At 42.4% G+C, this 144179-nt stretch overlaps 4 protein-coding genes across 5 annotated transcripts; 2 read left to right on the plus strand and 2 right to left on the minus strand.

Moving 5' to 3' along the window:
- Positions 1-8789: 8789 nt before the first annotated feature.
- Positions 8790-16395, minus strand: ppp4r2b (protein phosphatase 4, regulatory subunit 2b). Its single transcript, XM_085353772.1, has 9 exons — positions 16280-16395; positions 15559-15640; positions 13587-13757; positions 12533-12626; positions 12414-12451; positions 12227-12301; positions 11997-12137; positions 11611-11912; positions 8790-10023 (listed from the first exon to the last, which is right to left on the minus strand). Exons 1-9 carry the CDS (start codon positions 16311-16313, stop codon positions 9650-9652), a joined length of 1311 nt encoding a protein of 436 aa, XP_085209898.1. The 5' UTR covers positions 16314-16395; the 3' UTR covers positions 8790-9649.
- Positions 16396-20122: 3727 nt separating this feature from the next.
- gxylt2 (glucoside xylosyltransferase 2) lies at positions 20123-35821 on the minus strand. The gene is made up of 7 exons (XM_085353773.1): positions 35432-35821; positions 27230-27428; positions 26114-26245; positions 23624-23875; positions 23172-23295; positions 22181-22353; positions 20123-20515 (listed from the first exon to the last, which is right to left on the minus strand). Exons 1-7 carry the CDS (start codon positions 35716-35718, stop codon positions 20339-20341), a joined length of 1344 nt encoding a protein of 447 aa, XP_085209899.1. The 5' UTR covers positions 35719-35821; the 3' UTR covers positions 20123-20338.
- A 978-nt stretch (positions 35822-36799) lies between these two features.
- Positions 36800-83632, plus strand: shq1 (SHQ1, H/ACA ribonucleoprotein assembly factor). Of its 2 annotated transcripts, none has more exons than XM_085353009.1 (12): positions 36800-36864; positions 37767-37933; positions 38068-38132; positions 42658-42786; positions 42903-43063; positions 43138-43250; positions 43339-43436; positions 52472-52629; positions 53128-53181; positions 64693-64816; positions 72801-72921; positions 82830-83629. In XM_085353009.1, the coding sequence occupies exons 2-12, from the start codon at positions 37791-37793 to the stop codon at positions 83467-83469; spliced, it is 1806 nt and encodes a 601-aa protein (XP_085209135.1). In that variant the 5' UTR covers positions 36800-36864; positions 37767-37790; the 3' UTR covers positions 83470-83629. The 2 variants fall into 2 exon arrangements, with proteins under 2 accessions (XP_085209135.1, XP_085209134.1); XM_085353008.1 differs by lacking the exon at positions 36800-36864 and adding an exon at positions 52723-52809 and having other exon boundaries at positions 37758-37933; positions 82830-83632.
- A 29120-nt stretch (positions 83633-112752) lies between these two features.
- On the plus strand, positions 112753-129475 carry rybpb (RING1 and YY1 binding protein b). The gene is made up of 5 exons (XM_085353774.1): positions 112753-112876; positions 113488-113613; positions 127457-127762; positions 127851-127949; positions 128282-129475. Exons 1-5 carry the CDS (start codon positions 112851-112853, stop codon positions 128529-128531), a joined length of 807 nt encoding a protein of 268 aa, XP_085209900.1. The 5' UTR covers positions 112753-112850; the 3' UTR covers positions 128532-129475.
- The last annotated feature ends 14704 nt before the right edge of the window (positions 129476-144179 follow it).

Consider the following 144179-nt stretch of genomic DNA (forward strand, 5'->3'; position numbering starts at 1 on the left):
GTCAACAGGATGGCGGCAAAAGAGCAAGGATCAAGAGAAAGAACGGGAAAGACGAGCTGTCCACCACATTACCCACTGGATCCGAAGGACTCATCTCACCCCTGAGCAGGGCCTGATGTTTGCAGGCTCAGCCAGTGAGGTTTTGGCTTTGGAAGGAATCAGAGCTTTTGATCATTGCCTGAGTCATACTTGTTAGAGAATCTCTACTTGTGTTTTTCTTCTACCACCCACTAACATTACTGATATCATCTTCATGCACATTGTAGTAACAAATGCAAGATCATTCATCAGCAGCTCCGGGGTTCTTCATGACCCTGGAGCTTCTTCAGTGGTTCTTGATGTTATATGGGGGACAAGCGGGTATAATGTCCAGTGACTAAAGTGTTAATGCTCCCCACTCCATTCTAGATGTTCAAAAAACTTTGTGTGATAGTTAGGAAGTTAGGAATAGTTATATTTGCAATAGAGAAATGTTGACATTTTTGCCATTTTCGCCATCAGGTGGTGAACACCTGATTAGCCCTGAATGATAAGAAAAAAAGGAAGAACGTGCAAATTAGTGAGGTTTAGAGATGCCAGTAAGTGTATTTTTTTTTAACTTGACCTAGCTAATTAGCCTCAGTTCCACCTCCCTGCAGTTCTGTACTTGACACCGAGGCTTTAAAGTTTCATCTAACCCTAATAAACCCAAAAAAACAACTAAAAGCATTTATCAAAAGTCAGCAAACTCTTTTTCATTTTTGTCAATTTTCCTTAAAACCAAATTTAATTTAAACAGCTATTCTTGAGCACTATAAAGCTTCAGATACGACCCTCCTAAAATTCTACAAAGAACTAATATTCTTTGCAGTGCTACGGCCCCTGAAATAGAAATTAGCAAATCTGATTCATGAAACTAGCTAAGCTAACAGCTATTCATGAAGCTAGCTAAGCTAACAGCTATTCATGAAGCTAGCTAAGCTAGCTGCCCTCATATTACTCCTGGGTCGAGCAGTTTGATGCAGGTTACAGGTGGAGGTTTGTCTAAACGTTTGTCCCTGTACAAACTATTGCTCAGCAGGGTAGGTATCGATGTGTAACCACTTCACTGTCTATTGTACTAAAAAGTAGAAAAGTAGACCCCCAATACTCCAGTGTCACAGTCTTGCCACTGTAGTCTGTAGAGGCTGTTAGCAAGCCTTTAGAATTTCAGTCTTGTTATGTCAAATAACATTGTTTGATCAGGTCAGTTCAGAAAGTGCACTTTGAAGGAGTCCACAGATACAGTAATTTTGTCTTGCCAAAAGACAATTTAGTCACAAGTACCATACAGCTTTGAAAAAACAAAGCCTTAAATATTCCAAACTCCCAAAATGATTGATGAAATAATGATGGAATTAAAATCCACCCCACTCTCCATCGTTAAACACTGTTGTTTTTGTTCTCTTAGGAACTATGCTAGCATTTGGCTTTGATTCTGCACATCTGCGAGCTAAACCAACAGCGCCACTGTACTAAATGAAATGGCGGGAAAAAATAAAATTAATCTGTTCTTCATTTTCAAAGCATTTCCCCTCCCACATTAAGAAGCACTGCAGTAAAACAAGTAAGAATTTCAGCATGGTACGAGTGGTTATTGAGAGACGAGACATCACTTTAAATTCAGACTGTTGAGTTTACATTTTAAATTCAACCTCAAACAGAAAATAAGCTAAAAAGAGAAAAGTGTGTGTGTGTGTGTGTGTGTGTGTGTGTGTGTGTGTGTGTGTGTGTGGTTTGCTTATATAGGCCGTTAGCTTTTATTAATCTCCTCTGAAAGCATGAGGTAAACCTGAAGTTCACATCTTTAGAAAGGTTTGATTCTTTTAATATTTGCACCCTCCATCTTGTGCATTCATTTATAATGTATATGCCATGTCTCAGTAATTCATGTCCCGTACACGTTAGAATGCAGCTCTCTAGACCTTTCCAGCAAGCTCAGTGAGTCCTGCCTGTTGATTTAAAATAGTGACAGGAGATCTATTCTTGTGTTGAAAGCACGCTGCTTGTGGCACGGGATTTTTGTTTTTTTCTGGCCTCCCACAGCAGCAGTTTTCAGCCATGCATAGCATGTTCTCTCAAGCTACATTTCAACTTTATGTTCTTCCAGCTGAAGCTTAAATCAATAAAGCTTAAGTGGCCACAACAGAGGAGCTTGTGTTATTTAGCTGTTTTTGAAGGCTTCAGACAGAGAAATGCTGAATGTATTTATTTTTCAGAGCTGAAGTGAAGCGCGCACTCAGTTTGTTGCTTATTTTTGCTTTTGGCCATTAGAATAATTACTATATGTCTGTTTTTTTGCATGGACAGGTATCTCAGGCAGATCCTCTCCCATGTGCCTCTTCACTGTGGCCAAACAATCCATTATCATCCTCATAAAGCATCCAGGCAACCTGCCTCCTCAGCCACAGGACGCACACATGCACAGACCCACTCAGAGGCAGTATCACCGCATACACACACACAATCGCTATAATTGCACCTTTATTAGTCTCCCATTCACACTTTTTACAACCCGGCGCAAAGAGCAGGTCGCATTTCTGGAAATGGCCTCTAAAAGCACGGGACTGTTATAAACAAGACCCTCCAGTGCCATTAGGCTGAGTGCCTCAGGGAAGCAGGCAGGCCCTATGCTGCCAGCATGGTGAGTAAAGTCAGTAAGTGTACTTCATAGGAGTGTCACATGCAGAAAGGCTATCAAGGAAACTTTTTTCTATTACACTGGATGGCCCGTGATGCTTTTTTAAGGTAAAGAACTGGATGTCAGCTGGTGGCATCTTAGCTGAAGTGCTACAGATTGGACCGAGAACCCATCAGGGTCATAAGAAAATCATAAAATTCTATCTATGTCCATCTAACCAGGATGTAGCACATCCTAGATGATGATTTTAATTGTGGGCAGACCTCCACTTCTATAAACATGCATATAAGACATGGGTGCCCCATAGCAAATATGGTGGTTGCACGGAAGCAAATTATAGATTTGTAGTTATGGCGCTAACAAAATACAGCCTGGTTGCAAGTGAAGGAAAACTTTGAAAACATCCACTCTGAATGAGGAAAAAACGTCATGCTGGATATATATACTGATATACAGACTAAGTAATGTGTTAGGAACAAACAAATAGAAAATAAAATGATCGACCTACAGAGGGCAGAATTCAAAGACATGTCAGTGGCCTTCACTTGTAAAACCACTCCTGTTTTGGGGGTTGCCCCCTCTATGTAGACTTCTCGTGAGCTTGCAGTGTACGACCAACGTTTTTCCCATGAAAGGTTTACCATCCATACATCACACCATGTTTCTGTCTTTTTGTGGGGTTGTGCCACTCCAGGGCGCCCTTTAGTTAAACAAGTGGCCCAAGTTTTCTTCAACAAATTGTTTTCAGTTTTGTTTCTATGACTTTTTGCCAGTAACACCCCATGTGACCTTACTCTGCAGTGCCTCTCTGGACTGCTTATCAAATATTGTAGAAGACAGCTCAGGTCGTCAGGCACAGGCCTTCAGACTGTTTCAAGTGTTACATAAAAGATTTGCGAAGCTGCATCATTGTTGCTCAATATTTCTCAATATTGCAGTGTCTATGGGACTAAGACGCACAGCTTTCAAACATAAGGTTAAGCGCTTCAGTACGAGTCAAATCGACAATCTCTTTTTTAACACTGACCTGATTTTCCCCAGCCAGGCTCACTGCCAGCATTTTATCACCAGCCATAAATGTCACCACTTCACATAATGTGTAATGTCCTACAATTTCCTGCCTTGGCGTTCTTGACAGAACTTGAAGCCAATCAGAAGGATGATGCTGAAAGGCGCTGACACAAATAGACTGGCTAGATCAAAGCATTAACCCCATATACTGTCGCTTTGTGATGATGCCATTCTGACAGCAAAGTGGAAATTCAAACAGCAGCCACCTGAGGATGGTGCCCTCAGAGTGCACCGCCTCCACGAGGAGTTGCATAAAACTCCACTCCGCAAAAACCCCCAGTCTGGGCATCAATCCCTACCTTTTTCAGCACACCCATTCAGGACATTACATAGTATTTCTCAGTGTCCGCACTTTGCTAAGCGCTTCTTGTGAAGTCTGTCTGGAGGCCTCCTGTGGTTGAACCAAATCCATTTTTAGATACGCCTCGTGTTCTTGAAATACGGAGAGACTTTATGTTTTTTTTCCCCAGCGACTTGTCTAGTCTGCCAACACACTGAACAGAGTCCCACCACTGCTGCTGCATGCCGTTTTGACAGAGGGGTTCAGAATGTTAAACCCTGCTGTGCATCAAATAATGCAACCTGACATTGACACCAACCTGCAGACCAGAAAATCTACACTAACTGTTTACAGAAAGTCAAAAAGACACCGAACTAGCTACAAGCAGCATATTCAAATAAAATATTTGAATATGCTGCTATCAACACATGGGAGTTGATCTGATGCGGTTCTCAAACAGGCGTGATAAATGCATCGGTAGAAGGAGGCAGCAAACACGCTGTCTGGCTGTTAGACGGTGAAGAAAAAGACAGCTGTGTCATCTTCATTCACAAGCAATCGCAGACTGAGCACCCACAGAAAGAAAATTAGACGGGCGAGGGTTCATTGTGCGGACAGCACTGGATGGAACTGAAAGGGGTCATGATGATTCAAGGCAGTGTATTAGGAGGCATACTGACTATGTCACCATGAGCAGCAGCAGCGAGAGGACGAGGGGGAGGAGGGGGAGAAAGAAAACCTGGGCTGCATTCTGATCTTAGAGGAGGATATAAGCATGTTTGGTCTGCCTGCGAAAATAAACAGTACCCTCTATTGGATGAGACGGAGATTGCGTCTGCCGGTCTCTTACTGGTCAGGAAGGACGTAGTGATGCTGACACTGCTGCTGCTCCATCTGTGAACTTTCAATCCTATTGAGCCACTCGCATGCTCCAATCTGTTATAATGACTTTCAAAAGACTCGGTATATTTCTTCTTTTAATCCTGTCTCTGTCGCTGACTGTATCCAACGCTGAACTCCTTCCACTTAACATGACGACTCAAGGGAACGATTATGATTTGACAAAAACTTCCAAAGACACCCCCAATCCCCAGTGGGGTGCAGAGTGGGTTGGATTTTAATTTCATAGTTATTTTACTGAGGAGTTTGATCAAAGGCTCCACTTTATTCGCTCCACCTATCACTCCAACCTCTACATAAACTCTTATAATTACTTGCTAACAACAAGTCTGCCGGCAGTGAGACAATTTACACCATGCGAAGGGTTTCGAAATATATATTTTTTATCTGAAAGGTGTTTTCTTTTCTTTTATTCCAGCAGTTTAAATAATGCTAACACTAATGGTAATACTACTACTATTGTTGTTATTATGACTATTGTTGCTGATTATGTGAGACAAAGTTTTTACAGGGGCTTTGTGATTCATATAAAATGAATCAATAGCCTGTAGAAGCACTAGTATTTGAGAGTAAGGGCTGGACTGCTATACCTTCATTCATCGTTTTTTGGCCTCACATTTGACTTGAATACTTTGTTATACAGAGGAGTTCTTGTTTGAGTCGATGACTGCAAGTCGCCCAAGTAAATGAACCCAAATCATCAGGCCTCTGCCACCGTGCAGGACAGTTGGTATGAGGTCTTTGTGTTGATATGCTTTTGCTTTATCCTAAATGTGATGCTGTTCATTATGACCAAACAGCTTCACTTCAGTCTCAACGGTCGGACAGTATTGTTCCAGAGGTCTTGTGGCTTGTTCAGATGCAAGTTTGCAAGCTTAAACCATGCGACCAAATTCTCTGGAGAGAAGACGCTTCCTGCTGGCAACCCTTGGCAGCCGTACTTGTTTTGTATTTTTCTGTACTGTCATGAAATTTAACATGGTAACTGATTCCTTTAATATCTGAGCTCAAGGGCAGGTTGCCATTTGGGGTGAGTAAAGTTCAAGTATTTTATTAGTGTGTTGCTTAACATTAATTACCAGATAAATACTGATGCAATTTGCTAATACCAGCATTTGCTAACAATAAAAGGCTCCAGTCTCACTTTTAGCTCCAAAACTCATAACGGCAGATCTTAAAATGCTGACATTGATGTTTCAAACTGTCAACAACCAATGGGTTACATGACGGTGGCTATTCCAACATTTATATACAGTCTATGAGAATAACATATGCACTAAAGAGTAGTTATGAAAACCACAAAACCTATGAAAACTGCCATCTTCCTCTGTGGACAGCACCTGCCATTCATGAATCTCGGGTCAGATTAAAAATCATCTTGGGTCAAAGCTGTGTTTAATATCCCTCCGGATCTGGCATTTGTCTCCCTGGAGACTAGTCTTCAAAGCCCACCGTTTAATCAGAGCTGCACAGATTAATGCAGTCCGCTCTTTATTTCCTCTGTGAGCCTGGGTAAATTTCAGCAGTGAAGGCAGCGGCAAAAGATGATAATATGGACATACAGGCAGAAGCATCTCTTATTCTTATGGGTTTACCGAAGAAAGAGAGGTGAAAGGTCATCTTTATTTAAAAGTCAAAGGTTTACTCCTTTTTATATTTCCATTGTAGCCATAGGCCCAGAAATGCTTGTGAGCTTTAACAGAAAACATGTCTTTAATATCTCCAAAGTCAAACAGATCATGTTTTTTTCCTCTTTTATGTAAAATGAAAAATTCCATCCATTTTTTAACATCATTATCCAATTCAGCGTTACAGTGGGGGCAGGAGTCTGTCCCTGCTCTCACAGGGCAAAGAGGAAGGGTACACCTGTGAACAGAAAACATGATTCTTGTACTTGGCCTATGAGGAACCTAACAGAACTACAAACTACACTTCGTACACCATGTGCGCATGATGGCATCAAAGCTGGACATTAAAGTCGACCGCTGCGCATGTAACGGAGGAATAAACCTAACAAAGCAACTGCTGGAGGAACAGAACAGCTGCATTTCATTACAGGCTGTTGTCATGCAGGCTACGTGGCACGTTTTACCTCGGCTCATAAAAGGATTAGAAGCTCTGTTAAAGTTCTTAGCACCAGCTGTTTTTCATGATCCCAGCATGTTATTGCATGTGCAGCCTGTGTTGAGGCTGAATTGCATCAGTCAACATGCAATAATGGGAACAGAGTTGTGTCACAATGCAGGGTAAACAACAATTTTGATTTTTTCTTCTCGTTTGTTCTGATGAATTTACATAAGTTATCATTACATGACTATCTTTAATACTAAGTAGTGCTGTGTAATACTTTAGTTAGTATTGATCTGATACAAAGTAAATACAGGGCCAGTATTGCAGCTTATGTAGAGAGTGTGTGCTGTGATTTATGAATTTGACTTTCCTCAATAATTAGTTAACGCAACAAAACACACCTTTCAGCTTTCCACATATTTTGAAAACTGGGTTCTGATCCAAAGCAGTTTGGATCATTGTGTTGTTTAAATGTGATATAGGCTATAAATAAAATAAGAGGACAGAACGAAAGTATCGATCTGATACAAATACCACCGTTGGAACCAACTATCAACATCTGGACTGATCCACCTACCTTTAGTGTTAGAACTATGGTATGCCATTGTGTGTGTGATGCAGAATTAGAGTACAGCAGAACTTTGTATGGCTAGGAAAAACCAGGGTACAAAAATTATTTCCAAATCAGAAACTACTGTAAAACCAGGCATCCATGTGCATCACTCATTTTAGTTCGAGGGCCACACGTCTGATCAAGTGTTTTTATATTATGTATAAAAACAATTGTTTTGTTTTTTGATCTTAAGTATAAACACATTCTGAACAACAATTGCCTCAAGGCACTTTATATTGTAGGGAAAAGACCCTACAGCAGGGGTGGGGGAGCTCCAGGCCTCAAGGGCCGGTGTCCTGCAGAGTTTAGATCTCACCATGGATCAAGACACCGGAATCAGATGATTAGCTCATTACCAGGCTTATGGTGAACTTCAAAACATGTTGAAGAGTTAATTTAGCCATTTAAATCTGCTGTGTTGGATCAGGGACATATCTAAAACCTGCAGGACACCGGCCCTTGAGGCCCGAGTTCCCCCACCCCTGACCTACAGTATTGGAAAGGAAAATCAGCAATCACATGACTACACTTGGTGACAGTGGGAAGGAAAAACTCCCTTTTACCAGGAAGAAATGTCCAGTAAAACTAGGCTTGGGAAAAAAAAAAAAAAAAAAAAAAAAAAAAAAAAACCCAAGTGGAAATGTGCCAGGATTTGCTTAACCAACTTATCACCAACACTCTGTGGCAATCTAAGCCATAGGTAGCAACTTCATTATTAAAAGGGCTGTAAAGCCGACAAGGATTCAGACAGAAATAATATACGGACAGTGTTAAGTCCAAATATTACACAACCATTTAGTGGGCTGGACTTCCTGCTCATTCACAAATGAGCACGCACACACACCCAAACTGGACCCTGGAAAGAACTCGCCCCTAAATTAACTAAAGCCATCAAATATATGCTTGTTGTTCACATCATCTACATATTCCTAAATAATTAATGCACAACATGAATGGTTAAGTGAGCAAGACCACCAACCATAAAAATGTTAACATTTATTGCTGTTTCTGAATACCCCATTGAAAGCAAAAGCATTCAGAGTATACACAGAAATTGTACAATTAGATATGGTTTCACAAAGGCAGTGAACACATACTGTATTACAATCTACAAAAAAATCTACTTTACAGAAATTTAAAATTCTAAATATCAAAAAGTACAGCTGCAGAAACAAGTGTAGAACTGGAACCAGAAAACTGCTCTGGATATCGGTTGGTGAAACAACATGGTGACATCACAATACAAAGAAAGCATCTGATCTTTGTACTTACAGCTGGTATTTGGAAACTACAACTGGCAGACGAAACTAAACAAAAAACAAATATACGTCAAAATAACTCATTGAAATGATCATAAATTATGTTGGTTTTATGCATCCGAAATATCATTTTACAAAGGACGCCTCTACAAGGTAGACCGTCATAGTACTGTTCAGTAGGATTGGTAGTGTATCAATGTGGGGTGGGTTAAACAGGACACGGGGGGGGGGGGGGGGGGGATCTCACATCTCTGGTGGAACACACGTTGGTTAGTTGGTTGCCATAGTTTAGGTCAGGAACAGATTTGCTGGTTTGTTTAGCTTACATGTGAAATTCTTAAATAATGAAGATCTGATGCAGCTCTGTTCTGACCCTGGCAGTGTGCTACACTACGGTTAAAGACTACCAATCCTGTAATAATGTCAAAATGGCTGGAGTGAGTGGCATTAAACAACCAGACCACCACAGAACTCAAACAACCCCAGTGAAAGAGACAAAAACCAAAACACAGCTGCAGAAACCAACCCCTTTTAGGGGAAACTTAAAAGCAAACTTAAAAACAGAAGAGAGGAAGATCAATAAAATATTCCAGTTAAAAAGAAGGAAAAGAAAAAAAAAATTTTGGGATGCCCACATCAGTGCCAGGTAGCCATTTTGGAGGAGTGTCCAAAGCGTAACGAGGCGTTCTTCTTGTGTTTGAGGTGCTGTCCTCGTTCCCAGTGACAGTCAAGCTGGAGTCAAGGACAAGCTGGTTTATGGTCACACATGGCTGCAAAGGGAGGGGGAGGCTCTCAGTCTAGTCCTGCTCCATAGGCTCCTCGGTGTTCCCAGTGTTTAAGATGGCACTTCCCATATCGCCCTCTGTAGGAGGTTCACTTGTACTGCTGGAGGGAGTGAGAGCTACATCTTCACTGGCCGCTTCTGCTCTCTCCTCTATGCTACAGCTGCTATCGCTGCTGCTACTGCTGCTGCTGATGACTGGGTCACTGTTGCTCTCCTCACTGTCTCTGCTGGTCTCGGGGCTTTCCAGGTCGCCTGTGGGTGCCTGCTGCTCTGTCTGATCCATGTCACTGCCCTCGTCCTCTGAGCCACACGGCACTTCCCTCTCGGCCTGCTCGGCCTCCTGGCCCGAGTCTGCACATGCATCGGCCGCCGTGCTGCTAGTTGGTTCTGTAAAAAGTGAAAAAGAGCAGAGGAAAAACTAAATCAAAAGTAGCTCCAGAGGGGGAGGGATTCACGCGATCCCAACATTACACTGGCGAGTACAGTATGAAGATATTTACAGAAAGAAAATTATATATTCTTGAGAATTCACTCTCACCTCCAATAATGCTTCTGCATTATAATAAATGAAATGTTACCTTTTGTATCAGTAAATGAACTCTTTATGTGGTTTACATCATTTAAAACTATCCTTTCGTGCCTACAAATAATTCCTTTTTACTTTACTTAACCATCTGTTCAGGTCTTGCTCTACGAGTACACATGCAGAGGTATTTGTAGGCCACTCTGGTCTAAACTACGTAATGCAAGAACCACAGCCACCACATTGTCATTGCAGTAAAAGGTACTGACAGCATCTTCAGGTATCAGCAGACCTGGCCTCTTAAACCTGGATTATATTGTGCTGAGAATACAGCTGGAGACCCAACGGCCAAGTGGTCATTCGTATTATACTCGTTTGATATCTGCTTGAAGTCCGATGCCTGGATTGTAATGCAAGTTCACCACAAAAAAAAACAACAACAACAACAACAGGCACAGAGACGTCTGCATGAATCCTTTTGCTAACTGCGTAATGACGACATTTACACCAGTGGAACTCGCAGACTTGCGGGTGCAGAGTAATCCCTGCTTCATCGTTAACAAATCCAGCACCACTCGGCCCTCAGCTCGGCTGTCCCTCTCTTCTGCCAGCTGCCCAAATTACACACACTGTGCATCAAATTATATGGTATTAATAGGACATGGGGTCAGTTTTATTTTCAACGCTATTCCTTAGTTAACTAGTTAAACTACAGCTTACATCAATGTAGCGACAATTTGTGAAACTGGACTGGAAACTGGTTACAATCTATATCAATTCCTCAGTCATGATGTTGAATATTGGGCAGTAAAGTCACACTTTACACAGAAAGTACTGCTTGAATTGTTCAACAACCAACAAGAGACACCAAAACATGTGTTTGTGAAAAGTACCCTTGAAAATCTAAAAGCCACAAGTTGTCCCTTTATTGAGATCAAAGAAAAAGTACCAGATGTTCACACCTTACGTGTTATAGTTATATATGTCAGAGTTTAAGCCAACTCTGACTTTGATGCTTCATGTTGCAGTGTAAAGTCAGAGCAAGCATGTCATTTGTAAGAAAGTGAGTAGTCTCGCTTTTCTTTTCTTAAAACATAAAAACAATTACTTTTTAACCAAAATAGTGACAAGCTGTTTTGCCGTACCACGACTTGTTCTCCAGGTTCCCTATGGTAAAGTTCTGAAGCATGTTTTTGAACAAGGTAAACTATCACAAAGCATCTGAGCTGTTTCTGTTTTTAAACTCTGCAATCTGATTGTTAACTGGGGTTGGTTAAGTACGCTAGAAACCTGAACAGCCAATGAAGCCAGCACATTTGCACAATCGCTTGTATTTTTCATTATCTACGTTTGTAGAGTCAGCTCGACTTTGTAGCCTCAAACTGCTCAGTACTAAATTTATTGCCTTAACGTCCACAACCAATGAACAAACAGCACTGAAGAACACCTACCTTGGTCTTCAGTGGCAGCAGCACTGCTAGAGGCTTCATCCTCCTTATATGCAACCTTTTCTTCTTCTTCCTCTTCTTGGACCATGGCTTCTGCTTCTTTTGAGTGGCAGGTGGCATCTGAAGGCCTCAATGCATCCACCCCATGCTCCTCCTCTTCATCCTCCTCCTCATCTTCTTCCTCTTCATCCTTGCTGAACTTAAGTCTCTTCACCTCTTGCTGTTCAGCTTCCATGTCCTCTTCTGTTTCATCGTGTTTGTTCTTTACCGAGCTTCCCGGGGATCCGCCTGATGCCGAAACCTCACTAAAAATGAAATAAGAAACCAGAGATACACGTGAGACCAGCAGCTTTGATTGCGCTCCTGGTGTGTTAAGAATTCGGACATACCTGGAATCTTTGTCGCCATCTGGGTCCGTGTCAGTGTCTTTGTTGTCTGTGCTGTCTGGCAGACCATTAGCTGTTAGTGAGCTGGCCAGAGAAACTTTCGGTCTGTTCAGTGGTCGTGGAGTTCCTGGACCATTCACTTTCCTATCACAAAAGCAAACCAAAACAAATAAATAAATGAAAATACATATTTATTTTTTTAAATCAGGTCAATAATCTGTCCTCAACACAACCTCTCTGTAAACGCAGATGTGCTTCCAGGAGGCATTACTCCATTCATTCTATTCACAGCACTGCATCCATTTTTTCTGCAAAAGCATGAAAGAGAAAAAAATATTAATGCATTATTAAAACCCTCTGCATGGACACTGAATGCAGATAAATATTCTATTAAACTCTAAACTTGAACACATCACTTACTCTGAGATTGGATGGACACAGCTTACCACCATTACGTTCTAGAGGGAAATAAAAATTTCTAAAGTTAATCACAGACATTATTAGTTGAAAAATACCTAACTTTTCTGTTCACGTCTTACCTTCTCCACCCCCCGAAGAAACTTATCTGTTCCTGTATAGTTCCTCTTAGGTTCTGTAAGTAGCTCACACAGGCGCTGGATCGTGAACGGGATTCTACAAATGGAAGCAGAGCAACAGATTCACCATACAGTGACCAGGACAAGTGTCCTTCAGAAGGTCCATGAATCTATTTTATGTGGTTCGTAAGTGGGAAGTCACCAGTTATAAAAATCAACAGGGAAGGACAGATAATATTGAGAAACACTGTTCTGAGCTCTAATAGTCTCCCTTTAAGAAATGAGATTCAACTCGGTGTTGATTGATATACCCCCAAATCACAACAGTCACCTCAAGGTGCTTCATACTGTAGAGTAAAGACCCTACACTAATACAGAGAAAACCCCAGCAATCAGGCAACCCCTTACGAGCAAGTTTTATGGCAACAGCGGGAAGGAAAAGCTCCCTTTAAACAGGAAGAAACCTGTGGCAGAACCAGGCTAAGAGAGGGTCCAGTTGGGCAACCAGTTGAAGAGGAGATGAAGAGAAACAAACTTAGTTGGGTACAACTCTAGTTGAATCAGGTTTTGAACAATCTTTGTACTCTGCTAATTTAATCTAGTTTTACAGCATGGTTTTTCATCTAGAACTGGTCTTATGTGGTCTAGATGGTGCTGAAGGGTTGGAGGTGGGCTAAATCCCAACTCTGAAAGTAGGTTATAAGTAGTAGCATGGTTCCTTTAACTATAGGTTTAACAGCAAAATTGTGCAAATAACTGAACTAGTTGCTCAGTACACTCATTTATTTAAAGCTGCCAACCACAAATTAACTTGAAATGTATCCAAAATTGATGAATAAAAGTACTGTTGACACACATTATGCAAAATTCTGAAAGAAAGTGCAAACTGACTGGCCTGAAAAGACTTGGGCAATAGGAAATGCTTTCACAACAAGCAAAAAAACACGAAAGAAAGAAAAAGTGTATATGTGCACATATAACACACAGGGTAACCTTGCTTGGCTTCTCTATTGATACCACTTCTGCCTCACGTGTTCCACTTCAGCTCAGTACCCACCCATTGTATCCCTTCACAATCTTTAGAATTCTCTCTTTCATATCTTCAAATGGAACTGACTCCACATTGGGATTTGCAGGACCTCTTTGCTCAGGTGCTGAGGCTCTGAAGTCATCCATCACTTTCTCCAATTTAAACAGGAAGTAGTTCTTAAATTGAGACCATTGAACCCTAAAGGAAATACAGTGAATAATTAGAAACAGGTCAACACACTGGCAGAAGACATGTTAGAAGCTTAAAACAAGTCAAAGTTCAACATTTCCACCACTGTGACAAATGGCAGATAAATTAGAAACTGCAATGTTGTTAAAGTTAACAGACCTATGCTATATGAAAGAAATGGACCCTTCCACTGTATTTTTACAGTCTGAAATCTACCCCACACTTTTGTATTTTTGCGATTATCTAATAAGACCAGGTAATGTCAGATACCACAAATCATTTTGGAAATCAAATGCAATATTAAAAAAAGGGTCATCCATCCATCCATCCATCCATTCGCTTCCGCTTATCCTTTTTCAGGGTCGCAGGGGGTGCTGGAGCCTATCCCAGCTGTCATAGGGCGAAAGGCGGGGTACACCCTGGACAGGTCGCCAGTCTGTCGCAGGGCTAACACATAGGGACAGACAACCATTCACACTCACATTCACACCTAGTGGCAATTTGGATTATCCAATTAACCTATCCCCACAAGCTGCATGTCTTTGGACAGTGGGAGGAAGCCGGAGTACCCGGAGAGAACCCACGCAAACACGGGGAGAACATGCAAACTCCACACAGAAAGACCCCGGCCTGATGGTGGAATTGAACTCAGGACCTTCTTGCTGTGAGGCAACAGTGCTAACCACCGTGCCACCGTGCTGCCCAAAAAAGGCAAAAAAAGGTCCAAAAAAAAAAAAAAAAGGGTCAAATAAACAATTTTTAAAAATGTTAAAAAAAAAAAAAAAACTTTATTGATTACTCTGTGAAAAGAGTAATTTTAACATGGCCTTAAAAACATGTCACCCCTAGACTGAATATGTGTTTATGTGTGTAGTACAATTTTTCCAAGGTTAGGTCTAGCTGCAAAAAAAAAAAAAAAAAAAAAAAAAAAAGGCATTAGGCAAACACTGTGGTTGATGTTTATCTGTTGTGTCAAATCAGTTTGTACTAACTATAAATGTATGAAAGTTAGATACTCCAAAACATCTTTAGCTTGACACCAAAACTACAACCACACACACTGACTAGCTGCTTCAAATCCCTGCAGAGGGCCCTGGACATCTGACACCTCCGTTTGAAAAAGCTCTTACAACACTTACAAAAAGAAAGCTAGTGGTCATTTTGTGTACACCTCTTGTCATTTGCCACCGTTTCCTCCTGCTGGCTTGAGGGGCTGCTGTCTGCACCAGCATGTGGAATTTCTGGTAGCAGGTCAATGCTGACCCACCACAAACAAACTCACTTCCTATCCCCAAAATACAGGTGAATTCCCATCATAGGTCTTTGTTAGTACCTTAAACTTTTCTCATTACAATATTTTAATAATTGTTCTGTTTACCATTTCCTTTTTAATCACCCAACCCCACGTGTTTATTTGGCCCATTTTCTTTAATCTTATGCCTTATGTAAGAATAACTCACTTAGATTTCAACAGTACTTACTACAGGATACTGCAGTAAGAAACCCTTATGATTTTAAATGATCCAATTATAAAAACACATGTTAACTAATATAACAGCAAATTGAAATTACTTATAGTCATGAAAGCTTTGAGCCACACATACTTTAGGCTGTTATCTCAAGTCCAAAAAGTCTATAAAATGTCATCATACAGGGCCTATTTAAAATGATAACACTTGTGTATTTGTGTGTGTGTGCGTGTGTGTGTGTGTGTGAGAGAGAGAGAGAGAGAGAGAGAGAGAGAGAGAGAGAGAGAGAGTAAGAGAGAGAGCAAAGGGATACAATAAATAGGTCTGTAGTTTTCACCTACATGGCATCGCCAGTTTTGGCGATATGGCATAGAAACTGTTCCAGTAGAGGAGATGGCTCCTTCTTTCCTTTCTTGTCGAAATCTGTTAAGATGAAAAATAAAATAAAAAACCCTGAGTGGCTTAACATGACCATTTAACTAGTGGAGGTGCACAGGCTTTGATTTACCTCAGCTTTCCCAACGGTTTTGATAACTCTGCCAATAAACCTGGATATTTTGTTTACTTTCAGTTATAATCTACTCTAGCCGACACGTAAAAAGCTGGTACCAGATCCCCGAGGAGTCACCCTATCTCGTTAAAGTTATCTATTTACATAACCAGTGTTGCTAATTCGCTGGCTAGCCTAAGTTTAGCATGTTAAGTTAGCCAGAAGACCATAGCCGGCAAATAACTGTACAAAAAGCCGGTGACAGTCGTCATATACTTAATACATATCTGTGAGAATATTATCAGTTACTGAGGGCAAATACATAAGAACTTTACAGTAAATCCAAAGGAATAAGTTGTATTTTCTCGTCGTTCTTTCATGACTAAACCATTTCCGTGAAACCGCTTATAATGCTAGCCTTAGCTAACGCTAGCCTCGAGTATCAGCTAGCTAGCGCCATTAGCGTGAGAGATACAATCCGATCATTTGTTACAAAAGAGTAATCTGGGCCGGACACAAATATCGTGTGGTCTCGGCCGATGAAAGAACAAGAGGAATAAACTGAGTATAACCTCTGAGAGCTTCTTGAAGCGAATCAATTTCCATCACGTCGTTGCCCTCTGTCAGTCTTGTAGATGTAAAAAAAAAAAGCAGACTGGCGGCTAGCTGCGGCTGCTAAGCTACAACCTCACAGACAGGCAAAGAGGAGGAAGCATTTTAATATGGCGCCGTGAGGTCACTGCCTGTTCGCTGAAACACACGGGGGGAGACAAGCGCTCCACTTATGAATGGAGGTGGATTTACACAAACAGACGGAGAAAATGAGACAATGTTTTAAGGGGCGATATTCTTTTAACACAATATCGACTTAAAACAGAATTTATACCAAAACAAATTCATCTTAAACATAAAAAAGTATATCAGAAAAATGTGAACCAAACTTGTAATTTAAATGTCTTTATCAGCACAAGTTTTGGATTTATGCTATCCAATACAATGCATGTGCATTTCTTTTTATTCGTGAAAAAAGGCATGGTTGGCTGAATGCCAATCTATTTGCGTTATGTAACATTATGATATACACATTTAGACGTGGGAAATTCAAGCTCAGCTGTATAATTTTTTAATAACAAGTGAATCAGAATGATTTCTATAAAAGTACACTGAACATAAAAAGATGCTGCATGTGAAATATCGATACATTAAGATGCTATGCACAGATACAATCTGGGACTGAGAGGCACTCATCACCATTTGCATACAGAGAATATTTACAAAGATATTTTTCTGAATCATTAGTTATGATACCTGACAATTTAAAATGTCGATTCTAAATATAGATTTTGTATCTTAAGTTAAATTTAGACTAAATTTAGGAGGGGTGTCAAATTTAGGTTTACCCACTGTGAAGCTGTGAACACATGGACCAGATGTGTATATGTGAGTTTGACAGCTGACATTCTTTAATTAACACCATCCCTGCCAATGACAATATATTCCAGCAATATGTTTTGCATATTCTGGGAGGTCTTGGATGATTACTGATTCATAAGTCACTGGAAGGTTTGAAACAATACTCTGACTGAGAAAAAGTCCATAATTTAAGAAATCCTTGATAATATTGTTTATTGTCTCATATATTCTTCCTACATCCAATTGGTCTATGCACACAATGGCCTCTGTAAATAATTTTCAACATATTGCTTACCATTATATGATTTATTCAAGAATACCAGTTACCATTTACAAAGTATGGGAGGTAAAGAAATATATCCTCATGTAAAAACAAAATAATCTTTATTTCTTTACATATTTGTTAAGGGCCCAGACATGGCATCTCAACTCTTAAGAGAAACTGCCTTTTAAAAAAGAAAAGAAAAAAGATATTTCATCGTGTAGACGCTTGTTTACATATTCAATATAGCCTTCAAGTGTGAAAAAAGGCACATGATAAGCAACAAATCACAATCTACTTTTTTCAGGTTTCTGGAGCCCTGATAAGTGGGTTAAAAGGTCTCCGGGCCTTGAGTTTGACAGACACGATAGAGAGTTAGGTGAGTGTTAGCTTCACTTTCAAATCGCTAAGATTGGGCTGTATTATCATATTTGGATCAAAATATACTGACATCAGATACTTACTGATCTTGTTGAAACAAATCTTCAGTAACCATCGTCTGTACTCTCTCTGTCACCATTTAAAGAATATAATTCATCCCCGTTTATTGTTTCAAACATATTAAAACACAATTGATTATTATGCAGTCATGGTGAAAACAAACAAACACACACAAAAAAGCAACAACAAACATTTGTATTAGGACATAATTAAAACTATCTGGTCTTTAATAGGTCTTAAAATGAGATGAACAACAACACATGACATATTATTATACCGTGTTATTAACAAAAATAAGGCCAAAATGTAGACGCACTGTATAAAAACTAAGGACACCCTTACTGCTTTCTAGTGGCCAGGTGCTGCTAATGAAATGCATTTGATCATTGATCATCAGCAACCTATATATAAGTTTTGGCAGTTTGCTGGTCTGAGATCAGCAATGTTCTTATAGTAGCAATTGGTGCTCTCCATCAGTCTTGGAAGGGGCCATTTACAAATAATTGTAAGAAAGATTATTTACCAGTGGAAAACATTCATTACAAATACCAGTCTTCCACTGAGTGCACATCCCAAATTCACCCCAAAACAGAATGTGCAATGCTTGGAGAAAGTTAAAAAAACCCAAGCTGTATCTCTACAGGCCTCAGTTAGCATGTTAAATACTAAAGCTCATTGCAGTACAATTAGAAAAAAACACTTGTTTAGTTTTTTTTTCTAATTTTTCTGCAATGAGTTTGTTTGGAATGATTGGCAGGAGAAAGTCTCCTCTCCATAATAAAAACCCCAAAGAAAAACAAGGCAGCACAGCTGATGTTTGGAAGATTGTATCTGAACAAACTATAAGACTTCTGGAACACTGTCTCTTAGACAGATGAGACCAAAGTGGAGGTTTTTGACCACAAGGTACAGCAAACACCAAACAAAGCACCTAATACCAGCTCTCAAGCATGGTGTTGGAGGGGTGATGATTTGGGGTTGTTTTGAAGTCCCAGTCATTGAGCAGACTGTTAACTCCTCTGCATACCAAAGTATTACAGAGTCAAGACCATCTCCAACAACTGAAGCTTAGCCTAAACTGGATCCTGGAACAGGATCAGAGAATGGCTGAAAGAGAAAATAATCAAGGTGTTTTAAATGCCAAGTCAAAGTTCAGACCTGAAACGTACTGAAATTAACAGAAGTGTGCAAACCTCTGAACTGAAGCAACACTGTAATGAAAACTGGGCCATAAGTCCTCCACAACGATGTCGGAAGTTATTACTGCTACTCAATTTTTTCCACACACGGCTTCTGCCTTTTGGCTTCATTTTTGTTAAATAAACAACACAGAGTGATATGTCACATGTTCCTGTCCTTACTTTAAGACCTGCTCAGAATTAGATACTTTTTTTTCCTTTTATGATGTTGTGATGTGTAAAAACCTCAGAACTGACAGATGCGGTACGTTCTTTTCACCAAGTCTATATGAGCATAAATGAGGCTAAGGTAAACTCAGGACATTGCATTGTTTTATTAAGAAACACACGCTGAGTGTACAGCTATTCAGTTTCCAGGTTGAATGATTTGATACATTTGGCGCTTTATACCCCTTTAAAAGCAACTTTAAAATATACAGCCCATGCGTTCATCATTGATCACATGGTACGTACACCACACATCAGATTACAGGCTCGGAGACTCTCAAACACACAAATCTACAGCACTTATTTTCTTCTGCCAGGAAAGAAAACGTCAGACATGAATATTCATACGGTACATGATCTGCTGTGGTTTGACACCTTTTTTTTTTTTCTTCCTTTTTTTCCAAAATCTAGCACTTTTGGTTTTGATTTCAGTCGAGTCGTGTTGTATCTAATGGAGACATATGTGCAACAACAACAACCTTCCAGTCCTAATGTCAAAGTGCATTGTGACATTCAGTATTCAACACAAAAGTCTACATTTCTTCTGCTGTGCTGTGTGTAATACTGTCAGCGGCATTTGGCAACTGCAAAACAGACCACAAACTCATTTACACAGATTCACACTTCAAGTTATTTGCTGATAAAACATTCACAATTTTAGAGGAGTGGTTTATAAATCTACTACTTCAAGGTAGTAACGCTGTCCAAAGTTGACTCTGTGTAGCACATACACATCTCCCTAATGGTTAGGAGGAGAACTTCAAATGCTTGAGAAGAAAAGTAAAAAAAGACAAGACACCTTTGTACAAATCTTGACAAAAACACGGCTTAAATTTGTCTTACACACTTGAGATGAGCTGATACTTTCTAGTTTTCCAACATTCTTATACGTTACATCACTTGTGATGTCAAAATAAAGACGGTTATAAGGCAAACTTATTCGGCGACGTCACTGACCAGCACTGTATGCATAGGGTGATTACTAATTACCAGAGGCTCATAATGTTCATGAGACCCTTATTCCAGAAAGTGTCATGCGCTGAACACTGCAAATGCAGAGCCACCAGTTTCATCTGAGAATCCACAGGGACACCCACTTTCTCCATCAGTTATTTATGTGGCCTGACGTGGCGGACCACTTTGTCCTCAAACACCTTCCTCATTGTCTTTTCGATCTGCTTGAGGAAGACTTGGGGAATCCGACCACAGAGCGTGTTGACCGTCTCCAGGAACTTGGTCTGGATGGGGTAGAAGAGCGACTGGAACATGTTGTCCTCAAAGGGAAACTGCAGAGACGGAGACATCGGCCCATGTCAGTTCCAAACCCAAAGTTTTGTGCGTTTGCGCAGGTTTTTTTTGTTTGATCTAGAACATATCATAGGCTAAATGATATTTACACATTCGGTTGGCAGGGGTGGGGCGGGCCTCGGTATTAATCATAAATTACGACCCTGCTCGTCTTTAAGAGGCTTATCTCAGCAGAGCAGGGGGGGGAACCGACTCTGCTGCCGGAGAAAACAAATTCTAATTTTAAACTGACCCAGATTGTTTCATGAGTGCAAGGGGAGAGAATTTGAAATCACAAAATAAATAGTCATAGCTGTTCTTTTTTTCTGAGCTAAACAATGCTGCTACAGAAACAGGTCTACACACACTTATATGTAGAATTGCTCCTTTAGCAGCTTGTTGGGACACATTTTCATTTGCATGACTTCCATTCTGTATTTTAGCAGCTTTATCAGAGCTAAGCAAGTATTCCTCCGATCATGACGCCAAGCTATGCTACAGCTTTCAGGCCTTATTGCAGCACAATGGAAATTTGTACTGAGCAAGTGCATCTACCTGAATGTGTGTTTTGCTCCAATGAATTTGAGGTATTTTCCAACAACTACCCACATGAGCCTGTGGTGGAAGTGCTATGACCTGTCATTGCTTCAGATCAGATTCAGCAACATTATGTGCCCCAAAAATGAGGTCAGCTGATTGCCTGCACATATTGACGGATCATGTGGTTAGCACCGTTGCCTCACAGCAAGAAGGTCCTGAGTTCAATTCCACCATCAGGCCGGGGTGGAGTTTGCATGGGTTCTTTCCTGGTACTCTGGCTTCCTCTCACAGTCCAAAGACATGTAGTTAGTGGGGATAGGTTAATTGGAAAGTGTAAATTGCCCAAAGGTGTAAATGTGAGTGCGAATGGTTGTCTGTGTCTATGTGTTAGCCCTGCGATTCACTATGTCCAGTTACTACTGGACATAGTGTTCCAACAGAGGGCACTGTGCATCACTGCCATACTGAGTCAGTAAAGCTTGATTTATATGTGTGAAATCAACATCCTAACTAATGTAGGAACTGGAAACTCCTTTTAATCCCCACACCACAACCTTCCATGCTATTCAAACCATTGTGGTATGCTGCAACCTGATGTGTAGCTACATTTCTCAGGAGGTGCACGTCAGGTTCCTTCAAAACACCAACATGTCCCAGTCCTACAAGACTGCTAAAAATTTTTTTTATTAGTTATCAGTTATTTATTAGTTATTAATCATCTCTGGCTCTCTTCCACAGTGTGTCTTTATTCCATTCCTCCCCTCACCCCAACCGGGCGCGGCAGATGGCCGCTCCTTCCTTAGCCAAATTCTGCTGGAGGTGTCTTCCTGTTAAAAGGGAGTTTTTTCTTCCCACTGTTGCTAAAGCTCTTGCTCACAGGGGGTCATTGTTGTTGTTGTTGATTGTTGTTTTTTATTTTTCTGGTTTTCTTTGTATTATTGTAGGGTGTTTACTGTATAATATAAAGCACCTTGAGGCAACTGCTGTTGCGATTTGGCACTATGTAAATAAAACTGAACTGATAACGTTACGTAAGAGGTTGTGGCGTAGGGATAAATGTAATTTAAGATTTCCCTCAGAAGCATAAGTCACACATAACTTTCAGATCCTCCTGGGATACTCACATCATGGATTGCATCATAGACTACTTTAAACGCTGGCTGCTTGTCATCATGATATACGCCACGGTTGCCATGGAGGATGGACACGCCTTCCTCTTCAGCCCCTTTGCAGTTACTACCGTACATACAGTGGTCAGGTCTGTAGTTCCACTGGCATGGAAAGATGAATAGACGCTCTGGAGGGGGGAAACGATGAAATGGTTTATTTCTTAATCAGGTAATTGCATCAATGTGTTTCTTGAAGGGAAAACTAAATATGCATCCAGACATACCAGAAGATTATAGAATAAACAGAGTTGGGAAAATAGATCGTTTTAATGTCAGCACAAAGAACAAAAAACCTGCTTCTGCTGTAATAGAGGAGCTGATCATTGAATTGCATGATAAAAATCAATAGAAAAAGAAACACAAATATTGATTGACTTATTTGTTCTGAACCCTCAATAGTGGTGCATTAGCTTAAAGAACATGAGGTCCTTGATTGGTATGTACGCTACTACCAGGAGAAAAAGTTTCCTCACCAAGAAAAACACAGATCAGAAAAACGCTGATGGACCAACATGAATATATGAATATACTCAGACAGCAGAGAACACAAAGCGCTTAATATACAAAAACAAGACACTCCATTTGGCTCTGAGCAAATGCGAATGATGCCAGCTCTGCTGACGGCTCTGAGCATTTGATGCCTACATCTGGCGGCTGCAGCTGGATCTCAGTCTGCTTTCGCCTGCAGCCACAGCCTTGGTGTTTACACAGCCAGATTCATGAAGCAGACTTTAGCAAAAGTGAAAATAAGATGCAATTTTTGGAAACATGTTGATGGTGAGAAGCTGTTGTTTGGGCTGTCTGCAGACTGGTATTTCAAAGTGCACTCATATGCATGGATAAGCAGTTTGGATTAGGCCTTAAACATAACGTAACATAGTGCAATTAATGCATTTCTTATGTATACAGACAAACACACACACACACTTGAAAAAGGAGCTTGTACCTGGGTTGTAGTGGAAGATGATATTGAGGAGGTCCTGATCTCCCCAGGTGATATGGTTCTTGTATTTCTGGTAGAGTGGATGAAGAAGATCCTCCCAAGACAGGCCAGTAGGGATCATACTGTTCTGAAATACAAGGATTAATAAAAAGAACAGCTTAAGAGGAGCATTAAAAAAAATAAATAAAAAAATCATCAAAGGCGGAGCACATTTACATTCCCGCTTCCATGTGCAATCTGCTGCCAGTATTAGAGCTGTTAAATTGAGTTCTGAGGGCAGAAGTCTGTGATGCTGTCATGGTAATCTGGAAAGCTTTAATCACAGCCCACTCATAGCACTCTGCCTGTCACTTGAGCTCAAGGAAACAGCCCTTCAGAATGCAAATAGGAAGTTGCAGCCCACTTTAGCTTTCTACCGATCAGAGTGTGGGGAAATAGTACTGTTTTGACCTTACTTTGAACAGCGTGCTGCGGATCCGTGTGAGATTCATCAGCATGACACCAGAGTTGACGCCCGTGACTCCGTAGAAAGGGTGGCGGGCAAACCGGCTGTACCAGCCAATCTTGGGTACCTCGTGCTCTGGGGCCATCGCTGCCAGCTGCGTCCTGTTGAAGGACTTCAGTAGATTCCAGATATCATCCATAGGGCGCAGAAACAGCACATCAGTGTCCACATAGAGTAAAGAGTCCACGTCCTTCAAGATGACCTGGAAGTACAATTTTAGACGTAAATACAATATTTATGCCAGCGGTCCCCAACCTTTTTTGCACCAACGGACCAGTTTATGTTCGACAATATTTTCATGGACCGGCCTTTAAGGTGTCGCGGATAAATACAACAAAATAAAACCGAAAAAAAGATTTATTCATAACACACGGGAAAAGACCCAGGGAAACCGAGTTAACGATAAAAACGACGGAAAATTACAATAAAAACTGATAAAAACCCTGAAAACCATAAATGTCACACCTGAGCCTCAACTCTCGCGGCCCAGTACCAAACGACTCATGGACCAGTACCAGTCCATGGCCCAGGGGTTGAGGACCGCTGGTTTATGCCACACATTATCAATATGTACTAAAAAAGAATACAGGGAAAATTAACCCCCAAATTCAATTAAATTTTATTTATATAGTACCAAATGCTAACAGCAGTTGCCTCAAAGCACTTTATATTTTAAGTTACAGACCCTACAATAATACAGTTTGTTCGTTTGTCCAGTTGGGCTGGAGGAAAATTACTGTTAGAGCGGTTGCAAAAAGACTTCGGGTCCTTACAGGTACTCCGGTGCAGTGGTTTGTATCATGTATATCTAATAGTCTCCAATTTGTTTATGTAAATGGAGAGTCCTCTTCAAACACTGAAGTTAACTATGGAGTACCACAGGGTTCTGTGCTAGGACCACTTCTGTTTACATTATACAGGCTTCTCTTAGGCAGTATCATCAGACGGCACAGCACATATAAATGAATGTCAGTATTAATGAACCCCAACTATCCCAACCAACACGTGAAGATAGCTATTTCCTTCAAAACATACTGTAGTATCTGCTCTGTAGCAGCAAAACAGACTACTGCTTTATTTTTTCCTGGCTCAGCTGACAGGAAGATGCAGAGGAAGAACGCTAAAGAACAAAGTGGAGGATGCAGTGCACAAGTTTTAGTTCTTCAAGAGGAAATCTGGGTTTCATTACACTGCTACAGGAATGTTGCGAAGTCAAGCAACGTTACTTGGAAAAACAATTAAACCAGCACCAATCCAATCTGTACAAACTAGAGTTTACATGGAAGGATAAATGAAACAAAACACAGAACCTGTAAATATTTTTTTTCCTTTAAATACCTCATCCATTTGGATACTGGTAAAGATATGTAGCTGCTTTGACTGACACATGTGCTTAAAGAAGATGCTGTAGTTGTGGTTAGACTTGAACCAGAGCTCTCCACAATGTGTTTTATGTTGCTGCCTTTTGAACCTTTTTGCACGGCGACCCTGAGCGGTCAAACGGACTGCAACTTAAGAAAATGTCCATAAAGAGAAAGATGCTAAAAAACTTCATCTTTTTCTCCCCAACAACATCAGTGAGTCCCCTGCTTATTCTAAGCATGTCACAGTGCCATCCTTCGTATGCCAAAATTGCTTCAATTGTGAGGTTTTTATATTGAACTTCCACTGTGCTTTTGAGTCCTTTTTTGCAGCCTTTTCTATTTGTTTTAATGCATTTGACCTCTCAGGGCCACTGTACATTTGAGCAGAATTAATTGACAAATAGTACAGTTTGCTGTGTGTTCCAGCAAACTCTACTAGAGGATTATACAGTGTTGGTGGGTGAAGTCCAGATATGGCAAGTTACGCCTTAACCCCCCCCAAACCTCCCAAAATACAGGAGACATGATGCGGTTATGTCCATACAGTCTGACTCTAGTAATGAGGGAGTTCTACAGCATTAACTGTAACATATATGGAAATATGTGATAACACTGAATCAAGAGGCATGTTCTATTTAATTCAGATTATTGACGAGGCAATAGAAAGGTGCTCAGTAGGTGTTCCTAATAAAGTGAATAGTAAATGTCTATTGATTGCCTTGCAGCAAGACAAAAAAAAAACACCTATTGATCTGCCACATGTTCATTACATGGTAAGAACGCTGACTGTTACTGCAATGAACCGTGTCAGAAAAAGGAAATCAATAGGCGGCATGAGCCTCACTTAATGGAATTACTGGATTTGTTCTCTGGGGAATTCTTATTTGTTACATAATTGCTGCTGAGAAGGTATGAAATCATCAATAAACAAGCCAGTATCTAGCTGTAATCATCCAGTGAAGAGGGTAATAAGATTGTTTAAGTAGAAAAGAGATGGATTAACATTTTTTCTTAACACCGGCTAATGACATTAAGCATGGTGGGGATATTAGGTGAGATAAGTGTGGCAGGCTTACGGGGAGGAAGAGTCTCTGAGCAGCGCAGGGCTTGAAGAGCTTCTTCCACTCGTCAGCGTTTCCCACCGAGAAGGAGATGGAGTAGATTCTGTACTGGAACTTGGCTGCGACAGAGCGAGGCCACTGGTTCAGCTGAAAGTAAAGCAACATGCGGTGTGTTACGCCAAAAAAAGCGTCTAACTGACTTTGAGTAAGGCAGGCTGCGTGAGAAAGAGTCAGGATAAACAACAATTAGACTGAAAGCTAATCTCCCTTTTGCTTTTTTCACAGACTTATCAGCTTGTGCAGGTGGCCATTTCAAACAATGAAGTCACGTCTCCGGCTGCTGATTGGCTCTTTTTGGTACGCGTGCAGCAACCAGCTGCTATTTTATTAAAACGCAATAATCTAAACAAGGGAAGGCACCATCTTAAAGCATGGCGAGGTTTGCTGAAGCTCGCGTTATCTGACCAGTTAGGCGTTAAATCTCTCCATAATCACCAGTTCAACAGTTTGGCCCTGGGAAGAGCGAGAGAGACAGAGAGAGCGCCACAAGCAGGAGGAGCATAAGAGATCAAGGGAGGTGAGACTAACCTTTCCTGTGGCTCCTTTCTGGCATATGTGTCACATTATTACAGGCCTCAGCTACCACGACTCCCCCCTCATGGGAATTTTCAACACATGGCAGTGATTCACCGCACACAGGAACGCTGGCTCACGGGGCTTTTAGGATTAAGATTTAAAGCTGTTTAAAGGTACTTCTGCTGATATTTGTGGCCCATCAATTGAAGCAATGTTAAAAGGCTGTTAGTTACAGTATCAGTGGAACTAATCAAAGTCACGCCAACGCACCTCCGTAAAGGTGACTTTGAGGCGGGGGGAGGCGGAATAACGCAGCGTGTCTCGGTGATATATTACGCCCCGGCCTTGAGATAAAAGGGTACAAGAGTGAGTCTAAGAGAGGCTCCGAGTTACAACTGCTGTGATCTCGGTGTCATCTATTACAAAGAAAGGAGGAGTGTTTAACATGTGCTGTGGTAGCTCAAAAATCAGAGTAAGATCCTGAACAGCAAAGCAGACAGCAAGGTGCATTGAAAATACAGGTTTTTGGCTCAAAACACATTACAGGGTTCTTACCCTTTCTTTAAACTGCAGGGCCAAGGGGTCCTCAGCAAAAATGTGAAACTTGATCTTCTTTAAGCTGAACAGGAGGGCTGACTTTACCATGGTGAGGGTCTCGTTCAGACGGTTCCCACAAGCCACCACGGCCAAATGCATGACGTCCTCCGCCTTGGTGCGCCTGGTTACAGGTCGGGCTACATTACTCCGTGGTTTACTAGAAAAGAGTAAATGTAGAAGATGAAGCACTGGCAGTCTTGTATAAAAGAAAAACAATAACACCTCAGTATAATGAAATTACTATATCGAGATCAAAAGCTGGCAGTAATTGCAACAAAAGATGTGCCGGATGTCGAGTTTTTCCTCCACCTAGCTGTCCGTTTTAGATTTCAATGGGCCAAGGCCACACGTTTGGGCGGGGTGGGGGTGTATGTGCTGACAATCACAAACCTTGTTCCCCTCACTCATCGCCAGCAAATTGGCCTGCAAGCTGCAGAGCCTGTGAAGAGCAATTTGTGCTCAACAGATGGACCACAGCACAGTGGAACCAAAACATACACAGAAAAATGAAATTACTGAAACAGACGCCATAATTTCAGACTTCCACAAGAGCTCCAACCCATATGGTCTTTGGAAAGCTGACACCTATATTTATATTTCTTGTAAGCCAACATAAACTGATGGCTTTTGGTTATAACTACACATATATCCCCATGAACACCATTTATGAAAATACCCCAAAATAATATTATACTTAAGCATGACACTTTTTACTTTTTACTTGGTGGGGAAGCCCATAAGTGAATAAACAGATAATAATTATTAAGATAATTCTACGTTTTTTTAACCTTATAAACCCTACGTAATTGTACTGCTAGAACATAGTTCATCACAAGACAATTTGATGCTAGGTTTTTGTTCAGCAAGATAATATTCACATTTATGCCTTAAAGCAAACGTTGTTGTGATTTGGTGCTGTATAAATTAAAGTAAAAATGTTAAATTTTCAATGAAATATGCAAATGCCAGAAATAAAATGCTAACCTCGAGCTTTAGCGTCACCTCCACTTAGCTCCAGTGTTTAGCATGAAGGCTGCTTCAGCAGTTTGATTTAGCCACACTGGGCATTTAAAAATGTCCTTTATGTTATAGAAAAAAGCATTTTTTAAAATGTCTAAATATTCAGGGCACAATAGGGTCTGTTAACAACAGAGTGGTTTTCTAATATTTCACAAAGAAGATTTGCAAAACCCGACTTTAAAACAAATTAAAAAAAAACAACAACAACAAAACACTGCATATGTAAAATATCAACCCAATTTGAGATTTTTAGATTCATTCTGTCATTTATTTAGTCAGCGAAAGGTTTTTACTAAAGATATTACCGTTTATTTTCTACCAGACTCAATGGCTACCAAGCTAGCTGCACACAAACCACACCAAAAAAAAAAAACTTGAGAGACCCACAGTCAAGTGAAAAACAGCGTTTTCAAAAGATGTACTGTGTAGTCCTGTTATAAAGAAAACTAAGTATACCCTCACTGCTTACATAGGAGTTGTTTACATTTGATTAGCAGGTGCTGCTAATCAAATACATAGCGCGGTGAGCGCCTCTATAAAAGCACAAGTTTTGACAGTTTGCTGGGAGCAAACATTCAGATGTGTGTTAAAACAATGGCACAACCTTTCCAGGAGTCCACACTTCAGCAAATTCATCCCAGGCTCAGAGAAAATACAAAAAACCCCAACAAAAAAAACCCAAATTCAGACACTAAAGGCCTTGGTTAACATGTTAGCACATTTATCAAAAGACTGAACAAATCAAGGCAAATGTGAGGCCAACTATCTGACAGCTAAAGCTTGACTGAAATTGGGTCATGCAGTAGGCCGGTGACCCCAAGCACAGCAGCAAATCTACAACTGGCTGAAAAAGAAAAGAATCAAAGTGTTGCAATGTCCCAGTTAAAGTCCAGAGCTCAACCTGACAGACCTAGACTTTAAGAGAGCTGTGCATGAATTAATACCCACAAACTGAACTGAATCAATAATCAAAGCTTTAAAAAAGAAGCTAAGCAATAACATCACACCATATAACGTTTAAGCAAGGTTAGGTTCAGGTGAATGATGCAAGCGTATTGAGTAAAAGGTTGTGATTCCACTTTCCCTTCATTACAGCGTGTTTTGTTTCTATTCCTGCTGTTATCTTTTTAAAGTCGGTGCAAATCGTCTGGGTGATACTGGGAATAATTATATCTGTTAAAAAACAAATGCATTCAGCCTTAAGCTCTTTTTGCCACTTGTATGGATGTCAGTATTAATAGTACCGGCTTCTTACTTCAACAACAAAAACATCATTTGGGATTTATATGGATGACAACAGGAGGAAGTGAAGAATTTAAAAAAAATAACAAGCAGCCATCCTCCTATCGAAATGAAAGGTCAACTATTTTTCTCAGTCATGTTACATGTGCGCCTCAGTATATCATTTAACAAACACCTTCACACACGACTACCTCTGCGACTGGACTTTGCTCTTCCATGTTCAAAGGGAAGGGGGTTCTTTATCGGGTTTAAGCGCTCTCTCTGCAGAGCAGCGCGGCCTAGCCTGCTCTATGATAGGGAAACATTTATGTAATGGGGCAGCCTAAAGTTAAGGTCAACATCATCTATTTTTCTTTTGTGTAAGCACTACATGGGGCCGCTTGTGATAACAATACCATCAACATGAATGTTGACCTAGCCAAAGAGGAAAAAGTCTGGCACGAATAAAAGAACAAAGAACCTTTTGTTTCAACATATAGCTTTTTTTGCTTGTTTTTTTCTTTGAGGAGGAGAGCTGGGGAAGGCAAAATGGAGAAGACAGTTGTAGAAGACATGCATTTCCTCTGCGTCTGAAACAAGCGGGAGCCTAGCATAAAATGGATAGGAAGGGAGAAGAGTGAAACTCGACAGGTGGGTTGCGGGGCAGTCCTCAAGCGTGACACTTCGTTTTCTGCATGGGTGCGGGACAATGATGAACTGCAGATTAGGATGAACGAGAAGGTGCTGAGAAATCTGTCCGCCACGCTTCAGGGGCTGATGTTCTGTCAAGGTTGTTGAACACACAACCCATTTCCCCACAGAAAAATGCAATCCCTATCCCCTGCAAGGATGCAATCGCGTTGCACTTAGTCATGCAAAATAAATAAAGGCTTTTTTGCATAAACCTGAATGACAAGACAAAAAAAACCCCACATAAAAAATACGTTAATAATGTGTTTGCCACATTAAGCATGGGCTGCTCACATAATGGTTTGTGTCATGGCACCGCTCCTCACATCTGGAAGCAGTCAAAAAGCACAGACGAGGTACAAAAGGACTTGAATTCCTTATCGGCTGCATAGCAGGCACAAGAGGAACCCTTCGCCTACAAAAGCACCACCACCGACCCTTTCAAAGCACGCAAGGAGAGGAAAAAGGCAGCGCCTCTAGAGATAAAAGAAAAATGTACAAGCGATGTCCCAGAGAACACCTTGAAGACATTTAATTAATCCGAATGTAACTCTGTTTGGTGGACTTCTGACCGATGTGTTCGCATTGGTTTGAAGAAGCCCGTCTCAAGTGGTTAAACAGAATTCAGCTGATTAAAGTTGAGACTATACGACAGAGAGTGCCAGAGCTACTTCTCGGGGCTGATCCGCTGGATTCTTTGCTTGAATGTTATTCAGCTGGGGCACAAGAGAAAACAGAAGAAAACCTCAGATCGCATGTGACCACTCATGAACAATCACTGACGCAGCTGCCACAAGAATCTGGTTTTATGTGTTCATTTCAGCTGCCCTCTCAGAACATTTGCATTCATCAGCATGCTGAGCCGAACGTGCTAAAATAAACATGCAACGTGTCAGCGCAGTTCTTAAACGACCAAAACGCGCTGACTCAGGCCGGAGATATTCACTTTCACAAACTCTAAAACCCAGTAAGAGATTCATCAGAGATGCAAAGAAACCCGAACAGAGAGCGGCACGCACGCACTGCTGCCATCATCATATCCTCTTTTCTGTGTCCACCACAAACCTTGACCAAGTTCTCTAAAGTTAAATTGCAAATGCAAATCAAAGTATTATACAGCAGTAGGATGCACTGGTACTAAATATGGACATTTCTAATAGATTAAAAAAAAAAGTGGGGACATTGGGACTGTGATGTGATTCCCACACATAGACGGTTAAAAAGAAGGAAACGGCTTCTGGGTCTGAAAACTGAAGCCACCTCACAAATGTCTAATAACCAAAATGGCAAGATGGTTGCAAAAGGTGGTTGAAAAAGGACTTGGGGTCCTCGGATTGATGTCTGTAAACAGTAAGTTGCTTATTTCATGCCATACTGAATCTTCTTCTTCATATTTTATGAACCACGTGTTTGATATAGCTAAGATTTTATGCCAAATGCACTCCATGACACAACCCTCTCCATTTATCTCTGCTTTGGACTGGTACTAAAAGTACACTGCCATTCTGCCTAATCATGTTTTATATACGCGCCTATATGCAGGTCAAATGCGTAGAACACCAAAGGCGGAAGAGAGCAGAACTTGTAGGCGTTTGTGTGCATGGAGGCAAGTTTTAATGCAAGCCTGCACCTTCAGACTCAAGATACGAAGGATCATACCAATGGTTTATCATCTGAAAATCAAAATGCAAAGGACAGAAACAACATGGCTGGCATCTGGATAAAACGTCACGCTCTTCCTCCTCACCTCAAGCCTCATCTCCTGAACTGAAGTCGGGGCTCTAACACACGAAAACGACAGTTATTGTCAGCAGATTGGACATGTGACCGTTCCATCTCCGAGCAGCTGACGTTAAGTCGGCTAAATAACAAAAACAGCTTGATTACAACTGTTTGATTACATTCTCATACTGTGTGAGTTCTTGAAGTTTCCAAGTCCAGCAATGTTAGACCCACTAACGCCAGCTAACAGCAGCTAACACTGACAAAAACACCAGCGCTTACTGACAGAAAACGTTGAGGATATCCTCAACATCAGTATATCTGTCAGTGCACAGAAGCGAGCTTCGCTGACTCCTCGACTCCTTTTACCTCCTCCAGACTAAAAGGGCTCACTAAAGAGTAATGGTGATCCTACTGTAGCTACGACTACGCTCTGTAATCTATGGACGTCTAATGGTGAGATTTTCCACACTGCACTAAACGTTGGAAATACACATCTTGTCCCTGGCCTATAGCTTCAGGAGATGAGGTGGTAGTGATAGATATGTCATGGGTATGCTGCTGCTTCCTTCAGCAGAGTGATACGGCTGATGGATGTTAGTGGAGAGTTTAGCAAATGAGTGTTTGGTGAGATCTTTACAGCAGGTATCTCCATCTCATATCAGAACATCCCAGATCTTTAAGCATATATGAAATGTTTATTTAACTTTTACCAGTAAGAGAAACCAGTGGTATATAAGAACCAAAAAAGCACCACGCAAACACCTCTTTTACAGTGATAACAACCATCAAACACCAGCATGGTAAGTTCCTATGCCATGACTGCCTGTGTATCATACACCCCTGCAGCTCAAAGACACTTTGGAAATGAAGTGAAAGTGGGAACTACCACAAAAATCCATTTTTCTAACTTTGGCATGTGTAAATGCGATTAACAGCGTAGTCAGTCATGAAAATAAATGCAAATGCGGGGTTGACGTTAAAAGATAAAGGACTTTCTGTGAAAGCTGGAATGTGCACACGAAAACTTCCAAAAATGAGTTGAATACACCAATCACCACCTCCCTGAGCCCAAAGTGACATCTTCAAATAGCTTTATTGAGTTGTGTAAAGGTATAAAAGATTTTTTTCCCTATAATGTCAAGCTGCCAGAAACGAATACAAAGCAAACATCTGGCATCAGAGTCCTACTCATCCCAGTAGATCAAAGTTTTTGCAGCTTGGCTGATCAATGAATCAGCTTAGTGCTCAGTAAATGCTTCTATTATTAATCATTTATTATCTTTATTTTTGTTGTTGTTGTCAAGTTCAAAGCTATGACTTTCAAACCCAGCTCTTTACAGATGAGGGATTTTACCCAGCCCCACGCTATCTTTCTGCCTCAGAATGACTCATTTACTGGCAATTTAAAAGTGAGTTAGCCAAACTAAAAGAGAAGCAAAACTCCCTCCGATGAGGCTCACACAAGCACCCTCTCCAGCCACGTCGGCTGCACAGGCAAGCAGGGAGATTTCAAAAACCACTCCGAGCTGAGTGAGTGCTCAGTCATGCAAGATGACATTTTTATAGCTATGCATAATGCCACCGCGAGGCAGTGACTTCTTTACTGGGAAGAATGCTGCTTAGCTATATCTGAAGTGACAGGGCAGGGGATTTGTTTCGACACAGAGTATCAACACCAGTCTCACCCTGCAGATTCACGCTTTAACGCAGTGCAACAAAGCATCTGGAACACACGCTGACGGTAATGAAGACGTCAGAGTGACGGAACGGGAAAGTTACAGGTAAGGATCGTAAGTCACAGAGCCTGGACCTAAACCCTAATTCTGTTTTTAATTAAGCTGAGGGTGGGGAGCACATTAACCAATCACGCTCTGTTTAAAAAATCGTAAAAAAAAAAAAGGAAAAACACTTCACATTTTGGGTGTGTGGACCTCGCAAGCGTTGGGCGTTTGAAGTGATAAAGACAACAACGCATTATAGCCTCCAGTACGTGTGGGTTGGGGCGACATAGAGGACGTTCTTCGCTATTTTTGGCCACAGGAAACGGTGTGATGTGTCAAGAGGAAATTATATGATTAGGAAAAAAAAAGGCATGTTTGTCTAATAAGAAAGCTGCACAGGAAATCTGTTCAGCGGTTCAGACTCGCAAACAAAGGGAGAGATACAAGTTATGAAGCATGGATTGAACAGACAGTTGTAATAAAAGAGAGTGTTAACTTAACTCTCCGTTTGTGTCGTTATGATTCACTATCAGAGCTTTACAGTCTGCAAAGTGTGTCTGCAGACCTGAAAACGACTCCCAATTGTTCCCAGTCCTCTGGTCTGATACTCTCAGCTTGAGCAATGAGACAAAACAAAGTTGTTTTTTTAGAGGTTCTGGCAAAGATGCTCAGTGCTCTTCCCCTAATCGCAGCAGTCAGTCTTGAGCATTTTCCAACCTGTTCGTGTTTGTTTAATGGCCACCGGTGACCCCTTCCACCCCATCTTCCTTATCAGCGTGCAGCACACATGGAGGAGCGTGGTTTCTGCAAAGACGCAAAGGTCCTTTCACGGCGTAACGCCTTGATGGCGTTTATCTGCCGAACAGTGTCCCCAACCTTGAGTACGGCTATGGAGTGGAATACATATTACAGCAGCCTGCCAGCGTGGGTAATCTCCACGGCCACATAGTGGCCATTATGGCACAGCTGGCATGCAAGACAGGAGGAAATGCAAGGCTGAAATTAGAAAGCTGGAAGACAAAATGCCCTCAATCTTAAACACAAATAGCAGCTGCCGATATCTGAGATACTGCCACGGTGCTGATTTATTCAGGTCATCTGTCTTTGTGGCAGCTTCTTTGTAACGAACAAAAATAAAAATCACACCCGATAAGCTTTTCTGTAAATAGTTCTAGCAGACTACTTCCCATAATGTCTGACTCATGTTCAAGTGAAACCAAATGGGAGCCCGAGCTGCTCCGTACACAGTAGCAGCCTTTATGAAGTGCACTTTGTGTCTTTCAAGGTGACCTTTTACCCCCTTTAACACCAACAGAGGACTGAGACCATGCCCTGCTTTCACACATAATAAGGCACAAATGATCGAGATGTTGAGCTCACGTGACAATTCATCACCCTGTTGTGCTTTGTGTTTGATCTCCTCTTTGCAAATACTGACAACACTTCCACCTAACCACATCAGTCAAGCTCTCTGGCCATATTTCAGCCACATACTTGAGAAACTCATGTTTGCAACAGCGAAAAGCAGCCCAGCAGATGCATGATGGGGTGTCCCTTAAAAGATCTGGCTTTTGTGAAGCCTGCGTCCTTGAGCACAACGTAGGCAGTTTGATAGATGAAGATAAGGCTCACTCAAAGCACGATTATAACCCGACACCCTCACTTTGAAACTTCCCAGAGGCTAGGAAAGATGGGGATGAGAAAGCGGAGACGTTCATTTAGGGAGAGCCTTGAGGAAATCGGCTCTTAAACGGAAACACCCCCCACCCCCCTCACTCCTCACCTCTTTGCATTCACGCTGGCCCCTCTACTAATTGGTCTCCCCTGTTTTCGTCCCTTAAGAGGCACTTCCGGACGCACGCCGACTCCTGCGGGCGATTTCCTCCGAAACTTTGCAACAACGTTGTGCTCGAGCTGGGAGGGCGACTGGGAAGAGCTGCTGTCCTCCTCCGGCTCCTCTCCAACTTCTTTCAACAGCGGATCATCCGCGGCGTTGCCCCCCAAAAAGTACAAAAGTAAGAAAACTCCAAAACACACGGCGATCACAACTACTTTGCAGTGGATCCGCATGGTGAGAGCAACTTGTTGCGGTTGGAAGAGGCGGTCGGGACTGCGCTCATGTCTGCGGCGGAGGGAGGGCAGCGCGAGCTGACATTTTCTTACCGCTCCCCGCTCGCATTTTTCCGCAGATGATGATGGAGAGCGGAGTGCTGCTTCTCATCGTCCATAGAGGATTATACGGCGGAGGCGTGGCTTCCCCAGCCTTGCCGTAATGATTGAAGTAATAGCGCCACACGATAGTTCGACCAGACCGAAAGTATCTGAAATGTTTGTCTGTTTTATTACGCCACAGCTTACCTTCCTAAGGCAATGCTAATGCTTATGCTTAAATCTTAATGAATGCAATAGATTAACGATGGTGTCAGACTAGCTGCTGATTTGGCCATGGGAGTAATTTCATTCAGGGGATGCGAATTTTCAGCGAATTTAACTCGCTGTGCTACACTAGAACTGAGGGTTAAATATTCAATTTAAAGATTCGTGCTGCTCTCTTTCTTGTGTATGATCGGCAGAATCCTTGTCTTTGTGTTCGTTATTTATGTATTTATTTTACATAGACATTTAATGTAAAACCATTAATGAAAGTTAAATCAGCTCTGACTTTGGGTTTCACAGATCCTGTATTTAAAACCACGCTTAGCTAAAAGTGCTTCAGATGACTGGGGATAGAAGAGGACAAACAAAAATGATCTGCTAGAATACTTACAAGTTTGCATTGACAAGGGAGTGTTTCTCTTTGTGTCACACCACCTACAGTGGAGGCTTTCATCATGTCCAAAATTAAGGGAATGAAAAATAGATAAACATGTGCGTCACTTAATAATAATGTAACTGCTTATTATTATTATTTATTTTAATATTTGAAATAATAATATTAATTAAAGTATCAAGAGTGGCTAAATGTCCTCATTGTCCCCAATTTCAGCATATATCTACTAATATATAAGTTATAAGTTATAAATGATTTTAAATAAATTGATTATTATGTCATCTTCTGATAAAACCTTAGATTTTTCATTTCAACTGTTGACAGTAATGATTTTTTAAAATCAGCACTTTTTAACTGCCGTTTTCAACTCTGTATTACGGTAAAAGATGGACGCCACATCAAAGAGCTGCCAGCACTGCTTTTTGGGATAAGTCACAGTATTTGGGGTGAGTGTGGCTGCGTGTTAACTTTTTTTCAACATGCGTTGTATCAGCGATTTACTTGAACGTATTCGCAAGTCAATTTTCAATAAATACAGCAGATTAAAAGTCGTGTTGTAGCGGCTAGTACTGCTGCGTGCTACAGCAGCCTCAGACATGTGTTAGCTTGCTATACAGGCTAGTAGCATGCTAACCACGAGCGGAACTTCGTTTAAAAATTTGTCAAAATTGTTTGGCATAAAGATTATCAACACCGCACTCGCCTCTTTGACTACCACTTAATGTCGCGTAATTGTTATGGTGTGAGGTTAAATTCGGGCAGTTAGAAAGCTAATAAACAACAAGTTTTTGAATAAAAAAAATGTTTATTGTTTATACACTGTATGTACATACCCAATTCATAATTTCGCTCTTAGACTGCGGTAATGTCACGTTAATGAATTGCTTACAGATGATTAAGAAATGAATTTCAGCTGTCACACCGGCGACAAGTTTTTCATTCCAGCTTCAAGAACATGATAAGGCAAAATGTAGAGATCTCACGTGTTTGCCAAAAAGCAGTACCAGTTTAAATGTCCAGATTTCTTTAACGTAGTTTGGTGTGATACTGCGTCTAGGCGACCGAAAACATGAAGGAGGACTTAAAAGCTAGCATTAAGCCACCATAAAGACCCCTTTTGTAAGTTACTAAAGATACAAGAAGCTGCCCGTTATGTTTGACGTGACCTGTGTTGACAGTTTTCACCGTCAGTGGGACGTACGTGGTCTGGTCACGTGGTCAGCAACATTTAATAGAGTTATCCAGCAGGTGGCATGCTATAATCAGCTGCCCCGTGTTAACACGGTCGGGCATGCATTCCTATACAGTGAAATTGACGCTTATGTCATTTCTGTAATTTATGCTGCAGAGCAGTATTACATCATCATTCAAGATGATAACGCCTGCGTTTGACCTGAGCCAAGAGCCTGACCACCTGATCCTCAGCATCCGTGTGCCCTACACCAGAACGTCAGACTTTGACCTTTACATTGATGGAACAGATTTAAAGTTTTTTGCAAAGCCCTACTTTCTGAGGTGAGTTAAGCAATGTACAGTTAATTGTTTCAAATGGCACCACCTACACCGCGCCTAAATTAATATTCAGAGTGTTTGTTTGTTTTTTTAATCGCAATGTTGAACTTAAAAGGGACGCAATATTTGATTTTCAGGCTAACTCTTCCTGGAAGAATTATAGAGGATGGAAGGGAAAAGGCAAAGTTCGACATAGATAAAGGTAGGTCGCACGGCATTAACAGTATAAGGCAAATCAAAAGCTTGCTTGGGTGTTTTAGCTGCTTTAATTGGGTACCAGAGGACCACCTCCCCCTTTGTAAAGTTCCTGCTTGTGAATGTCTCTCACTCTGCAATGAATAAAATATCAGCACTCGATGAGGCAAGAGGGGGAAAAAGCAACTGTTGTCTTTTCCATTGTTTAAAAAAAAAAAGCTTCTTGTTAAAAAAAAAACATGCAACATTTCTTTTCAGTATCAAACATCTAACCTGCTGATATTAACCACTGAATTATACCATAATTTCCAATAATCCAGAAACTGAATAGGAGCTGCGAGGAGGATTCGTAGACTGAATGACGATTCAGACACAAGACCTCTGGTATGAAACACAGCCTCCCTGTGTGGAGGGATACACAGAGTGTTTCAAGTACTTGGGAGAACCTGTCACTGTCCCGTTGCACATATTCACTTGTTATATGGCCCTGTTTTTCTTTTTGTAGGAGCCTGGCTGTGTGTTTGGGTGCTTTGTCAGGCTGCAGATTTTATTTGTGACCAATTAACTGCTTTCCAAGTTTAGCTGGGATAATGTTAGCTCATAACCAGCTGTTGTTGTTTAGCTGGCTTGTTGTCAGCTGTCTGGAGACAGGAGGGTCGCACGTCTAATCTGCTGACAATAAAAAAACAAAAAAAAAAACTGCAGTAATATTGGGAATACATAAGCACGGTTTTATGTGTTTCAGCCCGACTTCCGTTCAGGACATGAGGCTTGAGGTGAGGAGGAAGAGGCTGTGGTAGAGATGAATGAGAGAGACATGATGAGAAAGAGATGATGAAAATATGCACAGATAGATGTTAAATGGTCATGTATAGCTTGAAATGGATACTTTTCATTTAAAGATCACAAATAACTTCTGAGTCATACTATGATTGTGGCCGGTGTATAGCTACATACATAAAATGCGATTAAATGGAACGGCGGTGTCCATCCTGCCCACTGTATGCGAGATGTTGGGGCAGCACGTTAGCTTTATGGATTCTTTCTAAGTTTATTAAAAGGCATCAGTTTGCTGGAAGATGTAATAATGCACGAATCAATGTATAAAAAAACCAAGAAAAACTTACTGAACCTTTAAGATATTCACCATGGGGAATGAAATATCAAAGCAAAAATGTGGCAGCAGCATGCTATGAAATGTCTGTTTGAGGTGTCTATGTGAACACAACTTACAAGTGGTACTTTTGGTAAATGCTAAGGTTGTAGACTGTATTATGTATGTACATAGTTTACTACAGCCATGCTTTCTTTGCATTTACTGGCCTTACAGAGCCTTAGACCCTAATCAAGACTTGTGGAAATCTGAAATAAATTGAGGTGCACACATCCTGGTTGTCTGTGTGAGTTTTGTTTACCTTTGCAAAGGGGTCAGACAAAAGTACAGACAGCATGACAGCAGTCTGCATGTTTCTGACAAAGAGGGATTGTAGCCGTAGAATATTTGTAGACACAAGCTATCTGTCTGCCATGGTCACAGAATACATTCAGAACGTCGTGTACAAAAGATAACTTTTAGAAAATGTGTGATGTATCTGAAAGATAACATGGAGACAGAATAAGGCAGTATGGAGCTTTTCATTCAGCAAGGTCAGCTTGACACAGAAGTAGTGGTCTTACGATTTTTTTATTGGAGACATAGTTGGTAACACGACGTCTGTAGTTAATTCAGGATGTGATTTCTTTGTTTCTGCTTCAGAATGTGAGCGCACTTAAGGGGTTTTGACACATTGTTTGACCCTTCTGTCATGTATTTGCTTTACCCCTTTAGTGTGATTGTTTTTTAAGGATAACTCAGAAATTTGAGCAGAAGAAGAGGCTGGATTCAACATATAATCACAGACACAGTTCTAATTTAACATGGAAAACGTGGGAGTGATTGTCTTAATGTTCCCAGGAAAATGTTGTTTTGGTTTTATTGCTTGAGCAGTGGTGTTTCATGCATTAGAGCTCAGAAAGCCTCATTTAAACACGTTATGAATATGCAATTTTTCCTGTCAGCTGAGATCTAGATCACTTTTAGAACATGTGATTCTGTGACAATGTGGCACTTCCTGTAGATTTTAAACCGAACCTCTGTGTTCAGCACACGTTACCTTGTTAATCTTTTTAGGTGGAAAAAATGAGATTCACAGTATAAATGTTCTTGCTTTAAACCTGCTGGCTCTCTGGGGACTTTGCTGTGTGGAGTCTTCCTCCCACAGCCCAAAGACATGCATGCTAGTTTAGTCGGTGAGTCTAAAGTGGCTGTAGGTGTGGCCATGAGTCCGCCTCGCTGTGTTAGCCTTGTGATGACTGAGCAGACAGACCTCACATCTTGTGCTGTGACAGCTGGGATAGGCTCTGACCTTCTCCTCTCTGCATCTCCTTTTAATGACTCCAGATTGGGTGAAGAAGGGTGTTAAGTGGATATCAAAAATAACATTTTTTTCATACTTTAGAAAACCAATTTTGTTTATGTTTGATTGTATTTGGACTTCATGGCATATTGTGACAAAATTATTGCTGTGTTTGCTTCACATGATGTTGGTGATGATGTTGCACTGTCACAGTTCCAGTAGCAGTCACCGATTGTACCTCGGGGGCATCTCCCCTTTATGCTTCAGTCATTCGATAAATGGTAAATTAGCCTTAGCTGGTCATGTTATTTTATCCCATTTAAATGGATGCTGGAGCCATGTTTAATGTCATAATGATTACAGAGTGCAGGAAGCTCTGTTGCACTGACTGTGACAGCTCATGTGGGATTTTCTTTAACTCTTTAATGAGCAAATCATAATGCTTATGAGTGTGATGTTGACTACTTCCCATCGCTGTGGTCTGTCTTTGACGTTCCCTTGCCCATAATCAGTCATAATGAAGCCGTCTTTACGCAGACATCTGCCTTATGGACTCTGACACCTCGTTGCCTGTCTGTCAGCATAGCCCCAGTTAACACGCAGCGTCCAAATAAGCCTGTAACATCTGCTAATAAAGCTCTGCTAATGAGTGTCCTTGTTTAGACTTATAATGAGCAATCATTAAGATCCCTCTTCCGGGCTCTCCATTCTGCAAGGCCTGCAACTCGAGCAATTAGTCATCTCCCATTGTAAAGCACTTCAAAGCCCTAACGCTTGGGTGTATTGAAAGTTTATGAGGTCTTTAGGCAACCATCAGATTATCTCTGCGTCGTTGCCAAGCCGTTCAAATCATCAATCATGTGTTGCCTATTTAGTTTTAATAGCGGTTCTGTGAGGCAGCTCCTGGAGTATGAGGCACGGTGCGGACAGATGGCCTGGTTGATCAGCAATGGTTTGTTGTAGAAACATGCATGGAATCATTGACTTCAGTAATCCATGATTTGAGTTGGATTTGATGCTGTATGGTATCAGGTATTTGTCATGTTGTTATGTAGGACTTAAGATCTTCTCTGATATTTATTGTGGTGTCTCTTTTAAAATGTCTGTGATCTAAATTCTCATCTAAAATTTACCCCAGCGCAGTGTGAAGTCTAAAAGCAGCTTTGTTTGGCTCATCAGCAGTCGCACACACTCAGTCTAAAATGTTATGAAATGCAGGAAAGCAAGTAAATACTCATTTGAGGAATGCTAATTATCTAGCTTTGCGGGTCAGCTAATCATAGCTACAATTTTAATCATTCCTTATTATGATTTATTTTTTTCCCCAAAGGAAACTGCAGGTTTTGAAAAATCTTAAAAAAACATTGAATTAAGGTACAGAACAGTCTCTCTCAGCCTGGGTAGGGAGTAGTGTCGGTTGGAAAACAGTTTTTGTGTCTGGCTGGAGGCTGTTTAGATGTTGTGTACTTCTTGTGATCTAAAGTATGGAGACATTGGACTGTGTGGGCAGTGGCTGCCTTTCCACTGCAGGGTGGGAAAAACAGTCTGCTTGCTGCGACTGTGGAGCCCTACTCAGTGAGTATTTCAGGCATGCTAACAAGTACATACCCCACAGTAGGTGCTTTTTCCTACAGCGGCGGTTCAAGCAGCTGAAACAAGCTACGTATTTCCTACCCCTTTCACACACTCTGCCAGATGCTGGGGGGGGGGTCTCTGCTCGCCAGGAGGGTCGTGAGGTCAATGTATGTGCAGGTGCATCTTTGCGTTTTGGGTATTGGGTGGTTCTTGGGTACCTGGAGCCCTTGGACCCTGATCTCTGTTCACACCAGGGAGGGAGGCCCCTAATGGAGTCGGCTGCACATTGCCTCTGGGACTAACACCTCTTGGCGCCCTTTTAGGTCCTCCCTCCTTCTCCTGGTGGGATGGGTGCACAGATATCGCAGAGATGTGTGGTCTTAGGTCTCCAGTCCTCTTGCATCATGGATGGTGCAGTCCTCTCAGATCTATTTCTGTCTGCCTCTGGCTCCTGGGGGGTGTTATTGCTGCTTCCCGCCTTCATTTTCAAGTACATTTCATGACAAAGACACACACAATACATTAAACATGTGATCTCTTACACGTGCTATGTTGCTATAGGTCTTTTCACTCTTTGGGTCCCTAAGGAGACACCGGGAGAGCACTTCGAAGGTCTTCAGATGCTAACAAGTCTCCTCGCCCCAAAGGGCTCCCGTTCAGCCAAACCATTGGTGGAAGAAGTGAGTACTGGTAAGTCATTTATTCATTTGCTTACCTCGCTTGTCCAGACAGTGTTCAGTTTGTGCACACGGGTGGAAAAGATGGCATACAATCTACAATGTGGTGGCTTTTTATCATTTCTAAAGAGTGCAGTGAAAGGGTGGGAGATAATGAAGACGAAGATGAAGAAGACTTTGATTGGCAAGTTGAGCAGGAGATTTACACGGAGAAGTCTGAGGAAGAGCTGAGAGCCCTGCAGAAATACGGCTTTGGCAATCAGAGATGTGGAGTATTTGCCCGACTGCAGGTAAGATCCATGGATAGATGAAGGTGCGTTACAGATTTGGACTTTAACTCACCCGTGCTGTAAATGTTCTTCAGAAAGAGCTCAGTGACGTGATCGACATCAAGAACCCAGAAGGAACATCAGCAGCAGAGAGGAGGCAGGCTCGGCTGGAGGCAGAAGCATCAGCCTTCTCTACTGACCATTACCTGTAAGTTTAACAAGGCTAAAAACCTCTCAGGTAAAGCATCTTTAATCCTCTTCTGTTTTTACTCAGTTATAGCTGCGTGTAATTGCAGGGCTGATTGGTTTGAGGATGGTGAGATAAAGGGGCTGCTGAAGTTTAGGCCATGGTGGACAAAGCTGAGCCCTTCTTCAGAGCAAGAGGGCGAATCTGGTGAGTTTATGTCATCATCTAAATCTGTTTAATTACTGTTGTTGAGATAAGTCTCTGCTTTGGCTGTTTCTAAAAAGGAGACATAAATTAATAAGATAAACGTGCTGTAATAAGAAGCATTGGGTGACAAAGTACTCATGTCAGCAAGTAAATCTCCTGCCTTTGAATCAAACTAAAGTAAAGGAACACGTGCATTACTCACTAAATGCACTTAAAAGTATTAAAGAAAGATGACTTGCTCTTGAGAACATGGCATGATACTGTTATGGAAAATGTTAAAATGTTCTTACTGATACATAAAGATGTGTCAGCAGCGTTTCAGGATTGTAGCTGGATGACACACAGTGTTTTTTGTCTACTGTAGAGAAAGTCCTGCCACACAGATTTGTTTACATTTGTCTTTTTAATGTTAGATTTATTGTAAAATATGACAAAACCAGAGTTTTTAGTTGGATCAGGATCAATAATCCCACTAACAAATCCTGCAGATCTGTTGTGATTGGCCCACATTGGACATTTTTCTGTGATTGGTCCAAATCAGAATCAGAATCAGAATGGGTTTATTGCCAGATGTTGAGGTTTACAACATTAGGAAATTGCTGCGGTGCTTCAGTGCAGACAATAAGAATTAAAGTGCTATGTAGAAAGAAAGATATGTGCATGAGATATACATGAGATATATACATGAGAATAAGAATTATGAGTGCTACGTAGAAAGATATATACATGAGTGCAGGTGGTGATCAGTGCCAAACATATATATACATGAGAATAAGAATTATGAGTGCTACGTAGAAAGATATATACATGAGTGCAGGTGGTGATCAGTGCCAGACATGAAATGATGCAGTGACACAGCGTAGGGTCATGTGTTAGTGGCGGGGACAGTCATGTGGTTATTGTTCATGTGTCCAACAGCAGAGGGGAAGAAACTGTTCTTGTGGCGAGAGGTTCTGGTGTGAATGGACCGGAGCCTCCTGCCTGAGGGGAGCAGGTCAAACAGACTGTGTCCAGGGTGAGAAGGGTCAGCTGTGATCCGAGCTGCACGCTGCAGTGTCCTGGAGGTGTACAGGTCCTGCAGAGATGGGAGTCTGCAGCCAATCACCTTCTCAGCAGAGCGCACAACACGCTGCAGTCTCTGTTTGTCCCTGATAGTGGCTCCAGCGTACCACACGGTGATGGAGGAGGTGAGGATGGACTCGATGATTGCAGTGTAGAATTGCATCATCGTCCGTGTTGGCAGGTTGAATTTCTTCAGCTGCCTCAGGAAGTACATCCTCTGCTGGGCTTTCTTGATGACGGAGGTGATGGTGGGCTCCCACTTCAGGTCCTGGGTGATGGTGGTACCCAGGAAGCGGAATGAGTCCACAGAGGTGATGGGGGTGTCAGACAGGATGATGGGGGGGAGTGGGGCTGTGTGCTTCCTGAAGTCCACAATAATCTCCACTGTCTTCTGGGCATTCAGCACCAGGTTGTTGTGGCTGCACCAAGACACCAGACGTTCAACCTCCCTCCTGTAGGCAGACTCATCCCCGTCAGAGATGAGCCCAATGACGGTGGTGTCATCTGCGAACTTGATTAGCTTGACAGACTGGTGGGTGGAGGTGCAGCAGTTGGTGTACAGGGAGAAGAGCAGGGGAGAAAGAACACAGCCCTGAGGGGAGCCGGTGCTGATGGTCCGGGAGTCCGAGACATTCTTCCCCAGCCTCACGTGCTGCTTCCTGTCCGTCAGGAAGTCAGTGATCCACCGGCAGATGGGATCAGGCACATTCATCTGGGAAAGCTTGCCTCGGAGATGGTCTGGAAGGATGGTGTTGAAGGCAGAGCTGAAGTCCACAAACAGGATCCTGGCGTAGGTTCCTGGGGAGTCCAGATGCTGCAGGATGAAGTGTAGGGCCATGTTGATGGCGTCGTCTACAGACCTGTTGGCTCTATATGCAAACTGCAGGGGGTCCAGGAGGGGGGCCGTGAGGGTCTTGAGATGGGAGAGAACTAGGCGCTCAAATGACTTCATGACCACAGATGTCAGAGCCACGGGTCTGTAGTCATTTAGTCCAGTGATCCTAGGTTTCTTGGGGACAGGGATTATGGTAGAGGACTTGAAGCAGGCAGGCACATGACATGCCTGCAGTGAGGAGTTGAAGATGCCAGAAAACACTGGGGCCAGCTCGTTTGCACAGTGTCTGAGGGTGGCAGGAGACACACCGTCTGGGCCGGGAGCTTTCCGAGCATTGAGACTCCTAAACTGCTTCCTCACATCTGCTTCATGAATATGAAGAGTTGTGGTCGGAGGAGGTGGTGTGAAATCCTCTTTTGTGTGGGGTGAGGGGGCGGGTGTTGCAGGTGAACAGTTTGAAGGTGGTGATGGCTCTATGGAGGGGGGAGAGGTGGGGGAATGAGTGTCCAAAGTGCCTCTATTGTTGGGGTCGTTGGAGGTGTGAAGGCTGCCTGATGGCTCGTCAAAACGGCAGTAGAAGTCGTTGAGGGTGTTGGCCAAGAGCAAGTCATCAGTGGAGTGGGGGGTTTTAGGCTTGTAGTTTGTAATATTCCTAAAACCTTTCCACACAGAGGCCGAGTCATTCTCTGAGATCTGCTGCTGCATCTTCTCAGAGTGCTGATGTTTGGCAATGTCCACTTCCTTAGTGAACCTGTACTTGGCCTCTCTGTAGCAGTCCCTGTCTCCGCTTCTGAACGCCTTACTCTTTTCCAGCCACAGCTTTTTGAGTTTAGGAGTAAACCAGGGTTTGTCATTGTTATAACTCACCCTGGTACGTGATGGCACAATGCTGTCCTCACAGAAGTGGATATAGGAGGTGACAGTGTCCGTAAACTTGTCCAAGCTGTTAGAAGCAGCCTTCATTGTGTCCCAGTCTGTGGTCTCCAAACACGTGCGAAGCTCCTCCACAGCCTCGTTGCTCCACAGTTTTTTGGTCCTCACGACAGGTTTGGAGAGCTTCAGCCTCTGTCTGTACGCGGGGATTAGGTGGATCATGACGTGATCAGAAAGTCCGAGTGAAGCGCGCGGCACCACCTCTGGTGTACGAGTATCCAGAGGAGTTCCCAGACACAGAAGAAATGCACAAAAACAAGACAAAAGTAACGCACTGAAGCACCAGGGCATCCATACGCGGCGCCATCTTGGTTACGCAAAAAAAAAAAGTCACAAATTTCATTTTTACATGGTGTGAAAGGAAACGAAGTTGGAAAATAAACCAGTAAAAGTCCCAGTTTTGTCACTGTACGGAAGTTTAACTATATATTTAATACTTGAGATATCTTAAGGCAAGGAACAGAGGTGGAGTTTTAACAGTTTCTATCACTCAGCCATACGATGCTGATGGGGTATTGTCATCACTCTGCAGAGCGGGCGGACGCATAAGTTTGTGAATGCGATAACTCAAGAACGAGGAACATAGGAGTTTGAAACTGATACCATAGGTATGTTGACTAAAGGTCACAGACTGGTTTGAATCTCAGTGTGAGACCCCTGCTCTAGGAGATGTAGTAGAGTGGAAAGGTAAAAAAACATTAAACTGAAATACTCTGCATAGTAAAATCTGAGTACTTTAAAACTGAACCTGCATGTGCATTTTAAATAAGTACTGAAAGTATCATGTTAATGTTTTCAGTTACTTTCCATCACTGATCTAGAAACACTCAGACCTGATACCCAATGTTTTGTAGTAGTTTAGTGTGCTGTAATGTGTTTGCAAGGTAATCATGAGCAACTCACATCTGCATTTTTACATATGCAGTGCATGCTTTACCGCCCTCAGTCTGCATCCTTTATGTCCAATTACTTAAAACAATGTCACACACATTCTGTGACCTGAATGCGGATCATTCATCAAGCTATTGGAACAGCAGCAAAGTAATTACTGAATGCTACCAGGAGGTGGCATGACATTTCAAAAATAAAGAGAGCAATCGTGCATTGTTTATTATATAAGTTTAACCTCTCACTGATCATTTTCCCATTCGCTGTATTTTAAATCGTCTCCCCAGTACTTCTGCGGATTGAATCAGGGCGAAAAAGAGTGTTACTGCTGAGCTTGTCAGACACTGACAGTATATGAAATCCTAAAGGACGCACAAGTCTCTGCAGCGGGCCCTTCTAACAGAAGGACAGACCTCAGCTTGTGCTCCCTGCTAAAAGTGCCGCGGGGCACTTGAACAGGAAAGACACTTGTCATTATGAAGGATTGAACTTGGACTTTCCCTAATCTCTCCATCCGTCTGCTGCCTGCTGACTAATTTAAACTATCATTTTTTTTCTCCTTTCTCAACATTTCCCGTCTGCTTACATTAATAGTCTATGAATTTGGTTTGAGAAGAGTTGCTTGTTGTCCGGAGGGGTCCCGGTTTCCTCTCTTTGTTCAGCCACTTCCACGGGAGTGATAGCTTGTGAACCCTAGCACTCTGAGAGACCGTGTAATTGTGCCATCCAGCCTCACTAACAGTCTGCTAATTCCAGACCTTTCACTGCGGCTCACAGCTACAGCCTGTGTGCAGTGAATGGATGTTGTACGCTTAAGGGAGGATTTAGATTAAACAGATAGCAGCGTTGCTGGAGGGAGTGCTGCCGGCCGTGCTTTTACCAGCGCTGACGAGCAGCCATCAGTCAGCGCGGCAAAAGCCATTAGCCTCATCTTGGAGTTTAGCCTCTGACGAACATTACGGTTCACTGTAGCTCCGCCGGCTCCCTCTCCTCATTCTGCATTCTAAGACAGAGTGGCTCAGTCGGGAGCCTGGGCGTAGATAAATGGGCCAAATTAAACTTAATGGCTTGATTGACAGCTCGAATAGCATTAGCCTCAGCCGAGTGTGAAGAATGGCGTCAGTCAGGAGATTTAAGCAGCTTGCCGTCAAATCTTGAAAGCGTGCTCATGATTTTAACTGTTTGCCATATTTTTCAAACGGAGATCTTACTAGACACCCCCCCCCCCTCGCTTCTGCTAAGCCTGATATATATATATATATATATATATATATATATATATATATATATGTGTGTGTGTGTGTATATATATATGTATATGTATATGTATATATATGTGTGTATATATATGTATATATATATATATATATATATGTATATGTCACCTGACAGATGGATGTGGACCCAAGTGCTAATGAAGTAGAAAACAAGAAAACCGGCCCCTTTGTGCTCTCCAGTGTCAGGGCCAGCGCGCTGACAGGCCACAGCTGTCCACTGGAGGCCTGTATTAACGCACTGGTCCAGCTTAAATGCTCCTGACAGCTTGGCCTCTCTCTCTACCTGACACTCTTTGTGTCTTTGTTATGGCTAGATGTAGAAACCGGACCTGTGACCAGCTTAGATGGTCTTCTGCTGATTTAGGCCGCAACACTGCTCACGTCTGAACAGACTGATCATTAAATGTCCCTTTGATTCGATCTTTGACATCATCACAGTGTGAGTGCGCAAAATTAACCGACTCTCGTATGCACGGTCAAACTTTGACCTCTAGCATTTGTGTGATTCTGAGCATTTTCCAGCCCTCAGCAGTATTTTGACCAGGCATATTTGCTCCATGCCATCCGGCCATCTGGACCTGTAGAGAGCAGTGACGAGCCAGGCTTCCGTTCCAACAGGAGGATTTAGGTCAGAAATTAATTTGCAATCAGCAGAGGCCCTCATAGGCTGTGTGCTAATACCCACTAGAATTGACTGGCTCCGTAGTGGAGATGAATGAACGTGGCGGTGGGTAAATCGGGTACGCGGAGTTAATAGAAAATATATCAGCAGCATGAAGCTGCTGGGTCTGTGCTGAAGGAGAGAGAGGCTGCTTTGTTTTTCCTCAAGTGCTCACGCATCCTTGCATTTGCACGCACGCATGTGTTTGAGCGACACAGATGCGCATTCACTTAGATAGCTGTTACTTAAGCTAGTGAGTCACTTTGGTGTTTCATATTTATAGCTTCTCCCCTTATCTCGGTGCCTGTACGGTTCCGTTAAAAGCGCACATGCACGCAGATCTTTGTGTCTGAGCTCTCCCTCTGCAGCTACACTGACGAGGGACTCGGGTAGTGTCTGCAGGGAGCTGAAACCTGACGTAATGCAGCAGGAATCTCCTTCGCAGCACAGCCAAGTTCCCACTGCAGCCAAGGAGATCACTCTGAAGCGCTGCCTGTGCGTGTGTGTCTGTGTGTGTTTGTGTGTGTCTGTGTATATCAAATGTGTTTGTGTGTGTGCATTTGCTCCAGCCAGCACACACCTTGCACACCAAGGGCTCGGAGCAGGGACTCTCTTTTTCTCATGCAGAGAGAGGGATTGCTTTCAGCTGTTTAATAAGCTGCTTGGTGGGGGGAGCATGTTGCCGCAGACATTCAGCATGCCTTTCAATACTGAATGATCGCAGATCGCTTAAAATGGGATTGAAGTCTGTTTGTGTCGCCCCATTAGGCTTGCCACAGATCCCCATTAAGCAGATGTCTCTTTCAAAAGACAACAGTTAGCGAATTTGCAGAGAGAAAGGAAGCTGAGGTTTGGAGATATTTTCATGTTACAGAGCTCCAATTTTTCTTAATGCAAAGCCACTTTGAAACACGCACAGTACTAATAACATCAGCTCTGCTAATTTAGCTTATTTAATATGGGCCTATTTGTCCTATTTTGCTTCTGCTTTTCAACACAGAATCTAATCAACAATCACGCCACAGCCATGGACTGGGCAACAGTCAAAATGTGTGTGTGAGAAAACAGCGTGCAAACCTTCAGTCTGGGTTTCATCCGAAGACACCGTCACAGATGACAGATTCTTTTTCTCTTGTATAACCTGTGCACAGTTATTAGGCATGTCGTATTTTGGGGGATTCATTTGATTATCAGCAACTACAGCGCTCGCGATCAATCCAAAACGTTACATAAAGTCAAACCTGATTATTTAAGACAGTAAAAGTTTTGGCTTTTGTAGAGAATATCTGTGTGTACGTGAATGTTGGGCAGTTATTGGTGTTTAGAATTATTGTGCAACTAAATTACATTTTACAACTACATTCCACAAAGAAAGGACATGAGATTTTGGATATGTTGGATGTGAAATTGTCATATAGCATTGCAATTTTGCGAAAAATGTATCCTCAGAAAATGCATGAGAAAAAAATGAAGTCGACATCAAGCCATCGTGAGCTGGTCCTGATGTTTCCGAAGGAAAAAAGGAAGAAATGGAGATTCTGGATTCATTTATTTGTCGCAAGAAAGCAGCAGCATGGAGAATTTCACCGTTTGATCCAGGAGTCGAAGCTTTCGTGCATATTTCAGGATGTCAGTCTGAGCTCTTGCTGGTAGAGTTGGGACCACATTTGTGGAAGTGGAGAAATGCGTTCGGAGAGAAAGAGATCGACCCGGAGCAGCGTCTAGCCATGTGCTTGAGGTAAAATAGTTATTTTACTGTGAAAAACGTGGTTGGTGTGAACGCCCGCGTTGACTCTAAACTCTAAATTTACAAATAAACATTTAAAACAACATCTGTGACCAGTATAGCACCCTTTTTTTCCTGTTTTTTTCCAGTCATCAGCCTTCCATTCATAAAGCCTGTCAGTTCTCGATAGGATTTTAGGTGAGGTGAGGCAGGGGACTGTGTCATTATTCTTTCATCTTTTTGCGATGGAGCATTGTCCTCCATAAAAACCACTCTCTTCTTGACAGATTCAGATCTTTTCCTGCACCTGCTTGAAGACGGTGTCTTCTAAAAACTGGCAGTAGTTTGTGAGCTGATTTTGAGGCGATCTTTAATCCAAAAGGTCGATTTTAATGACACCAAGATGTACCAGTACCCTACCTCCACCTTGCTGGCATCTGGCGGAGCTCTGTGCCTGTTACTGATACTGATCTGGCCTTTCAAGAATGATTCTCATTTCTTCAGTCCATAAAACCCTTTACAAAAATCTGTCTTCAGATATTTCTTGGCGCAGTCTTGATATTTTAACTTAACTTGGTCAGTGGTGGGAAGGTTTCAGTCTTGGACATGAACTAGAGCTGACCAATTCACACCACGAGCCACTGCTGTTTATATTGTTAGGATTTGGAAGCTACACATTGAAACTGATGATATAGTCAAAATGCTTACTTGCCTTATAATTGTGCGCACAGCGTTTATGCAACGAGACATAACTGTATATCAGTTTGCGGTAGGAAGACTATGACTTTTCTTGCCCTGACACAGTGGATGTAGTAAGACAGGGAGAGGAAAATCCATTTGATGCAGTCGTTTTGTTGTGTGGATTCTGGGATTTGAGGAGGTGGACAATGGTTCCTGCTTGTTAAGACTATCATTTGCTCTTGCTGTCCGATCTTATTGAGTGGCACACTACACTGTGATTTTTATTTTTATTTTTTTTTGGTTAATAAAAATGGAAATCTAATCCAGCATCATCTGAATAAGAATAAATAAGACGGGTGTTTTAGTTTTCATTGACATATTCTCACACACAGCTGGACTGTAATCTCCAGTATTTCGGCGACGTGCTATGTCTATCACGGACGTGCGGTAGTGTGTGTATTTTATTTTCTCTTAAAATGCGTCAGGATTGGTCACAAATCTGTCCATATTTAACCCTACCTCACGTCTCATTGTAATTCAAAGGCTCTCTTTTGTGTGTTCAACACGACTACAACACGAGGTTAGCAAAATGGCACGCAGCTCATATTTATCCGGCTTAGTGTGGACATAATCTTAAAGACTTACTGCACTAAACCTATTTTTATTAAGCTGTTTATCCCTGCAGTGAGACTATGTGCCTCACCTCGATGCGTGCTGGTTTCGGTATGTATTTGATGTGAAAAATCGTTAATTTGCGTCTTTGACTTGTGGCCGAGGAGCTTTCTTAAATGATGTGTCTGTTGACTGTTTGTAAAGTCATTTACTGACAGTACGTTGCAGGGAGCTTACCTGTGAGAAGGAGCCTAACCACTGTGACCTCTTCTCACACCCACAGCTGGATTCTTTTTGTCTGCGCATTAAAAACTAGACTGCTTCGTGTGTTTTGACTGTCTAATCTTTGGTCTCGTGCAGCTGTACCGTTCACTGATGATGAGAAAGAGCAGCTGAGGAAATTCACCAACCGCTCCTACCTGCTGGACAAGGCGTCTCGTTACCAAGCGTGGCTAAGCCTCGTGGACATCCTGCTGGCTTACACCTACGAAGTGCGCTCGACGGAGGGGGAACACAATGTGAGTGTGTGTGTAGATATGTGTGAAGAGGAAACTCCTCCTGAGCAGCACTTATCCTTGGATAACAAAGCCCTCTATCCTCACATCCTTTAGACCGCCTTCCATTTTGTTCAGAGCCTTAAGAGATTACCAGCAGATCCTAAAGCTCAGTCCAGGTCTCCCTGTGTCACTTCACTAAAGGTAGCTGCTGCAGCAAGGCGAGAGGAACAAATCTGATTGCCTTGTTAAACCATGTGGTAAATATTTGATACAGCCTTAATGTTGAATTAAATCTCAGCTATGAAAACAAAATCTGTCATAGGTGAATATTTTAATTCCACTCGGTATTATAATGTGGAGCCTCCCCCCACTTTATTTCCAATGGTTCGTAGCCTGCTCTTTACAGAACTCTGAGCATCTGCTTCGCTGTGGTGCTTTCACTTTATTTCAGTGGATGTTCTTGTAGCGTTTCCTGTCTGTTATTGCACCGATGACAAGTTTCTCTCTTCTTCCCTGGAGGTGGAAACACCGTGGACTATCAGAAAACTCAGTGGGACTCTGTGCTGGCTGGAGGTGAGTGAATTATAACGCAGCAAGAAGCACTTCAAGAGCGCAAACCTTCACCAAGACAACTCACTCTCTGGCCTGTATTCATTTTTGAGGGAACAGTATTTATTTTGTATGTATTCATTTTATTTTCTTTGTTTGTTTGTTTTCTTTAAATGCACTTTAAGAAGTTTGCAGTGCAGTAAAAACCAGAGCAGGGCTTTTCTTATTTAGCCTGTTGAAACCCATTTCATATATTTGATGAAGTTGGCAGATGTGAAACGTTGAAAATGAGCTCAAAGGTTAATGTGATATGTAGAATCCCCGTATATCATTCTCTATATGCTCTCAATGCAAACAATGGCAGTAGGAATAGCTTTATATAGCTCTATGTAGCGTTATTATCACTTTGACCTTCAGATCACACCTTGACCTTGAAGGAGAGGTCAGAGGTCACGCTCTATATGTTGACGATACCACACCACACTTCTGATTTATAAGGCCTTTTGTCAATTTCCCACCAATAAATCATGAAGTTGACCTTGGAGACCTCGGTTGCTGTAAGCTAAATTTTGTTGGGTTGCTAACATGACTCCACTCTGCACCCCTACAAAGTTGCATCAGAGTTCATTCAAAACCTTTTGAGCTGTCGTGTTCACAGACAGAACGATTGGTTTTGAGATGTATGCGGTGCAACCTTCAACCGACCGCTGGACTCAACCCCAGTACTTTTTTGTTGTGCTAACCGCTGCGCCTCTATGCTACCCACACCCTCGAGAAGCACCGCATGCATTTGTTACACAACGACTGTCTGTAGCAGTAACAGTTGCTTCAAGGTGCTGTATGTTGTAAGTAAAGACCTGACAATAATACAGAGAAAACCCCAATCATCAGACCACCTAAAATGAGCAAGCACTTGGCGACAGTGGAAAGGAAAAACTCCCTTTTAACAGGAAGACACACTAGCAGAACCAGAAGAGGGGCCTGAAAGCTAAAGGCTCTGACTCCCATTCTACTTTAAAACTCAAGTAAGCCCACAGTCCAAGAACAAAGCGGCAGAAATCATGGCACAACTGTATTTCAGGTTAGGGCTGTTCGATATAACGATATATATATTGGATGACGATATAAAAACGTCTATCGTTTCATTTTACGCTATCGTTTGTTTCGTGGTGTCGCAAAATAAACTATTTACAGCAATATTTTTTCATCGTTCTGATGGTCACTGTAGTGGCTATATTAATTTCTTAAAGTTCTCTCTTTCTCTTATATTTAATATAACCACACTACGGACGGACAAGCACCTGTTTTTATGCGTTGTCATTAGCAACAACGACGGTAACACCATCGCGTGTCCGCTTGTTTATGTTCCATGTAAACCTTTCACAATAAAGCTCAAGATCCTGTTGAGACTTTTCAAAATAAACTGAATCACGTGAAAGAGCAGATTATTTACGGATGAGAAGTCAAAAAGAGCCGCCAGGTGCTAAAAAATAAACCTTAGACTCAAACGCTAGAACAGGCTTTTCCCCGCAGCACGCCGTGTAATAAATACTCACAAAGAAAACGGCGGCCGTTACAACTTATGTCTTAAAATGTATTGTTTCATGCATCTGTTAAAACACTCGACTCCAGGTACATGACACGCAGCTGGAAACACTTCCCGCAAGTCGAGCTGCCCGAGATTCACAGAATTTACAGAAAACGTTACATTTTTGTGATTTATATCGTTATCGGGACGATAGATGTCTTATATCGGGATATGAGATTTTGGTCATATCGCACAGCCCTATTTCAGCTGCTATTTGTAGCTGTGTCTTTGACCAGCGGTCCCCAACCTGCATTGGGCCATGGACCGGTTTAATGTCAGACAATATTTTCACAGACCGGTCCTTTAAGGTGTCGTGGATAAATACAGCAAAATAAAATGATACGACCAAGACAAAAACTGTGGTATTTGTAAATATAATAATAAACGTGAATTCACTGTGTAACCGGTCCATGGCACAATAAAGGTTGGGGACCGCTGGTAACTTTTATCAGCAGAGTCCTCCTGAAATGCACCAACCACATTGAGAGTAACATCCTCCTCTCTGCCCCATAATGCTCTCTGGTCGCTATGGTAACGCTATGGTAAGTTAATAATGGCATTGAAGTTTTCTTGCAAACCCTCCTCCTGGAAAGTCAAGTGTTAAGAAAAAAGAAGTGACAGGCCAACCTTGTCTGGCATTTTCTGCAGTCTTTGTAAAACGATTAAATAAATAAATAAAATGCTGTGCCTGTATTGAACCACAGGCTGTTGTTGAAACAACACAATTTGGATATAACTAAGAACGCCATAAATAAATATAAAAGTTTAGCTCCTCTTGTTATCCTCTCAGGCTTGTAGCTCCGCAGCAGCTACTGTCTGGCGGGTAGGCTGGATGTGGTAAAAAGTAATTAGACTCTTGAGGGGAATGTCAAATGCATCTGCGAGTCTGTTGCATATAAAGTTTCACTTTGTGTAAATATATTGATACCCTGGCTGATTTTTCTTTTCTTCTTCTTCTTTTTTTTTGCCTTTTCCGTTACTGATATTTGCACTGAAGTAAACAGAGCGGGCCCAGGCTCCATCTATCTGTCAAACCAGAGGCATTTACTACAGCAGCAACAGGCGCTCCCAGCTGAAATTCTGAGTGTGTGTGATCTGTCCTCTACTGTCTGCTCTCACAACCTGCCATGAGACCATCGCTTTAGTGTACAGAGGGTGTTTGAACAGCATCAGACACAGGAGTCTAAGTTGTCTAAATTGAAAATCTCCATCCAGTCTGTTGTTTTATGACAAGTTTGCTCTTCACATTGACACCGCAAAACAGCAGTGAGTGCATGGCAGGGTTTTAATAGCTTTGCAATTTTCATTAGTTTTTATTTTTATTTAGTTTTGACTTCAGATTTTCAATTTTATATCAGTTTTAATTAGTTTTTACCAATTGTTTGCTAGTTTAGTTTGTATTTTTTTTGAAAATCCTTAGTTTCAGTTTAGTTTTGATTAGTTTCAGTTATAGTTTTAGTTGTTTGCAATAATTAAGTGTAACAAAATCCCAGTTTCATCATATCAGTCATTCTCTTCTGCTTATCCTTGGGTATGTTGCTATTCCAGCTACCATACCCTGCACCCTGCACAGGTCGCCTGTCTGTCGCAGGGCTAACACGCAGAGACAGACAACTCACATTCCCACCTATGGGTTCTTTAAACAAATAAATAAATAAAGGCAGATGAACAACCATTGATACCAGGCAACTATAAAATGTATATCTTGGCCCCAATGAGACTATTAACTCTTGCAGCACCAGGTGTTTGTAATTTTGGTTCAAGTGAACTGATAAACTTTTTGAAGGCAATTGACTCACACAGTTATGTAGATATCCCCATCCTGTTGTCTCGGGATGCATCACGCTGCCTTGTTAGCGTCTGTTTCTGGGGATGAGGGTTGAGTGTGCTCCCTTACCTTCTCAAGGTAAGCTAGGTTAGCCTTCTTGTGTGAGCTTTTCAAGTGCACTTTAAGGTTTGTGGGATTTTTTTCCCTTTAGAAATGTCCCTCATAATTTGTCTCTTTCCACTACAAGACACTTGCTTTATCCAAAACACAGTCATATTCAAAGTAATCCCAAATTGGACTCTGGCGCTTTCTCCCGACTTTTCCTGACATGATTCTGCGCGTGGACGGAGCAGCAACACAGACGACTCGACTAACGTACTGCCACCTGCTGGCATAATGAGACACGGCAAGAAAAAAAATCTGGAAACTAAACTTCATTTTCACTCTATTGTATGACACGCACACATCAATGAAAACTAAACACATTTTTGCTATAAATTCAGTTAATTTTAGTTAGTTTTGTGAACACTCATTACAGTTTTAGTTAGTTTTGCTTTTTTTTATTTTATTTTTATTTCCGTTAACGAAAATGTTTTTTCACTTCTAGTTTTCGGTATTTCGTTAGTTTTCGTTAACGATAATAACCTTGGTGCATGGTCCCTGACAACCCAGCTCGGCCATGTTTGGGCAGAAATTCCATTTGCTGTATTTTGCGTCATGCAGTTACACCACAGTTAGTTATGTTGCTTTCTGGGCTACATTATCATATAAAGTATTTCTGTGAAATTGTGCAAATTCTAGATGTCTTTGTCTGTGTGCAGTTTAGACTTCACAAGTATGATATAGTACAATACTCTGTTAACCACTGATTCTTGATCAGACTGATAAAGTCATTAGAGAAATGCAAAATGGTTTTGACTCATTTGGCTTGTTTAAAGGAACCGGTTCACTGAGAAGTGTGCATAGATTTGCTGAGTAAATCCTGACCTGAAACAGATATGCTTGCTTCAGAGCTTTCACATTTTACTCAGCACTGTTATCCAGATTACACATCAACGCGGCTTCTTGGAACAAGATCAAGTATTTTGTTGTGCAATATATTGTCAAATGGGAAGAGGTGGAAGTGACCAAAAAGCCTCTTCTGTGAGGAGTCATTTTGAAGGTATAGTTATGGGTGCACACAAGTTAGTGTACTCCTAGTGCCTGGATAAATAGGGGAGGTTGTTTCAGGAACGGCATTTGGTGTGAGATCTTTGCTGAATCAAGCATGTGGATCATCTGAAACGAGATTTCAATACCGGATTGGTTGAGGCTTGGTAGGTGCTGCTGGAAACTGTGCTACTGGATGTGGCTGAAGGCAGCCAAGAGGAAGAGGAAATGGGGAAGGCACAGCTAGTTTGGCTTTGACACCTTTTCATAAGTGACCCGCTTTTTCGAAATTTTAAGAAATGAAAGTCAAAAAGCATTTCAGGTCATATTAATAAACTGCTAGTACATACGCCTCCCATGATTATAGGACCAGTTTCTTGTCTGTGTGTTGAACTAGCTTTAGATTAGACACCAGTGCCACGTGAAGGAAGGCGCTTAACAATGACACAGAGAGACTGTGGACATACTTATATTGCTGCATGCAGCTACCTTGTTTCACCTCATCTCATTACTCAACGTGAGACTATTCCTTTGCAGTTTCAGTGATAGGTTTATTCATTCACTGAAATGCAAAGAAACCATTGTGCTGAGATGGCAGAGATCATTCCACGGAAAAGGGAAGTCTACTTACTCTTTTTTTTCAGCGCACTTAACATTAGTGTGACTGCAAACAGGCGGCAAATCGTGGTTGTTTGGCTTAGATGTGGGCCGTGCTGAAGTTCATTTGTTTATTACAACATTATTACAACATCGCTAACACAAACCTTGAACTGGCTTCTTATTAACAACCAGCAACTATTTTACTAGTAGAGCCCGTTCAAGGAGACACTAACCAGTGTCTTTGCAGCTGCAGATATGCTTTAAATGCAGATACTCATAACATTACTGTGTTCCAAAGGGGACGTCTAGAAGGATGCACTGCTGTTTCTGAGACTGTTCCTGTTTAAAACATGGCTGTTGTGCATAACGAGAAGATTGCGGGTTGCAGCTTTCTTGCAACAGTTCTTCCAAATAACAGTGACTGAAGTCACTCGCCACAGGAAACTAGAGACAAAAAAAAAAGTAAAATGGAAACCTGTTCCGTTGACTTTACAAGAACCAGTTTGAATTTTTAGATCATCACAGCGATCAAGTTTTTGGAAAAAGTTGGAATTTTTTTTTTTTTTTTTGCATCCGTTTAGGTGTGTTGTTTCAAACTTTGTATGGCTCAAAGTAGGGTTGGGTTTAAACGTTGTTATATGGGGGCGAGAGCTTCATCAGTCAGTGCCCTCAGAAAGACACTCTAGGGGAAATGCCCACTCTCACTCAGCAACACATGAGCCAAGTTTGAAGTAGATTGAATAAATGTTTGTCGAGACTGGTAAATTATTAGTTAGATTACCAACAGTTGTTATTGTGTTAGCTTTGTTTGGCATTTTGGTTTGAATAAAGCGATATCCATCCATCCATCCATTCACTTCCGTTTGTCCTTTTCAGGGTCGCGGGGGGGTGCTGGAGCCTATCCCAGCTGTCATAGGGCGAGAGGCGGGGTACACCCACATTCACACCTATGGGCAATTTAGATTTTTCAATTAACCTATCCCCCGTAAAGTGATATCGATTCAGTAAATCCTGAATCGATTTTTTTTACAAATGTATTTTGCCAGAAACACCAGAATCTCAGGTTAAACTCACAAAAAGACATAAAAATGGACACAAAAAGCCCCACGGCATGTACATGGACATGCCGTCAGGGCTGAAAGGTTGTCTCTCTCCAGCCAAAATTGACTGAACCAGCAGCAAAAGAAAATCAAAACTGCGCTTCACATTCGAGAAACATCTTCATTAGTTCCCTCTTACTTTTGCTGTTTTGTTTCCACCATGATAAAATCACACTTCCTGCACAGCTCTCTCGCTCTCTCTGTACGTCAAGAGCAGTTTCTAATCAAAAATCTGTTTTCTGCATTATTTGCTTATTACGCACCAGTCTACCGTTGTGTGCAGCTATGTTGGCCGCACCATTTTGTTTTTTTACAAAATTACTCCTTAAAAGAGAACAATTTCTGCTGTTCAATACTGAAGAAATTTAAACTTTTTAAAATTCTGCCAAATTACAAAACACTTGGCTGTGTCTCTAATAAACCTTTGTAACTTTGCTCTGCTCCATTTCAGCAGCATCAGGTAATGTTGATTCATGGTTTTTGATCTACTGCAGAATATTTTTAAGGTGGTTATCTGCTATAAAAAGCCAGGCCAGGAAAATCTCCTTCATGTTTTATCCTCAGTTACTTTGACACAAAGACATCTGCTGTGATGCTCACACCTCTGATGAAGTCTCACAGTGTCAGCTTTGTTTTTATACATAGATATAAAAATATGGATATGTAGTGAGAAATGATCAGAATTATTATATTTCTGACTGTCTGAGTCAAAACTGAAACGAATCAAATCGGGACCTTGTGAATCAGAATTGAGTTTTAGAAATCGGTGGTAATATCCAGCCTTACTAAATACCCACAAGCCACTTCTTATTGTTGCCACAGAGAGTAAATTTAAAAGTTTGTCATTACATTTGAGAACAAAACAACAACACCAAAGAGGTATATAATATAAGTTCTACACAGCCAGGTTTTCTTTGCATTAGCTGGTTTGACAAATCCTAAAACCCCAGGTGGAGATAAATGGTACCACAACAGTGGCTATCAATGTTAAGTCTGGCTCCTTGGTTCTGGCTCTGTGTGCACTCACATAAAAAAATAACTCTTCCTCTATATAAAAATGGTCCCTATAATTGCAGCCCACTCAGACAAGTTATGATGATGTATGATCATATGACAATGATAAGAAAATGGTGATTGAAAATCTCTAAAGAATGTAAAAAGTATAATGGAAAAATACACTGCAGTTCCAGCAGATTAGAGTACGTTTATGCTGTCCCACAACAATGTGACACTTCACTCAGTATTTTTTAGTAAGATATGGCTTAACAGCTTGCACATATAAAACACATTCCCCCTGCAGATAATCTGTAACACACTTAAAACCTGCTGCAAATAAAAGAATCAGTGACAACGGGATACTTTTAAGACTGTTTTAACTAAAACTCAGAACATAACCTGGTCCCGACCTGGTTATATCCTCACCGTGGTGATTTAACCAGATGAATAGAGAGCCATTCTATTAAAAGACTCAGCGTAGCTCACAAAAAACTTAATCTGACCTCACAGTACACCCCTCAGGGCAAAGTGAATAGCATATTTTAGTTTCTGTCCACCATTAACAGGACACATGACTAGATTTAAAGACGGGACTCTGTTTCTTGCTGAAACGTTGTTGAAGTCCACACTAAATTGTAGTTGGTTTGTACTTTGGATTAGAGGTGGGCGATATATCAAAAATACTCGATGTATCACAGGTTTTTCCACATATGATGGTCAAAATGGCTTTACCGTAACCATCGAGTATAAATTGCCATGGCAGTATTAAGTAGAGATGGACCGATCCGATATTACGTATCGGTCCGATACTGACCTAAATTACTGGATCGGATATCGGAGAAAAATAAAAAATGTAATCCGATCCATTAAATATCACGAAAGCACCTCACAAAACTTGCAACACGCCGTAACTCACCTCAGAACGTTAGCACGTCGGAGCAGTATGCATCACGTGATAGAGCAGCTGTGGCATGCGGGACCTGTCGGTGGTCTGGATAGCATGTGGAGCTTCGCTAGCAACCCGGCATTTCATCTCCGACAAAGTTATCCCGAGAGAAGTAAAGCCAGTGTGTAAGTCCATCTCTGAATGTTTGTAAAGCATTCCTGCGTTAAGCTTACCAAACGATATATGGAGCGACTGCCTCTTCTGGCTGCTACTTCAATCATGAAACTGCTTAATGATCAGCTGATCGGCTTTTCTGTCGCGAGTCTGTCTCTCTGGTTTGTTTTTGGCCCACTTTGCACCAGAAAGAGGAAACCAGCGGCTGAACAACAGCAGCACGTTTAAGCTTGATCAGCTGTTGTTAGAATTTATTTATTATTACTTTCTACTCGAGGATCTTTTTCTACGTAGCTGACGGCTGGTAACTGTGCAGGGGCGGATCTAGCAAAGTTTAGCCAGGGGGGCCGATAGGGCATGAACAGGGAAAAGGGGGCACAAAGACATACTTTTCTTTCTTATTCTCATTTAAAATGTCTAGCTTTTAATAAATAATTATATATAGTAACTATTAAGTCTAATATACCCTAGTAAGCTATAGTACTTTTTCCTTTGTGAAGGTACCATCTGTGCAGTCTGCAATTTTGTTGAAGAAAGATGTTGAATCTATTTAATATTTCTTGAAAAATAATTGATTTCTGTGCATTTTTTTTTTCACAATGCATCAAATTAAGGTTGATTACGTCGATTAAGCATCATGAGGGGTGGTTCCCTATTTTTTATTTATTTATTTTTGTTGTTGCTGGGAGTTGGAACCCTATTAGTTAGGTTGCTTAATATTTACGCTAAGTACTCTTTAAAATACCAGAATAGGGAGGATGGTGCAGGTTTAAGTTTATTAGATTGATCAGTATTGCTGAACTATGAAATTTTTTTTTTTTTGCATATAGGTATAACAGAATAGCTTTAGTGTAGTTGTTGTTTTAAACTTGAGTATGAACTTATACAAAATGCAGCAAGATATTTAAAAAAAACAAACCCCAGTTTTGTTGAATAAAAAAACACTATATCGGATTCATATCGGTATCGGCAGATATCCAAATTTATGATATCGGTATCGGTATCGGACATAAAAAAGTGGTATCTGCCATCTCTAGTATTAAGCTGTCTCCATGTAATTCACTGTGAGGTTTTATTTTCTCCCACATTAATGCATCATTAATCACCCCCTCCCAACTGGAAAATTTCTACCTGGCACACTGCGCTGAGCATCTGTGTGTATATGTGTATATATATATATATATATACACACACACACACGACCAGATTGGGAGGTTATTTAAACATATTGTGATATATTTCGTGTATCGCGATATAGCCAAAAAAATATCATCATATTAGATTTTCCTCATATCGTCCAGCTGCTCTTTGGATTATTTTCTTTTGAGCTCTTAAAATTTTTCCACCACTAATCAACAATCAGAACTCCTAAATTGTCACTTACATTGCCAATGGAGGGAAGAAAAATGCAACTTTATTTTAAAGTTACAGAGTGGAAGGATGTTATCTCAGTTGTCCAACACTACAGAGATAAAGTCACATTTCTGAGGAGGTGCACATCTGCTCCACTGTTATCCCTTCACACACAGCTATAAATCAAGCTTAAACCTCGACTGACAGTTGCTGCTACACACCCCGAGAGCTGCTCAGTCATTGTTATTGCGCATAGGGCCTGTGGGTTGTTCTTGCCAGTTGTCTCGCACTTAGGGCAACATGCTTCTATCCTACATCTGCCAAAACAGATGATGCACTTGAATATACGATCCTTCATTAACGCTAGGGACACACTACACTGCACATGTGGTTAAAGGGTCCCAGAGGGCATTTGACTGTTTAGTGAGTGACGGGATCCCAGAGCGTCCTCATTAGGCTTCAGGCACGCACACATGATTACCACTTGTGATCAAAATGCAGTTCTAAACAAGTCTTGTGGGGGTTCTTGGAGGCGTTTGGGAGCCTAGACCTAGACCATGGTTTGAGAGGAAGTAGTTTCCCTGTTGTGCTGACAGGGAAGCACAGAACAGTCTTCACCTGCACGACAGCCCTTTGCTGCTCGTCAGTCAGTCAGTAGAGCTGTCAGCTCCCACTGCTGATACAGCTCTGCTGCCTCACTCCATTCTGCTGTCTGCTATCTTTTTTTAATGCTCTGACTTGACTCGCTCTCTCTTTCCTCGCTTATGCCAAACATTCCTCTTTCCCTGCCACCTTATCCCACCTCCCCACCCCCCATCTGCTGCCTGTTTATTTGTCCTCAGTCGACTGTGCTGGTGTGACTGTGAGTCCCCCCCCCCCCGCGGCTGCAGCAGACCTTATTTACACTCTTGCTAAACAAGCCCAAGGGAAAGCATGATCCCCAATGACATGCACTTGCAAGCTTGCAATACATCCTTAACAAGCCACAAAGAAAAAAACGAGGGAATTTGAGGGTGGGGGGGGTGGTGATAAAAATCTCTCGTTCTGTCTCCAGGCCATGTCCATTAGTGCAGAGAACATCAGAGAGTGATAGCAGTGATTAAAGAGAGGCAGCAATTAACAGTCCAGGGCTGTGGAGGTGTTTAAGAGTTGCAAACCTCTATTTTGCCAGCTCTATAAATGAGTAGTTGTTAGGAGTAATTACAGAACCATCAACTGCAGTTCTCACCAACAAGGGCCAGTGTTCAGTCTAAGAATAAGAGGGGATGGAAAAACCTCAAGCCCTTTCAGCCAATTGCATCTTTGTTTCCCTTTCTGTGCTCTGGCTCTGTGCAGGATACTCTTACAAATGTCTTGTTCAGGGGTGCTCACACTTTTTCCGCATGTGAGCTACTTATAAAATGACCAAGTCAAAATGATCTACCCACTACAAAAATCCAAAACATATACTTATTTATAAATATATTGAGGATTCTTTATATCTACAATGTATATACATGCATAACCGCAATATCCAATATTTCACAACACAATTAACTATGTAAATTTTTTGTCATTACCTGAGTTTACTCTGACTTGCACTGAATTGAATCAGCCAGGGATGCATAGTCCGGACAGTAGCTGCTGACGGCCAGGTTTAAGAGAAAAAACCGAGAGCTAAAAATTGGAGTTAACTCGCTGACTAGCTTGTCAGTTTTACTACACTTTGCGCCGCTGTTTGCGCATGCGCAGCGACCTAAGCGTCAGAAAAAATCTGCTGTCATCTGACTGGCTTCCCTGTATCAATCAAGTGACGGGATGGATGATAGGCTGGCATCTATTTTTTTTAATGCCATGCGATCTACCAATACTACCTTTGCGATCGACTGGTCGATCGCGATCGACGTATTGAGCACCCCTGGTCTTGTTCTCTTTCCTGCAGACTTACAGCTCCCTGCAAGAGGTCCTGGTGTCATTTGGACGGAGGGTTTTGTGCTACCCGCTCTACAGACACTTTTCGTTGGTCTCTCTTGCGATTCATGACACGGCTAAAATTCTGCATTCAGGTGAGACACGCTTACCAGACCTACACCGGCAACACGCACACATATGCACAAAAGCTCATAAAGACCATTATTACCTCTGCAGACTGGTAGTGACCCTTTGACATCTGCCACATGATCTGCAGTGTTCTTTGTGGGTTTTGTGGTTTTGAGTTAAAACTAGAAGCTAAATCAACTCTAATTTCTTTCCACTGTGAACACGGGATCTTGGCTAATTAGTGTTAATTGATTCTGCCCACCCCGTGGTTTCTGCAGAGCAGCGCTTTCATATGTAAATGAGTTTTGGCGTGTGCAGTCAGAGTCTGCTGCGCGTCCGTAGCCTGTAGGATGCTGCTCGATCGAGAGTGCGTGCTGCTGAAAAGGCAGCCTGATAGCCAGCGTGCTTTGCATGGAGTATTGTTTAGCAGAAGCAGCCTGCCACTGATGGAAAGTAGCCCATGAGAAGACAGCAGCGAGTGTTTGAAAATGATATTCCTCCAGCTACGCGAGAGAGCGAGAGTGGCCGGGCTCCCACCCCCTCAGGGAGCGAAATGTGGATTAGAGGAAAACGGACTGTTGACTTTGATATCTCAAAGCTGCACGTAATCTTTAAATCAAAAGCCCCCGCAGACAGCTGAGAGTCAGCAGTGTAAACATACTCAGGATGTGTGAGGGCTAAGATTATCCAGCTTGTGATGATTTTAACACTAGCAAACGACAGAAAATTAAAGGCCTTTTAAGCCCCAGATTAGCATTTCCTCGCCTCATTAAGTAGGAAGATGAGTTGATCAGGAGAGCCAGGGAAACAGCAGTTAGACTCGCTCTTTCCTTTCTGTCTTTTACCTCAGAGCAGAGATTTCTCTTGTTGAGCCCAAACCTGGAAATTGTTCCATCTCCTTACACCTCAAAGAACATCTTATTCCAACTCCACTCTGTGCATAATAAGAAGCCAAAGCGTCTGTTTATTTGTTTAAATTTAGAGGGGGGAGGGATGGGACTTAATTGTTTAATATGCAATAATGTTCCCTCCCGGCTCATAACCTTCATTATTTACAAGAATTATGAAGAATAAGTAAAAGGGCTTCTCCTTAATCAACTGTAACACTACAGTAATTCGTTCTGTTGCATGTGTGAGGCTGCCTTTCCTCCCAGCATTACTTTAGACACTAATTAATTTGTCAGGATAAGGCGAATGGAAATGCACGTTCCATTTTCGAGGTACTTCATTTAACTGTCTGTACAAGCAAACATTCATATTAGCAAAACAAACCCATTAATGGCAGCGAGCAGATTAAGGCCTCAGAGGAAGTGTTATCCAGGGGTAAATATTTAAACAACCTTCTGGCAGTTTGGTGAGCATTCTCAAGGAGCTCCTCCACCTGCTTCCTAAGAGGCTGTAACTAAAGAGCCACCGGGCAGGTATAGAAGAGCAGAAAGCCAGTCGGAGTTAGGAAGTGTCGAGGTGGGCACCACTGTCGTGCTGCTGTCGTGATCAAACAGAAAGGGCGGTACAGGAAATGTCAGATGTGTCCTTCGATAAAGGTCCGCCATGTTCCTGTGTTGTTCATTCACAACAGCACCTTTACAGCCAACGTTTCTTTGGAATTTCTTGGGAAAGTTTTACATTTGTGGAAGTCAAGTTTTAGGTCGAGTAAGGCGCTCTGGTCTGAGTAATGAAATTTTACATTCAGGCCAGGGTGATATTTTATTGGATGAGATTCAGGCTATGTCCACACCAACGCATTGTTTTCTCTCCGTTTTGGCCTCCCGTCCACACTGAGACGGCGTTTTCCCCAAGGAAACACGCAGCGTTTTGAAAACGCTCTCAAAAACGAATACATTTCAAAACGGAGCTGTTCCATTGCAGTGCGGACACTCGAAAACGCAGACTTGCTAAAACGATGACGCATTTTAGTCATGTGATGCAGTCATGTGACCAAATAAACAAAGATAGCGGAGTGCATTATACAGCAGTTGATTGCTCTCAATTTTGATGAATATCCGTTTGTACATGCTCCAGATAGCTTTTCTTCAAATTCTTTAATTCTCACTCGCTTTTGCGCACGGATGTTTCAATGTGGACGCACAACTCTGTAAAACCGACTGAAAACGCCAGTGTGGACACGGAGCGTAGTGTGGACGTAGCCACAAGAAGTGGATATCCACATGTGTCTGTGGGGGTGGGAGGAAAAGTGCCATCAGGGATGAATTGTCCCAGCACATTAGACCTGCCACAGGATGAAGCCTTTCAAGCATATCATCATTAGTGGTAAATCTGACAAAGGCAGAATGCTTCCGGCTGCTTTTGCTGCTTTTCCTGTTGCCTCTGCTCTTACTCTGAAAAGTTAAAAGCAAAAAAGATATAATTTAAATGTTATTGATATGAGCTAAAGAACCTTTAGTAGATTTCCTTTTCCCCAAGTTACTCATGATGGCAGGTCTGTCAAACAGAGAAAGTATTTACCCCCTTCCTCATCATTATTATTATTATTTATTTATTTATCTTGTCACACTTGCATTTTTCATATAATTAAACAAATTTTCATATTTGACAAAGATTCCCTGAGTAATTACAAATGCAGTGTTTAAATGTTGACTTGATTCAGGGAAAAATTATTTGAACCCCTGCTGATTCTGTAAGTTTGCCCACTGACAAAGAAATGGTCATTCTATCATTTTAATGGTTGGTTTATTTGAACATTGAGAGACAGAACAATAACAAAAAAATCCAGAAAAATGCATTTCAGAAAGTTATAAATGAATTCGCATTTTCATCAATCAGTAGGACTTCTAGCCCCCAGGTCTATCTTATACAGGCAACGAGCTGCGATTGGGAGCCTTCACAACTTGTTATGCGTATAAAAGAATGCTGCCCATTGGAGCAATTAATTTCTCCACCATGGCCAAGACCAAAGAGTTTTCCAAGGATATGAGGGACAAGATTGTGGACCTACACAAGGCTGGAATGGGCTACAAGACCATCACCAAGCAGCTGGGTGAGAAGGTGACAACAGTTGGTGCAATTTCTTTCATGAAAATGTGACTTAATTTATAACTTTCTGAAATGCGTTTTTCAGGATTTTTTTGTTATTGTTCTGTCTCTCACTGTTCAAACCCAAAAAACTTAAGCAAGTGTTAAAATGATTTTTTTCCTCTGACTGTATAAAGGGAAACCTATGTCCAAATCTACCTGGCTCTATTTAGGGAGCAAGTAATTACCTCCCTTGTTAAGTCATTTTACTTTTTCACAGCACAGTAAAATATCCACCTGCATAAGGGACCACTGGATGGCTTTTTAGTGTGAAAATTGCTGAGAAGGAGGGAATACTTGTTGGACTTTCCCAGCGGAAAATACACTGGGAACCATTGTGTTGCAAAGTTAAAATGTTTAATGTAATGAGTGTTTGTTCCAAGCCACAGGTCTGAGTCTTTCGACACAGTCTAGTTTTTCAACTTTCGTACTGGCTATGACATCCTCTGTAGCTGCCATACGACACCAGAGTAAGGTGGTTAAGCTAAGGTGCTGCACCAATTTGCCACTGACTTTTGACATTAGTGCTTCTTTATAATGCAAAAAAACAAAACAAAACTGAGACATGGTGCTGAAATTGCACTCATTTTCCTTTAGATATGAAGCTGCTTTGTTTTTAGTTGAAGACAAGGTGGCGAGGACCATTTTTAGGTTATCATGCAGTGGTTTTACTGGTCTTTGTGAAGTTTTACTCAACATGTTTTAAGCAATAAATTTAAAAAAAATGCTGTGGGCTGTCAGTGTCCTTCAAGATATTTGAAAATAAGAATACTTTAAATTCCTCATCAGAAAAGGCTGTGACAAAGATGGCTGAGGTTGTGTTTCTCACATACATCATTAAGTGTTTATGTAAAAAACATAAAAACTGTTTAAAAAAAAAAAAGATTACTTTGCTGCTGCAGTGTCTAGAAAACACAGCAGGCTTTTGTTTTTGGTCCACTTCACACCCACCACCACACTGCATGCCTGCCCAGTCTGCAGCCATGAAGGAATTACTGCTCTACGTTTTGAATGCGTCCCCCTCCCCACTCATTGGATAACCCAATGATACCTAATTGAAATGCCTCGCTCACTTGTGCTAAACCCTTCACCAACAATCAGTATGTTAAACTCAACCTTTGCTCCAGTTTTCTCCAAACAACTTAGAAAGCTTCTCTCTGGAAAAAAAAAAAATCAAATCTTGGAAGCAAGACCTTTTTTTTTTTTTGCTTCACACAATCCAAGCCTTGATTTTTTTTTTTTTCTTTAAAAAAGAAAAAAAAAATTCTTTTATGTTTTTTCCTTAGGCCACAGTTCCCTGTATACAATGCCATGCTTTAAATGAGGACCAAATGTTTGCTCAAGGTTTTCCTCGCTGTGAGTACGCTGTTTATTTTGATTGGTCTGGAATGTCTCTGGACAACGCCAACAAGCTCTCTGGAGGTGGAGAGGAGCATTTTCTCTTGCCCTCAGCGGATTGTTGGCCACATCATATGGCTATTTATATGCCTGATTGAAGGATAAGTGCTGCAGCACTAGCTATGTGCTTCAGGAGAAAATTCCTTTCAGAATAACACACGTATTCAGTGTATCGTCTTGATGCATGCTCAATCATGCAGGTAATTAAATCCAAAAATTTGGTTCTGTTCATCTGGACGTTTTCAGTGGGAGAAACATTTCGTCACTCGTCCGTGCAACTTCTTCAGTCTCAGCTGACTGCAGGTTTCCCCAACCTTATAAACAGTATCTTTGCACAATGACTGAAACCAGTCCACTGAATAAACAATGGGCTGTGAGGTCAGGATCCAGGAGAGAAGGACAACTGCTGCCTAAGCGAAAACCCTTAGTGATTCCCTATGTGTCAGGAGTATCGGAACAGTTGAGACGCATTTTCTCCAAAGACTGCGTGGGTTTCAAACGCCAAAACACACTCCGCCAAAAATGGTCCATGCCAATGATCCCTTGACACAAACAGAGCAATGTAGGTACTGTTAAGTGCCAGGAGGATTGCCATGACTTATACATTGGGGAAACCAAACAACGTCTGGACACATCCTGGACAGGGAGGAACGCTGGTTTGAGCGGGGAGTCAAGGAGGCCATTTACGTGAAAAGGGAAAGACCGTCTCTGAATCGAGGAGGGGGCCTAAAGGTACGTCTTTTTCTATCAGCTCACTGTGGATGGTACTCATGGTCTTTGATCAGTGGTTGTTAATCAACGGCCATGGCAATTTGCAAAATAAGGAAGGAATCAAGGAACTGACCTCACATCCCATTGTTCCTTCAGTGGTGCTAGTTTCAGTCATTATGCAATGGACTGTTTGTAAGGTTGGGGAAACCTGCAGTCAGCTGAGACTGAAGAAGTCACTTGTTAGAGTGACGAAACGTTTCTCCCACTGAAAACTCTATGTCCAGATGAACCACTGTGGTTCTGTGTGTGATGCAGTTGGGGTGTTGAAAGAGGAAACGGTTTTTCTAAAACAATTTCAAAACACACTGTCAAAAATGTCAATAAGGACTGAACGTACAGATTCTTTAGTAGATAGTTTGACAGTAGACATTTTCTGTCACCATCTGTATGTTTTATCATTTGCATTAAATAAAGCACATGGTATCCTATTGGCTTAACATTAACAAATGAACACTTAAAAAGTTTATATTAAATTTAAATAACACGTTTAATGTGTTGTGGCAATAGTTATACAGTTAAGTGTATGAAGGCAAATAAAGAGCTATGAGGTGCTGCTATTCTTAGACATCAACTGCATATTGGGACTTTGCAGCTTACACAGCTCTGGTGGCTTCCTGGTGGATATTTCTGGTGGCTGTAAACATACATCTTCTGTGCTCTTGCTTTGATAGATGAGAGCAAACATTTTTCCAAAGCAGCCTCTTGGGATGAACTCTGCAGTCATAATGACACACAGTCCTTCTCTCCAACATTAAATCAATCACTTAAATCTCTCTCCTTGTTGCTGATTGGCTTATTGTTTGTGGGTACCTCAATCCAGTCACCTCCTCTTCTGTCTCCTCCCAAAATAAACCAAGAATATAAAAATCAGTATATTTACGCACAGAGAACAGCCACAATATTAAACTTTTTTACTGTGTGTTGCGGTGTCTGACCACATTAAACCATTAAAAATGCAGAGTTTGTGAAGCCGGCATGTTGCCCTGGATTCATGAACAGTGACCAAGATGGACTTTTATATATGTGGCTAGAGACCGGTCACATCCGTAATACATCAAAGGTGGAAAAGAAGAAAGTTAGGAGCCATTCACATGCTGTGGAGACGTGTTTTAATTTGTCTCTTCACCTTTAGACTGAAAACATGCCTTTTGTTATATCATCTGATTAGGGCTCCCCTTCACAAAGGCAAAAGGGCCAACACGACCGGCATCTGGATAAAACATCATGCTCTTCCTCACATCGAGCTTCATCTCCTAAACTGAAGTCAGAGCTCTAACTGTACAAAAACATACATAAACATTGTTGTTTATTAACAGTATTGTGACAGTTATTGTCAGCAGACTGGACGTGCGACCCTCCATCTCCGGACAGTTGACAGTGGCCAAATAACAATAACAGCTGGTTATAAGCTAACATTATGCCAGCTGATGAGATTTTTTTTTCCCCCCCTCAAATAACGAGAACATATGAGAGCTTATTAGCACTAAGCATCAGAGTCCAACAATATTAGGTCCACTTTTAAGACAGTTCTGCTTACAGCGGCTAACACGGGCAAAAACAACAGTTCATTCATTCTCACCAACTCACCTTTCATCAGACAGGAGCAAGCTTCACTGATTTATCGATGCATATTGGACTCCTTTTACAGAGTAAATAGACGTGGACACCAGCTGAGATAAACAGCGCACTGGCAGCCTACACTCATTACAGATGAACGGCGTTTAGAGTTGTTTGTGCAATAACGACCACCATAGCTGGGATTACGGACTTGCATCTGGAATCTACTGGCATCACTGCAACTTTAATGTTGTTGCCGCTCAGTGTTAATGAAAGCACCACAAGTCATTAGTGCAAATAAATTATTTTTGTGCCTAATTTTAAAATCTAATTAAGCATAAGCTTTAGTGTCATATCTGTTTTTCAGTGACATTTCTAAAGTTTTGCAAAGACAGATTTTTATGAAAGAAATTAGGAGAGAAAAATAAGAAACAAACAGGATTAGAAGGAAATGAACGACCACATCTGCTGTGTGCATGAAGAGCTGCATAGACGCGACTCCAGTGTCTCCCCCTGCAACCCCGCCTCCCCCCAGGCCCTCGGGCTTGTTGTAGTTTTCAGTATGAGAAATGTCAGTTTTGGAAGTTATAGCATTTCTAAGGTTAGAAATGTAAATTAAACCAAATGTACTGCCAACTGCCAAAGAAAGACTTTGAGAAAGTGATCCTCCTCCTTTAGGACCAGGCAGGATTTCTTGGAAAGAAATAGTTTTTCGAGCGCTGTGGAGGAAAAAAGGGGGGAAAAATCAACAAGATGCAGATTTCTAAAAAATTCAGCTTTTACATGCTACGTCTAATTAATTGATGTAACATCAAATCAGAAGCAAAATGGATACAGATAAGGATGCAGCGCAGTAGCAGAACAGGCAGGCTTAAGATTTATGTCAAGTGGAAAATCATCAGAAACATTCAGAGCTATTTTTGATAAATCAAGGCAAAGCAGTGTTTGACAGAGTTTGAGCAGAAACACTATTAATTTGACAGACTCCAGAAATAGAGTTGTCATCTTTGTCTCAGATGAACCACTTCTTTTTTCTAAAAAACAAAAAACCCATATGGATGAAATTACTCTGCTGCTCGCTGGGATTTCCCTCTGATCCTGTATCTTGGCTTTTATGTATGGAACAATAACTGCAAGCCTTAAGACACATGCTGCATCTGCCAGCAGCTGGAGTGCATTGTCATCCTTAATAGTGAGCACGAATAACACTGTTTTTCCATTTGCCTACCCCGGCTGTGTTGCCGTGCCCAGGGAAAGCCTGCGTCCTCAAATGCCTGCTGGATATTCACAGAGTCTTCAGAGAGAACGAGCCGGCATACATATTGAACGATCTGTACATCACAGACTACTGCATCTGGATCCAGAGAGTCAAGTAAGTCCACCAGCACACACAAATCCATTCACACACACATGCAGACACCTCAGAGGCCTCAATCTAGATAGAATTGCCTTCAGAGCCATGCACTGTGCCATTCAGACTGCCCCCTCCCGCGATGCTTCAGTGTCATTTTGTCACAGCAGGGCCAATTGCACGACCAAGCCTGCGAAAGATGCAGTTTATGTGGTCAAAGTACCATCAGTGGGTGTTAAAAGAGCCAGCTGCACTCAGCGGATTCACTCTGTACGAAACCTTTAGGAGCTCATGCGCGTCTGCGTGGGCTTCTCCAATCTATGGCGGATGCGACCTTTTCCTAGAACTGCAAGCCCAAAGATGCCAGATCTGCACTTTCTTCCCAAATGCCACAGGTCTGATGGCTCTCTCCTCCTCCTCCCCTCCCCCCGCCTAGTTCATATTTAACAATTAGTCACATTTTAAATGCGAGCCTGCGAGCACATTACAGAGTAATGAGCTCAGTTTTACTCCTGGCCAAGGTTCAGCAAAGTGGTGTGCTCGTCTGGAAAAAGCCCAGTTGAAAAATGCGCGCCTGATGTTGTAGGCTCAGTGCCCAGATGCAGACACGATAAAAGGTCTGCAGGGATTTAGCGGTCTCTACCTCCCTTCCTCGCATTCTCATTTCTGCATTTTTCCAGCACAAGTCTTGAATGCTGCTCTTTTAAAGAAATAGAAAATGCAGCGGATGCTGCGTTCGTAAAGGGTGGGAGGAATAAGGAGTCGGGTTCAGGGCTGTTTGAGACACAGAGCAGAGAGAAGACGCGCACTCGATCTTAGTCTGTAAGCGCACGGAGCTTCTGAAGCTCTTGTCAACTCACAGAGAAAGTCGATCAGTCTCTTCCGAGGCACACCGGAGCACTGCTCCTCCTCCCTTCCCTCCCTGCTCTACTTTGGAACTAAATGTCAGCTTGGCCAAACGTGCTGGCTGCCACTGCACCCTTCGTCGATCATTAAACGGATTGGCCCCGTGATCTCTTAGCACTGACCTGTGATTGAATCATTACATTTCTCTTGTCTAAATAAAAGTGTACAGTATTTATTTTTTTTGTCATGATGTGAAAAAGACAGTAGAAGCACTTCTATCACCTCCTGCCACTTGAGAGAGCAACCAAGCGTGAACAGATTTTTGTTGTTGTCGTTCTTTATGTATGAGCGCGCTGGCTCACACTCAATAGAAACCTCATACAGTCTTCTCTCGCGGTTTATGAAACTATGTTCCCATGTTTGCAGTGTAATATTAAAAGGAGCCTGCAGTCAGAATGCAAAGCAGCAGCGCAGGAGAGCGAGGCGGCAGCGGTGATTTCCACAGACCAACCTCCTCTATCATACATGCGGTTTGTTGTGGCGGCCCCCTTTGTATCATCTGACAGGTTTGATGACAGATCGTGTAGGCATTGTTTTCCCACAGTGCGAGATATTCCCCCGCGCAGGATTTGTCATCCTCCGCTAAGTGAGTCGTCTCTGGGAGCCCAGGCGGTTAGATGAGATGCAATCTATATACCCCCCACCCCCCGGTGCAATCCCCGTATCCTGTCGCTCCCTCTCCGCTGCTGCTGCCGGGGCATATGCGATCAGCTATACGTGATGGACACGGCGATTAATGGATGTTTGCTGGCTGCAGGGGGGGTGGTTGATTTATTTAATCTCCTCACTGTGTCCCACATGCGTTTCTACTCCTAAAGTTCATCTGACTGCTGAGACATCGGTCTCAGATTTACAACCTCGTAAAGACTTCATCATGATTTAAGCCACGGGGCAGGCGCTCTCCTCTACGCTCTCAGACACTCGGAGCAGAACCCCTTTGCGCTGAGATCAAGCGTGCAACCTCAAAGCAAATTGCGCTTCCCGTTGTTTCAATAATGAGGAACTTTTTTTGTTTTGTTTTGGGCTATATTTTTTTTCCCCTCACTGGAGCGGTCACCATTTCACACAAACACACACAAACATCCTTTTGTTGGGTATGGTTTTTAATCCGCCCTCACACATCCGTCCAATCCTAATTATGTCTGAATTGTTAGCAGACAGTATTATTTCAAATGGAGCAGCAGCCTCTCCAGTCCATTAGTTTCACTGTATGCTTTTGAAGGTCTTCAGCTGCCAAAACCCCCGCAGAGTTGCTGGACTGCACAGGAAAAAAAAGAGGGGGGAAATAAGCGAGTCGCCTCACTTTCTTTCTCTTTGTTTTGCCTGCCTTTATCAAAAAGCTTGGAGACAGGCCAACACAGATCCACGGCAGCCAGCGTACACGAAGCTTTATAAGCCTGTTGTTGTGTTACAGTACCTCAGAGAATCAGAAGGGCCGCAGCTTCCTTTTACCACACAGGTTTCTCTCGCAGCCACCCACCCACCCTTATTAATTGGGTCAATTATAGTCTATAGCAGGACAAAAAAAAAGAAAAACGCGGAGAATACAGAATACAAGCGCTTCAGGGTTAGTCTGAGGAGAGGATGAAGTGATTAGCAAGAAAATTTAGTCTTTTTCTTTTGTGGAGCAAATGTGTGAAATGGACATTGACACATTGCTGCAAAAACTGGAAAATTGACAAGAAGCGGCTTAAGGATGGGCCGAGCCTCGCACCACAGCAGCTGAATGGACAGACTCAAATAATTGTGAATGGTAGGTGTGAAGTGAGCAGTCCTCAGAGACACAATGGGTGTTGTTTTCAACTGTAGAAAAGAGAGTGCATCACAGAAAAGCATGAAAAGCAACAACGGGCAACTGTCGAAAAATAAAGTTGTAGGCATTCTCTTTCCTCAGACCAGTCTTTTGTTTTTAGACAGCGGAGCAGCCCCTCGCTGGCTCTACGCGCTCGCAATGCCTCCCTCGCCCTGCCTCCCTCACCTTGTTCAACCTCAGCGTTGTGTCCTCGGCGGCGGCCGTCGGGGAGATTTGTCAGCAGCTCTGACAAAAGCTCCCCCGCGGGTGGGGTGGGGGAGTTTCTGGAGCTCTAACAACTGCAAGTGTCTCAGGGCAAGGAGGTCAAGCGTGGGGTCAGTGTGTCAGCTGAGGCGTGTGGGTCAAACACCTTGAAAGTGCCCTTGTGCTCAGTGTCAACACTTTCTCCCCACGCTGCCTAGGACGACTGGTGGTTTTTACCTCAGCGTAACTCTGTGTTATTGTAACACACAAGTCAAATACTACCCAGGTTTCCCCTTCAGCCTTTGGCCCTTACAGATGTTTTTGTTTCACTTGTGCTCAAAGCTTTTCTGTTCACATTAACACAGCTCACGTGTCAATCTCCCAGCTGATCTGACACCCAAATGTTTGTTGGGAAGGGACTTCCAGCAGACAGCACCACACAACTGTCAAACAGCTGTCCTGAAAGCTTTGAAACAGATAATGGAGCTGCTCTATCTGCCGTTAGCCGCATCACTGAACGAGATCCTTAGAGGCCCCACCGGGCAGAACAAAGACACCAATGTCTCCCAGCTAACAGGGATAAGTAGTACAGATTTCCTCTCAGCAGGAGTCCACTCCAGATTTTTGTCTTGAACACACAGCTCATCATAAACACAGAGTACTGTGTTTGCATAATTTCCTAAACCCTCGTGTGGAGTGTTCACTCCAGTTAATTCAATTGATTATTGTATTTTTTTTTTTCTACAGGCGTATCAGAAAAGGATGTCTAACACTGAATTGTGTCACATTGTGAGATACTAGAAAGAGATGTTAGCAGTGGGATATGAAGCAGACAGGCTGGAGAAGTAGAGGACTTGAACGTTTTTTGTGATTACACAAGTCAGATGGTAAGTGAGGAGACAGTAAAAGCAGAGAAAAAGTAAAGAGCTGAGCATTTGTAGTAAAGATCCCATAATCCCAAAAGTAGAGAGTAAATCCAACTGGAACATTCTGACAAAAAGTTTCAAAGTCAATCCTGAGGTCTTTAACTTCTTTGAGCTCAGACCAAACTAAAGCCTGCAATACTTGGAGCTTTTTAAAAAAATCCTCCTTTTAAACCTAAGTGATGATGTAGGAATAGAAACTTGTCACTTGAGACGCTTCTTTTTATCTGCCACCAAATCCACAAAGGACTAAGAAAGAGTAAGAGAATGCTTTTTCTAAATCTGCATCTTGTGATAGATTAATTCTTGAGATTTGGGAACATGACAACCCAGTGAGAATCCTTATGGATTCTAACTGGTTCCGCTTTAAGAGTCACCACCATCTCTAAGCAGTAGATCACAGACAAATTAATTACATCCTGTGCGGTCTAATGTTTGTGCATGTTGATGCTATTTAACCTTTTCGTTGTGATCAGTTTTGGTGTCATTACTCAAAAAAAGTAATATTTAACACCATTTAACATGAGGCTACAGTCCGACACACCAACACAAATCCCTACCCAAGTGAGGACACACGATCTTTCCTTTAGTATCCTGAACACAAAGCCAACAGTACAAGCAAAGATGCAAACCAGCACAAAGACTATTTAAAGTGATCGTCAGGGCGATTTCGACTTTAGAAACATGAACAGGCAGAAATGGAGGCTGCAGCCTGACTGTTACTCAGTTTGTTACCTGTTGAAGTTCAGGCTCTGGCTGCTGGATTTGGTCAGCATTCAGTCCACTTTGATGTCACTCTTGGGTCTTGGCTAGCTTAGCGTTAGCACGCTGTCCATCCAGGTGCTTGCAAAGAGCTGAAGTTTCTTTAGTAGTGTATTGTTTCTGCATCCTGTTCCTGGATGCAGTTTCTACTTTACCATTGTGCTGTCATCTTCTTGTGGAATAAAAATAGATGTAATGTCCATATCAGATGAAATCAGCTGATAGTAGTACAAGTGGAGCCAATAAGCTGGATTGATAGGTTAGCAGGCCAACAACTCCAAGGAATTCAACTACTGGGAACTGGTTCTCGATTGCCATCCCTAATGACAACCCCCAAAACCTTCACAAAATAGTTTCATCATTGGCTGATCTCCCTTTCAAGATGGAGTCTTTGTGCAGTACTACACCACTCCCAACGATCCTGCGTTTTTTGTTTTTTCGTTTTTTCGTTTTTTTTTTAAATCCCTTCCTGTGCTCTTGACCAAGTGGTCAGAACAGGAAATAATTTTCCAGCTGGATTTAGAACAGGATAGAATCTTTCCCACCTATCACGAATGTGTCAAACCAATGATTTTCCAATATGAATTTCAGTTTTGGGAACATGATGTAAATGGATTATTTGCACAGAATCTTCATTGATGTTGGAAAAGAAACTACAAGCATGCTTCTGATCACACTCGTGACCTGAGGGATGTGATGCACCACCTTCGGGCTCGGACGCTGGGGGCTCTCCCACTAATCGACTGATGTTTGGTCTCAGACTGTGACATGGAGACCAACCCTCGCAACCACGGTCGGTTAGAGGAAAAATGCGTATACCCTGACCAGCTGTTGAGTGGTTGCTGACTCACACTTGGTGAAATTGCCTCCTCTGTGACACCAACCATCAATACTTTCACATTCCTGGCAAGCATTCCTATTGTCCTCCTTGTGATTGCTTTAGTTGTTAGCAGATTGCTACAGTTGGCTGTAATTTGCATGGAAGATGCCAGCATGACTCTTGATGAGTAACATCTGAAAGACACAAACCAGAAACGGAGACCGCAAGTCAAAGTTCTGTCTTACCACTGACACCAACATGTTTCAGAAGGTGCAACTTTTACTTTGAAGGCAAACAGTCTCTTTTTCTGGTTTTTGCAGAAACGTTGGTGACTTTCCTACCAACTATGGGCAACTGTGGCAATCACAAAAGGGTTTTCAGGGCAGCAACTTATACCTGTTTGCAAGCAATTTGACATAGCAACCACAAGCAAGCAACCACTCGCCAACCAGCCATGAAATGCAGTGGAATAGTTACCAGGCAGTTGCAACCAGTGTTTAGGGTTGAAATTTTCTGTTCCCAGTTGATACAATTCGGTGGAACCTTTTTATGATGTCAGCATCTGTTGCTCTGCTCTTCTCACATCCTTGCAGTAAATATGTTGTCTTCATAAGCATTTTAAGCCATTATATGACCAAAGAGAAAGAAAAAGGCAAAAATAAAAATTAGAAAAAGTTCCTCCACACCTGTCTCAATTGTGTGAACCATCTACCAGTGTTTCAAGGGTCCTCAGGCAGCTGTAATTGGGGTCTCAAACAATGGTTCCCCGGATAAATACATCTGTGTTTCTCGTTTCTGGAACGGGAGAGGCTACAGCGCCTCGGACCGTTTCAGCATTCAGTCACACTGACGGATCGCGTCTCCCAGCGTCGGCTTTTATCCCCCCCTTCAGCCGGTGAATGATGCGTTTGCGAGTTACTCTGAGGAAATCTGGTGCTTATATTACCGTACACAGATTTCTGCGTCTGAGGACAAGCTTTATCTGAGATGTTTTCAAGAGCACAGACACGCTGAATGAGCTGCTCTTTCACTGAACACAAGCCTGATGAAAGAAATGTCAGATTGTAATTTAGCTCGGCTCTTTCACAGACAACGCACAGACACACACACACTCTCTCTCCCTTCACGTTCTCATCTAAAGACTTTGGCAGATGGAGGCGTCTTTGTCTCGCCAGAAGTTTTCCAACCTTGAAAAAAGGCGCCCCTCCTCAGTTTAATGAAGGCAAGCCACAACAGCAGTATAGTAATGACTGGATTGTGTACAACATTATCCCTCCCCCCTCCTGGACAGGGCCTTTGTGTTCACTGCAGGCCGAGCTTCTCCCACCACAGAGCAAGGGAGGGGAGAGAAAACAAGCGCGCCTCTCCAACGCTAACGCAATAATGACTTCCCACGGGGGAAAGAGAATACAGGGCAGTCTTTGAAGTGGCTGTGCTGCAGGAGGCTTCTCTGCCACAGTCTCACTACAGGAAGCGCTCACGTGGGTTTTGCAGAACCTGGGACCCTGAACAGGCTCCATCATCATCATCATCATCATCATCATCATCATCATCATCATCATCATCATCATCATAATTATATGAGGTTACATTAAGTTATTTGTGATTGTTTAAAACAAAAACAGTGACTTTTAAACTCGGCTTTCCAAAGAATGCAGTGGTTGTCTGTGTTCACACATAAGTGACAGCTTCAGACAGCGTATACTTAGAGTGAGCAGTGCCCACAACAAACAGTTTCTGGTGCTCGTCTTGATTTTTTTTTTCAATTTTCTAAACGCTTGCATGTATTTAGAAGCTCTTCTCGTGTGGTGCGTTTATGTGCTACTGCCCAAACTGGAAAATCATCTTCAATTGCATTAACCAGACTTCAGTCAGACGCTTCACATTTGAAGTAATTTATTAGTTACAGCAGAAGAATACAGTTAAAGTTTGGCATGTTGGCTCCTAGCTCGTCACTTTTCTACGTGTCTGTGTCTGTAGATGGCAGCTTTAGTGAGTTAGACCCAATCAGCCTTGAAAGTTTGTTAAAATGGGTACTGAAGCATTTAATATGTTACAGGTGACATTTGTTTAGTAGGATCACTTCCTAGCTGGGGTTTTCTTTTCATGCAGCTTTCTTGACAGTGAAGATCATCACGCAGCTGTCTTGCGCTCGAGTTGCAATATCCGCATCCACAAGTGTTTTAGGTCTGAGTGACGGATTTCATCATCATCGGAGGGTGAACGCGAGGCTGTGTGTGGATGTCTGTAAACTCCAACTACACATGCTAACTCCAAGACGACAGGTGGTCATCCATGGTTTCCTTAAGCGATTTTTTTTTTTTAATTGCACCTGGATCTTGAAATTCCGGGGACTTTTATTAATGAACTAAAAAGACCCTTCTGATAGTTTGCCTGCGGCTCCTCGGTGCTGTGAAGATGAGGCGAGTTGAGACTACACAAAAACAAAACGATGGCATTACATCTGCCGTCTTGTCTCTCTGCTCTCTGTGGCAGAGCTGTGGGTCCGTGTGTCTGTCTGGTGGGTGGAGCTGAGACACATCTGGCAATGTGGTGCCTTCTCACAGAGATGTGGGGTGGTGTGGCTGTGTTTATTTGTGATTTGTGGATCTGAAATGACACTTATTGCCAACACCACTTCTATTCTTAAGCAGCCAAGTTCTGTTTATGAGAAGAGTCTCTCAGCATACGTTGGCAAACTGATTTTTGCGAGGTATTGCAGAGATGACCGTGAGACGAGCTGAAATGTTCAACCAGACTGTCACCTGGCGAAAGCCCCACTCGAATGTTCCTGAACTTTGACATTTGCCAACATGCTGGCACCAGCTGGGCATAATTGCTGGGCTCAAAGTTGGAGCCACTGACATTAATGACTCTGGGATGGGCTTCTGCAAGAAATCCACCAATGATCGCAGCCCTCAGAGTCTGTCCACCATGATTTTCACTCCATTGAAATTAGAACAACTTCTGTTTTTAAACAATCAGTTTAAACGTTACCTAAGTGTGGACTGGGAAGGTGCAGCTGAGAACAAGTGGATCACTTATCCCACCAATCTGCAGTTGATTCTCTTCTGGCTGTCGTGGTGCCGAGAACGGGTGTCCTCATGCTACAGCACAACTATGAGATCTGTTAACATAGTTCCTCCTGAGGTCCTAAATGAATGCAAAACCCCTACATGCTGCTTCCATAAACACTTTACTCACCAGAATGGGGAGCTCATTAGGAGTGCACGGTAATGAGGAGCCATCCTGGTGCTCAGCAGTGGGTTAATTGGGCCAGAGAGAGCAACAGCAGCCGTGTGTGAGAAAAAGAGTAGCCCCTCTAAACACACACACACATGGTTTCTCCCACCCTGAATGGACATAGTCTGAATCGCAGTAACCCGCAGAGGTCAGCTCGTAATCACCATGGCAATGAGAGGAGGGACAGGGGATGGGGGCACACACGCCCTAACTGCACCGGGGGGCCCAATGGCAACCACTTAAGTTTTTGGCAGCATGGCATGCTTTCCCAGCGTGAATAATGTGCAGGCTGGGGCCTCCACACAATCGTATGCCTTTACACAAACGGGGCCTTGTAGGAGGACATTCATCAGCAATAAAAACGCGTCTTTCTTCAAGCAGTCGCAACTATAAAACTAAAGCGGCGGGATGGGAACTCTGTTAAATGTACTGCTTTATGAGGGCATTCTCTTCATCTTAATCTTTGGCGACATTTAGCTGTTTGGGCCTCAGCCTGCGCGCTCTCTCTATCCACGCTTTTATTGACTGTATTGCAGTGTGACTGGGAGCACAACTCCACCGTCTTTAGCCTCTTAGGGCTGATTTGCTTCCGCACAATGCACAAAGCGCTCGTGTTTATTCTGGTTTGTTCCAGCTGCAGCATTATTATTGGATGTTTCGGGGGGTTTTTTGTTGTTGTTTTTTCCTTTTCCTCTCCAGCATCGAAACACTCAGGATATATTGACCTCATCTCGACTAATCGTGCCATACGCAGCGGTTGACTTAGCCATTTCATATTTATAGGTGGAAGTGTGCATGTGATTTTTTTTGCATGCACGGACTGAGGTAGAGAAGGAGGAATAGGAGGGGTCTGCCTCCCTCTGTAATCCCTCTCGGTCTCTTATCACCTCTTGCAGAGAGCGCAGCAGTTGGGGGAGGGAGGAGAAGATCCCAAGGCTCGTGTATCAGCAGCGCTCATCTTCCTACATTATTAAACATCCATATTTCCATATTTCATTGAGCCCCCGTCGCCTCTGCAAATCGCGGTCTACTTAGCATTCATATGAGAATGGGCTTTGGTTAATGGGTATTAGATTTGTAGATGGTTATCCTGTGGCTATGTCTTTAGTACGCAGAGCCAGTCGATCAGTCAGTTGTCATGCCGCTCTCTCTCCCAGGTACCACTGATGAAGTGGTAGTTGGATCTCTCTCTTTTTTCCGTTCCCTTCCCTGTGTGTAAGTGTCGTATTGAGTTGAAACTTTCTGCCTTCCTAATTACTTTTTTTCCTCATCTTCACAGGTCCAAGAAGGTGGCAGACTTGGCAGCAACGTTGGAAAAAGCAACCCTGCAAAAAACCGACTTGGAGCTGGAAATCGACGAGTTAGAGGACGCTGCGAGGATCGTGGCGGTCGAAGAGGAGCAGCAAGCTTCCAAGAGGGCTCCCGTATCCAGCGACGACAGCAGCAGCTCTTCTGACAGCAGCAGCACTTCCAGTGACAGCAGCAGCGAGTCGTCTAGTGAGAGCGAGGAATCTGAGGCTGAAGAAGACTGCACCGAATCCAAGGAGGGAGGAGGAGGAGAGATGTTCAAGGACAACCCTCCAGAACCCCAACCCTCCGCCTCCGTCTCTCCCACCCCCCAGGCACCCACGAGCTTTTCAGCAGAAAAAAGGAGAGAGGATGCCCTTCCCTCAGCCTCAGAAGGCTTCAGACAGCTGATTCAGGTGCTGGGAGAACGGGTGGCGGAGGAGCTGAGAATCTCTCCAGACTCCAGCCACAAAGGAGCGAGACAGCCGAGCAGCGCTGCGACAGAGACTGAAGGCACGTCTGGGAGGAGCAGCGGCGGGACTTTGTTAGAGCCGAGTCCTTGTAGAAACCCTCTGCTCATTGTCCAAACACAGCAAGATCCCGATGATCTTGAAGGGGACTCTATCAGCTGATGGAAAGGAATTTGAAAGTTCCAGGATTTCATTTTAAACTCCTTGTCAGATGATTTCAGGAAGTGTTTTTGCTTTTAAGGATTTCTTTTCTGTTTTTGAAATTACTGCGTGTTGTTTTTGTCGTGTAATTTTAGGGTCTTAACCCTCTTAAAGGAATATTTTTGTACAGTGTTTGTTTTTTGTTAATGATAAAACTGCAAAGTCTCAATTCTTCTTTAACGCTGCAAACGTGCAAAATAATCTTGTTTTATTAGGATAGTTGCAGGCAGCCGAACCTACTTTTTATTTTGTTTGTTTTTTTGTTTTTGGCCTGTTATCTGTCTACTATCCAAGCGGCACACTTGCTATACAAATACATTCGTGCTCTCTGAACATAGTGTGTGATTTTATATGAATAATTTCTGCTTCTTTTTAATTATTCATGGAATTTAACAGCGTCTGCGAGCTCAATTCAGTGCGCTGACATCTGCTAACAGTGGTCTCTATTAACCATGTATATTTACATATTTACACAGTCAATCTGCATATTCCTGTCGGGCTTGAATAAACAAAACACTGCAGGAAACTGACAAACTTTGTGTGTGTGTGTGTGTGTGTCAGTCAGCCAGAGCTGCTTTTTGAGATCTTTTCTTTTCCTAACAAATAGCAGGAAAAGCGCTAACCTCTTCCTAAACCCTCGGCATTGATTGAAGTGGAAAAGACTCTGCCTGCACTAAACAGGGCAGCGGAGCACGCCGGAGTGATTGATTCATCTGGTGTGAACGGAAGAGTGCCGTCGACACAGCTCAATATCATCGGCCGCGTCTAACAGGCGAGACAAAACAAACAGGGAAGCACATGTCATGCAGATAGATGAGGTCTGCGAGCGGGGCTGCGGCACAGGAGCTGTTTGTTTGAGAGATAACAGCACCCTGGGGCCAGAGGGAGCTGCAAGATAGAGGGGCAGAGGGCCAGCGGAGACTAACTGACGCTCCGGACTCTTAGCCCTGAAGATGTCCGCATGCGGTGTCCTCTCTGCTTTAGCGCTCTTTGTGTGGAAATAAATTTCCCTCGAGTGGGACTTGATTAGTTTAATTGCGGAAGAAAAAATGCAGGAATGACCCACGTTAGCAGAATTCATCAGGCTTTGTGATCCTTTCGGATTATAACTGAGCAGAGTGACTGATGTGGCACAGCTGCAGCGTTGCCCGAGGCGATTTCATGAGGAATCTCATCCAGTGTGATTGGAGGCAACTCTAGAGCCACCGGTGCTGGTGGCTCCTTTGGTTGGAGCTGTCTGTAGTATTATGTTACAGAGATGGATGCTGTTGTTAAGCACCTCCCAAGACGGCATCGCCTCCCTCGCAACCACCCCCTTGGGGACGAGCGCCATCATCACTGCGACTGAGATGAGTTACGGTGTGAAATTGGGCCCATTTTAAACACCCCATATCATTCTGGGGACATGAGACCTGGGACCGCGTGGCCCCTGCAGGCGGTGGTTTCCTTCTCCCCACTGGCTTTTTCATATTGATTAAGTGACACGGGGCTCTGTTGCCATTTTTCATCTTAAAGTGGCCTCCGTATTCCTCCATTAGTGCCGCCGTTCTGGAGCCTGACTGAGAGACCTGCGGCTGAGCTCGCAACTTCAGTTGGTTCTTTTTGCAATTAATACTCTCGGCCGACAAACATTTTTCAAGAGGCTAGGCCGCGGTTAAGTGAACGGATCTGATTAATTAAACAAGGCAATAATTAATGTGACACGTGTGCTTTATTTTGACTTGAATTTGATGAATCAGCCACTTACCAGTGTAGTAAGTGTGGCCCTTTGACTTGCAGGGCTCTAAAAAAACCTGCAAGACTAATTAGGATGGTCTGTGTAGAGCCAATTAGTAACATCCGATGACTAATAGTGAAGGTAACTCTATTAAAGCTAGTAGTATAAGTTTAAGTAAGAGGATCTTGCACAAGCACCATTTCTCATGCCCTTATCACTCGACTTATCTTTTTAAGTAAAAAAAAAAATCATCTGTTCACAGTCCAGACCTGCTAGGCTTTAAATTATTATCCCAACATGAACATGAGCAGTAAATGGGAGTGGGAGCTGATTCTAACGCACAGATGTAGTCTTGAAGGAAGAGGTTGCTATTTCTGTTTATTCACTCTGTTTCTGAGCTTTAGAGGGTCACACTGACCTGTCCAGTGCTTCCCATCCAGTGATTGCGTTCATTGAGCCATCAATGAAAAGATTGAATGTCTTACTCGAGTACACCCTTCCTGTGCAATCATTGGGAATGACTCGTCCTTCACGTAGTCTAAGACGGATGGCAGATAACATCACGTTCCAGATACCTCAGGTGTTGGAACTTGGGAATAATAACACTCTGGTGTTAAATCCATCATCTTCTGGAGCCGGCTGCCTGGATTCACTTAGCTGGAGGTGTCAGGGGTGAGGCCTAGACTAGGAAGTATTTTCTGATTGCAAAACTCATGTAGCAGGGGCAAATATCAGTGTCTTCTTGCTGCAGCCTTCAGCAGGGGCAGGTACAGATGGAGCTTCCCAAAACCTCCATCTGATCTCCTGTTCCCAAGCTCATGGACTTTCTTCCCAGTAATCAAGTGCCTGTCTTAACTTTAACTTAAAAACATGCCTGCCTTTTTGACACACTCATCAGCTTAGTAGTTGTTCTCCCTGCTTCTAGTCTTTATGCTTAACCATCTCCTGGCGTTATATTTAGGGTAGCGTTATATTTAGTGGGCAGATATGATGTTGGACTGATCTTTCCAAGAGCAAGAAAGGAAATTGAAAGTTCTTCTCCAGAATACCCCTTAAGGATGAAGTCGCAAAGGTAGGTTTGGAGCTTAACTCCGATATATGTGGAACTTAAATGCACCATCGTGTACCTTAGTTCCTGCTCACATTGACATCATGCCTTGACATTTCATGAAAAGTGACGCAAAGGCTAACAGTAAGTGTGAGAACCCTAGGTGCCCTCTGTAGAAGACTAGAGCTAACACGTGAATTAATTTGCAGTTTAATCTGTGAAGATTAAACTAACCATGTGGCATTTTATATAAAGAAGCTCTAGAGCAGCTGGTCGTCAGTGACCCTGCTTGGCCTTACTGTGAATACAGATATAAAAATAATCGCACTAATGTGGTAGGGATTCCTTCCCTGCTTTTTGTTTTATGTGGGAAAGGCAGCGCCAAGGACAGTGTTGTCACTGGCCCCCCTCTCCCCGTGACACACTGCCTCTGGTTGATTGTAATAGAAAACTCAATCTCCACTCCTGCTCCTGAGAGGCAAAGCGATTCTGGTGCTTGAAAAGATTAATAGCCCTCTAGAAGAAATGAATCAGGTGCTCCTCAGGGTATGACTCCTCCAGTGGGCGTGCAAATAGAAACCCCTTTTGTGTACCGTCTCCTTTCTGTCTCGCCCGGCCCACCGCAGCTCTCCCGTTTGTGGCCTTCCATACTGACTGGTGTCGCTCCGAGGCTTGGCAGGCGACGAGAACGGGAACGGCGGTCGGACACTACCGCAAGAGAAGCATTTCCCCTTCGGCTGAGTCTTCCGGCTTTGTGCTCGGTCCTCTTAAAATGACTGGCGTATGGTAATGAGGGAATGAGTGCATGGGATGTGTCTCTCAGGCTGACAGTGCTGACAGGGAGGGATTATCTAAATGGGCTATTTTCATGCTCTTAATCACAAAAGAAACATTGAAACACCCCCCTTTCCGCAGTGTGTGGGAGCGTACGTGTGTGTGTGGCTGTGTGTTGACAGCGCCGGCATCCACTTGTCGTCAGTAGCGTTGCCTGGCTGATTCACTCTAATTGGTGTGAGCAATGTCCGTTAAATCACTCCCTAACTCTCAGTGGACATGTGCTATCAGGCAGCTTAATGCTGCAAATTGCCTCTACCACGCCAGAGCCGTGTTTGTGTATGTGTGTGTGTGAGAGAGAGCGAGAAAGCCTCTCATCGTTGTACCACCTTGTTAAGTGCGTTGGGGTTGCAGGGATGTTGTTAAGGTGTTAAGGTAGAGGAGAGTTATCTGGAAGAGTAGCCAGGCACGAGGCTCGACTCCGACCCGCTGATACGCGAACATAAACGCTCGACTCCTCCGCTTATTGCATTACAATGCTCCCCCCAAGGACATGACAGCTGAGAGACAGTACAGCTTGTCATAATTTCACACTTGTAAACAACAGCACATTCCTAATGAGGCTGCTTCCACATTGTGCTGTCTCGAGCCTGCTCCTTCTTTTGTCCACAACAGTTGTTCCTTATCTGAGCCAGTCCACGCTCGTGCACATGTCTCTGCGCTTTCCAAAAAAAACAAGCTTCGGTCTTGTGTTTGTTTTCGGAGCTAAAACAGCTGTCAAACACGATTAATATTTCAGCGAGAGACTGTGCCTGAGGGAAAGTCTAAGTGCTAGGGGAGCTGGAAACAACAAACCAACACTGTTGCTTTCTGGTCTTCTCCCGCTTTGTCTGCTGTATGCGTTCGCCTTCGACCCCCTCCTCGGTTCGGCTTTCATGGAGTTGAGCAAGTCTTTCGTGACTCCCCGAAACGAAGAAGTGATGTGAAATCAGAATAAGCCAGGTGTATCACTTCATACGCTGTCGATTGAACGATCACAGGTGGAGGGTCTTTGATATTTCCTTCCAGAGATGAGGTAAAAAGAACTTCTGAGCTGAACCCCACCCCCACCGTCGAAACCCCTTCCACAAGACGGTGTTTGCTCTGTTCACAGGACGTGCCCTTTGGCCTCTCTGTGATGTCCGTGTTTCTTCCCCGTCCCGCTTTAGAGCGGAGCGAGCTAACAATGCCTCACGGATATAAGAACGCTGACAAACAGACGAGGAACAAAGATTTCTCATGATTGTACTCCGAGACAAGCTCCCCTGCTATTGCCTGCAACAACATCTTGACCCAGATAAAAGCTTCTGCTTACATGTAAACACAGAAACACACTCAGGTACTTTTTTTAAAAAGAAATTCCCCGTTGGTTCCAGTGCCTCTGCTAGCATGCACCAAGCGAACACGTGCATAGACTGTTTGGCCTGAAAAATGAATGATTCACAGTTCAGAATAATTGAATATTTAATATTGATCAAAATCTGATTTTTTTTGTTCACTCTACAAATAAAATGTGACAGCAAACGCACTCTAGTGTGAACCCTCAAAGCGGCCTGCATGCGCAAAAGAAGACGTCACACACAACGCGCTCTGTTTAGATCCAGACCAAACACTATTGTTTGACTGATGGCCCTTAATATAAAGACTTGTTTCAGACTTCACGTTTCCCAATTTTGCTTTAAGTTATAAAGTTATTTTGTTCTTTGCATATGGCCTAATAATGATCCTTATTGCTGTTTTAGAGGAGCGGTGCTTCAAAGGATAGTTACAGATTTCTGTCACAATCTGCAGATTATACAGTACAAATAACATGTTCACATTCCTCCAACGTTGTCTTCCCAACAGTTTCACTAAAATCTACACTGGATGGCCAGGAAGCGTTCGCAATGTCTTCTCGGGCGCTGATAATTGGCGTCTGTCTTGTGTCAGTGACGTAAAAGACGGATTTAATGCGACATGACCGTTCAAACAGCAGTCGCTTTCTAAAACATCAGATATGTATCAGATTCGGTACCACATACGAAAGTGACCCGGGTCGGATTTGAAAATACCAGATTTGCGCTGTTCACACTGTCATAGCATGATCGGATATAGGTCGCACAGGGTCAAAAAAGTCGAATTTGATGCGTTTTCGCCTGCAGTGTGAAGCTGCTTTGACTTCTCTTTAAGTCCCTCCCACTGCGCGGTGGACGGGGCTTAAATTAGGAGTTCTCTCTCTAAACCCATCCCACTTCGTGGTGGGAGGGGCTTCTGGACTGACAGTTCACGTTGTGTAATCACTGCGTTAAGGACAGCGCCTCCTATTGACATCACACAGATGCAAGACAAGAAAAAAAAACTCCCTAAAGCCAAGTGACATTACCCGCACATGAATTTGACCCAAACTGTGACGTGTGACAAATGATCCATTTGAGCAGGAATAAAATAGCAAACAGGAATGAGCTGGCCGACCTCCCAGAATCCACACAGCAAGCACGATACACTGTCAGCTTTTGCCATAGGCTCCATGGCAGGTGGGTGTGAATGTCAGCAGAGACTCTCAATTCAAGTCATATGACATCTACTTGCTTCACTGCTGAAAGTTACACAGTGAAATGCACCGTCACAGAAAAAGAGACCATAGCGAAAGAGAGACTAAGGGTGTTTTCACGCCGGCTATGTTTAGTCCGTTTAAATCAAACTCATTTTCCACTCTGGTACGCATTGCAAGTTCGAGATAAACACCTTCCTGGTTTAAACACATATGCTTTGTATTCTGGGATGCTGCAGGGTACCGTAGATGTGCAAAGGTCAGTACAGACTAGCAACGAGCCGTGAAATAAGCGTAAATGTTCTCCATGTTCTTCAGTAGTCCAGAACACAGTGCCTTCTTCCTATTTATATTTTTTGCTCCAGCCCAAGACTGGCCAATGAGCGGACTGGGCATTCTCACATGGTTTCTAGTGACGCACTTTGGTTTGCTTGGTGTTCACTTGGATTTTTCTCTTTGTGAAAAGCAACCAAACCACAGGATAAAACTCCAGACTTACAAAGCCTGAGTCAGTAACGGTAGTTAAAACAAGATGCTTATCTCCACTGCAATGATGTAGCATATGTTCGCTTTAATTAAAATGTTTTTGTGAAGTTGCTTTTTCTTTAGGCTTCTGCTTCATGCTCAGTCATGCTCATTTAAGCTTTGTGTGTCTTGTAGGCTATCCATGTTAGTCTAATAACTAATAAACAAAGTTTTTTTCCAGGTTCAACTACGGACTGGCGACCTTTCCAGCGTGTACCCTGGATGGATCAATAGCTAAAGCATACCTTGAAAATTCAGCATTCGTATAGGTTTCTTGGTCAGTCAAATTATTGTTTTATCATCAGGATAAGTTTCTTCTTACAAAACATTGCAGACAAAAGTATAGGTAGTCTTGCATCAACCTCAAGATTTTTTTATATAACTACACATAACCATTGTTAGAGAAATGTGTTAAATCACTAAACATCTGTAACAGCCTTACAAATCGTATATTAGCCATGCTCTATTAACTAGTGAAGATTAGTGATTGATATTTCACAGTATAATACAGCTGTTTCCTATGGCGACATTAATTGTGTGGTAAAATCAATGCATAGATTTAGTTCTACTGAATTACCAGTCAGACTGGCTTTGCGTGGACTGCTTGAATTCCTGTTGCAGGTCCCTTCCCAGAGGGTTAACATTACCGTTTCCAATTTTTAATTATCATGAACACTGTGTTCAATTATTGCGCTTTTTAATAACTTGCGGTAAACACTACCCTAAGAGCTTGTCAGTAATATAAACTGAAGCCTTCATTGTTCCCGGCTCATAAAAACAGAACATCTCGGTCTGCTGCTGTATGCCTTAGCTGTCTGCAGGCTCTGCTCCCCCGTTAGCGCATCATAACACATTACGTAGTTTAGTCATTCTAACAGTATATTTTGTTCATTAAAAACTGGCGGTCTCAATTCAATTGGTTGCAAAAGTGTTTCACGCAGATAAACACGGCAGACTCCGGAACAAGACCCCTGTTAATATTGATTATATTAAATGTGCAGGGGATTATTTCATGTACTTAAATCCAGCCCATTAGGAGAAACAGAAAAGACTTGTAGTATATGTTTGTTTTCTATGATTGTCTCAAAACACTCATGTATCTAATACCACGATTCACTCATAAAAGTAGGCCCTCTTGCATTTTTCTCACTATAGCTGAAATGTGATGGACTTCATCTCTGCCTATGGCCTCCTTACTTATCCTCTCCCATCTTAAATTCGCTCTCGTTCCAAATATCTGTAACACTGATGTCAGGCGAAGCATGTGCAGTCCCACCCAGTTGTGCAGCACCTCTTCCTTTCACCGCTATCGCAATGACTTGGCCTCCCCCGGGATGTGTCGCATGAAAGCAGATACCCACATGTGCTGCTGTGCCGATCCTGTCAGCATGTCACGGATCGGCAGCCCGCCGCGTTTCTCTGGCACGGAGAGGTGTAGATTACATCGTCGTGGTATCGAGCCGTGCCTCCCAGTTGACACGCGGCATCAACGTAGGAAAAAAAGTGGGGGCTTAGGTGGGGGGGAAATCACTGTCGGGGTTGCACGCTTTAAAAAAGACATTCTTGCCTGCACTTTTCTTGGAGAGAAATTTTGCTGCTTCTCACAAACGATTTGATTTGAGGCTAAAACATTTCAGAAAGCATGTTAACAAAGAGCAGAGCATCACTAAAGTGTCATTAGGTTTGCAGACTGTGGCGCTTTGGCCCTGACGAGATTTCTACACTTGTGTGAGTGGCAGCTTGCTGGACTGTCCTGCGGTTGAGCTACAGAATATGCGTGTTGCACGTTAATGCTGTGTCAACTCTGGGAACAGCGTCTGATCAGATAAGAAATGATAATGTGGTTAAAATGACCTACAGGCTGAGTGATTCAGCACTTAAAAAAAGATAAAGGCTCCATTTACTTGGATCCATTTACTTGTACACTAGGAGGCTGTTGACCTTTGCACCCCGGCAGAGTGTCTGCTGTAAATGACCTTTAGCTAGTCCAAATGGCGTGGGATGATTATAGAGTACCTGTGTGTGTGCTGAGTGGGGACTTTGATCTCTCTGAAAGTGTGCTGAAAGATTTGATCTGATAGCAGCTGAGTGTTTTGCATTGGTTTTGTGGGAGTTTGAAATGAAGAATTATCTCCGTCTTTATTTTAAGAATTTCTAACAAAGAATATAAAAGCTAAGGTGATAGTATAAAACAATCGCTATCATGTTGGAAATCTTTAACTACATGCTCCAGCTGAAATTGCCCTCATTTCTTTCCAACGTTGGAATTAATGTTGAGATTGTGTGCGCCTGTTGAAGTGAAAAAGTAACCAGTAGTTGAGCTTCTCTGAAAAGCTCGTGTGTTTGATTCTTCACATTTTGTCACCTTTCGCCTGCACCCCCGAGGAGCAGCAGCACGAGGAATGGCTGAAAGTGTTCGAATGACTGCTTTGCCTCCATGGACGTATTAAAGAGAAGCAGAAACCAATTATGCTGTAATTTCTAATTCATTCAAATGGCTTGCTCGTGGGCACATACCCTAGAGTTTACAAAGCTTCCTACACGAGGCGCCTAGATGTTCAACACGCTTTGCAAATTTGGGCCGTAAAGCTCAAGCCCATGCATGACCAAGTCTGGCTGACTTCCCATTGGCTTCTTGCACACATGGATGGACTGGTATCAAATATCCATAAACGGTGTCATCATAAGGTTCTGAAAGACTCAAAACCTCCCTGATTTCAACTTGTCCAATGTTGCTCGGTGTTTCCCTTTTAAGATCATCTTCTCTTGCACCTCTAGACTGTTCCCAGTGCTGCTTGAAGACTGTTCTTTACTCTTCTTCATCACTGCAGACCTTAAACCTGTGAAGAAAACCGGTTTTGTGTCACACTGACCTGGTTTCCAGTTTCCAAGTTTCCAGTTGAATGTTCCAGATGTTTGTGGGGGCAGAGTTTATGGTTGTACCTCCGATGGCTCGTCTTCACTTCTCATTAAACTGTGGGGTTTACAGAGCTCAGAGAAATGCTCAGAGAAATGGATTCACCAGCTACACCTTCTTCTTCTATAAGTAATGAATGCAGATATAGATATAGTAACATGTTTTGGCCCATATGTTAATGCTACCACACAACCCTGCACTTTTTCTAATACCTCTATATACTGTTTGTTTTTTATTCTCATCTTTCTGCCTTTCCCACCATTTTTTCTTTTCTTTTTTTATTAGTCGGTCAGTATTTTCAGTTTATTTGCCTTTTACTGTTCATTATGTATCTCTGTCAGTTGTCTCTGGAAATCAAACTTGTTGCAATCAAGTTATCCAGTCACTAACTCAGTTTGAGTCCTTGTTATTTTCCTAGTTTATACCCTCAGTTTGTTCCTCACTCTCTTCTGACGATAACTTTTTGATGCGTTTTGCTAATCTGGACTTTTGGACAGTTTCTGGTTTTTGCCTCTTTGGCTGCCACGTTTGCCTCGCCGACTGTGTTTGATTGTGCCTTTGGCCAATAAAGTTTTTGATTTTGTATTTAATCTCCCTCTGGTGTGTTGTGTTTGGGGTCTCCTCTTTGAACCACTGCACACCTATCTGTGATGTTGAGCTCTTTGCACCACGTTCAAATGTGGGCATGTGGAGCAGCTACAAAACATGCATGTCTTTGATGAGACTACATACAAACGTACGCTTTTGAAGCATAATGAATGTCATACAGATGCACTGCCTCACATGCCAGAATTCTGCTTCAAAAGCAACATCATATTTTGTGTAAACCAAATTCTAACTGAAATTTCCACAGCAGCTGCACAATCTAGTTTACCCCCTTGTTTTTACTCCATTTTTATTATCATGGCAAAAGAGTGAATGAGAAAGCAAATGCAGCGAACATTAGTTTTCAGTAAGAACCAGACCAAAAGTTTCATGTCCCATTTGAAAACAGTATACAGTCTTCCAGGTTAACAGTGGGGTTCATTGAGATGGTGCAAGTGGCTTTGCGTTACCCAGTCATCCATAACATCTATAGAAACCATGGCATATTAACAGGGCATTGACGACCAGGAAGCGCAAGCTGTTTAGATTCAACATGCGAAGCGTGTTAAACACACCACCATTCCTGTTTAGAAAAAAACTACTTACTAGGGCTCAGCGTAGGTCTAGTAAGGAAGAACTCCACGACCTAATTATTCACAACCACCATAAAGCAACATCCATGCAAGACAGAGTTAGAACTTTTCCCCATATATGATTTTACTGGCTGGTGCTCATCGGCTTTTCAATGACCATTTGCTAAATGAAGGTCATAAAATGAAAGGTCTGCTAAGTAAAAGTGTAGTGTCCTAAGTAGCTGTGATAATATCTGTTTTGCACCCAAACAGGATGCGACTTGTTCAGCCAGCTTGCTACTCGTATCCAAATGTTATCACTTGAGAGTTCAATAAACACCATGGCCATGTCAGTAACAATGAAAGTCCAGAAACCAGTGGGTGACATGACAACCAGCACTGGGGTTATTACCCAAAATAAGTATTTATTGCCTATATACTCCATGGGAAAGTAATTTATTACACTACTTGTTATATTACTTTATTGCCTAATATTACCTGAAATGCACTGTGACATAATTGCCAATTGGCAATATAAACCCTGAGCTTCATAGTTTAAAAATAAGTTAAAATTTTTTATCATAATGAGGACACACATAGATTTTTCTGTAAGTGTTTCAGTTTGAACACAAAGCCGACAACAACAACAACAACAACAACAACAACAACAACAACACAAAGTAAACAAATCAGCCCAAGGAAACAATCAACAGTACGATTCTACTGGAGAAACATTTACAGAAGAAATGGAGGCAACAGTGTTGCAAACCTGACTGCCTTTGTTACCTGTTGAAGTTCAGGCTCTGGCTGCCGTGCTGCGGTCAGCATACACTCTGCTTTATCTTCACTCAAAGCTGCTTTGTGTTAGCATGCTGTCTGTGCAGATGTTTGCAATTAACCAGTATTGTGTTAGCAGTATAATGCTGTTATCTCTTTCCTGGACAAAGTTGACACTTGGCATGTTTAAAGTTTTTTCCCCTTTTTAATTGTCTAATTTCTCATTTCTTTCATAGTTGTAACCATAATGTGGCAACTGAATTGATTATTTGTTTACTTACTTGGATTAGAAAAAATGTAATGTGGTTAAGGGAATGTATTATTTTATGCAGTGTTACATCCAACATATATATATATATACATACAACATATACAGTGGATGAGATCATGTCTATGTTTGTTTAACCTATTTTGTTACATTTACTCTTTGCAAAGGCCAGAGAGAACGCATCATGCCCAAAGGATCTCATTTTAAATGAGACACATGAGAATTCAACCCACATTTTCTAACATTAGCATTCACTATTTGATCAAAAGACTTCAAAAGTATATTTTTGGTAATCCATCTACTTGCAGCCTGGTCCAACCAGCCTCTGATGTCAGTGAACAGAGAGGAAGGCTGATGGGCGTGCAGGATTCAAACTAAAAGTATATGCCTTTTTTAATGCACCCCAGCCCTCGTGTGTAACGCTAACCTGCACTAATCTTACCAACAGAAAAATCAATGAGGCACCCGCCCACCATTCATCCCCGCTGTCAGCTCAGGAGACTCCAGCCTTCACGTATTGTGGGATGTTAGCGTCACTCGTGGATTTACTAGGATGCCAACAAACCATGCACTTTCATTCACACACCTCTCCCGAGCCTGGGGGTAATATCAGGACACACTGCATACTCTGCTGTGAATCTTATCAGAAGACAACAGGACCTCCCTCAAGAGCCCACAAATATGAGATAATATGTCACTTCCCCAAGTGGAACTAACGACAAATGCTGATTATTTAGAGCAAACCGCTGCTCTCTCTCATCCATGCAAATGCGTAGTGCGGCAGGGCGACCTTTTCTGCTATTGAGCAGAAGTAAAGGCACCGTGCGCTGCCAACTCCATGGCAGTAAAAACCAGCAAAATCACCACAACATAATGACTTATGCAAATGAAATCATTAAGCTGATGAATGACCTACTGATGAGCTAATATTACCTTGTCAACATACTTATCCTCATTTAATGGGTGAGGAATGGTTTGACACACGCTTGTTTTTATTGCTTTTCAGCGTTAGAGCCAGGAGGGCTGGAACAGCTAGCCTGGCTTGCTTGCACCAAAGGTGTTTCTCAGAGGACGATACCCTTTAAGTGTTACTAAAACCGAAATTTCTCCCATCCACACTATTTTGGATCTTAAGACCTGTGTGACGTTCCTCTCTGTACATGCGGGGGAGTTCGATAAGTGCTCAGCGTTGAACTCGACCAGAAGCATTCCTTCACTCTGAAGGGTCAAGAGGCTGCGGTGAATAAACACGGGAGTGGATGATTCTCAGTATTTATCTGAGGGAAGGAAGGAGAAAGGTGGAGAACAACATATAGTGGGGAATCTACTGCTAGCACGATCGTTCTTGGAAACGTACGTCTTGACAAATTTATCCAGTATGCTGGAGGTTTCAGGATTGTGACAGAAGGCATCGTGACAGCCTCTAACTGAGAGCAGACCCTGATTTTGGACAGTTTTGAGTGGAAAAAGAAAAAACGTCTTTTCGTCATTCAAACTGTGAGATTTCTATTTAGAGGCTGTTGGAGAAAGTGCGCTGTACTCGTGTCAGCTTGTTAGTGTTTGTTCAGCACGATTATTATCAGAAAGCAGGTAGGCTGCTTGGCTTGTGGGCACTTCTTTATGAGCATATCGTGTGGCCACTGTGTTGGAGGTTCATTTCTCCTGACAGCATCACTTAGCAACAATATCGAGAAAAGCTGTTTCCTTTATGACTTGGCCATTTTAAAATTATGACTCAACCGTGTCAGCAGCGTGCAGTAAAACATAACACTCTCTGCAGACTTTGAATGGATGGTTTCTTCACCCATCCATCACTTTGATTTTATGTTTAGATGAAGTTGTTTAGCTGAAACTTGGTACATGATTAAAGGATTTCAGGGCACCAACAGGAGCTTGTCAGAGGCAACCAAGTACAGCAAAGGACATGTTTAAACAAGCCAATAGCCATCTAGAGCGGTTTGTAGGCACTGCGATACACTGAGCATGCCACAGTGTCACTGCAGTGTGTTCACCACCTGTTTGTTTGCTAACTTGCACTAAACACAATGCAAAGCTGATCTTACGTGTGGCAAACCATCAACCAGAACAACACATTCTCACTTATCTGTGAGAACGCTTCATAACCCCCTTTTTTCATGTTTTATTATACTTATTTCTTTCAGGTTAGTAAACCTTTAGCGTCACCTTTTGAAGATGTCAAATACCAACAGAGATGTCAGTGCAGATAGAACAACAACATGAACTCCCGCTGCTATTTTTACGCGTCCATTCTACTTCCATTTTTACTTTTGACTTGTCTGTTACTGTTTAGGCATCAGAAGCACACGGTTAGGCTCAACAAGTACTTGTTTTAGGCTCGGGCAAAAACAAAAAAGAGCACTACCTCACACCTTTAACCACGTGTTATAAGTTGAACATCTCTCATCTGCGACAAGCATCTTTGCCATTTCCTTGATTGTCAAAATTCTGTGACAGTGACAACAGCAGCAGTGCACTTTAGCTTACACTGTTAACATTGTATTATTGTATTACATTGTGAATCCTAACCAGGCATCAGTGTGTGACAGGTTTGTAGTGAGAACAAGCTGACCGTAGCTCAGTAGATCAAGTGAAAGTTAAGTGAAAGCTTTGACCCATTTGTAACACTGGAGTAAAAGTCAAAGGATCAACATGTACATTTTATTTCATCCTCTGGACAGGAAGGATGTCAGAAGCACAGAATCTAAAACCTCATCCCAGTTGCATCATTCAGTTTTAGAAAGTGGGAGCATAGTGTCCGTACCTCTCTTTCTGTGCTGTAACACATGCAGCTCTCCTATTTGACAGAGCTTACAATGGATTTGTTGATAAGAAAGTCATCCTGCCAGATCGTAATCTTCACCCTAATGAACTCTAACCTGACATAAAGCCCTACTGGTGGATGCCTTCAGAGTAGTTGCTAGGAGATGTCTGATTTAACTTACATCAGTAAGGCAGTATATATATCTGTGCTTTCAAATGATCAAATGATTTTTCCTCATGTCATTGCATACTTTGCATCCAAATGACGATTGTGTCGTCTGCGGGACGAGCCACGCTTCGTGTGCTCGGCACAAGCTTCGCGGCGATAACGCAGAGATCTCGTTCCACCGTGAGACTGCGATTACATCTCAGCCACATGAGCCTCCACGCTTTACACTTACTCACAGGGCAGAAAAGTAGAAGCACCGTGGAGGATTTTATGTGTTACAGTCACATGGATGAGTGGAGCACACGCAGCATGCCCTGGGCCTGTTTCCACTGTGCTAACACTCGCTTCAGTGGACAAGGACAAGCTGCAACCTTCTCGTACACGAAAGCAGCGGGCAGCGTAAAAGTCTGATCTGACACAGCTGCTTGAATCTTAATGGTGCATTTCACATCGCGACAGCCCTTCACACAATGTTATGACCACAAATTGTTCGTGTTATGTGAGACCATTAGAGGGATGCACACATACTGTATGTGGAATTACCACAATGACCTCTCTGGTGATAAGCTATATGTTTTGTGCTATGTACAGAAATGTGCAAAAAGCTTATGGATGTCTTTCCCCTTGAAACAAAACTCAAGAATCTATTCTGTGTGGGAATCCTTGTAGTCCAGTCTTTGATCTGGATGATGGAGGTTTTCTAGACTGTGAAGGTCCCATAAGATAGATTCTATCACCTTATCTCTATCATCAATATGAGGCTGGCATTGATTGTGTTTGATTGTTGAGTGGAAAACCACTGAAATTCATCACTGGCTTTTTGTCCGTAGCCAAATGTTAAGCTACAATTAAGACACAGAAGGTTTAAAAGAAGGTATAAAAAGAAAAAAGTGGGAACTACTTTGAAACAGAGGACACCTCTTGTGACTGATGCTAGTCGTCAGCAATAAGCATACTCTGAATAACTCTCCTCTCTGACTCTACCAAGGACCATAATTTACAAAATGTATGTCATTTTTTCTTCATTATAACCTGGAGCAAGCAGTCAAAGCCATAAACTTATTAGGAAAATGTCTACAGCGGTCACAGTACAAGGGCGCCAAGGGCTGTTTTCCCAAAGGCTTCCATATAACCAGAAGTCTTGTTGCAATGTGGTGGTACTGGTTAGCTAGCTTGCTACTCTGAGCCTGTAAATTTAACATTTCTCATTTTCTTCCCCCCAAAATGAACTTCTCTAATAAAAACAAAACAAACAGAAGAAGAACAGAAGAAAAGTTATTTAGGTTTGACGTAAATCTGTGACAAAGCCAATAACGCAAAGCTTCCTCTCACCGAGTCATTTCTTGTGTGATTTCAGGAGTCAAAATGTCAAGAAGCTGCCTCAGAAACCGAGTTACCAGTTTTGGTTTTTGGCCTTACAGTTTAGCTTTTTTAAAGGGTGTTCAGACTTCTCAAGTCTACTGCAAGTTGTCAACACTGGACGTTGACAACATGAAGCAATAACTCGAGAAAGAACAGCGAATCGAAGCTGAGCTGCCCAGTTCTTCAGTGAGGCTTCATCCAGTCATAACTTCCTTGGTCACAGGAGGTTTATGCCAACGGGAGACGTGTAGGCATGTGGATCCCACAGAGTAACTGAACAATGAGCCTTACTTGTTTAGAACGTAGTGAACACATGCTACATGGACAAATATACTGGTAAACACCACACCTTGTTATCTTTTAATTCAGTTTCTCTCAGTCCCATAGCCACAAGTGTAGAAAATCAAGCACCTAGCCATGAAATGTGACTTTATGAACATTTGTGAAAGATTGAATCGATCTTTAGAGCTTTGAATTCGAGCGTGGAAGTGTAATAGGATGAAATTTGTTGTAAAAAGTCAGTTATTCGACAATCCGCTGGAAGTTGTATTATTACAAAGTAGAAACATTTAGGAACTCAGATAAGAAGGCAGACCACGTAAAGTTACAGACTGTAAAAGAAGCCAATGCTCTGCTGACTCAAGTTTGTTCCAAACTGCCTTATTAAAATCAGCACATAAAACTGTGGACCAGAGACTTCACAGCACGGGTATCCACGGCTGAGAAGATCTTGTAGACGTCAAGTGTAGGTGGCCCAGTATTTCTGTCTTGATCAGTTCTCTGAAACTGATTTAAAGTGCTTCTACTGTTGTTGTCAAAGAGATTGTTGAGCTAAAACTCCTAAAATGTGTATTATCTTGTAGTTTTTTATTAGTATTACCAATAAATACACCGGCAAGCGATTCAGAATAGCTTATAGTAGGCAAACAATTGAGTCATTGAAGTAGTTGAAGAGGTCTGCTGCACGGCAGTGAACAGGTTTGTTTTAGCCTGGATTTGGTAAAATCGTATCATTTATTTAATGAGTGTGCACACATAAAGAAACGTGTATCAGTTCACATCAAACATTACTGTAAGATAGTTATTAGTTATTTTAATCTACAGCTAATATTAGTCTGACAAGGCAGAGCCAATTCCTAAAGGGCGGATAAGAACACGCAACCTCCGATGGGGATTGAAGCACTACAATCTTCTCTATATTGATTTGTTTTTGCCACTTGGCTTGTTAATGCCGTTAGTTTTATTTACATGCACGATTAACTCAAGCGCAGAGTGTTATCAGCAGCCTTTTAATTGAATCAAATCCACAGTAGCCACGTGGTGCACTCTCGACTACCTCTCCCCCCTGGCAGACAGCAAAGGGCAAACTGTCACCCTGGGCAAGGAAATCAGGTGTATTAACAAGTCAATGAGAAATTCATGTGTGTATAATTTCACAGTGAGCACATCTGACCTTTGTTAATGATGCCACTCAAAGCTGCAGGTGGTGTTTTTCAAATGAAGTCTCAGGGGAGCGGCGTGCACGGCTGCCGCACTAAAGCGGCTCATTGCTCCTGACTGGTAGGAAGGGATGGAGGAACACGCAGTCAATCAAAGGACAAAAAGTGAAACTATAGGGAAAGCACGGTCCAAATCATTTTACATCAAAACTCAGCGGGTGATCCCTATTGATTTTTTTTGTTTGCGCCATCAAAATGGAGACCATGTCACCGAATTCCTGCGTGGCATGATAACATGTTTTCATTGGAGAGCGCTCATCTGTGCATATACCCCCACCAGCAGCACCACCTCCCACCAGCAGTAAAGACAGCTGAGAGGGGGAGGGGTGTGACTATACTTACCCTTTCATAGGCTGGCTTTCTTCTCCACCAGCTAGTGCGGAAACAGAGAAAGAGAGCGCCGGGCTTTTACACTCACAGTTGAAATCACTCATGTGCTTCCACTGTGATGTATCACTCTTGAGATCCCCCCCCCTCTGAAAATTACCCTTATATTGTGTCTACTCCACGTGGAGTACTGTTGGTTTTTGAGGTAGCGCTCTTATTCAGGGGGGTTAGAAAGTCCTTGAAAAGCAATTTATCCTCTTCCGTTCACAGCCACCTTCCTACCTGCTCGCTCTCGCAGCTATTTTCAACCATCTCCTCCTCTCATCTCCTGGAGTCCTGTTACTCCATCTTAATTTTCTGCTCCTTTCATCACCTGCTGACTCACCCTTTCCACCTTACAATCCTTACCCTCCCCACCTTCTGTGCCTCCTATATTGCTCTTTCTCTCTTTCGCTGCATCGCACACTTATCACATCCATTATCATAAGAATCAAATGTGAAGGCCGGCCACGCTTTTCCTGCTTAAATCTCCCCATAATGGAGCCCAAGGGTATCTGAAATTGAGTGTGAAGACTGCATCAAGGTCATTTACTCCACCCTATAACATAGTGATGGATGTCTTGTCTCATTGCTCGATTTGGCTGCCCTACTTGACGAAGGGGGAGCGTATCCCATTGCACTCTGGAGAGAGTGTTGCTTTTGCGTGGAAAAGTGGCTGAAAAGTCGTTCCAAAGAGGTGAGGAAAGAAAATCAAAGATGAAAAAAGGTGAGAGAGATGGAAGAGGTGTAACAGGAGGATGCAGGTACTGTAAACATCCAATAGGAGGCTGATGAGACAGATGTTCAGTGTCCAGATTCTTGAGAAAACAATTGAAGGGATTAAAATAAAACATATTGATTGCTGGATGGATGGCTCACCATCTGTCAATACACTAATCTGCCAAATTGACTTCACCTCCCAGAGCACTGTGCGCTTCCAAACAGCTGGAGTCAGTCATAGAAAACCATAAACACCAGCCATAGTCAGCTGAAGCCTTTCCCAGGCGCCTGTGATTTATAATCCCTTGGATCATGCGTATGTGCACACTTGTGGGAATTACCATAGCCCGTGGTTGAACATGTAGGGCTCAACCCATGTGCTTGTATTGTAGGGGTATAAAGGGTCGTACACTCTGATAAGCTTGGTCAGAGAGTGGACTCAGTCATGTCTCTGCAATTTTTCTTGCTCCATCTACTTTCTCAAAGGCTGCACAGCAAAGCTAGAAGAAATGACCCATGAAGACCTTTTTATCCGATCAGTCATTTGTCAATTGTCGCCATCTTTTTGCATGACAATTATGAAGTCTTTTTCATTTGATTTACTTTTAATAGACTGCTGAATGGCATTTGGCTTTCAATCCTGAGTGTGTGGTGGCACATTTCAGGTATTTTTTTTTACGGGCATATAAACAGTTTGTGAGGCAGCGCGGTGGAGCAGTGATTGGCGCCGTCGCCTCACAGCAGGAAACTTCCTGGTTCAAATCTGCCGGCCAGCTTGGTTGTTTCTGTGTAGAGTTTGCATGTTCTCCCAAAGACGTGCATGTGAGGTTAACTGGTAATTCTAAATTGGCCACAGTGAGCTTGCTGTGCTGCAGGCATCAGTGATTGTCTGAATCTCTGTAATTAACTGGTGACCTGCCCAGGGAGTTCCTAGCCTCTTGCCCAAAGCTCAAAAACTTCTTTGACTCTGAATTTGATTGGAATTTGGATGAATGGATGGATGGATGGACATATGGATGGATGGATGGATGGATGGATGGATGGATGGATGGATGGATGGATGGATGGATGGATGGATGGATGGATGAATGAAAATTCCTCAGATATCTAGCTCCTGCTTCTAGGTACTTCACCAGCTCCTGTGCTGATTCAGGTTTATATACAAAATACAAAGAATCAATAAAGCAAGACGTGTTATTATTGTTTAAGACTGGATTCACCAGGGAAAATTACAGAAAGTAATTAAAATTGTCCCCAAAGGCAGCTGCAGCATTAACGCTCATCCTTCCAACATATTTAACATGCAAAGACTGCAGTCCCCGGGGACACTAAGAATTAGCTACTGAAAAAAACACACAGCAAATAAAACTATATGCACACAGTAATAATCTGTTATTCTAAATACTTAAAATATCTTTAAAATGACAAAACACAGACTGCGAGTTAACATGTCACTTGTCAAATAAATACATTAGTAAAACAGAATAATAATATTTAATATATACCTTTATTTTCTTGCAGAAGCCCAATACATTACTAATTTTTAAGTTTATATTCAGTATTTTTTCTTTCAATCTAATTTGAAAAACAAATGTGAGGAGAAGGTTAAAATAGTGTAATAATTTAGAAGCTTTATCCTCAATGATAATTTCCATGTTGCTTTTACACATTTAGAAAAGCATTTCTTTAACCAAAAACTAGCACACAGGCAAGCAAGATGAAGTTACAGCAGACACGTCAAGGCAAAAGGACGGGGGGCATAGTTATTCTTTAATAGATAACTTCTTTATGAAAGATAATGTCTGCAAGTTAAGCACAAATCTTTTTCAGCCTTTAGTTATCAGAAGACTGAGACATGAACGCAATGCTGTAAAACTCATAAAAAGCTTTCAAGGGGATGCAGCGCAGCCGCCAGACGCCGTGTCCTCCAGTCTGAGGTGTTGAGCTGTCAGATTTTTAATCAACAGGCAGGTAATTGACAAGTGAGGTGTGACTGTCTTAGTCTTTAATCAGTGTTATGTTTGAGAGTTAACAAAGCGTGAGATTGGGCCGTGCCTCCACGCTGCACATTCTCAGCTTGCAGGCCTTTTGTTCTGCAGCCCTTTGTGGAGACTGCCCCGGATTCATTGAAACTCTCCACTGCTGAGTGAGCTGAAGGAGCTGGAGCTTTTTTTTTTGTCACACTCTCATTCTCTCCTCTACACACACACACACACACACACACACACACACACACACACACACAAAGGCTGAAGCTCTGCCAGCATTTCGTGGGATAATCTACCTTCCTGAACGTTTGCTAAAGCACCCCTGCTTCCCTCCCTCCCTTCCCATCACAACCCCACTTCTTCTCTTCCTCCCCTCTTCTCTCCTTCTCCTCCTCCTCCTCCTCCTCCTTATCGGCCCCAGTGTAAGCAGCATGTGGTTTCCTGCCAACTTCTGGGAGCTGTGAGCAGCCTCTCCAAACAGGAACATGAAGACATTCCACCACTGAAGGAAACAGTGTCCTCAACCGCAGCTCCCCTCTCACTCCCCTTTTTTCCCAGCCCCTCCCAACCAAGAGTCTTCCACACAACCCACACAGCCCCGCCGGGGCTTGACCATCGGACAATCAGCACACATAAACACACACAAACAAGCACAAAAACCACAAGAGCGGGCACAGACTACAACCATTCAGCACAGGCATGGAGATGGAAATGAAGAGGGCTGCAAGTCTGGGTGTGTGCATGCATCTGTGTGTGTGTGTGTGTGTGAGAGAGAGATAAACAGAAATTGTGGGAGACAGAGTATGTGCATAACTATGCATGAGAGGGGTGGGAGAGAGTATGTGCATGGGAATGTATGAGAAAGAGAGAGCATTAACCAGAAGGATTGAAGATTAATGTTGTAAAGAAATCTGTGATAAGCTTATTCCACATGATTTATCACCATGTGCTCACACATCAATTTTTTGGCTTGAGAGCAGGAGTCTCAACTTTTCTTTAGTGTGCTCATTCACCCCACTTGCGTGTAAGATGTTGGAGAGGTTCTTCCACTGTATGTGTTTTTCAAAATTTATTTCTTTTTTATTAGTAGTCCATGAAAGCGCTCGCAGAAAAGCAAGCATTACACTGAAGAGCGCTGAGAGAGCTGTTGGAGGGCTGTTATGCGCCTGTTACAAGAGTAAATTTGTTTAACATCACACGAGCGCTCTTTAAAACCAGACGGCAGATCTGGGTAAAAGCAGTAATAACAACGGCCGTGCTGCCGGTAATTTTGATAAATGGGGCGAGTTAAAGAGAGAACAATACAGAAGCAGAAACAAGACTCACCTGGGAACTGCCTGCAGGTGATGGGTCAACTACATGCAATCGTGGTAACATAGTGGAAATGGAACAGACACAACAGGAGTCCAAAAGCTGTTATGGCAAAGTGGGAAGAGGACTTGTGGTGATATCCATTAAGGAATCTGCACTAAAGGGAGGTGGGGAGCAGAAAGAAGGCTTTAAATCACTTAAATGATTATGTACTAGTGCAGAGCCTGTTTGGAGAGTTTACGTCTGCTTAATTTAGTATAGCCACAATTTACAGGTGCGCCCTAAACGCATCACGTGCAAAAAACGTGAAGTTAGTTTTTTGAAAAGAATACCGCCAGAAGCATACACTCACTGCATGCATGTTTGTACTTTTTCTAAGTGCGATCGTGCAGGAGATTGTGAACTGCAGGTTTCTCAAGAGCCTCTCGTCCAAACTTCATGACTGAACTAGAAAGTTGATTCTGGTCATCTGGATGTTCACAGGGAGCAAAGTTTCGTCACTCAGCTAAGTGGTTTCTTCAGTGTCGGACTGAGACTGGACTTTTTTCTTCTTCAGTTGCTTTGAAACGCTACGTCCAGATTACCAGAATCAATTTCCTGGGATTTCCTTCTCTTGAGCATGCATCGAGACTTTTAGCAGAGGAAACCAAGGATAAAAACAATTAAGCACAATCTAATAAAAACCTATATGTATTTTCTAAACCTATATTTTCACACCTCTTCAAAGAGGCCACTCACTCTTTGCACCCTTGGCTCAATTTCCTCTTTTAAAAGGCTTAACGCAGCTTAAAAGTCATCCCGGTCAGACGGGTATAATTTTTATGTTTTGTGTCATTTGGCTCAGTTTGTGTGGTTCCACTCTGCTTTTTGGCATTGGCTGGTATTTGTTGTAAAACACTTTGTGACTTCCTTCCCCTTCAGAAGTGCTATGTAAAGAACCTCATTACTAAAGCTTGTATTTGATGTTATGAAATTAGAATTAGGTTTAGTTTAGGTTTAAAGAAAAGACAAAAGGCTTGAACTTCATTTAAGTGAACATCCTGCGATAGCTGAACACGTATGTGTGTATGTGGGCCCCTCCCCCACACAGAGAGTGGATCAGGCAGCAGTCACTGGTAACAGAGAACAACTTTTAGATAAAATTTCTTGAATTATGAGTAAAATAAAGTTCTCTTCAGGGATGCAAGGTGTGGATGACTGAAGGAATGTTAGTAGGGAATTCTGTGATAGATGATCATTAGTCACTTTTCTCCTCTATGTGAATGGAACAGTGCCAAAGCGAGAAAGAGAAGAGGTGTCCTTAATCTGCAGTCCCATGGCCTTTTTTTTTTATCAGCCATTTCTCCCACTTTGTCCCTCTATCTCAATCTTATCTTTTCTCCCACTTTCAAAATGTTCTCAAGGAATGAGTAAACAGAGTGAAATGGCCCATACAGAGATTTTCAGAAACTGATTTCTGGTGTGTTTTCCTGTGTGGCTGTGCTCACCAGCGTGCACGTCTTTCTGTGTGCCCACACATAAACGGTTCAGTGGCATATTGAAATTGCACAGTGGGCTCCTGTGGTGAAATTGCAGAGGAGTTTCTGATCCTCGATGCAAACCGAAGTGCTTGAGACAAAAGGAGGTTTATTTTTCACTAAGTGCAATTGCAGTTGTTGTGCGATGGTGTTTTACTGCTACTCAAGCTTTGGGCAGGTTTCCTGGAGACATCTGATTTGTTTTTGTCCTGTTAATAAAGGTGTAATCTTTCAGCTTAAATACACCGTGACACACAGGATAGTCTAAGGATTCAGTGAACAGGACTTCATCTCCAATATTTCTTTTACAAGTGAGAACTTGTTCTGTTTTTCTCTCGTGCACTGATATCTTGTCCAGCCTTGAATTGACATGCAGAGCTCCAACCATTACATCATAGTACACATTCACCTTCACCCTAACGGTACCACTAACACACTTTGCAAAGCTGTGGATTACATTCGATTTCAACATGTTTTACTGCAGCCATGCCAGTTTGTTTTTTTATTCTCTCTATATGCAGTATCTGGCCACAGCAGCTACTATTTGGTGTCCCGTAGGCTTTCCTCTTGTGTTTGTTGGATAGCGGAACATCTGAGATCCCTGACCCCCGTTTTGGTGTTTGAACTGAAGCGTTTTTCACTTTTCAAATATCCAAATGGGCAGAATTGTCATGGTCCTGGGCCATGTGGGCCCAGTATTCTTAGTTTTCATGTATTTTTGTATTTTGTTCTTTATTTAGGCCATGCTTCCTGGGTTGATCTGTTACGTTGTTCCTTATGTGTTTTCCCTTCGTGACTCTTACCCCCTGTGTGCCCCTCTGTGTATTTATGAGCCCTCGTCTCTCTTTGTGCTTTATTCTATGTTTTCCCCAGCCCGTTATGTCTGCGTTCTCCCCGTGCTCTCTCTCCTCCTGTTTGAACCTCTGTGTACTTCCTGCTTTACTTTGCCCATCTCCCATCAGTGTTACGTTCACTCCTGCCGTGTCTTGTTATGATTATCAGTGTCACCTGTGTTCCCCGTGTGCATCCACTTCCCCTGATCATCCCTCATGTGTATTTAGTCTCTGTGTTTCGTACAGTCTGTGTCGCGTCGTCTGTGTTCTCACCTCCATGGTTTCACGGTCAGTCCTTGCAGTGATCATCATAGTCTGAGTTTTCTTAGTTTGTCGCAGTATTAGTTTTCCCACTTTAGTTATAGTCTAGTCACGCCATCCCTGCTTTGTTTGTGCACTTTGTCTTCAGCCATAATAAAGGCTCGCTTTCTGTTAAGTCCACTCCCGTCTACTCACTTGTGTATGCACCTGGGTCCATCACACACACCACCGCACGGCCTGTCTCTGCAGACCGTGACAAGAATATTGTGAATGCCTATGAGGAGAAAAACCTTCTGACAGTTTATGCTTTTATCCCCGTTTAAATGCATATCATGTCTCACCACTCTCTCTGACAGCAGGGTTTTCACCCTGTTTTTGACTGTGAGCCATTTGGAACAGCTATAAACATCTTTTTCTTAAGATGCGGTCGGATGACACACTGTACAAAGTAGTTCACTTCAAACATGGAGAAACCTTTAGGGTTAAAGGAAAACTGTTGCATGATGATTAGATTAGAGCTAGGCAATCACAACACCGGGTTAAGGTCTGACTGTGGCGAGGGGAAAAAAAAGGACAAACGAGAACAGCAGGTTTGTGCAAACTAGAGTTTTCTGGATGAGTGTGTTTGGCAGTATGCTTCACGTGAGTGATGGCTGGTTGGACGAATAGCTTCTAAACCACACTCAAATCCACATTTTCAACAAGTCGGTTGGCTGCTATCTGATAGGTGAGAAAAGAGCCAGGATTCAGAGCTTTTTCCTTTTTTTTTTGGTCATAATTGACACAACTGTTTCTTTCTTTTTCCATTTTTACAACCTCTTACACTGCTGTGAACAGCACAAGAGACATCTACTAAACAGAAGGTTGGTGGTTTGCTCCCTGGCTGCTCCAGTCTGCATGCCAAAGCATCCTTGAAGATACTGAACCCCAAGTTGCTCTCCGATGCTTTTGCTGGAGTGTGAATGCGTGTGAATGTTAGAAAGAAAGCACTTAGGTGTAGAAAAAAAGTGCTTGGGTGAATGAGGTGAATGAGTGAGTTGTATAAAATACTCTTGAGTGCTCAGGTGGAAAAGTGCTATATAAGAACCAGTCCATTTGCCCTTTGGATGGTCCAAAAATGTGCCCATTATCCATCCATCCGTTTTCTTAACCATTTATCCAGTTTAGGATCCTAGCAGGGCTCAAGCCTATCCAAGCTGTTATAGTGTAAAAGAGCGGGTACACCGTGGACAGGTCACTGCACTGTTAACCCTCTATCCCATGTCCTCATCTTTCTATCGTGGCTATTCAGTCCACTTTAAGGATGAGTATTTGCATCAAAAAAGTAGAACATCAAATCTTACAAGTGACTTTTTCATAACCTATCATTCCACCTTTTTACATAGAGAATACATTGATTTCAGCCATGGCAAGAACTCTTAGTGTTAGAGGTAAACAAAGAGGTGTGGAATTCTTCAATATGGACATCGTTGTTTGGGGGTTTGGGCGTGTATGTGTCTTTGTGTATTGTGTCACAGAGCAATGATTTTTGATGAGCATGTTGGCTGCTGCAGAGACTGAACCCGTGATTCCTCCAAACACCCGACATTACTCAGATTTTACACATTCATGCCTAGAAGCAGTACAACCCCAATCTTTTACTCTCAGACGCTCTGCAGCTCTCTGGAGTTATTGGAATTCAAGGCTGCTTCACGCTTCAAACAAAGTGCTTGTTTGAGATGAGGGATGCAGTCAGATCGAGTCTCAACAGTTCTGAGTTGCAGGTAAACCAACAATCTGACAGCGATTCGCACTTTCTTCGAGCCTGGTGGAATTAGATTTCTTGCAGTTTTGCACCGGCGTGATTGGCATGACTGTCATCCTCCTCGGCATCATAAAATGCCTTCAAAGTTCTTTCTGCGTAGCTCACCCCTGATTTGTTTCACCACCTTAATGCCATGCTGTTCAAACTCGGCTCCTCACCTCTCATAAATAATGGATGAGGGCTAACTGTTTGTTTTGTGAAATCGTCTGCGAGTAATGCAAGCGCCTTGCTTAAGGTTGCAGTTGATGAGGGAAATTCAAATTCAAATTCAAATTTTATTTGTCACGTACACAGTCATACACAGTACGATATGTAGTGAAATGCTTGGACAACTACTCGTGACCTAAAGAAAACAAAAAAAGGAAAGGCTATGAATAAGATAGGAAATAAATATGCAAAATTAAAAAGGGTAAATTTAACTAGGAAGGAATAAAATATAAATTAAGGTTAAAAATGAAATAACTGTACAACACAAATTAGAATGAAGGGTAAATTTAACTGGGAGAATAAGATAAAATATATAAATTAAAGTTGAAAATAAAATAACTGTACAACAAAATACACAATACACAATATAGAACTATATAAGAATGTATGAAGAAATCTAAATATAAATAAATATATACACAATAACAGCAGCTGTACAAGTATTAACTGGAAATGAAGAATATAGTGACCAGTGTTGTGCAAAAACAATGTCCAGAAAGTCCAGTGTGTGTGTAAGAACTGTATGTGTGGGTCTGTACTGTGTGGTGGTGTGATTGTGATTGAGAGACCGTATCGCCTGCGGGAAGAAGCTCCTCCTCAGTCTCTCTGTGTTGGTCTTCAGGGAGTGGAATCGCTTTCCTGACCTCAACAGAGAGAACAGTCTGTTGTTGGGATGGCTGAGGTCCTTCACGATCTTCCTGGCCTTGGTCCAGCACCGCCTGCTGTAGATTGAGTGCAGGTCAGGGAGCTCGGAGCGGATGGTGCGCTCAGCTGACCGCACAACCTTCTGTAGAGCTCGTCTGTCCTGCATGGTGCTGTTCCCGAACCAGGTTAAGATGTTTCCCGCCAGGATGCTCTCTATGGTGCACGAGTAAAAGTTCCTGAGCACCTTGGAGGGCAGTTGGAAGTCTCTCAAGCGTCTGAGGTGGTAGAGACGCTGTCGGGCCTTTTTCACCACGGTGTTGATGTGACAGGACCATGACAGGTCCTGCGTGATGTGAACTCCGAGGTATTTGAAGCTGTCCACTCTCTCCACTGGGCACTCGTTGATGACGGGGGTCTGGTAGTTCCTCTCCTGCTTAGTGCTGAAGTCCACTATCAGCTCCTTTGTCTTACTGACGTTTAGAAGGAGGTTGTTCCTCTGGCACCAGTTCTCCAGATTCCTAATCTCCTTCAGGTAGGGAGGGAAGAATCTGCATCATAAGAGCACTTCTCTCACCTTCAGGCCAGATGTTCTGTTCCTAAACACCTCCTTTAATATGCTCTTCATCTGTGTTGTATCAATAAATTAGCTGGGCCTGCACAAATGTTGTGGTCTTTCCCCCCCAAAAAAAGAAAAACGTTGCTCCAAGGAATCATACAGTGAATACAAATGAACTCGACTCACTACACTCTGTGCGAGTGAGCGGTGTATAACTTGCAAGTTAAAACAAACAAACAAAAAAACCCCAGTTTTTTTCCAGGAACTCATTACAGAAGCAGCGAGGCAATGCGTAATGTTGTTTTGACTGAATTGTAGTTATCAGTAGGCCACCGTGATGAAGCTCAATTAGAGCAGCATGCTATGAGCTAAGCAGAGGTAATCACTGGGCGGAGGGCAAACTAACGTGGAGGAATGGATATTCACTCCAAACAGAAAAGGCGAGGGATTCACAATAGGACCTGGAGTCGTGGAGAGCAGCTAATGAGCCTACATGATTCACGCTTGGCCTCCCCCACAGAGAGCCTTGTCCTGGGCAGAGTGGAGGCGCGCAAGAGGTGCACTGCTTGCTCCAGCACATTCCAGGATGCAGCCTGTTAGAGCCGGGAGGGTACAGTGGATAAAAGTTTCTCTTGTATAAGGATTCTGTGTCTTTGTATAGTTTAGAATCAGTCAGGAGACCCAGAGAGTTACTTGTGCCTGCATGAGTAAACAGTAACTTTCCCACTTAGGCATTTTCTGATGAGGAGTAATACGGTCCATGAGACTGAATGATCAAATGTGGCTATTCACAGTGGATGTATTTTAAATGCAAGAGCATTGCTTTTTGTGACAAACAGTGCACATTTAAGTGGACATAATGTATGTGAAAACACTTTTTATAGAGTTTAAGTGTAGGGCTTAATTACGTGATGATGTTTGCGTGCCCATGGAGATTCACCTGCACGTACCTGGGCTTCTTCATTCAGATAACAGCAAGCAGTCCTGGTGAAGGTGAAAACTGATTGAAATGGAGCAAATATCAAATTGTTGACATGATTAAAGAAAAGAAAAAAGAAAAAACACACATTTGTCTATTTGGCAAACCTATGTCGTGTATATATATGTTTTTTTCTGTGAATAGCTTCAGTGTAACGTTTCTTTCCGTTTCTTTATTGTTTCCCTGTATTGTTTCTTTCCTCATTTAACTTCTGAAGCGCTTTTAATGCGCTTTACAAGTTCTGTGTATGTTTGTTTAATCACAAGAGTTGCAAGCTGTATCAGCGCTGCAACGCTGCAATCTGTAGATATGTATGTGTGTGGGTAAAGGAGCGGTCTGTCAAATATCTGTAGTAGTTATTAAAATAGCTACTAAATATCCAAGCCAGACTTTTAAACCCATGGAAGATGTGATTGGCTGTTTGCTGGTCACGTGCTGAAGTGCAGTCAGTCGCTGTGCCGTGCCTCGAGCCAGCACTGAGTGGAGCCTGTCTGCCAACAGCTTCAACAGCGGCTCTACCAGGACCATACTACACTCACTGACAATTAAAGGAGGCCCTTTTTCTTCTAATTTTCGAGGACTGTTCTTCACCATGGGTGACAAAAAGAGCCCTACCAGGTAATGCGACCGCTCGCTGTCGATTTCGACTTGTTTTGCGCGTTTTGAGCTCGATATTTGGATGCGTTTCTCTCACACGGGGATCGTTTCTCCCTTTTTCAGTTGGTATGCCACAGCTAGCTAGAATAGTGCAGTCACTATGGCGGCTACTCGCTGCTTTACAGCCCAGTCAGTTAACAGACAAAGGGAATTTTTTCCGAGGATACGCCTGGCATTCCCTGAAACGCTCTTGCGTCTCGACGAAGCCTTTTGCAGGGTCAATGTCGAAATGGGCATTATTTGATATTGGTTTTGTTAGCCGACATGCTAAGCTTCGATGCCGAAATTTTTAGCAGTGCTTGCCTGCCCGCTAGCCTAGCTGGCGATTCAATCGGACGTTGTGGATAGTCGCTCGCTCCGCCGCTGTGGAGATTTATGAACCAAGGAGCTCTAACTGCCGGGACTCGAACCCAATATTAATGACAACACCACCATGCCCCGGGCTTTGCTGAGGAGCTCGTTTATTACACAACGCGCTCTGTTTGTCACAATCCCCTTTCTTGTTTATTCGTGAATTATATCTGTGGTATTTCAGAAACTAACTTGACCTTAACATTTGTGTCGTTTGTAAGGCCAAAAAGACAAGCCAAACAAACCGCTGATGACGGCTACTGGGACTGTAGCGTCTGTACCTTCAGGAACACCGCCGAGGCTTTCAAATGCAGCATCTGCGATGTGAGGAAGGGCACATCCACAAGGTAACGTAGCTCTCGTTCTCCCTCGCTCTCCCACTCGTCTGAGCGTCTCGTCTCCCCCTCCTCCCCCCCTTGCCTTGCCTTGCCTGGCTGCAGCAGCATTGCATCGCAATTTATGGGAATGACAACTTTGATCGACAGCCTATTTGTCCGTGAGTGAATGGGGACTTGTTGATGGACAGTCTTTGCAAACACATCCCGCTGCTGTCTGGATTATCTGTAGTTTCTCGTCTTATGCGTGCTAAACATTGTATTTCGCGTTTTTTTTTTTTTAATGCATCCGTCTAGGTAGGCTGCGTGCTTCACTAGCCAAAGGGGGTGGGGTGGGGAAGAGGGACCGTCCTTGATGATAGCTGTACAGCTACGATGCATCCACAACATCGAAGGAGCTGTATTTTGTTTTTTTTCCCTTGTTAACCCCCCATCGAGTCAAACAAGGTGAATGTGTCTGCGCGCCTTTCACCTACCTGTAGGATTGCAGATTGTCATTTAACACTCATACAGTCGGATTTATTGAGCCTGAGACTGATGGGAAGTTTATTTTTGTGGTTATGATTGGCGTTTGGATGCAAACTAAACATGAATTTTTGGCATTTCAAAAGTCTTAACAGACTTTTTTTTACTGCCTGTGCCAAGTAGTTTAAGGCACTCTGATTTCAAAGCATGGCCTTGTGTCTTGAAAATCATATTTGTCAGTCTAAAACATGTAAATTATTAACCAGAAGTCAAACTTGTTTTATTTCTCCTTAATCTGCTCTCAGATATTGCTCTAGATGAATGTCAACATTTATAGTAACGGGTTTGTGTGACTGTTCCAGACATTTCCCCTAAGTTTAACTCAGAATAAAATCTGTGATGTCAGCAGAAGGCATTGTTTTATGGGAAACTGAGATGAAATCATTGTGTAACTTGAATTTCTTGACGGGATTCCCTTTCGTTTTTGTGTATACTCACGCCTACTCTTTCTGTTCTGGGGAATGTTTTTGATGATAAGTTGCGTGTGCCGTGACCTGTGTTTGTGTGCTAATGTCACCAGTCGCATGGTGGTAATGGAGAGACAGATGAGTCATTTGTGGGTTTGTTGACAAGTTCCCTCGCATTCTAACCTTTACAGCTGTGGTTTACCATAAGCGGCTTGTCTGACACTCCTGGCACATATGGGGAGAAAACACTAGACTGGTTTGCTGAGAATCCAAAAGATTGAGCCCGATCTTAATTGTAAGTCTCCCCTCCCCCCTGATCTTTTTTTTTCCCAGCAGCGTGTAGTTTAAGACCACAGCTGATGATGTAGGCTGAGCACGCTGTATGAAAGCAGGAAGCGGAGACGAGTGTGTCATAGCCTTCCTGTTCCATCCCCATTTACCAAGCTTTGGCAACAGTCCAGTTTTCTCTATTTGGTAAAGCGCATGACATCATCGGTGTGGTTGTCACACATTCCTGTTTGATCTGAATAGTTAACTTTTGATTAATGCAGCTGTGTAGTTGTGGGGCTGCCTCTTATTCTAATGAGTACTAATTAGCCATCTTTTTCTTCACTGTTTGATGTATTCCGGCAAAGCTCGGGACGAAGCAAAATGCTCTCAGCTAAATGATTTACACTTAAGGCTGTGTGTGGATGTTTGTCTTGCTGCTTTTATCTGGGGCTCTACTTTGGATGTGTGTTTATGCATGAGGACACACGTGTTTGCTAATTAGAGCTCCTCGCTGCTGAAGTTTGATTTGGATCGCCGGTTTGTGTTTGCTACAAGATGAGCGAAGCTGGGTATTGATTTATTCAGTCAGTGTGACATGATTGTGTTTTAAAGCAAGTTTGAAAAAGCTTGTTCTGCGCAGGGTGATTGTGCATAAGCTGGTTCTTTTCACTCCTTCCACGATATAGAGTTCCTTTTCTGTGTCCTGGCCATCAACATCTGGTCAGTCACAAAACTCTCTGTTATTGAATATGTTTGGGTACAACAGGTAGTAACCAGCTAACAAAGTATCTATTTCCTAGTTACGTATTGAGTCTGGGGGGTCTGGGAATCCAGTATCAGAAAAATTCATTCTGTTGAATTTGATGCATCCTATCCTCACAGTGTGCACGAAGCCAGACACCAGAGGGCTGTACTACAAAGCAGTATCGATGTTGGGAGTTTTCAGTGTCATGCACGTGTTTCTCCTTTTGCCTGCTTAGATCACCATAGCAACTTATGCTGAGCATGCAACCTGGTCCAATGCAGGTTATATTCAGAGTTTCAGTGTAAAATTCAGAGATAATATATGTGTTTACGTAGATTTTTAATTTGCTGCCAAGTCCATTTTACACTGCAGGAATTACAGCTCATAAAACACAGATTAGAAATTAATCAGTTTGTTTATAGGCTATTTATCAGCAGGATTTATAAATCACTTTAAATTATTTAGCTACGATCTGGCAAAAAAAAAAACCTTAGTGATTTCTACATCTCTTAACATTCAGCTATAAGACCGTGTTAGAGCTGAATGCACTGATGTTTAAATGTGTCAGTTTGAAAGTGTCAGAGCTCTAATGTGCAGCTGTCAAATCACAAATTAAAATCCAGCACTGACAGTGCACTGAGTGAAGATATAAATATATTTACGTATTAATATTTTTTTCTGCTCTGTTGCCTTCTTTCCTTACTTGCAGTACCAGTGTTGGCTTGGCTTTTGCCATTTTTTGGGGGGGGGTGTAGGCTATTCATTATAAATCTGTTAAATACGCATAGTTGATCCATTTTGTGTTACTTCTGTGGACGAGTAAATGACGCATAAGACAGCCCCATTAATGTGAGCACCCACAGACAGTGAAGAAGAGTGCCTGGGTTAACAAAGTTATTAGTCACTGTTGTGATACATGTTATTGCACATGTGGTTTTACGGTTTCGTTGAACCGGCTAATACAAAAAATCCTGGCCGTGTCAATCATGTTTCGTTATACACCCCTCTGGTGTTGATGGGAGACACACAAGTGACATGGGTCTTGCAGATTTGGAGATGGTGACCTGAATCACACTTTGTCCCCTGACAGCGAAAGGAAACGTAGTTAGCTGTGAGATATTCACCTGTGATTCATGCTAATGGAGACAAAAATGTGCATTAACAAGAGCAAGACTGTGGCATCAGCATGCAGGGAGAGGCCCCGTCTTCCCCAGTCGAGTACTCGAACCTGTTGACCCAGTTCAGCTCAGTGTTGAAACATGATACCCAAGTAGGCTAAATGTACCCTCTGCCACTCTTGACTCTTAAACAAAAAGCACCCCTGCTTTTGCACCTGACCTTCTGCTAATCTACAAGTCCAAACAGCCCGGGTGTTCAGCCTCTGCATTCAGTGCCCGCTCCTTTGGTAATTGGAGTAGGTCTTGCATTAGCATCCCTTGTGGTGGCCGCTATCATATTTAAATGTTTCTGGCATCTGAACCTGATCACTGTGTGAATGTGACACTGTGTTGCTGTGCATCAGTTTGCTTTGTGGTTGTGTTTGGTATGAACCTCTGGCAGCCCCGGGGCCTAGAGAGAAACCATTAGGAGCCCTCTAAAGTTGATTGATGGTGGAGATCACAGGAAGTCTTGAGGTACCTCAGTCTCTGACTGCTGCGCTGTTATCTCCACTCTGTAGTCAACCATTTCAAGCAGCTTTCATCTCTGCTTTGTATAAAACAGGATAAATGGGTGTCTCTGACACGTAAGCAAAATGCAGTACTGCGTTTTGGTTTAAAAAAGCTTAAATGCAAATGTGCAGCTTATTTGATGCGTAGACTCAAGCAAGGCGGCAGAACCTGAACCTTTAAAAGTAGTTTTCAAAGGTCTTACAAGTTAATTCTCAAACTCTAATGAGTCATTTTAAAAGAAAATATTCAACTTGGGTTAAGTCTAGTTAAAACGCAGCGACTGCAGATGGACAAGTTAAAGCATGAAAGTAAAGAAAGTATAGCACTGTAATTAAAAATTTCATCCTTTGTGATGCGTTCCAAGTAAAACATATCTTTGAGTCTAGTAGCCAGGTATTTAGCCTAAAATGTAAACTCTTTTGAACACTCCTGTTTTCTTTTAATTTGATTTAGCTAAAAATATGACACACCCCCACACACACATTTACAAGTGAGGCTCTAAGTGAAAACAAGCTAATTCTCTCCAGTCAGCTGCATTTCATGTTACCTCGTCTTGTGTCTTATGACTGTTGCAAACATGCTGCATTTAAGTCAAATGTTCTCAGTTATTGTCCTCAAGGAGATTCAGAGTGGCTGGAATATAAATGATATCTAGCTCTAAAATCTTAATATAGGGTTAAAAAATGAGGAAAGTCCATCAGTGTTTGTATATGTATATGTTATACACACATAGTATAATTATGTCAGTGCGTTTGCATGTGTCTCTGTGTGTGTTTTGTCTGTCTTATGCTATGACGAAATGGTTATTATAAAGCGTGGATTTTCGCACTGTCACATTAAGGCAGATTGTCTGGAATAATGGAATTACATAAGAGGGCGCTCAATTTATATCCGCACTCCCTCGCACAAGCCCCCACTGCAGCCCCCACTCAGAGGAAACTGCTTTTGCTTATCCAGCATTATCAGCATCTGCACCAAAGCCCTGAGCATGAGCGGGTAGCCCTAATCTTTACATGTTAATTGCCGGATTTAAAAGTTCTTAATTACTTCATGGGATTTGGCAGTGTGAGTGATTAAATACAATAGCCAATTTGGCAATCTGACAAAACGGAGAAATGTTGAGAGAGCTGTTGAATCCAGGGGCTCCTCCCATTCAGGAAAAAGACGAGGCACGCAAATGACTGTGACAGTGAGGGAGCGAGGAGTCCTCTGAAAATACAGGAATGAAAGCATGTGAGGACAAAGAGAGGGGGAGTTGTTAAGTGTAAGTAAGGAGAAGGAGAGGACAGGAGAGAAATGGACCAGTAAAGGGACAGAAGGGGAGCGTTATGTCTGGACATTTATGTGTGTGTATTAAGAGAGAGGGGGTTTGGCTGTAAGGGGGATGTGCTCACTGAGCCAAGAGTCTCCGGGGGATAAAGTAGAGTGAAGCGCATCATTCCCCAGGGAGGGAAAGACTGGACAGCCTATTCCATTTCCACTAGCACCACTATTCATCCATGGGAAGAGAACAGCAAAATTTTACGAGTTTGAGAGCGAATTAGGAATCGACTGCCTTACTAGTGGTTTGATCTTGTTGATTGTTTGGTCTTGCCAAGCCACGGGTTATAGTGCATAATAAATCCTGCAGAAAGAGTCCTGGCTGCCGTGCTTGGCAGAACCTTTGCCCTCTTGATGTCGGGTTTCCCTCACATCTTGTTTTTGTTTGCTTGATAACTGTTGTTCCCTTTGTAGAACACAAGGAGAACACAAGCCTGCTGTGAAGGTGTTGTGTCCCCTTTGGCAGCGCAGTGATTTTTTTTTTCCTCAGGAAATTCCAAACCAGGCTGTGTTTTCTCTAAAGTGAATGGGTAAGAATATGATAGGACAGCAGTAATGATACAGTGATCCAGTTGACGGGTAACAGTCGTGGCAAAGCAACAGAAGAGAGGTGAGGTGAGGAAGAGATGTAGTTAAAGGCTGCAGGATTTATAGAGGATGGGAGGGGGATAATGGACGAGGAGAAAGTGACGAGGAAGTGGGGAAAAGAGCAAAGAGAGAATGATTGAGAGGTGGTGGAGAGGAAAACAAATGAGTGATACAGGGTAATGTGACAGTGCTGCTGATGGAGGAAGCTCATATGTGCTCAGTGCTTTTGCAATGTCTTGCTGTCAGTCTGCTTGATGCCTCGCTGTTCATAGCCTGAAAGGTCAGTCATGGAAAGGCTAGTTAAAGTGAAGATAAAGCATTATTTGCACATATTAGACTTCTGTGCTTTAAATTTGTCCATTATATTATCTTTTAAAACACACATAAAGGTATACAGACTCTCTTTGGGCTGTTGGGAGAAGCAGAAATGCATGCCCACAGCAGTCAGCATGGTGCAAAACACTTGTTGGAGAAAAGTTGAGACATCTTGGAGTGATTTCAGTGAATTCTTCTCAGAATGTCATTTCTTGTTGTTCTATTGTTGTATGAGGATGAAGGTGTCAGTGCTTTCAAGAAACCCAATGTCTATATAGAACACCTAATAAAATTTGATAGAAACACAGTGGCAAATCCACAGAGGACCATGAGTAGATTATTTTTTTAATTCATAGAAACTAGGGGGGTAATGTCTGTGGTTCTGAAACTGAGACCAGACCCACAATAAAAGCATTCTTTGTTTCACTGTGTGTACACATATATATATGTGTGTATATACACAGAAAACAGCAAATCTTCAGGTATTTATAGCAAAAGAAAATACAGGACACTTTTAAAGTTTTCAGTAAGGTGAGAAATCTGATTTTAATTTAAGCTATAGATTAAAGTTAAAATTTAAAAGAAACTAGAAAAAAAAACGCTGATCTGTTGCTCTGATTTTCCAAGTAACAGATTTTCTTCTTCTGCAAAGCTCTTTTGATTTTTTCCTTGTTATAAATCAAGTGCATGCCTTTCCTTCACAGAGGTGTACTTTGCCCCCTACTTAAAAGCCTAAACGTACTCTATTTACAGCTTGAGTCAGGCTGACTGAAAGTTAACAAGATGAGTCTAGAGGAAGTAAAACTCTCAGGGTTTCGTAGCTGAACCCGAGGAAGGATTTGTAGCTGCCTGCAGCTGTCTTTGTGTCTGGATCGCTCAGGGTCTCTCATGCAGTCCAGTTTAAGCGGTGCGCAGCAGTTGGCTGCCGGCTCATCTCTTTCCCTTGCCCCATGGCTACAGTGCAGGTCTCCTGAGGAACACAAGCCTTTTGTAGCCTGGGATTCTCATCATTCCTGTCTTTACCCTCAAGACTCCCCATAACAGAAGCAGATTGGGTGGGATAGGCAGTTGCCCTTAGGAGATGCTCTTTACTGTCAAAAAGACCTGCTAATCCAGGACTAAAGCTCTCTGCAACCATAATCCATTCATTTACTTTTCATTTTAATTATATTTAGAGAATTGTTTAAACATCAGTAACTGCCTGAATTTTAAGTTTATGAAAAATTGTGCTATATCATACCATTTATGTTTTTTTGCCAAAAACAGGCAGCCTTATTCTTAATGCATGTCTAATTGGGCCTTTGTGCTAATTTATCTCCTAGTTGTGAATCAGAGGCTTTTAAAATTTAGATTAATGGGTTGTGTAGAATTTGTTTGCAAAGTTTGTATGTTCCAGCTTAACTATCAATAATTAACATTTCATATCTACTGCTCTTCGTGTAATTTCAGATTGTAGCTGCAGGCTGTAAAATATCATTGCACTAGCTAAATAATGTTGGGCAGTTCTTTGTGTGTTCATGTTATTAACAGTTATCACAGTGTTCTGCAGGAACGTTTTATTCCTCCCTTTTTATTGTCTTCTCTGTGTTTATTTTTCTAATATAATCAAACAAAACTAGTTATGCTTTATGTGCCAACACAAAGTGTGAAATTTAAAAGTAGTTGAACTGAAAAGTAGTTTTAAGTAAACTGAATAAAAACAGGTATTCACTGTATTCAGTCATGTTCAAATCTGAACACTTGCTTGTGTACACACACACAAGCTAGAGTCAAGTCAAAGCTGACTGAAAAACAAGTGGGTTGTTGAATCAGAGTTCCTTGTGATTGTTTGCAGCCTGTAGTTTAACTGACATGATATGGCATTATATGGTAGCTACCACTGGGAAAAATACTATTTCTGGCTGCTTGCTTTTTCTTAAGATGTTTGTGGTAGAGACAAGAAGTGAAGAAGTGATTCGAACATTAAGCCCTCAAAATCCTGAGTGGAAGGAGCAGATGAAGGGCTGAATGCTTAATGCTTCTGGTGGGCAGTGAGAATGATTTGAGAAGTGCTATAGCCCCAGGCTCTTCTTGAGGTGCTTCGGCCTCTGCAGCACACTCACTTACACACATTACTTTACCCATGGATGGCTGGAGGTGACAGCACTGCTCCAGTCTCTTCAGGTGCAAAATTTCATCACTGGGAGCCTAAGCTCTGCACTTCAGTGGAATTTGTATATGTAATTTCTCAATTTAAATTCACATTAAATAAGGTACGTACTGTATTTGGGTCAGTTAAGGCCAGTGTTTCTCACACATTCTTTACCATGGTGGGCTATGAAGCTATATTAAAAGGAATCAAATTATATTCAGTGTCCCACTTTCACATATTTATGCAAGAGTATCGTGAGCCGAAGGCATTATTTTTCAGGTTGCTGATCATTTTTGTCAATGCAATATCTCAGAAACGCCTTGAGAGAGGTGTTCTTGGCACCAAGGTTCACTTGTACTCGCAGGCAGGGAGGTGCCGCCCACTTCCAGTTTCTGCTGATAAATGATACTGTCATGTTTTTGATAAATCTGTAAGGTCAAAAGTCACGTTCTTTGTGAAACTTCACTGGAATAGCCTTCCAGGGATGCGTGATCCAACAGTTGGATTTACTACAGCAACTAAGGAAAACTACATATTTTGCAATTGGTGACAGATCTTGTGATTATTTAGACTGAAAATGCCATTTTTAGTGATTGCATAGATTTTCTGATCAGTGTTTAGTCAGCTGCCTCTTCAGTCGGTCTCCGTCTGGTTACTGAAAACTTCACTGCTTCAGAACCTCTGAAAGATTTGCTGTGAGTTGCAGTTCCCGTCTTAACCTGTAGCAGGTTGGGTTCTGGTTCATGTGGTACCATGCAGTGCTCAATGGGGGCAGCTGTGCGGAACAAGAACACTATAAAGCATGAGGTGACTTTAATAAGTGCTAAGCAGTGAACGTCTTTGGGTTTTGTTCTGACATCTGAAGCTGTCGCCCTGTACTTTTACTTATTTATTACACATTTTTGTAAATGTTTTTTTTTTCTTTTTTGCCTGAAGGAATTATTTGCTAGTTAAAGTAAATTCTTTCCAGCCAAACAAAGTGACAGTTCATTAAAATAAAAAAAATCTTGCTGATAGATTTTATGTTTGAATTTGCTTTAACTTTCCTTAAATATAATGGTGGGATGTGCTATAGATGAATAACATGCAATCCACAGGAATTATGACTTTTTTTCACCTTATCACCTTAGACATGAAGATACCACTTTACGCATCATTTCAGAGAAAATCTTATTAGCAGTTAGACCAAACAGTTTAGTAGGCAGGTCCCATGAGCTGCTTGTCATAGAAAGTCTAGAGAGACTGATGAGCATTAAACAACAGACTGAGAAACTGTGCAGACAAATCACCATCTTATAGTAACCACATTCATGGCAGCACTGTCACCTCTTGGCCTGTGCTTACTCTAGTCAGGGGTGGCAAACACTGAGTCTACAGAAAGATCCAAGCATAAAGGAACTGCTGAGAAATATGTGTGCATGTAGAGCATCAGTAGGGCTATAATTTCCAGGTCTTGGGGTTGATTACTTGGCAGTATGCTGTCATAAGCTGTTATTAGTCAGACAGTTGTCCTTCTCATTTTCACAAGAATAAAATGGATGGAGCCTTGCAGGATGATTGTGTTACTTTTCATTTTGGGAGGAGCACAAGATTTTTTTTTTTCCTGTCAGTGTGGCTGCATTTTGTTAAAAGGGGTTGTCTAAAAAAAATAAATAAACTAATGAATAAAACTTTGCAAGCAATTTGCATGCTACAGTCATATCATCAGAAACCTGTATACTAACTCATCTACTTTGAGTGTGAACATCCTGTAATTTGCATATTTGAATATGCTTTGGCTGCAGCAGCTATCCTCAAACCATACTAGTTCGAAGCCTCCTCTCCCATCAAAACGTGAAGGTGATGTCACAGGATGATTATTGGAATTTGTTGCTCAGGACATGAAGCCTGTTGGTTATTACTCTGTGGTTATAGTGCTGGGATAACCAGTTGATGTAGTTTTTATTTTTATAAAAGCACATAAAGATGTGCATTCGACATCTTGTTAGTTCTGGGTCTATTATCATTTATGTATAAAATAACTAGAATAATATGATTTAACGTGTAGCAAATATCAGCCTCTTAATTGTGTTTGTGAATCATTTAGAATAATGAGGTTAACAGAGTGGGACAATCGATTACTTAAAAATAAGGTGTGATTTCCATTGATCGAGATGTTAAAAGCCCGTGACATTCTCAGATGCAGGATCTGAAACATGTGCTCCAGGCTGAGGCTCTCTAGTCTTTCAGCTGTGAGTGGAGAAACTCAGGTTGGCCATGAATGTATGCAGGATTCAAGTTGCAGAACAACTTTGTAGATCACTGAAGAAAAGGAAGCCCCCATTGTTGCTGCGCTGATATCTGAATGAGGGAGTGGGTGACGTTTAATAGCCTGGCTCTTTAGCGGGCTGGCCTTGGCCAAAGAACTCTGTTGTCTCTTAGTTGTCTCACTCTCTCTCTCCTCTTCGCTCAGCTGTCTGCCGCTGCTTTCACTCAGTTTGGCAGGAAATAATTGCTTGTCCTCCACAGCACTTCAAATAAAAGAGCTGTGTTAATGAGGGCTTTCCTCCTTCTCTCTCTCACTCTCTGTGTCCGTCTGTATATCGCACTCTCCATCGCTCATTCCCTCTCTTCATTAGTCTCTCTCTGTGAAGTGCTCAGGCTCATTGTTTTTAGTTTCTGTAGAAAGAGTTGCCTCTGAAATAGCAGCCTCAGCTTTTGCTCCTGGCTGGCAAGTATCGGCTGCTTCTGACCAGTGAGAGCACCAGCTGAGCAGAGAGGTGTGTCTGCCTCTGTGACAGTTCAGGCTGAGTGGAGCAGTCTAACTATGGGTGTCAGTCTGACTGAATTAGGAGCTTTTAAGCATGATGATAGTTATTTCAGGGCATCCCGTAGAGGGAGGCTCCCCATTCCTCCCTCCCCCCCGGTCTGTGGAATTTGGAGGCAAGCATGGGAGGAGCTGTCAATCACAGCCTATTGTTGTGTGAAGGGGAGGTAATATGCTGTAAGCCCTCACAGTGGGAAATGATTCAACAGCAGGCTTTACACACTTGACACCTACGCACGCGCGCACACACACACACACACACACACACACACACACACACACACACACACACACACACTTTACCAGGAATATATTGGCAGCAGTGGGAGGTTGGAGCAATTTCTGCAATTGGACCCTGGGGTTTACTTTTGGTCCTACTCCCAGTATCCATTTTCCTTTGTGCTATATAGATGCTTCTTATTTGATTTGGATATTCACTTGTAAAAGTAATTTTAGCGGTGTTGTAGTTTAATTAGTACACTCCCATGTTCAACAATGTGGAATAATTCAGTAATGAACCGTAATGGTTTTTAAGCAGGAGACTTTTTCAGGGCCTCTATTATTTCATGAAATCCAGTAGCACACACCGTAGTGTCATGCAGAGCGGCGTGTTAATGAGCCACAGAGCAGCAGTGTGCAAAGTCACGATGTATGGTCAGTGAATAAATAATGGGGTAAAGAGAGCAGTGGCTCTGTCATGCCAGCAACAGCTCATGGCTGACTTACAGCTGGCACTGAATCACCGGCTAACCAGCAGGACGGCTTCTGCTGCCACCAGTGCTGTCGACACAAATCTCAAGCTCTGACCAGGGCATCAATTCTGCAATGGGCTTATCAGTCACTCACTCATTCACCACCTCCTTGACTCACAGCACTGGCTGCCACAAAGAATGATATCTGGTCCTGTTGGATCCTGTCTGTTTACTCGTGGCGGTGGGTTAAAGAAGTAGATTTAAAACCTTCAATACGTTCTCATATTTTGTTAGCTGTGCATATTTCCAGCATGATGATGATACTGAATGAGGTCCAGAGATCTGTTGAATTCCCATAGAGAGAACCATCGAGACAGGACAAGGAAAATCCTATGTCAGGAATTCATGTTAATGTCATCGAACATTACGCTTTATCTCCTTGGAGATGTGACACACAACATCCAGTCCATTACTGTAGTTACTAAATTCATCACTTTGTATTTAAAAGCTTTGCTGAGTTTAGTTTGGCTTTTCCAATTAGGACCTCTCATACTCAGCACAGGAAGTAATTACTCCAAATTAAAGTGGAATTGGGATCTCTTTGATGGGAATAGGATAGGGTTGGCAATTATAAAGATGAGATTTCTCCCAGCTTTAATTTTCACCCACAGAACACTCCCAAAACGAGGCCACACACAGGGGCAGCAGGTAGGAGGGGAAAGAAAACGGGCTCCAGAGAACCACAGCAGCTAATGGATCCTGGATCAACAGCCCAGGGCTCATCAGCATTCAGCACAGCTGCTGTATTGATTGAAATGTAGTGCAAGCATTACAACATGATGCTCTATTATACCCCAATTGATTGTCTTCTGATCAGCTGCGGGTCCCCACCCTCTCCTTCTCACTCTGTAATAGTTCACAGCAGGAGGAGAATAAACGAGCTTGATGGAGCAGTTGAGGATTGGGAGCGAATCAGCAGAAAAAAAAACAGAAAAGATGGACACAGCTCTGAGTTTATAAGCAGCGGGCCACTAAAAGGTTGGGAGACTTGGAGAGCGGAGATTCAATTGTGAAAGATGTGCGAGGATTTAAGTGCAGAAACAAGAGTAACAGGAGTGGCAATATGATGTTGCTAAATTGAAACACTGAGGCCTGCCACTTAAGCTGCTGTCTGAAAACCACTCTCTACTGCAAGCCACTTAAAACAGTCTGACACACTACAGCTTCATTTTCCAGCAGTAACCCTTGTTTGTCTGGACTGATACTTGGACCAGCAGAGTTTCTACAACTTTCAAGCCTCACTCCGTGACCACAGGTTTACTAAAGCAGTCAGAGGTCAAGGGATGAGGGCTGCCTTCTGCTCTGCTGGAGTATTGTTGCAAAAAAAGAAGAAAGAAAGAAAGAAACTTCCTGCCAAGATTAGAAATGGTTTTGGAAAGGTTGGGTATACACATCTAACTAGTAGAACTTGTTCCTGTTGAAAGGGCCCCTGAGCAGCCATTAAGCTGTGCCCGGCTGTTTGTTTGCACGCTAAGCTTTTCGAGTGCATGTTTGTGTGTGTGTGATCGTACTTGTGGTTTACTCCTCACCACGCTTGCCCAGTGCTGGCTTGTGATTATGCATGTTGCTGGCTGCGGTTTGGTCTCTGCTGAGTCTCTGGAAGACTACAGGCATCTTTCCCTCTCCCCCGAGTGCCCCCTCCCCCAGATGCTGTCAGCTGATGTTCATCATGCAGCAGGTGTGTGTTTTGGCTCAGTCCCTCCGACTTTGGGTTACCTCACAACTTCCCTATTCAGCAGTTCTGTGGCGTGAGACCACAGAAAATATGTTTTCAGGAACAAATTGTTTTATGTGAACCTCCCTCTCTGGTTAATTAGAAGTTGCTTGTGACATTTATCTTCCTTGTGTTTATTGTCTCTGCTGAATAAGAATGCTCAGTCAGATTGCGGTTTGTGATTATTTGTGTTTTCAAATGAGTTATAAAAAAAGGGCTCTGTGGTTGCTGGTGAGCTCACTGAGAGGGAGCAGCAATACCACATCCAGCTGAATCTCAATCTGTGACAAATTGGGCCAACCCTACAGTAATCAGATTAGAGGACCTAAGTGACGTGCTGCAAATGTCCCACCTTGTGATCCTGTGCATTCATTTTATTATGACCGTGAGCTAATGAGATTAGTCCTAAAATAGAGCTGCTCCGCAAGGAAGCGGCTGCACAAACCTGCCTGTGCAGCAGCTGGGAGCAACAAGCCTTCCCCCCCGCTGACCTCCACGTTCAGTCGCTTCTCTTCGTCAGCTGTAGCATGACCACGTTGGTCTGTGGCCAAAGTCAGTTCACAGCTCTACTACAAGGCTAATCCATGTTTGTGCCTTGGATCTCCTCCACAGGAAACCACGGATCAACTCCCAGCTGGTTGCCCAGCAGGTGGCTCAGCAATACCCGATGCCTCCCCCACCCAAGAAGGAGCGGAGAGAGAGGAGCGAGCGCATAGACAAGGAGCGCCCGGAGGGTGAAGGAGAGCGAGCCAACGGAGAAGGACGCCCACAGGTCGAACGTCCAGAGAGAGTGAGGCCAGAGGGAGACACTCCTGAGAAGGAAAAGAGCGACAAGGAGCAGCCAATCAAAGACAAACCCGACAGAGAGAAGGAGATCAGCCCAGCTCTGACGAAGAAGCCCAGCAGCAAAAAGACCAGGTCAGCGTACGAATCACAGCGCATGTTTCTGCATGCCTGCAGTGGTGCTGATATCAATCCTCACTTGTGTGCGTTTGTTTTCCTCCAGACCCAAATCTGACAGCCATCAGAGTTCACCCAGTGACAAACACAGCATACAGTCTGGCAAATCAGCAACCAAGACCAACAAGAACTCTCACATTTCCAGGTGCGTAGCCCACTCCCCTGCTCTGCATGTGTTTCACAGAGCACGTGGTTTAACTTGTATGACTATGCAGTAGTTCTGGTCAGAGAAACTCATCTAGCACAAGGTTAGTGGGAAAGCTCAGCTGATTCACAAATGATCTTTTACACTAAACGCCCACTCTTACTTTTGATGCACTTGTTCTGACTGTGCATGTGTCACCCGATGAATTGAGCAATTTAGTGTAACCACCCCCACAGTGCTGGAAGCCTCCCATTGTTGTTGCTGAGATGCACATGTTGTAGTTGGCAATTGTGACTACTAATATTTAGTTTTTCTCCTTCTCTTCTCCTCAGGCCCAAACTGAAGAACATTGACCGGAGTACTGCCCAGCAGTTGGCTATCACCGTAGGGAACGTCACGGTGATCATAACAGACTTTAAGGAGAAGACCCGCTCCTCCTCCACATCTTCATCCACCGTCACATCCAGCGCGGGCTCCGAACAGCAGCACCAGAGCTCCGGTTCCGAGAGCATGGACAAGGGCTCGTCACGCGCCTCCACCCCAAAAGGGGATCTCTCTGTGGGGCATGACGAATCGTTCTGAGGTCCCGCTGCCATCCTCCACCACCTATGACCCACCCTTGCACCGCTCCCCCCTTTCCCCATGTTTCTGGACACTATGGATCCCACAGGGGGAGGGATTTCACCTTTTCCCATCGCCGACCCGCCTTCATTCCACGATCTCCCCTGGATGCTAAGAGGAACAGTGAGGTGCCATCTTTTACGGAAAACAAGCGCCCCCCGCTTGGCGAATATCCCTCGTGGTTACACCTGTGGCACAGGCGAGGAGAGGTGGCCTACACGGAATAACACCCTCATTCCTTCCCCTCAGCCCCCTCCCCAGTAGCATCCAGACACTTGTATGTATTGTTTTATATTTGTACGTGGATGTGAGGCCAAGTCAACTTTTTTTTGTTTGTTTGTTTTGTTTTGTTTTTGTAAAGAAGAATTCTCCGCTGGGCACAATAACCACCACTTTTTTTAATAACTTTAAAACTATTATTACCTTTATTTATTACCTGTTGCACCTGTATACTTTGATATTCTCCTTTTTATGTTGAAGCTTTGCTGTGTAGCTCTGCAGATCGATCGTTCCTTCAGTGTTTTTACTACAGTCTGAAAACAATAGGACAACACACACACGTCAGATACAACACACATATACACTCACACACATACACACACTGGTGCTAGATACACTGTGAAGCGGTTTTGCAGATCTGGGATTGCCCATTCGCTCAATGTGACAAAGTGCTGATGAATCAAATTCTCATTCACTTTTCTCAACAACACTGTCTCGCTGAACACTGTCGGGACCTCCAGGTCCGTCTACTTTTTCTGTACAGGTCATTGTGCATCAGAAGAAGGTCACCTAAAGTTCAGACACCTGACTTTTTCAACTAGATTGTCTATGATTTAGTATGCTATAGCAGATCTCTTATACAGTATCTTATGTCTTTAACTGTACAGTGTAGGCTGTTGTGTAAAACACTAAAAGCTGTCAATATTTTTCTGCATTTGGTACTTAAATATTGAGTTTTCTGGCTGCAGGCAGAGCTGTCCTCTCAGCTGGTGAGGAGCCAGAGCATTTTCTGTTGTGACTGAATGATGGTTAAAAGCAGTTCCACTTGGTAAAACCATATCGAGCTGTAAAAATAGACCTGTTGTGTCAAGCTGTTGTGAGTCGATTTTATTTTATTTTTCCTCCTCCACCTTCTTTCTTTTCTTTTTTTGTGGTCCTGAAGTCCACCCAGAAAACAGAGTGCAGAGACGAGAACAATTTACAAAGACTGACAATTCAATTGACTTGTTTTTATTTGTATTAATTTAAGACTCCTGTCATTGAAGGCAAAACAATATTGCAGTAGTTAAATAGAAGACAATTGTTCTTTCAATTTTAATGCAGCAAGGCTTATTTAAGGGTTTTAATTCACGTTCACCTTAGCTGATACTAGACCAACATCATTTCCTTTTAACTGTATGAAATTGTATAAAGAATAAATGTGTATATGATATCTTAGTTTTATTTATTGAAGGACCAAAGGAATTTCATAATGACATGATACATAGACAGATGAATAACAATTTGAAATGCAATTATCTAATGTGTGAGATGAATAACAGTTTAAATAAAGACTAATATAATCCATGTAAATGGTGTTCTTATTGTCCACTCATCTTTGTGCGTGGCTAAATTGGGGCAGAGGTCATCATGCTGTGAGCGGAGTCGAGGGAAAACCACAGCTCCACACGCAGTGGTGGATGTTGCCTCGTCGTGCACACAGTGAGAAGCAGTGTGGGCGTGGGAAGAGCTCTGGGTCTTAAGACTTTGGCCTTAGCGAGCCCCTCTTCGCTCTGCTGGACTACCATTGTACATGCAGCTCCCCTAACGGAGGCCCCAGCTCACAAACTGAGCCGCTCCCAGAGCAACTAAAAGCCAGGTTACGAGAGGTAACCGTCCCCTCCTTTACCCCCCCCCCTCCACCCCAAAACTAAAAAACCCTCCTAGGAAGTGAGGGGCAGGATTTGATCTGTGTACACTCAAACGCTTTCCAGAGTCACACGTAGGGATGATAATCATGTGTGTTGTCAGTCCAGGAGATGTGTTTATTTTTTTCTGCTTCTGAGCGATGGTTAATATGTAATTATGTACTTTATTGCATTCAAATATGGAATCAGTGTTCAAAGTGAGGAAAAGCAATGTGAATAGAACTTTAAAAAAAAAGTGGGACTGCTGGTCAGAGGGGAAATGTTTTGTCCAATTTTTACAGAGAATGAAACCCTGCTTTGTAATGCAATCGGTTAGAAATGGGCCTAAAAAGCCATCTTTTCACCTGCCTTATCTGCAACCACATTCACTTTGACTGAGTACTCCCAACAGAAAGGATTCATGGTTAAATTATTGACAAATGGGCCATTTGCTGAGTATATGAATTATTGCTTGTATATAGAATTTTAAAAAGGTGCAAAAGCAAACACTATGAATACTGGCATTGGAGCTGAAGTCTTTTTTTTTGTTTCCTGTTTCCTTCCCGCGCAAGCAGTTCTGTTCTTGTGTGCGACCAGTAACCTTAATTTACTGTGTAAAGATGGTTACATTTTTTAGCTTTGTTTGTCAGACCCAAATATAGAATGCTTGTTTACTGACTGTATAAGCTTAACCGTGAATTCCACTTACGTGTATTATACAAACTCATTTCTTCCTATAACGATGTCTTGTACAATGCTTTTAAAGTTATTGCTCTGTTTAAAAGAAAAATTAAAAAAAAAAAAAAGTAGGGAGAGAACAATAATCCATTCTTTGTTTAATCCAGTTTTAGTTTTTTCTTTCTTCTTTTCTTTCTTTCTTTTCTTTTTTTTAAACTTATAGCTGATGTGTCATTGTTTTCCCTTGTGAAATGGTCACATTATGTTCCTGGTGTGGAAATGTACTCAGCATTTTCAGCAGATCACAGCTCCTTGTCTAGCTTATAATGTTGAACTAATACATGTTTCTGGCATGTGCACGACTTTGCGCTTATAGGCTAACCCGATCATTTTCCTCTGCTTCAAATAGAAATGTCTATTTATGAATTTTGCTTGTAGTTTTTCACAAATAAAATTGTTAAAGTTATCTATTTTCTGGCTGTTCTGTGTCCTTTGTATAGTGTTCGGGGTTACAAAGCATTGTAGTCACGTTGCAGTGCTTATGTTACAGCAAATGCACGACATTGCTTTTCCTTAAGTCAGTAATCAGATTTCATTACATTACTTACTGATCTAGTGATTATTCAGTTTTTTTACTTACTGGACATTAAAAAAAAACCTTTAATGCAAGTTTGAGCAAACGTCAGCAGATCTTAGTTTGTTCACGTGACGGGAACAAAGCACTCTACAAACTCTGAAGAGTGGCAATATCGAGTTGATTGGAGTTTCTTGAGAAAGGACAAAAAAAACATGTTGGCTCTTTGAACACATTTTTAAATGTGAGAAAAGCCTAAAAGTCATTAACCATACCAAACTTAAACATTGGCCAGTCTGCCATTAAAGATCATCGTTTTCAGTGCTGGTGCTATCTTTAGATGTGCCTGTGGAAAGCCAGCGTCTTCCTTGTTAACTTGTTCCTCTGCACTGTGTCGCCTCCGTTGCCTCAGAATCCTCCAGCTTCCTTTTATCTTCAAGAAGCAGACAAAGTTGCAGGGAGGCAAATCTGGCAAGTCCAGCAGGAGGAGAGCGAACGTAGCAGTGGTGTGGCCAAGAAACTCCAATGCACTCACACACTGCCTCAATGACGCGCACCCCATGTTCTTCCTTAAATGCTTCAGGACATTACAGCAGAAATCTGCTTGATAGTCTTGGCCTGAGGGATGATTTCATACAACACATACACGCAAATATTCTCCTGGTCTCCATCCTCACGTGATGGTGCTGCCTTCTGGCTTGGAAACTTAAAACTGCTCATGCGTAACTGGAGACCAGCGCTTCCATGAACTCCACATGAAACTCGAGTGGGTTTTAAGCACACACCTTATATTCCCTCTCTGTACAAGTTTGCAGTTTGTGGTGGTAAAACGGTTCTTCCAGGAAAAGACCTAAAAATAGCAGCGGTGCTGGAATTCGTCTGGACGTGCCCATGAAGGTGACCCTGACTGTGAGACCGGGCCGATATATTTCAGTCTAGGTTCTTGATTTTTATGAAGATGATCCTAAAACGTTTTGATCGCACCTACTGCTTTGTCAAAAACATCAAATGATGTGATATTTGAAAAATAAAATACACCCTTGGCTTCAGAAGCTTGTAACTCTGCCCCAGTTCACAGCAGTAACTTGTAGGTGCCTCCCTACCAGTTGCGATATGTCTGACGATTTTCAAGCATGCACCGCTGTTTTCACTTCAAATCTGTTTTTTTTTCTCAGTTTCTTTTCTGTGTTTTCTTTTTTAAGCGCACCTCTCATGTGGTTGAACTCTGTAAAAATATCTTTGTGACTGTAGATGAATCACCACCAAGATCAGCTGTAGGAGTTATCTGCAGATGCTCTAATGAGATTCTGGGATTGTTGCAGACTTCTTTTTATAGTCTGCAATTGGGCTAAATTTGTTGCGGCAACCAACCAGTCCTGAAAACGGTCACGCTTGTGAAATCTTGACCTCTAGTAGTTCCTTAAAGTTATTTATTTCAAAATATTCTGAGATCTTATAAAATCTCATGGGCATTTGCAGCCTTTTCTGAGGGCCTTAGAGAGCTCTTTGGATCTTGGCATGATCAGTATCTGCAGTGGATGTGAGAAGAATCCCGCTGAGTGTGAATATGAGCAAACCTGCTGGGCATGAAAACATCTCTGGCTGTGTACTAAAAACATGTGCCGATCAGCTAGCTGATGCTATTGCCGGCATCTCACCTGCTTCCAGGCAGTCACCATTATCCCTATACCTGGAAAGTCTGCAGTGTCTTGTCTAAATGAATACTGCACTGTGGCAATCACCTCAATTCGGATGAGTTGTTTTGACTGGCATCCCAGCCAGCCTGGACCCTCATCGCTTTGCATTTATAAACAATCGATCCGCAGAGGATCCAACTCCCGCTGCCCTCAAATCTATAGTCCCGCGCTTTGAAAATAACACCTATTTCTGAATACAGTGATTTGAGCCCAACATTCAATAGAATCTCCCTGAAGAAACTAATTGGCAAACTGAGTGCCACACTTCCTGGTGTGACAGTTGGCAGTCACACCTCCCCCACTGTGGTGCTCAAAACTGGAGCTCCCCAGTGTTGTGTGCTCAGTCCCCTCCTGTTCATGCTGCACACCAATCACCGCATCCACAGACATAGCGAGAACATCACAGTGATTTTTGCAACTGGATTGCAAACAGCGGTGAGAGCTCCCGGGAAAGAACAGTCTTGCTGAGGAAAACTTGCTGCTAAACGTGGAGAAAAGATAAGGAGCTGGTGGCTGATTTTGAGCAGGTGTACAACCAATTCCAAGCAGTCAGTATGACACAGAACATCTCATGGTTGTCACACTTCTTCGTAACGGCACAGCCACATGGCATTTCCACTTGATTGATCTAAACAGCCAAAAGGTCTTTCAAAAACAGCGTAGACATTTGTGCAGCTGTCTCGGGATCTCCTGGGAGCGTTACTATCAGTTATAGCCTACAGAACAATTTCAGGATCTGGCAACAGGGGACTATGGGCATCCAGCCTGGTCATCTTCTCTAAGCACCGTTTTTTAAGGCCTAACCTTAAACAGAGACTTTAGAAACTAACTCCAACCTGACAGCTTATCCTAACCACTAACCACAGGATCTCAACGCCTAATCTTAACGGTGGACATTTGGAGGACTACACCTGAGCATGTGGGTTCATTTGTTGACCCTCCCAGCATGACCTGTGGGCCTGCCCCAGGACAGTTATTATCCAGTGCTGAGGTTCGACCAGACAAATGCATTTAAACTGAAACGAGGATGAGTTTTAGTTATTTTACTTTACCAGGACAGCTTAGTTTAGACCGAGTTGAAGAGGAACGTTCATGCCTTTATCTCTCATGCAGGCCATGATTGACACGTGCTGGTCTGTGAATTATCTTTGGCCCTCTACTCGAAACCAATATCAGTTGATGAACTGGATTGCAGAGGGTCTTCCTGACAGTCTAAGCCTAAACTCTGTTATTTTTGGAAACTACAGCTCAGTTATGATGCTGCCAAATGTGGGTTTTATGGCAAATGCTACATAGGCCTGATATCACCCTAAATGCCATAACACCCCTGACATCTGGCCTACATTATGTAGATCTGTGGCAGAGTTGAGGCATCCAGACTCTGAGCCAGCGCTGACAGTCATGGCCAGATGTGACCCATAGATAACTGCAGATGTCAGCCTCGTTCGCTGCCAATGTTGCTATCTGGTCTGATTCTAATTTCAGAGGTTTGGAGATGTTATTCGGGGATATTGCTGCTTCTTTTTTCGTGACGTACATCAGCTCTGTTTTATGTATTGAGAATTTGACTACTCTGTATTGTTTGTTTGACTATATCAATATTTATATGTAGACACTGTTCAGAGATGTCAAACGGTTTCTATGGGATGTACTTACCTGCTCACATGACTGCATTGTTTCATTGTTTGGACAGGGATTTCTGCTGACGTGTGGGTACCTGCATGTCGCAAATGCAGGGCAGAGTGTGCTAACAGAATACTGCATAAAGTAATACACACCTTTTAAAAAAAAAAAAAACTGCCCTGTGTTTACAGGTGCTTCTTAGTCCACGTCTTTAGTTGCGCTCTCTGCCAGATAATGGGACGTGTATATGGATCAGAGTTGGCTACTATTGATTGAGATGTCGCAGGGAGCGTGTGTTTGTAAGAGAGGAAGCAGCTCCCACTGTGTAGCGACACATGACTTGAGGGAGCCCTCATACTGACAACAGCTTTCAATCTCCATCTCGCTCCAGGGGCAGGTTAGCAGGCGTCTAATGTAGCATTTAAAAGCTCCAGCCCACGACTGCTTTCCTCTGTCACTGCTGGTGATCTGTACAGATAAGAAAGTCAGCTGAAGTGAATAGCTCACGTTTGTTTTAAGGGTAGATTCACTTTGGTGATGAGATTACCCATGAAGGGAACATGGCTCATTCCCTCTGGGTAATGCAGAGCAATGTTTGTCCAAAATCTCTTATTATTTTGTTATTACAATTTTTTGGGTTCCTTAATATTTCTTTGTTTAAAAAAAAAAGTTACATTCAAAAACTTAATTTTCTCTTCATGAAATTTCATTTTTTATTACAATAGTTTGTTTTCATATAATACAAAAAATCTCTAGTGTTTCTACTGCTGTCCTGGGGTCAAATTGAATGTTCTGTTTGAGGGCTTACTGATCTGCATTATGCTGCAGTCACACTGGTGAAAACAATGGTTGGAGACTGCAATATGGAAAAAATGATTGCAACTGTTTCCCGTGAACTTACGATCTCATTGCCTTTGAAATGGTTGCTTCAAAGATGGGGCCCAGGTCTGGAACCATGCAGTCAGTTATCGTCTCCGAACAGTCTTTGGTGTGTGAAGACAGCAGTTAGCCAGAGCCAATCAGCTATCAGCTTACAATTAAATGGGATCACGTTGGCATCTCACATGTAGCGATGTAGTTGCTGAAAAACTGCGATTAACCTGCCACATGACATAAATGCTCTGAAATCGTGATGTTTATGGGAATATAACTAGAACACAACCAGTTGAGCAAAGTGAAGCGTTGCAGATGAGTTGCCCTCGTTAGTGTTGAATGGCTCAGTTTGAGTGCAACATGGTGGCAATCTGTCTGCACTTATAATTCACATGGCAGTTATTTACAGACTCCCTCAGTCTGTGGTTGAAAGTGGTTGTTCAGAGGCTGACGGTTTTGCATGCTCAACCTCGGAGCGATCACTTGGTTGCTACTGCTATTTGCAACAGTTTTGCCTAAAGTGAAAAAATGCAATACAGTCACCAGGCAACCACTGATTTCTTCTGCTCGCTGTCCTGCTATTACTCCAGTGTTATTAGGCAATGTTTAAAATGATTATATAATAAAGTGTTATCTAAGAAATCGTTAAGAACAACATGATGATACTAACACCCTCTCATTCTTTTTTTAAATTTAAATTTTTTACTTTCTTTGTTTTTTAATAATTGGACACCTCATTATAATAGACATGTTTCAGCTGCAGGCAGTTCAAATGAACAATGAAATTAGCAGCTGGTAAGTGTAATGGCACCCACAGACAAATAGAGCCAGTTACTGCATGCAGCAACAAATACCATAAATCATCGAGAGGCATCGTAGAGTAACATGACATTAGCAGATTTGAGAATCACAGTTTTCATGTGCTCCTGTCCCTTTAATCAAGACCACTTAAATTCTGAATATTATAACCTTTGTATGTAAAATCATCCTCGAGCCCCAGTGCCTAAAGAGAGCTGTTTCTTCCTCACTAGTTTCTATGTTTCCAGTTTGTATGAAAATACTCCATTAGAAAGATTTTCTTAACAGAAAACCTCATTTTTGAAATATGCAGTCTGGACTAACAAGGGTGTTTCTTCTTTTAGGGTTTTTTGGACCTTTTTCCACAGAGCCACAAAAACAACTTCTCTCTTTGATCTTCCCATGAGCTATCATTCATACTGAGCTGTTTTCTCCACCTGTATCTCAGGCATTGTTTATCAGAAATTTGTTTATGCAGTAGTGGCATTTATTACTACACAGAGTGGAGAAGAGCTCAGTTAATGATGGAAGGTCTCCTGGGAGACCATGGCAACATAAATAAGGTGCGTGGTTCAGGATAACCTAATCCAACCGTAACTATAACCCAAAATGTAAAAGTACAGAGGGTGTTTAAGGCCAGACTGGAAGCTGGATGCACCAGGAGAAGTAGCTAGATAGCTTTTTATGACCTGATATTTTTTTAGTACCTCCTTCATGACCTGCTTTTTTCAGCCTTTTCATGACAGTAAATTTCATGACATAAAATGTGATTAGAGTGTCAGTTCTTCAGCCAAGGCAGGATAGATTTTTGGTATTCTTTCCAATACCAAAAAGCTATATATACGAGCTACATGTGCTCATCTATCCTTGAGCCTTGAGTCTTAACCTACCTGCTCCAGCGATGCTTAGGAAACAAGACTCCCTTGAGGGATAAATGGAGTATATAATAAAAACATTGCCCTGAGGTCACTTCCCAAGCAGCAAGGGCAAAAAGTGAACATGGGATGTGCTTTATTTTGATGTTGCTTCAGAAGATTTTTCCCTCACATATTGCAAAATGTATCCAAACAGAGCAGACAGGATATTAATAATCCATTTGTGTATTCTCTGGAAAGCAAAAGAAGAAATATGAGGTGGCGAAATCTAGGTCTTAATTTTTTGGCTCTTATTTATCCCCCTCTTTCTTTCTTTCTTTCTTTCTTTCTTTCTTTCTTTCTTCTTTGCTTCAGATCAAAGACCTTCTTTCAAACTGTTTCCATTCAGGTCAAGGTCCAAGCAGACTTAAACCGGCTGCCAGCTCAAACTGCCATACTGTGACTAGATCCATATGTTGAGGAAGGGTTAAACATCTGCAGATAAGCAAACCACTTTTATGTGAAAAGGAAATCAAGACGCCTGGTGCAGAACACTGGCAATGTGTGAACCAGAAGGTGAAGCGAGCCATGTTTCCTCTCACACCACAGAATCTGAGATGTTTACAGTGGTTTCTGCGCTCACGTGCCAGAAATACTCAGGAAAATAGACGATGTAAATAACTGTGCAACATCATCGACGACTTCAGTGCACTGCTGTTTATTCTTATTGAGCCGCAGTCGGGAAGAGGAAAATTTGAATGACTCATTCAACCCACTTCTTACTCACTACGCTACTCTAGCTGTACACCACTGAACTGATATTGAAAAATTTCAAGAATCAGGTGTGGTACGGTTCTAGTTGTGCATTACACGGGAAAATTCGAACTACAATATTTCCAGGAAGATGGTAACCAGCACCAACAGCTGTCAAAGCTTGTGCTGGTGCATTTTTGTCAGGCAACACTAAGAAAGAGAAAAACGCGCAGTTCTGATCTTTGCTGCACTTTCATCTTTCAACCAAGCTGAACGAACAAATCAATATTTCCTGTGTTGAACTGTCAAAATCATCTGAGGAACAGCTGACAAAGCACCCATAAACTGTATATAAAAGATGGACATAATCACTCTGGCATGAGCTACTAGATTCAGGACTCCACAATTTAAAGCATCGACAGTGACATGTTGGCATTTCTTAAACCAGAAGTCACACTAGATGTACGGTTATCACATTTAGGCCAACAAGATTAGTAAACATGCTGCATATATAAACTGTATGGATGCCTGTTTTTAGTAAAAACTTACAAGCTAATACAGTACTTGAATTTCACTCACCGAAACTGGAGCAGAGACGCCTTGGATGGTCTGTACTGCACAGAAACTTGTGTTATTTTTCAAGTAATAACACTGTAGCCTAGCAGACAGCGATCAGCTACAGCTGCCTGTGGATGCACGTCCAAAATGTCCTCGCTACATGTGTTACAAATGGATAATTAGCTACAAAGACCCTAAAGATAAACCAGACTCTAAATGCGTTATTTTCATAGCTGAAGTGGAAGTGGGGATTTACGGCATTGTACAGCAGCTGTTTTGTTTACTCTCAATTTTGATGGCGCTATTAAAGATTAATATCCATTTGTAAATGCTCCAGATAGCTCCAAATAAACTCGGCGCTTTTCCTTAACATTTTGCCGCGACGTTTCAAAGAGCCGGAAAGTAAATAAACGGCAGCTGGAAATGACGCAGGTCGAATGGTCTTACGTTTCATGCATGCGCAGTACAGGAACGTAGAGTTTTCAGCGTGGATGAAAACAATTGAAAACGACAGAGCATTTTTAGACATTTTCAGATGTATCCGGATGGCTAACGCAGCAATGCAGAGTCAAATGAGAGCTTTAGCTAAGTTCCTATAAAATGTGCCGCACCTCCTTGTTCTTAGTCTGTGTTCTTTTTCTTCCACTGTATTCTGCGTTCACCTGCCTCTGTCATCATATTCAGTGTTAGTCTACTCGTGTCTGTTATTTCTTGCTGATTTAAATCGAACATTAGTGTTTTTCTATGTATTGTTTTGGTTTTACTCTTAGACTTTCTATCCCGCCCTCACTCTTTCACCTGTGGTTCATTGTTTCCAGCTGAACCAACTGTTTTGAACACTTCAGGGACTTCTCATTTGTGACACTTTGAAAGTTGAGCTTTACTACTGGTTCTAATCTCAGCTCCACTTGTTCACTTCTCCCAGTACTTTAGAAAACGTTAAACAGTCCTCGCACAGGTCCAGTCTGGGTTTGCTGGCAGATTGGCAAGATGTGACATTTATTGACGGAGGCTACGGAAACCTTGGCAACAAGTGGTGGTAAAAATGATGGTCGCTCTGTGGGCAGAGCCCTGTTCATGCAAATTTGCATGCACGTGGATAACCAGTCAGCGTGTGCGTTTTCAACACTGCAGGGTGTACCCTTGTGAAAGGGCAGCACTGACCCCTTTTTGTCAAAGCAAAACTAAACCAAAAAAGAAATAAATAAAAATGATAAAGCAGCTCACCTTGCTGTTTTTAGGCTTTTTTCCGATGCTGAAAGGAAAGGTTCCCTATCATTTACGCCGTCCGCGCCTTCCTTATCAGCGAGGTCCAGCTGTCCAGAAGTGCCACAGCAGATCCACCACTTACAGTCAAACAAAAGAGATCTATGTTAGTGATGAAGAAACGAATGATTCACTGCTGACACAGTGGAGTCTTCAAAAGTTTCAAATCTCCCGGTAAAATTTGTGTAACGATATCGTGAAGTGGACACCGCTGCCCTGCCTCTGAGGGCGACGCTAACTTCTGAGTGGATGCTTTGGGTGTTGCCACAGCGTGTTTGTCAAGTAACCGCTGTTGTGCCTGATACTGAAGCATCTTAGCTGTATGCTTGCTCACAGTTATGAAATACAAACACCCCAGGAATACTGTTAGGTAACAAAAACATTTGCAGACTTCTGTTGTGTTCCTTCTGTTGTTGAAATTGATTTTTCTTTCCTTTTTTGGGGGGATATTTCAGCAGGTAGCACCAGCCAGCCTGGCACTTCTCTCCTCTTTAAGTGCAATAAGTGTAGTAGTTTCTAAATAAAGCAGGGATGGGAAATAAACTAGTATTTTAAAAAGCCACATTAAAAGTTGGATTTTTGTTCTATTTCACATAAACTAAACTTAAAGTTTAAGGACTTTGAATGTGCCATGGTTGTTGGTGCCAGTCAGGTTGGTCTGAGTATTTCAGAAACTACTGATCTACTGAGATTTTCCCCATACAATCATCTCTACAGTATCTGGAGAATGGTTCAAAGAAGTGAAAATTTCCTGTGAGCAGCAGTTCTCTGAGTGAAAGTGCCTTGTTGATGTCAGAGATCAACAGGATAATAGCCATACTGCTTCAAGCTTACAGGAAGGCAACAGTAACTCAAATAACCGCTTTTTACAAGCAGAGTATGCAGAAGAGCATCTCTGAGCACACAACACACGGAACATTGAAGCAGATGTGCTGCAGCAGCGGAAGACCTCACCTGGTGCCAGTGCTGTCAGCTAAGGCAAGGAAACTGAGGCTGCAGTTCACACAGACTAACCAGAATTAGATGATAAAAGACTGAAAAGGCAGAAGTGGACAAAACAACACATCCAGCCTTGTATCAACAGTCCAGGCTGCTCCTGGTGGTATGGGGGATTTAATTGTTACAAACTATCTGAATGTTGTTACATCTCCATCCCTTTATGCCCACCATGCACCATCTTCTAATGGTGGCTGTAGGATAACCTGCTCTGTCACAAAGCTCAAATCATCGGTTAATAATAGTTTTTTTTTTTTGCCTTCACTCCTCAGTGGATGTGGTGGAACGGGAGATTCACAATCTGGATGAAGCTAACAAATCTGCCGCACTGTCTGATGCTGTCGTGTTAATATAGACCAAATTCTCGGGGGAATGTTTACAGCTCCATGTTAGATTTGTGCAATGAAGAGGACCCAAATGCTGTGGAAGTACTAGCAAGGTGAATGTATTCATGTGTTGGGAATCTTTTGCAATTAACGTGAGCATAGATGATGATTCAAATAGGCACCCAAAGGCACTAAAGGGTGGCTTACTTGCAGATGGACTCTGATGCAGGTAAAGAGCAAAAAAGGATGACACTTGGAGATCACATCCATAATCACAGGTTATATATAATGGCTATATAAAATGGCTTTTCAAAAAGTACCTAAATTCATAACAATGATGGTTTGAAAGTGTTGATATCAGCTGGCTACTCCAGAAGCACCAATATCAGCCATTGTGCCCAGAGGAGCATCAGCAGACTTGCAGATGGGTTCCCAGATTAGTTATTCATAAACCCATTACTGAGTTTGTTCATACTACAGCAGACTTTTATTAAACAGGATATTACTTATTAGCAGCTGGGATGTGACCATATTTTCCTCTACCCTCGCAGCATCTGGCAGGTGTAAGTATATACTGAAAGCGAGGAACTCACTTGTGACGTGAAACCCATTTTTATTTGATAACGTGCACTCATTTAGCAGACACTCGGGTACCAGTCTAGGTCTAAACCTATGAAAAACTCAACACTTTGTACACATTAAAGCCTGCCCACAGCCAACCCACCCACCTCCATAAGAGGGCCAGACCAAAACAAGCTAAAACATGTACTACTTTCCCCTCTCCCACTGCCAATCTTTTAATGTTTTATGATAAAAATAATAATAATAAAAGGTGGAGGAGCAGTGGATTCTTCATGTGAGGTGGCTATTGTGACCAGCAGCTTGTTAGACAAGCTTTATATGGTACTTAAAGGTCACATCACTGTGTTTAAACCATTGAAATCAGCCCTTCTTTCTGTCATTGAGGATCAATGTTGTGATAAGCAGATTCCCAATAAAGATAAGCTGTAAAGATCACACATATAATCACTGCCATTGTTACCAGGCTCACACGAACCAGCTGATATAAAAAAGTGCATTGTGAGACATAAACCTCAGCTGTCCCTGTTTAACCTTTACAGCTGTAAACAATAGAGGGAAACACTTATTTGGCGTTCATCAATCAACGTGACATCGACCTTCATTCTGAGGGAACGGATCTCTCATTGCAAACAGCGCTGTGCAATTGTGGCTGAGCAGTGATGATAGCTCATCCCCGAGATGTCTATTTATGGGCAGACGTCTGACTAAAGAGCTCCGTGGTGTAATTCTATTGACGTTGTTATGACAAAGCCCGTGAACATGTCTCAATCAGTGACACACCGTGCCGCGCACCGGAGTCCAGGCGTTAAGTCGTGCGCTCACGGGGGTCCACGGGGAAGCTCCAGCTTCAGCCGTGATTGCTCACCGCATGAGTGAGCATCGCTCAGCCGTGAGTGTTAACCACACCGACACGATCAGAGTGGGCTGCCATGTACGATCGTGCGCCAGTACGCGCGCGAACGACGCAGTAGCAGAACAAAGAGAACAAAGTCAGACTTTTTTTGTCTGCTGAGATCAAATCTCACAATAAAAAGTGGACGATAAAGGATTTATTGAGCGGCAGCCCGATGCTCATAAAGTGGGACAGTAAATCTCCGCTGAAGAACTTTCCCTCTTGTGTTTTCCCCTTCAGCCTGTCCACGGGTGGACATCCCCCCCCCCCCCCTTTTTTTTTTTTTTTACAGCTGCTACATATTTTCTTGCTGTTTAATGCCAAGAGCTAAACAGAAATGCTCATTGCAGGCAACTGTGCACATGAGGGAGTATTCAATATACCACCACCACACACACGCACAGGGACACACACCCCGCAAGCTTCACTGTAAACGCTCACAAGAGCGATCGGCCTGTTTGTTATTATCTGCGGTTTGTCAAGATGATACAAGATAATGAGGATCATTTTATAACCTCAGACCGATATTTATATGTGCGTATCCATAAGCGTCTGCGCGCACATATTGAAAGTGTGTGTGTGTGTGTGTGTGTGTGTGTGTGTGTGTGTGTGTGTGTGTGTGTGTGTGTGTGTGTGTGTGTGTGTGTGAGAGAGAGAGAGAGAGAGAGAGGGAGAGAGGGAGAGCACATAATGAGCACGCTTAAGGATAGTGTTAACATGACCGGCGGTGCAGTAAATTATTGATGAACCCCGGAGCTTTGGGAGGCTGGTAGAGACGCTTCACCTGGAGGTCAGAAATTCAGCTTCTGATATGTCACAGCTCGCCCTCAGGGCCTGCTCGCTGCTCTCTGACACCGTTTAGACATGATACTGAGGCGGGAAATACATTAAACATGACCGCTGTGAGTTTTATTTGGATTTGACTGTAGGGTTTGTTTTTCTTCCTAAGATCACATGACAAACTATGTATGCATCTGAGTGGAGTACGCTCAGATTTAAGCAAATAAACCCTTAAGCTGCACGGGCTGTTGTGGGTTCCTGTGCTTTTTTCCCCTTCTCCTGGATGCTCGATCTTCTCTCCCTTAATGGGGCTATATTACTTTATCATTTAGGCTAATTACTGCTGAACAAATGGTTTCTCGCTGCCTGTCAGCCTGCAGTGTGTAATCATTCTTGACCTACTCACTGAACTCTATGTTTTAAGTATGCGAACTGTATAATATTCGCCCTGCTTAATTATTAATAGGATCAAA

This window comes from Diplotaxodon limnothrissa, linkage group LG5 (genome assembly GCF_057381915.1).
Source record: "Diplotaxodon limnothrissa isolate DT_005_m linkage group LG5, D_limnothrissa_male_GT1.1, whole genome shotgun sequence".
In the NCBI taxonomy this organism is placed as follows: Eukaryota; Metazoa; Chordata; class Actinopteri; order Cichliformes; family Cichlidae; genus Diplotaxodon; species Diplotaxodon limnothrissa.

What these genes read in the sequence shown, in the direction of transcription:
- ppp4r2b (XM_085353772.1), bottom strand. Translation starts at nt 16,313, where the DNA reads ATGGAAATTGATTCGCTTCAAGAAGCTCTCAGAG. An exon ending in TGTGTCCATCCAATCTCAGA is followed by an intron (nt 12,302 to 12,413) that starts GTAAGTGATGTG and finishes ATGCTTTTGCAG; the next exon opens with AAAAAATGGATGCAGTGCTG. An exon ending in TGCTGCCACTGAAGACCAAG is followed by an intron (nt 10,024 to 11,610) that starts GTAGGTGTTCTT and finishes CACTTTTTACAG; the next exon opens with AACCAACTAGCAGCACGGCG.
- gxylt2 (XM_085353773.1), bottom strand. Translation starts at nt 35,718, where the DNA reads ATGCGGATCCACTGCAAAGTAGTTGTGATCGCCGTGTGTTTTGGAGTT. An exon ending in CTCAGAGACTCTTCCTCCCC is followed by an intron (nt 23,876 to 26,113) that starts GTAAGCCTGCCA and finishes TTGTACTTCCAG; the next exon opens with GTCATCTTGAAGGACGTGGA. An exon ending in TCCGCAGCACGCTGTTCAAA is followed by an intron (nt 23,296 to 23,623) that starts GTAAGGTCAAAA and finishes CTTGTATTTCAG; the next exon opens with AACAGTATGATCCCTACTGG.
- shq1 (XM_085353008.1), top strand. Translation starts at nt 37,758, where the DNA reads ATGCTGCAGAGCAGTATTACATCATCATTCAAGATGATAACGCCTGCG. An exon ending in AAAGTTCGACATAGATAAAG is followed by an intron (nt 38,133 to 42,657) that starts GTAGGTCGCACG and finishes ATGTTGCTATAG; the next exon opens with GTCTTTTCACTCTTTGGGTC. An exon ending in GAGTATTTGCCCGACTGCAG is followed by an intron (nt 43,064 to 43,137) that starts GTAAGATCCATG and finishes AATGTTCTTCAG; the next exon opens with AAAGAGCTCAGTGACGTGAT.
- rybpb (XM_085353774.1), top strand. Translation starts at nt 112,851, where the DNA reads ATGGGTGACAAAAAGAGCCCTACCAG. An exon ending in GACAAAAAGAGCCCTACCAG is followed by an intron (nt 112,877 to 113,487) that starts GTAATGCGACCG and finishes GTCGTTTGTAAG; the next exon opens with GCCAAAAAGACAAGCCAAAC. An exon ending in CCCAGCAGCAAAAAGACCAG is followed by an intron (nt 127,763 to 127,850) that starts GTCAGCGTACGA and finishes GTTTTCCTCCAG; the next exon opens with ACCCAAATCTGACAGCCATC.